Raw genomic sequence first — 144179 nt, forward strand, 5'->3', positions numbered from 1 at the left:
TAGCTCAGTTGGTACAGTGCTTGCCTCACACGCACAAGGCCATGGGTTCAATCCCCAGCACCACGACCAAAAAAAAGATGGTTGCTGGGTGTGATAAGAAAGAAATCTAGATCAAAGATGTCAGTCTTTGTAATTGATATTTAGACAAAATGGGTATTAGAATCAAAAGACACAGACACAATGAGAGTAGACAGATAGCTTAGAAATGTCTCTGATTCTTCCAAAAGAATGGTTCCCCCTTTACTCTGTTTCCATCACCTCAGTTTGCTAGGGTCACAGGTAACATTTGGATGAGTTTTTGAATGAATGCCAATCTTCCCATTTCTTTAGGACTCAAGAGAATCTGAGGAGGCATAGATACCAAATAAACAAGCAGACAATAGGTTCCACAAAATCTGTACAGAGCAGTGGACAAAAGCAACTCCCAGGATTCAAGTGGCTCTTTCTTTCCCAGTACAGGACACTCTGGCAGCAATGTGCAGTTTCTCTCCTCTATCCATTGCAATGGAAATCTGCTCTCCCCTCATCTATCAAGTGGGGGCAGCAAAGAAGAGAAAATTCAGGTTCGTGACCCTATGAGCTAAGCCACCCCACCACCACAAATATCTTAAAGCAGATTTTCCAAGCTTTGTTGCAAACGTCAATGGCATTTTGATGGGAGAAATTAAGAAGCCAAAATCCTAAAATGTGCCTACACATCTATTCTGCAAAATGTCTTAGATATTGTGTCTTTCTGATGTTATGAGAACAGCATACAATATGAAGAATTTTGCAATCTTTTTGGATGACACAGCCCCCTCATTTTTTAGTTGCTTCAAATACCTATTACAGCTTGAGGAACCATGCAGCTCTGCAGAAGACAAGCTCGGGAGTGCCATCCTAGCAACTGCATTCCTATTTTTATGCTGAACTTGATTCTCTCAACTTTGGATATCTGTTCTATTTACCAACAAGGAGAGGACCAGAACTTGAACCAGTGCTATTTCGTGGAGTAGAAGGTCTAAAGATGAAGTGTGAAAAATATAGGTCCTTTACACTTACTGCATTTCTTCCCTGGCTGCTCTTTTATTACCTATTCTGGGAGACAAGACAGCTCCCAAATTTTCACCTGAGAATTAAAGATTCTGAGATTTGGGTATGTGGCTCTCTGAAATGTTGAGTCAGGTCATGCTATTGTAAAAGTCACGGTTGCATGGACCTTTCTGGTTTATCACCACTGTAGGGGTTGCCAGTCTACTGTCATATGTTGTTTCCATACTTGTTTAGAAAGAGAGAGCATAGTTTGAATGGATACATAGATAGATAAAGCATTAACTCAGTTCTCTTCCACAGTTGCAATTGCTCTAATCTTGGGGAACAGATTATATTTATATAGTACCTTGGCAATTTTTTGGCATTTCAAATATTTTATCTAATTCTATCATAACTAAAATCCTTTGAGAGAGTTTATGTTAGAGAAATTTTAGACTCTGGGTAACACTAGTCAACAGTGAATTTATTGCTTGGCTTTAGATTGGTTCATCAGGAGGGAGGTGGGCAGGCATTGAGAGATACTGGGGGACAAAGGCTACAAAATTATGCTATATCCATGTACAAGTATACTACAATGGATCCTGCTTATAAACAGATGATAATGGACTAATTAAAATATTAATAATACTAATATTACTACTAATAAAGGTGAGATCAGTGGAATAGAAAAAGTAGTTTAGAGGAAGTAGGAATAGAGGAAAAGAGAAGGTACTGGGAAAGAAAATTGAACAAATTAGGTTATGTGCATGTATGAATATAGCATAGTGAATCCCACTATTATGTATAATTATAATGTACCAATTAAAAAAAGAAAAGAGTGGTTCATAGAAGTCATGAGAAAAATAAGGAGAACAAGTCTTGGGAAAAACCAACTTAGTTCAAGAAAACCAGGTAAAAGGAACTAGAATACAGTCTATTCTGAGTTCTGCCACTGGAAACCTTTGTTTCACCCATTCTTGTGCCACCTCTCAAGATGTCCCAGGACACAATATCTAATTGTCACAACAGGCCACCACAAGCCCACACGTTAACTAGGGAGTGGTATAGGTTAACTGGCAGGAATCGCAAGCCTACCACTTGGCTAGGAGGTGGTCCATAATCATTGACAGGTTCATAAAAAATGACATGCAATTGCCCAAAAGAACATTTGAGGAATATTGCCCAAAGGAGGGAACTTGGCTTCTAAGCAAGCAATCAGCAGCTTTATTCAAGGCAAGTGTATGTATCCCTCCCATCAGGGATATGAAGAAACTAGGTCCAGGAGGGATTATTTGACTTACTCAAAGTCATGTGAATAATAGAGATCCAACATTAGACTTTCTATTATCTTACTCCTGAATATGTGATCTTCAGTTATTACTTTATACTTCTATAAAGTCCCTGGGAGGCAACAACAGTTACCATTTATTGAAGGTCACCATCATCAGATACTTATCTAGATACTCTGTACATTAATTCATTTAGACCTCACAAGATCCCTGGGGATGGGTGGTATTATTATAATAATAGATATTATTATCCCATTTTTGAGATGAGAACTCTCAGGTATAAAGAGGTTCCATGGGCAAGCAAGTGGTGCAGACAGAATGAAAACCAAGACTAGTCCTGGAACTCACTTTCAAAATGATGCAGCAATGAAACAATGTTGGGTTGAATTAAAATTTTGTTGTTTACATCCTCTTATCCATCATTCTCTCCTGTATTTCAACGTATATTTAGTGAGCAAGTCATGGTTTCAGACACCCTGCCAGGCTCTGGAGGAGTGTGAACAAGGTGGCTGTGACCTTGGTTTCAAGTAGTAAATTATTACAATGCAGCCCTCTCTGCTTGAAGCTCTGAGTTCTGGTAACTTGTGCCCTGGGAGCAGAAAGGAGAGGCACGTGGCCCAGTCTGGGGAAAAGGAACTCAGAAAAGACGGGAGCACCTGACAAATGGGGATGGGTAGGGAGTGACAAGGAAGGGAAAAGAGTTTACGGGCCAGTCCCTTGGGTATTAAAAAACAAGTATGAAACACAGCTGGACCTCAAAGAAACCCCAAACTAACATCATACTCATGTGACCATAGAGTTCCACCTTTCTGCTTCACTCTGGGAGTTTCTGTTCTTCTGCTCTCTCTGAATTCACCTTTCTCATATGTTGCATCTACTTTGCTCTAGCTGTGATACCTCTGGTTTGTGCAAGCTTTGGTCTGACTCTGACCAGCCAAACATTCCCCCTCTTGGTGTACACAATGGAGTGGCCCTCTTTACCTAACATTCTATCTCCCTCCAACTGGAGAGAACAGAAAACAACATTTCCCAGACATCCTTGCTATAGTGCTCTGGATACCAATTAGATGCATCTTCATGAAGATGGATATGATGGAGAAGCTGCTGTCTTTGCCTGTTTGTGTTCCTTCCCAGGGCCAGGCAGACATGAGGTTTCCCTGAGGCAGCATCCAGCATCTAAACCTCCCTGGAGAATGCAGTTCTGGGGGCAGAAATAATTCAGTGCCTGGATTAAAGCAAAACATTGCTCCATTAGGCGGCTTAGTTGTAGAAGCTCAGCTGGTGATTCAGCTTGGTATTATTCTGATGAGTCATTTCTGCATGGTTGGAACCTGATCTTTCAAGACTTCCAATGATATTAGAAGCACCAAATGACCTGTGTTAAATTCCTTCCTGCTTAAAGTTCCTGCACTGAGCTCTGACTGATAGAATCTTTTTTTCTAACTTAATTCAGAGAGAAAGGATCTGAAAGAGGAGACCCTAGCCAGGTACGATGGCGCATGTCTATAATTCCAAAAACTTGGGAGGCTGAGGCAGAAAGATTTCAGGTTCAAGGTCAGCCTCGGAAACTTAGTAAGACCATGTTTCAAAATAAAAATAAAAGAGAGGGAAAGTGTGCTGAACTACCCTGTAGGTACCCTGAACATGAACCATCTACTCGTGGTTTATTTAGTTGCATTGTGAGAGGTGGAAGGGAACCACAGTAAGAAGTGAGACAAAGGCATCCAGAAGGGAACCAGGTCAAGGAGGCAATGATTGGCTGATCCACCGTATAGTCCAGAATGAGACCAGATCTCAGAGCTCAAATCAGAAGTGGCAAGAAGTGAGTCTGCAGGAGCCAGCTCATACCAGATTGTGAAGGCCATTTTAAACCTGATTCAGGTATTTTGGCCAATTCTAAGAACAACTGGAAGCTTAAGAAAGGTTCAAAACAACTGGAAACCACTTAACAATCTAGAATTCAGGGGAGAAAAAACATCTTGGTTGCAATATGGAAGATGAGCTTCTGGGAGCAAGACTGTAGGCAAGGAGCCCCCAGAGGCTTTTGGAGCTGTCTGTGGGGAAGGTCTGGAGGTGGCCTGAGTTTAGGCAGTGGAAGTATGCATGGGAACAAGTGAGGTTTTTTAGTTAGCATGGTCATCTGGAAAGAACTATATTTTCAATAATGTATTCTTCTATAATGTATTTTCAATGTAAAATTGGGGCAGATCCAAGTATTGTCGTGCCTAAAGTTTATAAAATTAAGGGCTCCTATCTTATGAATAATAATGAAAGTGAAAAATTATGTAGAGTAATTAAAAATGTAAAAAAACCTGCCAATTATGAAAAATATTACATAATCTGGAATTGTCCAATATACCTCTGTAATACTTCTTTACCTCTATTTTGGGGCTATATACCCTTTTCATTTTTTTCCTGGTACTGGGTATTGAATCCAGGGACACAACCACTGAGCCACATCCCAAGCCCTTTTTATTTTTTATTTTGAGACAAGATCTCCCTAAATTGGTTAGGGCCTTGCTTAAGTTGCTGAGGCTGCCTCAGCCTCCTGAGTTGCTGGGATTACACATGTGCACCACCATATGCAGTGATTGTATGTATACATTTTTATTTTCTTTTCATAAAACAATGTTTTTGTGTGTGTGTGACATTACTTTCTATTGAAAGAGTAAAAAAAAACCCAACCTGCCTCCTTACAAGTCCTTCCTCTGTGGCCCTAGGAGACAGCCATAGGACTGATTAACATGAAGGGACATCCTCTAGCCCTGTGACTTTTCATCTTTGGGCCACAGGAACAATAGTGTGAAATATGTGCGATACAACTGGCACTGTGGAAGAATTCCTGGATGTCCTTCTTATACCAGAAGAGCTACAAGAGCTTACCTATATACCAAAGTGTCTGTAACCTCAGTAATAAACCAAAAGGAAATATTTTTCCAACTTCACTGATTCTAAGTCAGTGGCTGAATACTCCATTGCCATGTCTATGTCACATGACACAGAGGAAATTTGACAAGAGTGACTCCAGTCCTGTCCTGAGCTAGTCCAGCCACCTCTGGGCATATAATCTAGTAACTCTGAATACAACTTTTTGGCTTAATGCACTGACACCATCCTTACCAGATGGGGCCTGTAGGTACTGCTACTTTGTGCCAGCAGCTTTGGATATAAAATTCAAGGTATATGACCTACTTGGCAAGCCTCGTCTTAAATATAAAGTGTATAGGCTCAGAAAACAGCTTTGGTATGTTGATTACTTTAAAATGAAGGCCTAAGAAGTAAGGTCTGTGGACTTCTATCTCCTCCTGTTCTTTCTTCCCTGAAGTAAATCTCAGAAACCAGAATTATTCTTCTTCAAGGGACATCATAGGAACTAGAACTGCTCATCTCCAAAGCAAGCCATAAATCTAGAAAGGTCATACTCTCTCTTTTCCCATCTCCCTTGAAGATTCTCATTCCAGAGGTGGCCTGGCCCATATTAGGGAAGAAGGAATGTTACACAGAGAGACCAAGAGGAATCTGAACAGACAGGCCTTGCTGGGTTCACTCATTTCATTACCATTAGATCACACTCTTGTCCAATCACATTTCTACACTGTTGTCCATGTTTCATCCAAACTAAGCATGAGTATGCACAGGGTCTTCATTTCTGAAGGGTCCCCATCATGCAGAATTTTGATTAAATTTGCTTTTTCTCTTGTTAATCTGCATTTTATTATCGTTCTGCCCACTGTGATCCTCATGATGGGTATGGAAAGGTAACTTACCTTTTGCCCCTACTGAAGGTGTGAGAAAAGTCCTTTCCATCATCTACTTAGGAGACAGATTCTTCCATACAGAGGGCGATCACAGAACAGGAAGGTCTTCAGCTGGGCGTCCTAGAGGGAAGATGAAAATCCACTAAAATCTCTCATATGTATGCAAGTGATGAAATTTCTTAAGAAGCTAAACATGATATTTCTCCTTAGGAACTTTCTACTCCTTAAATTTCCTCAAGTTTTTCAAGTCATTTATTTTTGGAAAATAGTCATTTTCCATGTAGTGCCTTCCTCATTGACTAGCCAATAAGAAGACACCTGTAATGAAAGAGGACCAGACCCCTCAAGCCAACCAGGGCTGCCTATGATCATAGGTAATTAACAACCTTTCCATCATGGTATAAAAAGGAAGGTTGACCTCAAGGGAAGAGTCAATCAGTGAGTGACTTTTTTGTGGATGCCCTCCACCCAAGCACATGGAAAGAGCACTGAGGAGAGTTTTTAAACTAGAAATTTTTTATTTGAAAAAAATAGCTAGTCAAAGGGAGAAGGATATTCATTTTATATAGCTCAGTACTATAAAAGCAGACATAGGCCAAATTAATATATAAGATTCTGATGTGATTTCAAGAGAGATTATATTTGAACAGCGCTGGTAGTCACCCAAATGCATCTTTGTGCAAATAAGGAAAAGCTGCCCCTTCTTTAAGGTATTTTAGAAAAAATGTTTTATAAATAATAGTGCCATCTGAAGATGCAAATGACCCACTTACTTGACAGCCCTAAATATGGAAAGCTTTTATTTAGGTTTATGTTATTATACATACACTATTATAACGATATTAAGAAACTTTTTTGGTATGTATGTGGTGTTGGAAATCTGAACCCAGGGCCTTGCACATACTAGGCAGTGCTCTATCATTGAGCTATACCCTCAGCAAGCAAAGCAAACATTTTATAACTGGGTATTTTTACATATGATTTGCCACCCCAATGTATCAATTATTTTCAATTTTTCCAAATTCCCTTCCAGACTCAAACAATATACATATATATTTTAAAATGTTGTGATAGCATTGAGTATGTAATTTTCCAATGGTTTTTCTACTTAAAATAATAGAAATAACACTTTATCACATTTCTACAAATCTCTCACTTAATTACATATAATATTACATCCAATGGGCATAAAAAGAATTTAACTGTGATTTATTTATTTATTTGTTTGTTTTGGTACTGGGGATTGAATCTGGGTTCCTCTATCACTGAGTTACATCCCTGAATCTTTTTATTTTTATTTTTAAAATTTTAAAAATTTGTTTTAATTAGTTATACATGACAGTAGAATGCATTTATGCACTTTGATATATCATACATAGATGGGATATAATTTCTCATCTTTGAGACAGGGCCTTGCTAAATTGCCCGGGCTGGCCTCATGATTCCCTTGCCTCAGCCTCCTACATATCTGGGATTACAGGCATGTGCCAACAAGTTTCAGTTTATTTTAGAATTTTAGGAACTTTAATCATTATATTATGATTGGCACCATTTGAAATATAGGAAAAAATGTCACATTAAAAACCTTTAGAGAGTAATTTAAATAGCATAGATAGATGAAAAAATACATATTCTTCAATCATATTCTGGTATTTTATTGGAATACAGCTAACACAGAATTGAATTTGTATCTGATTATTTTGTTTATTTACCTAAGTATCAGATTTACCCATTTGTGTTTGCACTGTGAACCCGTCACTTCTGGAATAAAACCTCAGGAGATGCATTCCACACAAATATAGTGCACTGCAGAGAAGCAGCAGGGTGTAGTGGAAAGCACGTAGGGTTGGAACCAAACAGACTTGGACTGCTGTGCTTTGAAATATTATGTTCATCAAAAAGATTTGCACAAGAATGCTCATAAGCAGCTTTATTTATAATAGCTGAGGTAGAACAGTCCAGGCACCCATCAGTAGGAGAAAGGCTTAACTTTGGTATATTCACCTGTGGAATATCATTTAGCAATAGACAGAATGAGGTACCAGTATACACAAAAACATGATGTATCTGAAATCATGCTCCGTGAAAGAAGTCTTACCCAAGAGTAATTACTCAACAGTTCTATTGCATGAAGATTTAAAACAGGGAAAGGCAATTTATGTAGAAAACAATTAGAACATTTGGTCACTTCTAGAGGTTAGTAAAATTGACACAGGAGACATGAAGAACTTTCTGGGATAACAGTCAAGTTCTGTAATGTAAGAGGGATTTGGATGGTACATGTATGTGTGCTTTCTGAACACATCCAATGGTAAACTGAGGATTTGTGCTCTGCATTTTAGGTAAAACTTGCCCCCTCCAAAGTACATAAATCTAAACAAATATTGATCTCTAGTTAATGCTAAGTATTCCAGTTTGCTTTAAAATACATAAAAACTAATATAGATCAATAGATAAATAGAAGAGTCAGTAGGTAGGTAGATGGGCAAGCACAGTAAAATGTTATAGCAGCTAGGTTTTTCTCTGTGACTAAAAATTTTCATAATCAAACATTAGAAAATGTCTTTTGATCTTGGATCTGTTTCATAAGCTTCTTAGTTCTGATTTCTTCAAAAGGAGGTAATAGTATTTACTTAATAAAGCAAAGCACTTAGTTCACTGCTTTGTTAATTTTAAGTCACGATGAGTGTTTTGGGATTTGATAGCATTGCTTATGAGCAGTGGCTAAAATGGTATGTAGCTAAATTTGGGGGGTTATGAGCAATGAGCTGTCTGCTGATGGCTGATTATACGTTCCTTGAGTGGAGAAATAGCTTTTAATGATGGTAGTAGCTCCAACTGCAGTGACTTTTGGTGATGATACATGCTTTAAAGAGGTGGACAGAAAGGAGAGAGGAAAGACGAAGTATCATTAGCAATCATCACATGAGTTTTGATACTAAAAATCTAAAGAGTTATTTGTTCATTAAAAGTTCCTTTTGTGAGCAATCATTTCTTTAAAAAAAAAAAACCCTGATATTGTCCTAGAAACTGGGGATACAGAAACAGATGAACATACACACACACACACACACACACACACACACACACACACATACACATACAAACAGAGGTGTCTGTCCTCTTGGAGCTCACTTTCTAGTAATGATAAAGTTCACTGGATCAGTCTGTCAGCTGAAGGGGTAGAAATGTGAGATATTTCTCCTTCCCTATCATAAGGGTAATGGCTGGCATGACTATAACAAAAGTCAGATTAACAAGAGAAAAGCATAATAAATTTAATCAAACTTTTGCGCGACATATAAGACTTCAGAAATAAGACCCAAAGACCCAGGTAAAATTGTCCATTTTTATGTTTAGGTTTGATGAAGAATGGACATGCCTATAAAATATGAATGGACAAAAGAATATGATCTCATCATAATAAAATGAGTGGGGAATCACAGCATAGCCTGTCCAGATTCTTCTTGGCCTCTCCATATAGTATTCCTTCCTACTGATTGTGGGGCAGGACTTTCTTCAAGGAAGAAAGGACAGATTTTACAGCTTGCTTTGGAAAAAAGCAATTCTAGTTTCTATCACCACCTTGAGGAACAGGAATTCTGATTTCTATCACTTGCTTTATGGGAGGATGAGGGGGGTGGGAGGTAGGAGGGCAGAAGAAAGTCAAAGAAACATTGCTTCTGATGCCTTTCCTTTTGAACTTTCTGTTCAAAGTACCCAGCATGCCACAGGACTAAGCTTTGGAGTATTCTTATATGAATCCTAACAGAGCCAGGAATATTTACCAAGAATTTTTTTTTCTGTACAAGGCACTTGGGATGCTACAGTAAACCACATGGGCCTGGTCCATCGTTCTTGGAGCTTTTGATCTAGCAAGGAATATAGATGCAATCAAATCACTGTATGTAACTATAATAAGTTAGAAGTATGAAAATTTCTGGGAAGGAGTATAGGGTCTTGAAGGGATTTAGAGAAAATGTCCCTCTTTTGTTTGGATGAAAGGAATGTCCCCCTTCTAAACTTTTCTCTGAGTTAAGAGAATGAAATATGCTTGATATAGCCAGTGGCCCTTGTCGGGCCAACAATAATAGAAAAGGAAGAGAATTAGGTGTACCTATGGACAATATGGTCAGTCACATTTCGTTATTTCTCTTAACTTCTGATTAATTGATACCCATGGAGAACCTGTATAGTTCAGCTACAGAAAGCAAAAGGAGAATTGTTGAATTCCTCCTAAGCATGATTTGGTAATCTGGAATCAGGTTTATCTCGTGCCTACTCAATTGTTATAGCAAACAGTCCAACACTTCCACCCTGCCAACAAATTGCTAAAGACACGGGTCCTGAGGGTCATGAAACAAAGCAATTATATGACTTACCCACAGCAAGAACATTGTCTCCCCATACCAACACTAAGGTCACTGGTTCCAAGCAGAGAGAAGATAGAACCCAAGAGAAGATGGAGAACTGATAAAAAATATGTGTGTCTCACAGACTAAAAACTCCTGCTCCTACCATCATCACACATCCTGGGAACAAATTAGAGCACATGTCTAAGCATTATTGTTGTTGATGTTGTTGTTCAGTGGGGACAAGCTGATGTGTGGGATTTGTAATTCTACCCTGTTAATCAGAACAGACCTGGGCCACACTAGAAGGACTTCAGTTTTTCTGCATTATCGGCAGATGTGTCTGATTCCCTAAAGGATAAGAAAAGTTCAGAAATATCTAGTGATGAGAAAGAATTTTTAAAAATGGTGTTAATGAAGAGCTTGGTGGTGATCTAGTAAAAATGTGGAAAGTAAGCAAAGATAGTCATCTTTTGCCTACACAAGCATGGATTGGTTCCCTGTGCAGAGGAGTGACTAGGACTATTGATCACACTTCAGGGTATCTTCTTAAGGTCAAGAAGAGGCAAGTTACTCAGCCTCCGTTTTCTCTTCAGTAATAGTAGCACATGCCTCACAAGTTTTTATTTTCTTCAGAAGAATCATTTGAATGAACTTAGCATTATTTCTGGCACATATGTATTAGGTATATTTTAGTTTTCATTCAGAATGATTTTCTAAAATAATCCTAGGTTCCTCTATAAAATTTTCAATAAATATGATTTGCTAAATGTATACCAAAGGTAAAAAAAAATCATAGCTCTGAAAGACTAATATATATTTGCATGAATAAGAAAAAAAACCTCCCTTCACACACTCTGTTTCAGATTATATGACCATCACACCCACACAATGGATTTTTTCCACCAGCCAGCCTTCCCCAACTAGGAGTATCCTCCTATCCAAGCAATCAAGCAACCTGACAGAAGATTCAGGATTAGTGCCTCTCTTAAAGACAGTTACACGTTAAAAAGCTACTTTGTTATAATCTCAGGATATAATAAGTCTAAAGAATCTATGTATTCTGAATTGGTAGCAAGCCTTGATTTGTTGGACAGGCCTTGGAGAGAGGTAAATAAGACATTTACCTAGACCCAATTTAGGCTGCTGAAATATTAAAGACGTTTTATGCTTTGTTTAAGTTGGTAAGTGTTATGATTCCTGTAACAACAGACTTGCTGAAAACTTGACACACTTTTCCTTCTGGTGTGTCTTTGCATAAACTGTTCTTCTGCAAGATTAACTGATAAAATCTGAGTTATTCTGTCCCCACTCTCAGCTTGCATTTAAATCTGTTTCTTTTCTCTGCCTCTTTTCAAAGGTGCAGGCATACAAGAGCTAGCCCTAGCTAATGGCCAAACACTGTGTCTGAGTCCAGTCCCAGAGTCTTTTAACCTCTTGCTTCCAAGTCCGCATCTAAAGGCAAAAACAACCCTGGAGACGGGGCCCTCCCCCTGGCTGTGATAGGCTGCTTGGAATAGCAACAGCCTGTGTCACCGAAAAGGGCAAAGCCTTCGGAAATAGAAACAAAGTTGGTCACAAATCACATTGGCTTTGCCCGAAGTTTTTTTTTTTTTTTTTTTTTCCCCCCTCACTCTTCTTTAGCATGCTACCATGGGACAAGTGACCACTCCTGTCCGCGGGGGAGGTCGGGGTAGTCTGCTGGCGAGGAAGAGGCTGTAACTCTACGTGGCCATGGTACCTGTTGAAAACACAGAGGGCCCCAATCTGCTGAACCAGAAGGGGAGAGAGGCGGAGACCGATGGCAGCTACGGAGCCAGCGGCGGCCGGCATCCTGCCTGTTCGGGAGGTAAAGTGAGAAGGCTGGGCTCGCGTGACAGACCAGAGGGGCGAGCTGTCCGTTTGTGTGCGTGTAGGTGCGCGCGCGTGTGTATGTGTGTGTGTGTGTGCGCGTGCGTGAGCGCGCTGGATGCGTGGACAACGGGGAGAGTATCTGGTGGGACAGGAATGACCTAGAGCTGTAAAGCGAGGATCGAAGTCTTGTTAGGACTTTTTTTTTTGGGGGGGTAAAAATTAAAAAAAAAAAAAATAATGAGTTACATACCCATTGCTGGTATGATGGGTTCCATCAACTGTGTTTACACAACACAATGTATAAATCTTTTTCATTTTGAAAAGTTTGGTCAACAACTTCGCTTGTAAACACACATACATTTTTCATTTATTGTTGCAAAAGGACAATACATAAACAAGCGAGCGTTATAAGCACCCTTTTTAAAAAATCAAATTTTTAAAGTGGGGTTCTTAAAAATTACTAGTTATGTAATCAATGAACACTACTTTCTTTTAAAATTCCTTGCATATTTGTTCTGAACTTGTTATCCCAAGCCTGAACCCCCTACTTAGCTTGTTCCTTCTTTCTTTAAAACTAGTCTTTCAAACTGAAGTTTGTGGAATACTTTTTCCTTAGGGAGGTGAAATTTCGAAAAGTTTTCATTCACTTCAGTGGTCTTTGCTAACCCAAATGCTTTTCTTTACTTCCACATTGACAATTTCCACAAATACACTGCACACTTCTGGCCACCTCTGCCTATTCATTTAGTTTGCAAAGGAATAGAGACTGATTGTACTATAAGATAAAATCATTGACAAGTAATTCTTTCCTTCCTACTGCTCTTCTCAGCCCTGCTCTTTCTATCCATGTATAATAGTCCCAGTTACCTATGGAAATGTCAACAGTAACCTAAAATGCTAAATGATACAAGGCATTTGCCTGTCACCCTGGAATAAGTCTGCATTCCCTTTTTATGTTATGGGTTTGCCTGGCTTTGTTGTAGAGTCCACATACCCTCCCACTAAGGTGAAGTGGCGCCTCCTCAGGAATGAAGAAACTGTCATTCTTCCTTGTCTTGTTCCATGCTCAGCTTCCTCTTGCTTTCCCACTTTTACTCAAGCTAGAAGGGAGAGCTGGGGCCATTTTTCAAAATGGCCTCACCCTCTCTAAAACAAAGCTGTCCCTTCCCTAAGACTTTGCGAGCTCATTCAAAGTTCCTAAGAGCAGGCAAGAAAAAAAATCTGTGCTAGGATGATGGGGGTAAAGAGAAAGAGTTAACAGTTCTTTTCTCTAAATCCCTGAGAAACTGAGCTTCAGTGTAGACAGCAGAGGAAGCCCAGGTGATGGTGACAGCCAAGTGGGGTCAGTGATAAGATCACAAAAATGAAAAGAAATTCTGTCCAGGAGGGGCTAGTTACCATGAAAAATTGATTACTTAATTTTGATATGATTTTGAAAGTATGGTAGACCTTAACAGCTGATGTTGTACAAGTTTGTAATTATCCCCCAAGAAGGCAATGGGTATTTATGCTTGTAAAAATTGACTCCATGCTCATAATTTAACCTCAAGTGCAATTGTAGACAAGTGATAAATGAATGCTGTAAATTGGTGTTCAAGTTTAATTTTAAATGAACCTCAGTTATCTAGAAGAGAAGCCTAAATGTTTCCCTAAAGTCTCAGATGAATACAGATTTGATCTATGTTATATGTAGTTTAGATTGAGATGAATACAGAATCTCTTATTATTACTTTTGTAAATTTTCCTAAGTTGTCTTAAACATCTCTTGGCACTCATAAGAAATTATACACATCTGTGTGTTAATGAATAAATGTGCATTCTTGCTGTACAGTTTTGACAAGTCATTTAGCATCTCCATTCCTTAATATTGGTCTTTAATGAAGATGTTGAGGTTGGATGAAATAATATTTGTCAAATACTCGTCTTAGCTTCTTTGCAGGTTAATTTTCCATAATTTCTTTCACCCAGGGAATTCAAAGGATTTTAAAAAATGCTCAGTTCATGAAAACCAAAGGGAGATGACTCAAATAGAGACTATTGCTCTGTCCTTTTGGGAACAGAGGAAAGGAGGAGAAGAGGGAAAGAGGTAACACTGGGGAATGATGATATTGGCCAAATTATATTGTTCTATTGTGTGCATGTGCAAATATGAAACAATGAATCCCACCACTATGTACAACTATAACACACCAATAAAAAATAAAATATGCTCAGTAATTATCATCATATTTCTATATTTCAAGATAGCAACTTTTCTATATTCCTAGATGGAAAAAATCAATCACAAAGAGGGATGAGTTATTTAACCCAGGACGAGGTGATTAAATCATGTGAGATACTGAAAAACAAAACAAAATGAAAATCCTAAGCTCCACAATCAAGTCCGCCTTAATACGATTACACATAATGAAACATTTTGGCAGGTCTTCCGTGGCCAACTCTCTTAATTGGAAAGAATGCTTTGTTCCAAGGACTAGAAGTTAATGAACTTAATTCATTTTCAAGAAGCTCTGACTCAAAGTGGTACATTGTTAGCACAATTTTCAGTGTTCATGGACCTATTCTAATTGATCTTCTAGGACAGTGCCAAGTTCAATTTGAAATCCTGGTACCCAGAGTGGACAACAGATGCAGAGAAAGTGAGAAACTGCACACCAGAGAATCTCACATCTAAGGAACGTGGGGCCAAATGATGGGCCATTGACCCAAGTTCACGCAGAGGCTGATGTGGAATTGACCTGGTGGCCCCGGCCCACGAGCTTTGATGTCTCCTAGGGAGAGAGAGTTCCCTTAAGTCTCCTTTTGCTCAATTAACACTGCCTTTTCCTCTTCTATTTGTCCCCAAAGTCAAAAACCAAGAGCAATATTTGTTGTTTGAATGCAAGTCCTCAGCACTTCAGAGAACACCCTGGAACCTAGAATACCCAGAACTGGGCTCCTGGACCCACCTGAAAGGGCTACTCTTTTTCTCTCAGAAGATGCCTCAGTCAGGAACTTAAGAAATAACAGAAGGAAACTCTTCAGCAGTTGTTCTCAAACACCCTGTGAATTCCCGTTGGAAGCTGAGGGATGATCAGTATGTTAGATCTCCTCGTAGATTGGCTCCTACTGAGGGCTGTTATCTTAGGTCTAGCTTAAACTGGGCCTCCTAAATTCAGTCCAGCCCAGAGGAAGTCTTCTTGTCAGAGAGATGGAGGAGACTTCTGGGAACAAACTCATCCCCAGGGAAGAGAAAGTCAGTCCAACCAGCTTGCCTGACAATAGAGCTTAGGTTGTGAGAAGCAGGATTCTAACAACAGGTCAGTTAACTTGGGCAGAGCCAGCCTGGAGCCAGGGCCTCTCAAGAGTTTGTGAGAAGTTAGGTCATCCCCATTTTCCCAGGCTTTCTATATATTAAAAACGCAAGTGCCAAAACCTGTGAAAAAATTGTTAATTCTTTAAAAATGTGCAATGAACAAATAGGTGACTGATAATAACAGCAACAAGTTGTTGTGTGTACCATGATATTCCCAAGAAAATGACAGGATTTATAGCCATGTCAAGTTACAAAGAACTAGAGCTTTTCGTGAGATCAGATTTAAAGGTAAACATCTCCCTCTTTAGCCCAGTCAGCACCTCTCTAAGACTGTATATTTAAACTTGGAAATCACATCAAAAGTCTAAATTTGAGACTTTGCCTTGAGCAAATGACCCCTCTGGGGCCGCCTAGAAAGGGAGAAGGCTCTAAACAAAAATGGTGGGATTTGTTTCACCGCAAACTCCGCAAACTCCCAGTGGTGGTTTTTGGCACACGCAGCAGGAGCAGTGCTCTTGTTGCTCTCTAAGGACACGTCACCCAGAGAGGCAGAGAGGTTGTCTCTTGCCACAGACCCCTCCCAATGACAGCAGCAGGAGGCAAACAGGCCTTGGCAGGGCCTGGCAAACATGGATATGGCCAGCCCAGGAACAGCCAGCCAAGCCCTGGGGCCCACCTGCACAGGCTGAGCTTTAGCCAGCACACACCAGCATGCCTGAACTGGTTCTTGCAGCCAGTGTCCATTCTGATGGCCAGAAACCTCTGTCCAGGTGGCTGAATATTTTCAACACCACCTGCTCTCTACCAGGTGGGCAGCAGGAGCAGAGGCGGCCGAGGTCCCAGGAACGGAGTAGCTGCTAGGACCCTGAGGTGGGCCCACTGGTAGAATCCCTACGCATTCTCAAAGAGAATGCACCTATGCATTCTCAAAGAGAATGCATAGGGATTTTTGGTGTTCTATCTGACACCAGCTGATAGAAACAAAGCTCATCATAGATTGAATACACTGTGGGACAGCCTGAGGAAACAAATGTAATGTGTATATATAAAAGATGAAATCGGCCAATTTTAAAATATAGCTTTTACTTGCTGTAGATATGTGGGATTTTTTTTTTCATTCAAGAATAGCTAGTCTTCAAACCATAATTTTATAGGTAGCATTTTCTCAATAGAAAGAACCCAAGTACTATTTAGCCTCAAAGTTAAAAGAAAGTTCTGAGAGTACCAAAGGGACCCTCCACTAGTATGCAGCTAGCTCTGGCTGCTAAGAGACCCAGCAGCTATTTACTCAGAGTGTATAAGCAAGAACTGGTTTTATGTGACATTTAAGTTAAGCCGAGTTGAAGCTTTCTAGTTCATTTCTTCCCCCCTCATAAACAATCTCTGCCAGAAGAGTGCATTATTGAATAATTTAAACGATGCCCTGGAATGATGGTGAGAAAGGAGAAGTTGGATGACTCCTTCCCAAGAGACTATTTGACCATACCACGCAGGACAATTTCTCATCCTCTCTTTCCTCAAAAAAGACCCAATTTCAGTTAAAATCATAGAAATGGAATCCTCTCAAAATACTTCCCAGTTGAAATGAAGTCAAATAACCTTCATAATAAATCATAGATTTATATGAGTGATTTCTGTTTTCTTTTTTCTTTCTTCTCATTGGCACTATTTTCTTTTTCCACTTGTAGCACAATCATTTATGTATTGCTAAATGGCTATGCATCAGCAATATACTAATTATTCCATACAATTTAAGTAAGTATAATAAGACTGAAATAATTGATCACCTTAATCTAAGTTTAGCAGTTTCCTATTGTTTTTGAACAATGACTCATTTTTCAATGACTCTGCCTAAGTATCGGGGAGGAAAATGCAGTCCTTTGTTTGACTTACAGGAATATTTTTTTTTCCTTAAGTAAATTTAGTTTAATTTAACTTTGAACTGTTCAGTTGTGATTCCCCTGGAAGTAATTATTTTTCAAACAACGCATGACTCAGGTCTGCCTGGCAGTTTGGAGCTGTTAGCAACGTCTATATCATTATATACAAAATGTTTCCACACTTTATGGAAGTTGGAGTTGAGAGCTATGCGCTAAGCTCTTTTAGAAACTTGCTTGAGATGATATCTCAGCTTCAGAGGTGCAAGACTTTTTAAGAATGGGAGAGAGCTGCAATTTAGATCAATTTGTCTGATGAGAAAGCAGCCCTACACTAATAAAATGTTGATTTTTTAAAAAATTTCCACTAAGAAACTGAAAATGTAGAAACCACAAGGCAAAAATCACATGAAGAAACTTTTACAATGCAAGTCCAATCATGTTGGTGCTGCCAATTTCGAAAACAAAGAAATTCAAGAATTTATGAAAAGGCACAATTGTTAGGTTGGAAACAAGGTATCATTTTATTTCCTTTGCAATCAGCAAGACAGACTGTTTCAAAGTTTTACTTTCATATTATGAAGATTTTAGCACATGGATCCAGATTAAACAAACTTTTGTTAAATGACTGAGGGCCAAGTGCTTTTGTTACTATTTTTTCCTTCTTATCTTTATTAAAATGAGTCCATGAGGTGTATCCCAGCTCACCATTGGGAACTGAGGCCAGCAGCAGCTGCCAATTACCAAGTACTGACTGCCTTCTTCCTTGCATTCTTCTATCTCATTCATTCTCACAACTCTACAGATTACACAATACTGTTATCTTTGTTTTACCAGTGAAGAGCAGAGGAACAGAAAGATTAAAGCCTTGCTGGGCCTGTCAAAGTCTAGCTGGAAGCTATAGGCACTTTGATTCAGACTCTTCACCATTCAGCCTAGAAACCTGCTGGAGAAAAGCAAAGTGACTTACCCCATGTAGAACTGATAGTAGGTGACAGCGTGGGGATCTGAACCTCAATATCATAAACCCAGTCCAGGGTTTTGCCCTCTTGACTAATAATATCAGTCAGCATTCTTTACTTCCAGTATGTCTAATCTGGGAATTTGGAAACCAGTTACACTCATTTCATAACTGATTGGATTCAATTTTAGCTAGTTCCCTATTTTTTCATGTGGCCTTTTGTTTTCTGTAAAAATTTAAGTTCCTGGATAAAATATATATTATCATACATATCAGATTTCTGAGCTGTCTCATTGTGCTTAGAAAGTACTATGTAATTCCATAGTAAATTGGAATTATGCTCCCTATATCTCCAACCTATTCATCAGTGATAACATAAATGTGACAATGAATCCAAATGTAACCTAGGAAACATCTCAACATGGTGCTTATAACCACCAAGGCTGGTTTTGCTGATCATCTGTGTAAGCCTTATACATACATGCACATAGTACATACATGTTGGTTATATGAGCACAGGAGTGAAGAAGGGCTGATTGAACTGAACTAAAAGGTATTTTAATCCATGAAACATATACTGTGTGAGAGGCGCAGTTGAATGCTTCAGAGTAAGGATATTGAGGACATTATCCCCATCTATAGATTTTACCAACTCATCAGAAAGATAAAAAACTACATAGCTACAGTCATGCACTGTATATTGATGATTTGATTAACAATGGGCTCGTACATGATGGTGGTCTCATAAGATTATACTATACCTTTAATGTACTTTTTCCATGTTTAGATACACAACTACCATTGAGTTATGATTGCTTACAGTATTCAGTACAGTGACATGCTGTACAATTGTGTAGCCTAGAAGCAATAGGATATGCCATATAGTCTATGTGTGGAGTAAGCTAGACCATCTAGGTTTGTATAATTAAACTCCATGATGTTTGTATGAATAATGAAATTATCTAACAACATATTTATCAGACTATATCTCTGTGGTGAAGCAAATATTGAGAATCTACTAGGAATCAGATATGATGCTATGTCCTGGGGCCCAATGGTAAATAAAAGATATCCAGAAACTGCAGATGCTGATTGAAAACTGGGGGAAAAAAAAGAGAGGGAAGAGTTCAGGAATTCTACAATGGAGAGGTGGCCAGGTACATAATACCATGATGATGCACAGAGGAATGAGTCTGGCCAGTTCCTGAAGCCTCTTGGAAGACAGTATGACTAAGTTGAGTCAAGAAGGCATAACACCATATAAATACAGTCACCTCATACTGTACAAAGTGCCCAAAACATATAGCCTCTTCAACAAATGGTGCTGGGAAAACTGGAAATCCATAAGTAATAGCAAGTTAACCCCTGTTTCTCACCCTGCACAAAAATCAACTCCAAGTGGATCTAAGACCCCAGGCATTAGATCAGAAACACTATATCTACTAGAAGAAAATGTAGATCCAATACTTCAACATATTGGCTCAGGAGCTGACTTCCTAAACAAGACTCCTAAAGCACAAGAAAAAAAAATCAATAAATGGGGTGACATCAAGTTTAAAGGCTTCTTCATTGCAAAAGAAACAATGAAAAGATGTGAAGAGAGAGCTTACAAAATGGGAGAAAAATCTTTGCTACCTGTGCCTCAGATAGGGCATTAATTTCCAGGAGATAGAAAGAACTCAAGAAACTTAAACCAAAATGATAATAGTAATAATAATAATAATAATAATAATAACCCAATCCATAAGTGGGCAAAGGAACTGAACAGACACTTCACAAAGAAATACAAATGGTCAATAAATATATGAAAAAATGTTCAACATCTCTAGCAATTAGAGGAATGCAAATTAAAACTACATTGAGGTTCCATCTCACTCCACTCCGAATGACAATCAAGAATACAAGTAACAATAAATCTTGGCAAGGATGTGGGGGAAAGCGTATGCTCATACATTGTTGGTGGGGCTACAAATTGGTGCAATCTCTATGAAGAGCAGTCCAGAAATTCCTCAGAAAAATTAGGAATGGAACCACATTTGAACCAGTTATCCCACTCCCTGGCATATATGCAAAGGACTTAAAAATTAGCATACTACAGTGACGCAGCCACAACAATGTTTATAGTAGGTCAACAGTAGCTAAGCTATGGAACCAACCTAGGTGCCCCTCAACAGATGACTGGATAAAGAAATCGTGTTACATATACACAATGAAATATTACTCAGTCATAAAGAATGGCTTTATGACATTTGCCAGCAAATGGATGGATCTGGAGACTCTCACGCTAAGTGAAATAAGCCAATACCAAAAAACCAAAGGTAGAATTTTTTTGCTGATATGTAGAAGCTAAATCACAATAAAGATCGGGAGAGGGGAAGAAGAGAAGTTCTGTAGGTTAGACAAAGGTGAATGAAGGGAAGGGAGAGGGGATAAGAATACAAAAGACAGTGGTATGAATCTGACATAATTTTCCTACATACATATGTGAAAATACGTAAGTGAATCCCACCATTGTGTACGCCCACTAGAATGTGGTCCTAATTAGAATAAGATATATTCCATGCTTGTGTAACTTTGTCAAAATGGATTCTCCTGTCCTGTTTAACTAAAAAGAACCAATATAAAAAAATTAAAAAATGATCAAAAAGAAACAAATTAAAAAATAGGAAGTATAACTGAAGCCAATAGGTTTACATACTCTCTAAGCTGAGAAAATAGCATATATACAAGTTTGGAGAAGGGAGAATGGCATGTTCAAGGAAGTGCAAATATTTTGGTAGGATGGGAGCACAGGATGTAAAATGAAGAAAGAGAACAGCAAGGAATCTGAAGCTGTACACAGGAACCATGCTGAGAGACCTGGGTGTTGACCATGAAAACAGGAACTCCTGGGAAGAAGACCATATTAGATAAATCAAGACAGCTGCTGCAAGTGATGGTATAGAGACAGAATTAGTTTTCATTGAAAACCCCACCACATGCCTCCTAATTCTGCAGCTCTAAGGGTCACCATTCTTTCAATATTCAAATAAATGGCTACAGCCTTCTTGTGGTTAAACCCACACATGCCTCCTAAGTCTTTTCTGCCCCTGCCAGCCTGGGGTGCCCAGCACACCCGAGGTGCTGATTCTTCTGATGCTTCCTGGACCCTCTTTCTGCTTTCTCTGGATTCTTGCCTTCACTTCCAGCCACTGGTATTTCCCCTTAACCCCACTCTAAGCCATAAGTAGACCATAGCCCTTTGCCCTTTGCAATCCTAAACCCAGTCTTATAAACCCTTTGCGGATCGTTACTAATGATTTGCAAAGGGCTATACTGTATTGGACTATTAGGTGGGCCCATTCTTTAAACTTCTGTTGTTTAATCCCTCGAGGAAATTTCTCATAAAATCACTTTTCTAAAATCAGCCTGCATTGCTCCCTAGGCTTCTCTCTCCATCCCTATCCACACAATTTGACAACTTAGCCTGACCTTTTCTTTCATTTCTCCTATTTCTGAGCCCTTTTAACTTTTCTTTACTGATATCATTCTCATTCTCTTTCTCTCCTCCCTCTTTCTCTCCCCCCTCTCTCAAAAATTCTCCCTCTGTATTATGTAAAGCCCCTCAGCCTTTTCTCCCTCTACCTTCTTTCTTCCCTAAGTCTACCCACTCACCATGAACATGCCCTGTGAGCCTCTGCCTTAGTATCCACCTGAACATCCAAACATTAATTGTAATAAATACAGCGTTCTTCCTAGAAGGAAGAACTGTCAATCTAGCAATCCTTCTGCCTCTGCCTCCTCAGTCCCTGGGATTATATGTGTGTGCCACCGCACCCAGTTTTAGAGGCTGAAAGTTCAAAATTGGGGAAGCATTAGTCTTGTCACTGGTGAGGACCAAAATGCAATGGCAGGTGGGAGGAAGAGATCACATCTCTAAATAGGAATCTAAAGAGTCAGGGGTCAGGTTCAAGTTTTTTTAACTACTCACTCCCACCAGAACTCCAGGAAGCCTCCTTCCTTTCCAAGGGCAGCACCCATGACCTCTAACCTCTACTGCTAGAGCCCACTTCTTCCATGTTCCCACCACCTTCGTATCACCATACTGGAACAAGAACTCCAACACATGAACCTTTGGGGGACAAACCACATCCACACCATAGCAACCTCTGATGATGAAGAATAAATTAAGGCAAAGGTAGAGCTAGCTGAGAACCGCGATGCAATTAGAGCTTTACAAGACAGGTGGAGGAGAATAAAATTACAAAGGCAGAATAACTGTCCCAAATCTGGGCTGTGGAGGATAAATATGTGGAGGATAAATATGAGAGTGTAGATGAAAAGGTCAAGAGGATAGATATGAAAAAGGAAAGGAACATATAAATAATTAATCCTAAACAACTGGACCAAAAATTAAAAAAAATTAGAAAACTTTTTATTTTTTGGTACTGTGGATTGAACCCAGAGGCACTCAGCCACTGAGCCATATTTCCAGCCCTATTTTGTATTTTACTTAGAGACAGGGTCTCGCTGAGTTGCTTAGCACCTGTGGTAGTTGCTGAGACTAGCTTTGAACTCACCGTTCTCCTGTCTCAGCCTTCCAGGGGGCTGGGATTACACATGTGTGCCACTGCACCAGCCAGAAAACCTATTTTTTTTTTTGAGTGGAAGAACTCAACAAGTACCAGAAAAATTTACAGGAAGGAAGGTAGAAAGGAAGGTGCCTATCTTTTTTCATTTTTTATTTTTCTGGAATGTCAAACAATAGTTGGTGTTGAGGGAAGCCAAATTACTGTGGGCCTGAGTTTTACTGTGTGTTAGAGGGAAGACTGGGGTTCAGAGAAGAGGTGGGGATAATTGTTAGGTAAAGGCTAAAGCCTAATATTACCATCACATGGGGCACCATATGTGGTCCAGGGCCCAAAGGCAGCATCTTGGACCACTGGTGGGCTGGAAACCCTGTAGCACATTCTCCATGGACATGTCCTCTGGGAGTTTGTGGCAGAGCAGTCTTTTAAGCCAGAACACCCCCTTCCTGGCCTATTCTAGAGCCTCTCCTGAGCATGGCCTGTGATATGCACTCTTGCTCTCAAGGTGTTCCCAATCTAAGGCAGGAGACAGAAATAATTTAATATAATCCGGGTTGCTGTCATAGGATACAAGAGAGAGGAGAGAGAGATCAGTGCTAACCCAAGAAGGGAAGTCTGGAAGGTTTTGTAGAGCTGGGGATATTAGAGCTAGATCTTCAAAGATGAATCAGGTTTCCCCAGGCTGTGGAGGAAGATGGAAGACACTGGGGTATGGGGTTGAACAGGCAAGGGGCAGCATGATGAGAAGCACAAGTGAAAGAATGCAGAAGTTTCTGGAAATAGCAAATGGTGCAGATGGGCCCAAGAACTGGTATGTGTACAATGATGTGGGGCTTGAAAATCTGGCTCCTGAAAGGGAACTGCTAAACACTGAGTATCATCAGACTAAGGTCTGCCATGACCTAATACTATGTATTGACCTTAGTCTGACAATACAGCTGTGGGAGGAGGGAACCAAGTACCCTGGAATAGTGTTCCTATTCATTCAGTTATTAACTCAACAAACAATGACCATTTTCCTTGTGCCAAATGATTACAGGTGAGAACACAGATATGCATAAAGCAGGGATTTGCCTTCAAGGAACTTTCTGTCAACCGTGAAGGCAGATAAGTCCATCAATGAGTGCCTTACCATGGGACAGGCCCTCTGAAAATAGCCTGTGCACAGAGGGAACACAAAAGGGCTGGGAGCCACACAGCAGACTATAGCAGGGCAGGACCCAGACATGACTAAGGGTGGTCTTCCAGGGGAAGGTGGTGCTTGAGATAGCTGCTGAAAGATGAGTTGATATCAAAGGTATTTGGGGAGAAAGAGCCAAAAAAGGGGGGAACACAAACAGCAAGGCTATTTGGACAATTGCAAGTTTTTTTTTTTTTTTTTTTACAAAACATGAAGGGGAGGGGGTTCTTTTAAATTTGTGAAGCATTCATAGTTGGTCAAGCTGTATGTATAATTACCTGGCTGCCTGCCAAAGCAACCTGTGTGTGCCTGCTTTTCAGCCTGCTGTGGGATTTAGTCAGGTGGCAAGTTTTTATTGTGTGCCCATTATGTCCATACACCATGGTAGGCATATGGGGGAAAAAGGGAAGGAGAAAGCAAGCAGAAGCTCAAATATTGTGAAAAATGGAGCGTTTTTGTGTTGAGTGCTGGTTCCAGTTGGAGTTTCATCTGAGTCACCGAGAGCAGGGACAATGCAGCCATTGTGGAAGCCAGGGCTGCCATCTCATGGCCGGTGCTGCCCCCTGTGCCTTGTGCTGTGGGTCTCACCACTGAATTGCCTAATGCCTCCGATTGTGAGCACATCTTCCTATTACCTTAGTGAAGCGAGGTCACTGCCTTCGGAGGCACCCTGGAGACTTTCCTATTGCAGTCTTTGAGCCAAGTGGCCAGAAGACACAGAATGAGCAGAACCAAACAGTCCATGGGCACCAGACAGTTCTACCTTGGTGATGTCCATGAATAGCTGAGAATTCCCTATGGCACTTTTAGGGAGAACAGGGATGTAAATGAGGGGGGGGACCCTGTGAAGCAAGGCCACAAATGAAATAGCGTTGAGGGCAGAGTGCTTGACTTCAGAGCTGGGGATTTTCTGAAAAGCAGTAATTTCCAATTCTCATTTTCCCTAGTCCTGGCTATTGCTTCTCAGTGCACTCAGCTGCCCCAAACTCTAGCAGCTATGTTTAGGCAACACAAACCCCACCTTCTTGCCATCCCTTCAGACCACATCCTATTTCTTCTGCTCACTGCCAGATCTCTTGGAATAGTTACTGTATTTCCTGGCATCCACAGAAAGACATCTTGCTACTATCATCATCATTAACCCAAAAGTAGACACTCTTCATGATTTTTAAATGGGAAAGTAGCAACAGCCTCTGACACCTCAAGACTCTATCTGTAGCCGCGATGGTGTCTTGAGGTGTCAGAGGTTGCAGTCTTGGAATTAGGTAGCCTTATACATTGAATTAGAAACGCTGAAAGGATAGCTTGAGGGTTGTGGTGAAATATCAGCAGTGGTAAGTCCCAGTAGTAAGGTGAGTGAGAATGCTAGTGTGAGGCGGCACCCTTTAAAGCATGGAATAGGGAAGATAAATAAAATTCAGACTGCTAAAGCTTTAGCTTCATTCTGTGGCATACAACAGCATGTTGGTAAGCTCTCCACCTGGGACTAAGATCATAGAATGTCCTAGTGCAACTTTTCAATCTTACAGGTCTAGAGATAGGTAAAATAGAAAGTCAGGTAATAAGAAATTAATCTGTTATATAACATTGAAGGTAAAATGTTTCATACCAATTTATGTGGAAATAGCTTTATTATGTCTCTGAAGTGGCTCAGTGTTAAGTTTCAGGGACTCTGACAAACTGGGATGGCTTCCAGACCCTTTGCACACATCCCCGTTTGTCAGTGTCCTACAAGCCCTGGCTGAAGAACTAGGCAAATGACCTAAGTCCAGAAAGCAGCGGCAGAAGCCAGATCCCTCTTCTCTCAGGAGGTAATTTCCCCAGACTATAGGAAGCAGGCTTTGTGACCCCCATTCTTTTAACTTACTTCCCCTACCCCTGTCCAAGATATGATAATAGAGCATCAAAGGAAGGAATCCTTGAAACTTAAGGAGGTTTTTTTTTTTTTTTTCCCCATTGAAAGAAATGCTCTTTCTCATCTAATAAAAGGGAAAGCAAGGAAGGGAAAGGAGAAGGAGATGGACAAGGTTTGGCAAGGACAATCTTGTACTACACAGTCATTCTGGGATTCATTTCCCTGTATCCTTAATTCAGAGGACCTGGCTGCCCTTGGTCACTCCAAATGGCCTTCCAATGCCTCACTTAATGTGTCTTCCAAGGGTTTCAAGCTCCAAAATTTCTTCAATCAGAATATCAGAGACCAATTACCAATTGCCAAAGACACACAGGAATCACATACCAATCACGGATAAAAGGAGTAGTAAGTAAAGGTAAGAATAATAAAATATTCTTTTCCAAATGTGACGATTCTGCCTACTCATTCTGTGGTCGAGGAACTGTTAATAAGGGTTTTAAGACTATATGGGAAAAAGAATATGTGGAAATTGAAGGCCTGAGTGATACCAAATGGCCTAAAAGTACTTTATATAAGAGACCACTTCAAAGTCATCTTGCATATAAAACCAGTACATGATAAATAATAGATAATGGAAATATCATCGGGTAGTTCAGTTTCTTGGGAGAAAGGGGTACATTTGTTTATTACCACTATTTATATACATGGTTCAGCCTGTTATAAAATGGTGATGAATATTTATTTTCTGATTAGCTAAAGAACTTACTGATTTAATTTTAATTTAATGGTCCAGTGCTCACAAATCAGTTTTATTTAATAAGAATTATTGCATTCTTATTTACCCCTCCATCTAAATACTTAGTGTTTTTTTTTGTTTCTATTTATGGAATTTTGGAATTTCCCAATTACCATATCCCACCAGGACCCTGTAGATGGAAAATACTTGGGAAAATCTGTGATGAGAAGAGATTTATATCACCTTCATTTGACCTGCTTTATTCCAGGAGAGCAGAATAACATTTCCAAAATACACTCTCCTCTCCTCCAAGGCAGGGTTAAATGGGCCTGCTGACTGTCTGCCCTAAGCAGTTGTTTCTGGCCCATGTTCTGCTTCTTCCCCTCCTCCTTTGCTGGATCCTCTTCCTTTAATGTCAGAATTCCCCAAGTCCCAGTCCTAATCCTGCTTATTCTTTTCCCCTATTCTAAGTGATCTCACCCATTTTTCTATTTCTGACTCCCAAATATATATATCTCTAGCATTGATCTGCCTTTTCAACTCCAAATCTGTACATTCAACATCCACTACTGGACATTTGTACCCAAATATCTTCCAGGTAAAACAAGCAAAGCATTTTAGTTAAGTCCTAAGTGTAACTTTTGATGTTTGTTCCTCTTTTTATCACACACACCCAGTTCTTCCCTGTGGTGTTGTATCGTCCCATGTGGCATACAGTACTGCATACAGCAAGTCAAATACTGTGCTCAAAGCACAGAGCCATCTTAGGTCCCAGGACATTCACGCACCTTCAATTCATGAGCAAGAATAGTCATTTTTAGCTCCCAAATAATTCTTATATCTGTCCCCTTGTCTCCAGTTCCACTCTGAACACCCAGGTCTAAGTATTCCTCTTTTGAAAACCAAGGCAACATACTTCTCTCTGCCCCTAGTCTTGCCCCTTGAAGAGCTAGTCTCCAAGCAGCAGCACATAGGAAAACAAGAAATCCGTAGTGTGAAATGTTTTGAAACCATTCAGTGGGTGTTGAGCCTATTATACTTGGAATACAATACAATGAAAGGTTGTCACTGTGACCTTCAAGGTCTACATGAAGTGTCCCCTCCCTGCCTATACAAGTTCACTCTCCATATCGCAGCTACCTCTCCAGCCCCACCTTGAGCCCCACACACGATGTGCAGGCCATTGACAGTTACTAAGACATGGCCAGAGCTTTCCTGTCCTGCACTTTGGAAACTGCCCTCTCCTGTGCTAATATGCTTTTCCCTTTGCCACTTTAAAAATTTTGGTTTCTATTTTGACATATAATAAGCACCTGTGCACCTACTAACAGAAATTAATAACTGTTTGCTGTTTGACCTTTTCCCTAGAATGTTAACATTAAAAAAGAAAGTTCTCCCTGATTCGTTCCCTTTCCTTCTTACTCAAAGTGAATAGTGAATATTGCTGGTTCCCTACCCTGCACCCATCCCCCCGCCATTCTTGCCTTCTAACACAGCCTTGACTTTGTGAAGGCTTTTACACACCTCCCATGCCACTCCCACTTCCTGCCCCAACATCCTCACGTTCCTCAGCGAAGCCAGTTACAGCCCCATGTGGCTGGGGAGACAGGAGGGCCAGTGTTTTGGAGGCTAGTTTCATTTGGTTCCCGTGTACTGCAGGGAGCTTGTGGTCCTTCTAAAGGCTCCTACCCACCGCATCTTGCTCTCAGAAGTTTGTCTTTAGAGAACTGGAGTGGGACCAGAAGCGCCAGGTTAGGTGAATTTCTAATCCAATGCCAAGGCACAAGCTAAGCAGTATCCTTGTTTGTTCAGTCTTTATCATCAGTCACCTGCTTATCTCACATGGCTGTCTGCTCTTAACTAAAAACAACATCAATATCACAGATAGAGGAAAACTGGACTTCCTGAATATCTCCATGTCTTTCCTCCTCAACAAGAAAGAAAAAAAAAATTCCTTCTATAATTAATCTTTTTTTTGGGGGGGGGGTTGTGCATGATTTTCTGTAGTTGTGTTTAAACTCATTGTTTACAAGGTTAAGCCTCCATTCTAAACACACAATGTTTAAAATTACAACTTGGAACAAATGTCCATTTTTTCCTCTCCTGTAGGTTGCAGCCTGTTCACTTTCCTGACATCGGTCACTGCGGCTCTCAGTGGCCTCCTGGTGGGTTATGAACTTGGACTCATCTCTGGGGCTCTTCTCCAGATCCAAACCCTACTAGCCCTGAGCTGCCATGAGCAGGAAATGGTTGTGAGCTCCCTCCTCATTGGGGCCTTCCTCGCCTCTCTCACAGGAGGGGTCCTGATAGACAGATATGGAAGAAGGACTGCAATCATCTTGTCGTCCTGTCTACTTGGACTTGGAAGCTTGGTCTTGATACTCAGTTTTTCCTACACAGTTCTTATATTGGGACGCATTGCTATAGGGGTTTCCATTTCCCTGTCTTCCATTGCCACTTGTGTGTACATTGCAGAGATTGCTCCCCAACACAGAAGAGGCCTTCTTGTGTCACTGAATGAGCTGATGATTGTCACCGGCATTCTTTTTGCCTATATTTCAAATTATGCATTCGCCAGTGTTTCCCATGGATGGAAGTATATGTTTGGTCTTGTTATTCCCTTGGGAGTTTTGCAGGCAATTGCGATGTACTGTCTTCCTCCAAGCCCTCGGTTTCTGGTGATGAAAGGACAAGAAGAAGTTGCTAGCAAAGTTCTTGGAAGGTTAAGAGCCATCTCAGACACCACTGAGGAACTCACTGTGATTAAATCTTCCTTGAAAGATGAATATCAGTATACTTTTTGGGATCTGTTTCGTTCCAAGGACAACATGAGGACCCGAATCATGATAGGTCTAACACTGGTATTTTTTGTACAAGTCACTGGCCAGCCAAACATATTATTCTATGCATCAACTGTTTTGAAGTCTGTTGGCTTTCAAAGTAATGAGGCAGCCAGCCTCGCTTCCACTGGGGTTGGGGTGGTCAAGGTCATCAGCACCATCCCCGCCACCCTTCTTGTAGATCACGTTGGCAGCAGAACCTTCCTCTGCATTGGCTCCTCTGTAATGGCAGCTTCATTGTTGACCATGGGCATTGTGAATCTTAACATTCACATGAACTTCACCAACATCTGCAGAAACCACAGTCCTATCAACCAGTCCTTGGACGAGTCTGTGTATTATGGAGCAAGAAATCTGTCAGCTAGCAACAGTACTCTCAGAGATCACTTTAAAGAGGTCACTTCCCTCAGCAGGGGCTCGCTTATGCCCATGCAAAGTGACATGGATAAGAGAGGGGAGGTCACCTCCACACCCTTACCAAATGCTGGACTAAGCCAAACTGAACACCAGATAGTCACCGACGCTGCTGATGTCCCAGCATTTTTGAAATGGCTGTCCTTAGCCAGCTTGCTTGCTTATATTGCTGCTTTTTCCATTGGTCTAGGACCAAGTAAGTATTTTATTCTTTATCCCGTTTCTCTCTTGCCTTATGAATGTCTGTGTACTGTTTTTAACTAGTCAGAACATCATACTGCTATAATATGTTGCTACATATAAGTACTAGAAGCAAGACAAGGGTAATAATGGCCGTCTGATGTTTCTGCTAATGTGGTCAGTTTGTACCTGCTTTTGAAAAGCCCAGGACTTTTGAAAAGCATAAGTAAATATGAGAATACTTTAATACAACTGTTTGGGTATGAATCAACCTATAAAGAGATTTATTGCCCAAGGACATTGTATTGTTTTATGAAAGCAATGTTTTCTGGGATTATATTTTCCTGCACACCATTCCTAAGTTTCCTTGTGGGTGGAAGCAAAATAAATCAAGTGCTTATATTTTCTTAAAGACATGATGATAAATATATTCAGGTAATAATGAAGAAGAGAGAAATTATGAGTATAGAAGAGGATGCATTCTTTCTCTGAGTAAATTGTATTTGCTACAATAATTTTTCAGGGCACTTCACTCTTATCTATTAAATAGAATAATGGAAATCTACTTAGGTCCATTCAACACAATATGAGCAGCCAACAGGCAACATTTTCTGTTTTTTAATTTTTGGATCCAGTCTGTTCCAATAAGAAAATCCAAACACTTCTTGAGTAAATTCTTTTAGAGATGGATCTGCTAGAATAGGTTGGTTGTTGCAGTTCTGCAGACTTTTAGCCTCAATCCAAAGTTGGAACCTTCTTGTAGTGTGGTTGAGAAAGGTCTTTTTAATGCCTCATTAAGAAAAAAAAAAGTGCTAAATATTGAAGGCAGTTTTTCTATACCACCTCTACTTTCATCCCTTCTTTCTCTCTTTCCCCCTCTCATTCCTCTCCCTCCTTTTTCCCCTTTTTCTTGTTCTCTCCCTGTTACCAAGTTAGTTTTGAAACTTATTGACAAGAACCAAGGAGGCAAACAAATTGGCTAAAATAAAAAGAAATGTTGGAAGTTTCAGACGAATAAGAAGAGATAGGGGCTGTGTTGAAAAAGGAATTTCACGGCAAATGTAGGTCTCTGGCATTAGGTGCTGGATGGGCTTTCTAGAGGAAGGACAAGTAAGGGCTTGCTCTCTCTATTGAATGCTAACTCATTAACTGCATTCCAAAGATATGTTGAGTGCCTTTTTTTTTTTTTTAAAGAATAAAGAACCATGCAAAATGCTAGGGAAATGGTGATGAACAAGCAAGGCCTCATTCCTGTCCTCACGGAGATTGCAGGTGTACTGTATCCAGTCAGGTTTTTCCAATCAGCAACCACTGGGGTTGGCCTGCTCCATCTTTGGGCACTAAACTTGCACATGCTGATATGGCCTCTCTTGCCCCAATTCTACCTCTTCATTGTTCAGCTTCTACTCCCACTTCTAAAACCTCAGCTTCTACATATTGATTTGTTCAAATTCCAAGAGATGAGGAGTAAATCTGATAAACCCTGCTTTTTGCTATGCAAAGTCAGTGGTGTCGGTTCAAGTATAATCAACAAGGGCAAAGTTTGATTGTAGGTTTCAAAACATGGGTGACCAAAAGCTGGCCTGTCCTCTGGCTCCATATTTCCCAGAGAAGGTTGTGTGGGGCAGACAGACTAATATTAGCATGCTACTATCCTTGGATTGCTCTGACTTGTTCCTGAAACTTGGTCCTTCTTCTTAAGACTTATCAATGATAAAATATTCTTAATGAACACCTTCTAAAAATACATTTATACCGTTATTAGGATTCAATATTTTGGGTACATATCTGTGTGATATTTATGTGGCTATTCTGATACTTTAAGCTAATGACATCTGATCAAGCATCTTCTTTACATTTTTATTTTAAGTGCTTCATAGTCTATCAGAGGATCAGGTCATACACAGAGGAACAACTTGATCTTATTTGTGAAAGTTTCCAATATGAGCAAGTAAGTTGGGCTTATTTGAGAAACTTCAGGTAGTAGGTTATCAATCCATTGATTTCTTTTGTCAGAATTATTTTTTTCCATATATGTTCATTATAAAACTAAAAATATTTCCTTGTACATCAATTTTCTTGACCCAATGTTTTGAACCTCTCAGGTTGAAAGAGTTTGTGTCATGGCACATATTTTATATATATATATATATATATATATATATATATATATATATATATATATAGTAATCTTAAATTTCCAGAATCAACTTGTTCATGGTTAGAGTCCTTTCAATCTCATGCCAGTCTTCTGCCTTTGACTTCTGAAAATTTTTGGAAAATGCAGCAAATTTTGCAGTTTTTAACACATCACTTGATAGCACATTGCATTAGATCATGAATTCCCTTTTTCAGGAAACCTAGCTTGGTTTTGGAAACAATTACTAGAGAATGTTTGTTATTTACCTTCTAGGATTCCTTAAACAACAATCTACTCTAATTTTTAAAAATATGATTAAAGTTTAAAGTCAACCAGTATGTACTGACACCTATTATGTTTTCACATATTTTGGAGTACTTCATTTTACCTTCGTCACTACCTTGTGAAGAAATAATATTCACTGAATTTTAAAAACAAAGACACCGAACCTCAAAAAAAAAATTGAGCAACTTGTTGGAATAGATGAAAACATTTATTGTATTTTGAAATTTAACATGAATTCCCTAGTCCAAGACAAGAATAGACAGCAAATTTTAATGTGCTAGTCACCTTTCCATTGCCGTGTGGAGCAGAAAAACCAATATAAAAGGAGGAAAGATTTATATTGGCTCGTGGTTTCTGAAGTTTTAATCCATGGTTGCTTGGTTCTGTTGCCTTTGGACCTGTGGCAAGGAAGTACCTCATGGCAGAAATGTGTGGTAGAGGAAACAGCCACATAGTGGTGGCCAGAAAGCAAAGAGAAAGACAGCAAAGGACCTGGATCCCAATATTGCCTTCAAAGACATACCCCGAATGAATTCATTTCCTTCCACTAGGCTCCACCTCCTAAAGGTTCACACCTCCCATAGCACCCAGGCTATTGTCTAAGCCTTTAACCCAGGGGCCTAGACATTCCAGATCCAAACATTATCTGTTAATTATTTTTAGTTCAGCCCTCTCCTGGAAGAGACATTGAAAGTAAGAATGAATAAAAGTAGTTTGTCACTGTATACTCACCAGGCTGTCACATGGGCCACTCTGTACTTTTTGCAAGGTAGAGACACAACTGCTCTTTTTTTGCAGCTTTGATAGGTTGAGTAAGCATTTTTTTTTTTAAAGGCCAAACTATAGGAAAAAAGAGAAGTATAATGATAAGAAGAGAATTTTTGATGTGCATTCATTTGGATAAGTGAACCTGATTTCAAATATGTTGAATGTAAGTATTGTTAAAAATTAGACCCAGCTGATATAAATTAAAAACCAAAATAACAATGGCTTAAGCAAGTTAGAAGTTTCTTTCTCTATCACTTACCAGCTGGAGCTTGGGTGCTGGTAAATGCCCCGTGTCAAGCACCTGAAGTCCTAGTTGCCCCAGACCTTATGTTAATATTTGTTCCTAGTCTATCAATGTTTATTTTAAATTATTAAGATGCATTTTAAAATGTTATTATCCTTTGGTTGTAGCTAATGTTCCCTTTAGAATAAGTACAATACGATAGGTGAAATCAATTCAAGGGAGGTTGGGTAGGGAAATGCCTGGGTAAATGTAACCACGTGAACAATTGCACCAGAAGAGCTACTGTGTGTAATGTGGTAAGGAATTTCTCATAGGGAATAGACATCACATAATTGTGGAAGAAATCAAGGAAGCAAGGTCTAGAACAGGACAGCTAGAGGAAAAGCAGAAACTTAATGATCAGGGCCACAAAGGAAGGCTAGTGAAGATGTCCTTGGAAGACTATTGCCTATGCATCTGATTGCAGCCTAGAGTCTCTGCAGACAGAGGGAAAACAGGATTCAAAGCAGAGGGAAGAAAAAGCACTGAACCTGCTGCAACAAACTAGAGTCCATGAGAAGAGACTGCAGTCTGTCGTTCCCCACATCAGATCCTGGGTTTCAGGCCAGCTGAAGAAAAATGGCCGCCTTTCTCCAAGAAATCTAACAAGGTACCTCCCTGGCCTGGGACTTAGAGAAGATGTAGGAAGAGATCTAGCCACAATCCCTGCTCCCCAAAATTGATAAGAGAGCCAGTGATGAGCAACATGGTATGCAGACTGTAATCATGGCTAGAGGCAACCAAAGCAAGTCCAGGGCTGATGTGTCACTTTGGTCCTAAACTGATACAGGATTCTCATCTCAACTCTCATCCAGAACTGCACAGGAAGGGAATTCTGGGAAATGTAGGTCCACCTTAGTTGAGGTAACACAGTATAAAACCACAACAATCATAAACTGGGAACTCAAATAGGATAGACATGAATATGGAAAAATACATTTCAAAAGGCCAAGGGACCTGAATTCGGTCTTCAGTTTCTGTAGTAAACATTTCTAAAAAATTAAAATGTTAATTATTAAAGTGTATAATTAGCTTCCATTCAAAACACTTCTAAAAAAAAAAGTGAGGTCATTTTATTAATCTTTTGGCTGTTGTTTGTTTAACTATAAAACTGAAAAACACTTTTTGGCTAATGCATCATAAAGGTTTTCATGTTTGTTTTCTCAGGAACATGAATCATCTCCCTTGAGCGGATGGTTCTCACTTATCTCCAGTTCTGTCATCTCACATGACTTCCTGTTCCTTTTTTCCCCAATGGGTATGAGTCTTTTCCACTTTGATGCTTCACTGTCAGCCGAACACAACAAGCCTGAAGTGGAATTTTTTTCTTCTTATACCAAGTCTCTTACCATTTCCCTTCCTTTTACATGGAGTAACCACTCCTCCAGCTACTTGGAAATGATGCTTTGGGGCCTTTACTCAACTTAGTCAGTAGCCAAATGTTCTTGGATTTTTCTTCACAAATAGCTCCCCCTGTTTATTGTTTCCTTTCTATTTCTAATATCCTTTTCTAGCCTTATGTTCTCATTCCTAGATTACTGGGAGGTCCTTCCAGTAGTCCTCTTCCATTCCAGAACCTTCAACGCCTACCCATCCTCTATTTCTGTATTACTTATACACATTTTCCTTATGTCGCCCATGTTCCCGAATTTTCTGTTCTTTCCTACTTTTTTTTTCCTTTTTTCACCATAAGTCAGGTGCCTTTCAAGGTAAAAAGATTAGAAATTATTTAGTCTGACATTTTTCTTTTATAGAAAAGAAATAAGATGGTACAGGAGATTAAGGTCACACAGATGTAGGACTAGAACTTTAGGCCCCTGTGGGCTAATTCCATACTCTCTAGGACTCTATCAACTATCTTTGAGAGAAGATATTTTTCAAGGTCCTTCATTATCTCACCCTATCTTTCAAGGCATCTGAGCCCTATTTACTTGGCAGTGTATGAAACTGTGCTCCAGGGCCACCATTCTCAGAGAATTACCTCCGGAAGTAGCGAATGATGCCCCAGGCACTGTGCAACCAGGCAATTCTTGGCCCACCTGGGCTTCTTCATTTCCCTCTGCTCCACCCCCAGGCCAATAAACACACAGCACTTGTAGTGGCCTCTTCCTTCCCTCTCTACTCTATCCATATCTTTCCTCTCTTTGGATCTTAATGGAAAATCTTACCTCCTCTATGAATCTACACTTTTTCTCACAGATCTCCTTTCATATGAGCTAGTGAATTTCTAGCACAGAGTCATTTGACTCTAGGTTATGAACAGACCAAATTAAAATTAAAAAAAAAAAAAACCTGGATTCTAGTCTCAGCTCTTGGTGAAGTCATTCCTCTTCTCTAAACTGTTTCCAGTCCATGAAATGGGTCTAATAATGCCTGACCTATCTGCCAGAGCCTAGGTGAGTCAAATGAGCTAATAATGTGTATGGAAGCACTTTGATGCCATAGAGTAGAATACCAGTGTTGTTGTAATAGAATAACTCAGCTTCGTCCTTAAGGACATCATGCACTGCTTTTATGTGTGTGTGTGTGTGTGTGTGTGTGTGTGTGTGTTGTTGTTTTGGAGGGTGTATTAATTAGAATAGAGTTACTGGATTGTTTTTTGAAGGAAGGAACCACATCTTGTGTTTTTCTTTCTGTCCTTTTAAATAACCATTATATAAGTCTGTTTAAAAATGATGCTGGGTTACATTTAGGCTGCTGAGGGAAAGTGGAGAAAGACTTTGAAAATAACCATGCAGATGCAGAAAAGATCTTAGTGTGCTCCTTTACTTGTGTCAAGTTCTCAAGTGGGCGGATGAAGGCCCCAGTGAGCTAGAAACGCTAGACTGCCAAGAATGTCCTGTAGCTGCCAGAGACCATCACAAGGATTTTGCGGAACAATCTATCACTTGGACATGATTTTAAAAAATCTCCTTCTACTTTTGTCTGTAAGAAAAGGTACAGAGGAGATAGTAGTGCTCAGAACCAATCAATGGGAGGCAATTGGGCATTTCTTTATTAAGTTATAAATAGCTATTTGGACACAGAGTATCTGAGAGTCATCCTAGAATTTATGTGTGTGTGTCTGTGTGCCTGCACATGCGCATCTGTTTTTTTTTTTTTTTTTTTTTTGCCAAAAAACAGAGAGAGGCTTTTGGTCGAACATTTTGAGAATGTTATAGACCAAAAGTAATGCTAGCAAGATGGAGACTATTGGAATCATAGGGAATCTGGATGTGAGAGAGGGAGTAAGTCTCCCATCTCCTGGTTTGTCTAACTTGTAACTGTAGTACCAAGGGCTGACCTGGGTGTTCACATGTCCTGCTGCATCATGCCATCAGAGATAGATATCTGAATCACCCTCTCTAAAGGAACAATCATTTCTCACCATGACTTGAACTACAGATTTTCCTAGTGGTTTTAGGAGAATCTGAATAATTGTCCTTCTGCCGCACCCTTTGCTAAGAGTTAGTCATTTATATCTACATTCATGTTGTGGTTTTTCTTTTCTAAAGAAAATGTGCCATAGGAATTCCATTTCAATCCTTAGAATTGCATTTTAGGTTATTGGTTTAAACTAGTTGGAATTTAAACAAGGTCTTTATTAGGAGCAGGATTTTTATACCAGGTTTTGAATGCATTTTAAAGCTCATTAACCTGATGTGATTATTGCTCAGGTATTTCATTTAGAGAGTTTATTGCTTGTAATCCAAACAAATCTCTTGTATAAACAGAGGTTTAAAGGGTAAAGTATGTGCTGTTCTCACATAACAGCAAAAGGAAGATTAAACCATCCATATTAAATCTTCTTAAATATGGGTTGGCTTAGAACAACATTCCTTCATTGTATTAGATCACAGCATGGTTTTCTTCTGCCAGGAAAGTGTTTCTATTTTGAGGATGAAATATATGCACTACAACATTCACTTTCTGGTCTTTTGTTTCTCTAACTGTAAAACAACAAGATTGTCCTGGAATCTAGAATTCGGGAGGGAAGCATAAATGGAGTATCAAGTAATTTTATTTCTTTATTTTTTACATGTAAAATATTTTAAGAAGGAGTTTATTAGCATCTGCTGAAGGGGTTTATGGCCCATAAGAGGTAACAGCCCCTATCCTCTGTTTCTCTGTAATTAATATTAAAAATTTTCCATCACATAAAATCAGTATATGTAATTCACTGCCTTTATTAGAGGCTTTTATTAAATATTCTGTGGTCCATACTTCATTGTTCATTTCAATATACATTCAATATCTTAACTTGACTTTCTACTGTGTTTCTGGGTGGTCCTAAAGGTCATTTTAGCCCTTTTTAACAACTGGAAATTTTTTAGCATAAAATCAGTGGTTCTTGACATTGTGAAGAAATGGAGCATGTAAGGATTTCTCTTCTCCTCACACTTCAGAAGTAAGAGAAGATGAGCCAAGATTCAAGGCCTGATGAGTTCATTTAAGGTTATACTTGTGTAGAGACCCAGACTTCCTTAAAATAGCCACTGTAACTCAGAAAAATGTGTGTGATTGTTTTTTTTTCCCTCCACAATGATTATTAGGACTTTTTCAATCCAACAATCATGTATTTATAAGTTGGTTAATGAACCTCTTCTTCCATGTCATGATTGGTATTTTTTCATTATGAGCAGATAGAAAAAAAATTTGCCCAAGATCTCAAATTCAGATAGATAATGAGATTATAGCCATCATCTTTCAACTACCTTTGAATCACATATTCAAGTGGAACTTTTCACTGAAGGCTGAATGTCAGTGATACCAAATAATCCCTCCCAATCTCTTATTAACTCTGAGGACTGAAATAGGCAGCAGTAAGTATATTGGAGTGACTAAGAAAACAGCAGAGAGAGAAATCGTGGGGATTCATTGATTAACTCTCTCTTCTGGCAGGTGTGTATCACTCAATGACATATATTGACATATATGGTGCCAGGGGATGGAGATTCAGAAATGGATGGGAGAGATCTACACCTTGTCCTCATGGAGTCAGTGGTGGGGACAGGTGATAAGCAAAGAATGAATACATGTAGAATACTACTTCAGGAAACAGGGGTATTGAAATTTTGGTGGAAATGAGTGATAAAGAAAATTAAAGAGAAGAATATGCTTGAAGGAGGATTCGTTCAGATATAATGGACACAGAAGACATTTCTGAGGTGCTGACATTTGGGCCACAGCAAAACAAAACAAAACAAAACATGACAATCTAGGAGGATGGAGATTTAAGCAGGGATCACAATAGATCACAAATGATCTTGAGTAGGATACAAATAAGACTCTTGCTTCTCAGATTCTCTCTCAGAGCTTTAATTTCCTTTCTGAGAAGATGGGGCAATAATCCCTACCTCACCACATAATCGTGGAATTAAATGAAGCAATCTGTATACGGTACCCTGAGCTTAGTGCCTCATGTATAACTTGGACTCTGTACACTCCATGACTGGTGGTATTAAACATCTGGTCATGGTCTAGACATGAGGAGAATGGTTCTGATGATGTCAGCACTGACCTCAGTGGATATTTTGCTACCTGTGTGTCCACTCCATGCCTAATATTGATTTATAATATGTTGGTCATCTTCACCTTCCTCTATAAACTATTCCAGTTGGGTTAAGACTACAGAAATGGATTTGTGGCTTTGAGAAGCCTGTTTTAATCCTGGATCACCTACAGTCAAGAGAACTTCCTAAGAAACCAGACAGATTTTACAGGAAATCATGAAGCTTTGGTGAAAGGCAAAAGGTGTGATTTCAAGAAACACCCAAATGCTCACTCTTCTAAATTGGTGTGACTAATTTAGACTGTATGACCTGTGCTCATGTAAACTCTGCCCTGTTCACTGTGGCTTTCCAAACCTGGCCAGGATAAATACTTGTTGGATAAATTAAAAAAAAAATTTAGAACTTTTTCAATTTCTGTGATTAAAGGAAAGCTGTCTAGTCTGGGGTAAATATATCCAGATCTCCTCTGGTATGAATCAGATCCCGTATCTAGAGAATGAGATAAATGTGAATCCCAGGCACATTTGGCCAAAAATTATATCTGAATAAAGCTATTTAATTACAGATGCAGGACCATCTCTAATATTTGATGACTAAAGAAGTTTCTTGTTTTAAATTTATTGAAATTGGGGCTGGGGATGTGGCTCAAGCGGTAGCGCATTCGCCTGGCATGCATGCGGCCTGGGTTCGATCCTCAGCACCACATAGAAAAACAAAGATGTTGTGTCCGCTGAAAACTAAAAAATAAATATTAAAAAATTCTTTTTTTTTTTTTTTAAAGAGAGAGTGAGTGGGGGGGGGAGAGAGAGAGAGAGAGAGAGAGAGAGAGAGAGAGAGAGAGAGAATTTTTAATATTTATTTTTTAGTTCTCGGCGGACACAACATCTTTGTTGGTATGTGGTGCTGAGGATCGAACCCGGGCCGCACGCATGCCAGGCGAGCGCGCTACCGCTGAGCCACATCTCCAGCCCCCCAAAATTCTTAAAAAATAAATAAATTTACTGAAATTAAGGCCATTTAAAAAATTGATGGTGTTAGACAAAATATTCATTTCCAAGTTTTTCCATTTTGTTATCCAAGTATGAAACAGACTTCCCGGAAAAAATAAAAAATAAAAAGATTGAGGTTTTCCATAATAAGGTATCCATAAGGTAGGGATAATTATTCCTACTTTGATTTAGCAATTGAATGCATTTAAATATGACTCTTTAGAAAAAAAGATTTGAAGTAATTCCTTTATGGTTTTCCTAAGAGAAATATGTAAAAATCTAAATCTGGAATTTGCAAGGGAGATGTTTTTTGCTTACCTAATTAGTAGTAGATTTTATACAAATATTTCATTGGATTAGCATGGGCTTAAAAATCAGATTCAATTCCTCAGATATGAATGAGCAATCTGAAGTTAATAATAGTAATAAAACACCTTTGAAGAAAAATCATACCACAGCTGAAAAATAATCAAACTGTCAATAACCATAAAGGGCCTGAGATTTTGCCCCACTCGCAAGCTAGGAAGTTAGCTGTTGTGCTTTCATGGATGTTGATAAAAGATACAAGACTCCTGGAGCTGGGGTTGTGGCTCAGTGGTAGAGTGCTCACCTGGCATGCATGAGGCATTGGGTTTGATCCTCAGCACTACATAAAGATAAAATAAAGATATTGTGTTCATGTAAAACTAAAAAACAGATTTTTTTTAAAAAAAGATACAAGACTCCTTAGTTAGAGTCAAAGGGCAGCTTATTATTTATAGCAATAGCAATTCTTTAAATATCAATATTTGTGCTAGACCCCCATCCCCACAGGTCACCGTGAAGAGGGCTAGATGATGCCTGCACATATAATGGGTTGTGTAAGAGAGGAACCCCACCCTTAGAGAACACAAATCCTTTATAAGACAGTAAGCCTGCTGACTTCTTGGAGGCAGATGTTATCTTTACTTTTCTGGACAGAAAACAAAGCTGTCCTTTCCTCCAGAGTGAGACACTATCAAGTAGTCTTAGAGAGTCTGGAACAAAAGTGGTCAGTGCCTTTGCTCCCAAGTCATGTGGAAATAGCAGAGACCCATTCAGCATTGTCTCCCGACCAAATATCCGAAAACCCAGACGTCCTCTTTTCTGTTTTAAACAAGAGACTAGAATTTTTAGATTCAGAGATTGCGGAGTTTAGCTTCTTGTTTGTTTTATTTTATGGAGTACAACTAGTCTTTCGGAAGATGGGTATCAGTAGGAAGTATAAGAGGAGTCATCTGCATAACATTTAAATTTAGATTTTATATTTAAATAAACTCTGGCTCTTCAAAAAATTGTTCATGTGATGTTTGCACAGTTCAAAATTATGACTATTACAGGGAGGTGAAATGGCAGGTTCTAACTTGGAAGTTTACTTAACTGCTTCAATCCAAGGCAGACTGAGTTTGAGACAAAGAGGCTTACATTTCAGAAGCACATCAAGTGTTTCAAAAGAGATTTTGATATTTTTCATATTTCCGCCTAGGCCGCAGGCCTCTAACACTCAGAATCATCACAGTCAAAGGCTTTTAATGTGCTTATCTTTCTTTTCTATCATTCTTATGAGATAATTATTTATATACCTTTAGAGAAAAAAGGCATTTTGCATAAATTGTTATTTTATTACCAAATATAGCCATTACACAATAGTATTCAGATATTAGATTTGGGTTAAGTGTTCTGACCTTTAAAATCTTTAAAATGCTTTTTTTTTCTTTGAGATCTTAAGTTTCAGTTATTACCAATATTCACATAATCACTGTCCTTTTTTTCCCCAACTACCTAGGTTAAAGGTCACTTTGATTGCAGTGGGGATTGTTTGGTTCTCTGGCATTTGTCATTAAAATAATGCAAAGTATGTTTAAAGAAGCATCCACATAGATCTACATTAATTTTATATCCAAGCCACAGAGGACAAACTTAAAGAAATATATACATTTAACTAATAAAATCCTTTTTTCTGTTTGGAATTAGAGGATGCAATAGTAGTACCTCACAGAACCAAAGATTTTAACACTGCAATTTTGCAGCATGCACAGGGCTAAGCACAGAGAAACGGCACCATTGATTCTATCACCATGAGCAACAGCTCACATAAGACTTCAGTGCTTAACTTTTCTCTCTGACTTACTTCTATTATAGTCTTATGTCCTTAAAAATTATAATTATTGGACAGTACAGATGCTGAAGACATGGACTAAGGTTTTAACAGTAACAATGAACACAAGCATTCATTTGTTACTAGTTTCATTACTTCAGTAACTCAAAGGAAGTCAATTTCCAGAGCTTCGAGTTCAAATAAACATGTTTCTTAAAAGTTCTTCATCCCCATCACCCAAGTTGTAACAATTCTTCCATTTAAAAGAAGGCTCATTTATTACCCATCAGAAATCTTATTATGACACATATCACAAGTTATAAAATCAAAGTGACATCTGGAAATATTGGTGTAGGTGTTAAGAAATGACTCAAATGACTAGATAATGGGTCTTTCATAAGCCAAGATATTTCCAATGATTTGCTTTCAACAAAAAAATAAAGGATGACCTAATCAAGTTACCAGCTATTATATCATCACGAATAACTTTTGTTGTTAATTCAAAGATCTGAGTGGCATTGTTATAATAAGATTCCTTCAACTCTTCATCTACTTTATTTATTCTTGAGAATAATAAATTTCATCTATTTAAAAAGTAGAACCAAATCATCTTATTCTAGAAATAGATGACATTCACCCCCCCATACATAATAAAAAAAAAACTCCCATTCATTTCATTGAGGTATTTGCAATAAATTTTCATTTTAATATTTAATAGTTATTGCTAAAATTTGTAAGATAGTTCTATGATTTTGATTTGTTTTGTATTAAGTATTGTTTTAATAGCTCAATTCAGAAAAAAATACTTAGAATCTTTTAGAACAAATAAAACTAAACCTAAAATTTTAATTTAAGGTCTTTTTTTTTTTTTTGAGGAGAAGCATGGTAGGGTGTTAAGTGAAAGATTTTGAGGCTTAAAAATTCATTACTAGGATAAAATATTAAGTTCAAGTGAAAAAGAAACTCTGTAAAATTTAAGCTAATTCTTTGTTCCTGTATTTTTTGGATGGATGATGGTAATGGGTATCAACACTTATCATATTTAAATTCTGCCAGAAACATATAAAAAAGTGATATAACTATTTTTCTTTAAATGCTATAATGTAAATACACAAGAATTTGCATCCTTTGTCACTATTTAAATTCATGGTAAAAAAAATGTTAGATATTAGCTTATATGTGGAAAAAAAAACTTAGCTTCCAAATTGCTTTAAAGGCAACACAAGCAAGAAAATTGAAAGCCCACTGACAAAGTTCTTTCCTATTCTCATCTGATACCTGATCACAAAAGGTTCCATTTTTAACATTGGCATTTTTTTATAAATTGAGGGTTACTTCACTTAGTCTAATTTTCCCTAAAATATTATTTGAAAATCTTTTCCGTTATTTTGATTTGAAATCATTAGGGCAAAAGATTGAGGAACACTTTATCACTTTTCTTAGCTTGTGACTTAAATAATCCCAGATAATATTTTTGAATAAAGTATTTCTTTTACTAATGTCCACAAGTGGCACAACTCAGGGAGCACAAGAATACTGAGACTAGCTGGGCATGGTGGCACATGCCTATAATCCCAGAGACTCAGGAGACTGAGGCAGGAGAATCTCAAGTTTAAAGCCAGCCTCAGAAAAAGCAAGGCACTAAGCAACTCAGTGAGACCCTTTCTCTAAATAAAATACAAAATAGGGCTGGGAATGAGGCTCAGTGAACTAGTGTTCAATCCCTGGAACACCCCCCTCCACACATACACACACACACAAAAAAAAAAAAAAAAGAAAGAAAGAAAGAATAGTGAGAGTATAAAAAAGAAAAAAAAAGGAATTTGATACATGATTGCTGATGTTGGAGTTGGTGGCCTATCATGGAGTCTATTTTTAAAGACCATTTTTTTCCACTTAGGAAACTTATGAGGCCATAATTTAAACATCTGGTTGGAAGGGATGGCATGCTCCTACTCAAAATCACATTTTAAGTACCCCTTTTCAGAGAGAGAGCTGGGTGTGTTGCATGCTACTTGCAAATACAATAAAAACCATAGGATTTGGCTTCATTTCTACAAAGCACAGGACATAGCTTCCCTAGCAAATCAAATTGCTAAACACTCTGCAGCTTGAGTGTAGAACTGACTCCAAAGTTGCTAGGAGTTCTCTGGCAAGAGTTTCAAGACCTCGACGAGTCTTTCAAACTCTGGGTGAGCATGCCAGGTGGTTCAGGAAGAACCCCAGCCAAGTGGAAATGTGCCTGGAGAACTGCAGGGTTTAAATCTGAAAGTGCAGGGGGTTAAATGACAATGTCTATAGGAAAAATTAGGGCAGTGACCAGAAATAAGGAGATGTACGAAAATACACAGGGTAACTTACATATGATAGGGCTGTTATCTCTATGGAGTGCCCCTGTTAACCCAAGTCTGTGTCCCCAACTGAAAACAGAGAGACTTCAACATATTGTTTGTTTTGTGATCTTTTTATGACACTCTGTGTAGCCATAAATGTTCTGTTTACTTCATCTAGACCGGGAAAGTTCTTATGGGTGGTCCTCATGACTTAATATCATGTGAAATATGAGTTCCATATCTGTGAACAATTACCCATCCCCAGTGGCCCATGCTAGTCCAAATTTTCCTCAATCACTGTAGTATACAGCAGACCTTAAGGACACGTAGACTCCGACATTTATGGGGAGTGCAAATTGCTGAGGTGGCCCCAGAATGATGAGGTTGAAGGAGAAATAACAGGGGTCCAAGAGAACTGTTTATGAGCCGCAGCTGCTGGGCTCACTAAATCTCTGTCACTGTCACGAGTACTCTGCAGATCCCCCTCTGAGCCAATAGGACAATGCATCCTCTGTTGGTTTATCATCGGCATAGGGAATAAAGAGGATGCTCAGGGGAGCCACATCTCCTCCCTGTGGCAATGAAAAGGAGCCCTCCCTTTTAGTGATAATTGGATTTTACTTGGGGACAAACTGGGTCACCTTCTTGGGAAAAGAAAATATAGTGACTTTTAAAAAGCTTCCACCCATTATTATAAAAATTGCCATATTAAATCCCAATGTGGTGGTTTATACCTCTATGTTCTTTATTTATGAAAAGAAGCAGAGTTTCTTCATTTCTTCAGTTTGGCCATTCACAACATCTTTTTGGAGAACCATGAAGACTATAATATTCTCGCACTGTCTTGCTCCCAAGACTGAAATGGAAAGACTTTCTTATCACAAATGCCACTTTCAGGTTTTTATTTCACTCTTCCATATCTGAAAACTTGGAATTTTATAGCTCTGAAATCATTATTAAAACAATATTCTCCATTTTGGGATGGCTGAAGCATTCCCTTGTCAATTGTTGCAACCTCCAGTTTGTGGATCGTAATCAATCAAGGCATCCACTGTTGAATTCTTCCCATTCCATGGAAAAAGGAAGCAGAAGATTTTAGCAATGATACATTTATTTTGGGAAATGTCAGGTGCAGGGTTTGTCAGACAAATTCCCACTAGACTGAAGGAAGTCTATTTTTCAACCTTTGATTCATTATTCAGACTTTTATATTGCCCAAGGACTTGGCTTAGCTGCTGAATTGAAGGTATGCCTAGGACAGACTTCCAGTATGATCTCAAGTTTTTCAATGCACGGAGACCCTGGCAATTCAGACTGGGAACATACAAATTGTGCTCTGCACAGGCACCTGTCTTCATGTTGGTGGAATCCATCACTTTCTATAACAGCAAGATCAGTTCATTTTCATCTGAGGCCAATGTGGTTTTGATGAGCTCAGCAATTTATCTACCGAATGCCACCAGATAATTCAAAAGTCCATAGTGATGAAAGGTGGAGTAAAGAAAGAAGTAGGTTAGACAGGTGTTCAGGGAGAGCTAGAATTTGGATCAAGAAAATCTGAGCTAACTCCTCTACTAGAAGAAAAGAAAAGGTTTCCCCCCTCTTCTCCCTCCTGTTACAGCATAAGGTCTTAAGGGACCCTCAGCTCCAACTAATCTGTGTCAAATGCCCATGTCAGAAAGGGACATGGGTAGGGTATATATGTCTGTGGCATAGATTATTTGCTTTATTTGCCCAAGGTTAGGTCCCCTTTGGAAAGCTTGCTTTGAATTACACAATCTACCCAGAGTTAGAGCCTCAATTTTGCAAAGCTCAAGATAGGATTACCTAGGCACTAAGCTCACTAAGAGAAAAGAGATTCTACCAAAGATACAAATTAGTAAAGGTCTTTGGGGGTGAAAAGGAGTGTGGGGGAAAGGTGAGGTGAAAGGGTGGGAGATAAGGATTTTTTAAAAAACTTCCTATCAATTAAAACAATAACTATGTTGTTTTTGTTATAGTCACCTTCTGTCTTCAAGGTGACCCTAGATAGATTCACTTGGAGAAGATAATCAAGAAAAAAGAAATTTTTGATTCAGTTTATTTTTTCTTACTGTAAAACAGCACATTTATGACGAGGAGAACGTGATCTTGATGTGAGCAGCTAATTGTTCAGTGAGACACACAGCTGACTGCTCGGTTCTGGTGCTGGAAGTGCTAGAGGTGCTGGTCAATGGGACCCCTCCCTGGCTTCTAGCTTCTTCTTCTGGGCTGGCATTATGCAGCTGGTCCTTGTACAAACACTGGCTTTCTGACACATGGCGCCTTAGCCAGCAGGGGGCCAAGGGTGGGCAGCTCCAAAGTCCTTCTTCCACAGAATCAAATGTGCTTGCATTCACAGTTATTTATTAATAAACAAATATTTACTGTGCCACTATGAAGACAGCACAGTGATTAAAACACAAGAGTTCCAGAGACTGACTGTCAGGGTTCTGTCACGTAGGAGCTCCGTGATCTTGGCAAGTCAATAACCCCTCAAAGCCTCAGTTTCTTCTTCTATGAAAGAGGAATAATAAATACTTACCAATTATTCAGGGTTAGTGAGGATCAAATGGCAGTGTTATTGGATGTTTGTAAAGTCAGCTCCCCGTAAGAACTTGCTCAGACTTTACTAGGCACACTCGGTGGCTGGGATATGAGAGGAAGATGAGTTAATTTTCTCTCTAATCTAATCCCATTAAGCGGATCCCATTATGCTCTCTGTCACTCACAGAAAATTAAAAAAAAAAAAAGTGCTCTGATCATTTTGGTGCCAAGAAGAGTCTTTCTTCCAGAAATTCAAATGTCTAGTCTGGTATAATAAACACATCTGGAAGTTCTATTGAATTTAGGGCTTCCCTCCACCCAGCTCACCCAGGGCCAGGAGGTTCAAGTGGAAGAAGGGAGAGTGGCAGGTATCCCTTGCCCTTCTAGCTCCATTTCCTACCCACTCCTTAGCTATGACTCTAGACTTCTCCCAGGTCCAGGGGAAAGGAGGGCATAGGAAAGGACACCACACGGTAGCAATTGCAGCTGGTATCCAGCCTTGAGGCTCTTGAGCTGGGTGGCTGTTCAGTCAGCCCTTGGTTGCCCCAGGCACTGCCCCTTCCTTTGTGTTTTGAAAGCCTCTGTCCTAGACCAGTATTTCATGTTCCGGAGGCCCATTGTCTGCTGTCTCCCTTGGCTGAAGGTGAAGAGAAGGCATGTCTCTTTTCTGGGCTGTCCTGTCCTGCTGTCACAGGTATTGGCCCTGGCACAGAGAGATGAATGAGCCAGCCCTCCATCACAATGGGTTTTCCCTAATTTTGCTGTCCCGTCACTTTTTCTTTCTCCAGTGCCCTGGCTGGTGCTCAGTGAGATCTTCCCTGGTGGGATCAGAGGACGAGCCATGGCTTTAACCTCTAGCATGAACTGGGGCATCAATCTCCTCATCTCTCTGACGTTTTTGACTGTAACTGGTAAGAACTCTTTGTTTTCCTCTGATGATTTGTATTCTCTTAAGACAAACATTAGGGATGACATCCTTGTAAAAAAATCATTGTGGAAAATTTCAAACACACTCAGAGGTAAAGAATGACAATGAACCTTCTGTACCTATTACCTATCTTAAAGCTGTTCTCAGTCTTCATTCATTTATGACTCTGCCTGATCTTCCTCCTACCAAATTTAGTTGTATCTCACATATAATGTCATTTTTGCCTGTAAAATTTCAGCAGGGACCTCTAAAAAAAAGATATTTAAAAAAATAGGACCACAGTATAATGGAAAATTTTAATAATCATCCTTAAGTATCAAATATCCTGTCTGTGTTCACATTTTAGTAATTGTCTTATAATTACTTTTTATACCTTGGCTGAATCACATTCCAATATATAATCTACAATGAAATGTATGAAACACAACTTTGTCAGTTTCATCTCCATTCCCCTCACCTTTCACCCCACCTTATATTTTTATGAAGAAATTGGACCATTTGTTTCATAAAATTTTAGGGAGTCTGAAATTTGTAGATTGTTCTTAGATCACATGTCCCTCTATTCATTGTGTTTCCTGTACATTAATATTTAGATCTAGATGGGGACTTGAGGAAGTCTAGGTATTCTGGTTGGTTTGCAAACTCCCTGGTAGGTGACAGGATTTGTCCTACCTTCAGGAGGAATGTCAGGAATGGTCTCCTACTTTGCCATGTTAAACTGCTGTGAGCCACTATTTTCTAAACCCACTATCTTTATTCTACCATTCCTTCTATGTTTTTATATGGAATACTTCTCTAGAGAGAAATTTCTTCTTAGTGAGTTAGCTAACCTGAAGTGTGGATTATAGAAGACAGGCAAGATAAGTGCTTGGAACTTTATTTTTAGTTCTCAAAATAATGAGGTGGTGCCCCAACATCCTCTAAAATTGACCAGTGAGGCAGGTATCATCCCTGGTCTCCAACAACAAGTCCAGGCAGGACTAGGGAAGAAAGAGATCAATGGGTTTTTCTTATTTCACATATATTTAGGGGTCATTCTGGCTACAATAAATAAAAAAAAAATCCAAATTAGAAAATTTTATTAAACAAATTACCCAGTTTCTTCAATTTGTACGTGTAGTCTGCATTCATATTTATGTGTATGTTTGTATAGTTTATTTTCAAAAGTGGATATTTACTTAAAGTGCACGTACATGTTTATATATGAACATACGTATACATAAATATATGCATACACACATATACATATGTGTATATATTTAGTATATTACTTTTGGAATTAGCTTTTGAAATTGCTAGGTAAGCATGATTTTGGTTTTCATATAAAACTGTCCAATCCTTATGTCCTACATTTTTAGAAATAGCCTAAGATTGAAGGAAACTACACTGCTGGTTATTAGCATTGGCCATACCTCTCCTGCTCAGATAACCCACATAAATATGTGCCCTTCACCTTCACTCACACACACACACACACACACACACACACACACACGTGCACACACACTGCATTTGCTGTTTGGTGTGAAGAAAGAAATATTTAAAAAAAGAGAGAGAATTGGAATGTCAAGGCATTAAAAAATGGCACAAACCCTTGGGAAGGCTAGCTAATATACTGGATGAGCTAATGAAGATTTGAAGTTCTCCAAATGGGCTTTTTAGAACAAATGTTAGGAAAAATGATCCAAATTTTTAAAAGCCTGGAATGATCTAAAACTTTTAGATGATATTTAATGGGGATGCTTGAAGATTTCTACTTATTTTTGAAAGTCAATTTTCCAAGTATGGGTTAGAAAGACCTTAAAGATGTGAGGCTTTAGCTGGCAACAAGCCCTCAGATACCAACATTTTGATGAAATTTCATCTGAATCAATAAAAGCAGACTGTTCCAGATAGGAAAACATATTGTACAGTGGGCATGACCCAACTGCAGTATTGTGTTCAGCTCTGAGTAAAGCATTCTGAAAAGGTTACTTAAAAATTGCAGTGTGTCCACCCAAGGAGGGTGACCTGGATAACCAGGGCAGGTCACCTATGTTCTGAGAAGAATGGAGGGGAGTTCAGGATGTTCAACTTGGACAAGAGGGTCTCAGGAAAGGGACAGAGTGCATTCAAATATTTGCATGGCTGTCATTAAAACTGGGTTGTGCACACATATTTATACATATGCAAATTGCAAACACATACATACACATATACATATATACATAAATATATATACACATATACGTTCATGAATATACATTTAGTATATCACCTTTGGAATTTACTTTTGAGGGTCTTACTAATTAAGCATGATTTTGGTTTTAATGTAAAATGGTCAAATCATTCTATCTTATAAAGCAGAATGACTAAAGGGTAGATTCAGGTGACAAAGAACTTTTGAGCAGAGAAAGCTGGCTCACTGTGCAGGGTGAAGCTTAGGAAAAGGTGAGCTCCTTGCTACTGAAAGTGCTCTAACAGAACTGGGGTCAAATTCAATGAGACAGCCTTTTGGGGTTTTCAATTCCATATTCAAGTTTTTCAATTCAGAGAAAGAGGGAGGACCAATTCTATAAGCAGTTTATTAAGCAATAAGTCAGGCCAAGCCCTGTACCAGCAATGGCCAAAGGGACTGCTCTTCCTGCTCATCCCACCTCAGCAAAACTCACTCACATGTGGTTACTATGCTTAGATCTTTCCACACTGCACTTACCAAAACAGCCTCAGTATACAACCTCTTCATTTTCCTGCCTGACCAACTGTGATTTGTGGCTGCAGCTGTTAAGAGCTATTTGCAAATCTTATCTACAGTTGGCCTGAGCCTATGTATGTGCAGAAAGAGCCAAGTACTTTCTCACTACTCCTTGTGACATGGAACTTCATGCTGCTGAGCCAGGAGCCAGCACAATGCAAGTGGCTAGCACAGTGCAAATGGGGAGGGGTGGCACACCTCATCACTTAATGTTCCTTGATATTGGCCAGTGACTACAAAGGGATTGTACCACTGGCTAGAAGTCGTCAAGGGAAAAACTAGACTGGCAAAGTGAAACCCATCAAAATCTTGAGGATCTTGCTTCTTGATGCATCTTAGCTTATTGGTGTCTTTCTTGGACCCAATATCACATGTTTTTCCCTCTGGACCTAGAAAGAAGTATTACAAAGTACACAACTGACTATTAAAAAGTGATAAAATATTGCATGAAGTAAGTTACTCATATCACAGTAAAATAGAATGCACTCAATCTAAGAAAAGTCCATCTGTATAAATGTGTCACTACAAATGTCCACCAAATAGAAACCAAACTGCTACAGTGTCAATTCCCAAGAGGGAAAACTATGGAGGGTGAGAAGAGAAATTTTATCTTCTGCATTATATTTTTCTGTATGGCTTTAGGCTCTGTTTTCACTATGATCATGCCCAGCAAGAAGATGGCAATTGAATTTAAATTGGGTTAGTCACAAGATTGTTATTTACCAGAGAAAGCTGACGTCATTAGTAAGAACTGGTTTCCAGAGCTGACTACATTTTAAATTCATGAATCCTATTTCGCTGGATACTACTAGCATTTGTGAAAATACATATGGCTTTATATATGCTTTAAAAAGCATTTATAAAATGGGATCCAAGCAACACAAAACACATTTCTAATCAATTTCTTTTGTTCCTTATAGATCTTATTGGCCTGCCATGGGTGTGCTTTATATATACAATCATGAGTTTAGCATCTCTGGTTTTTGTTATTGTTTTTATACCTGAAACAAAGGGATGCTCTTTGGAACAAATATCAATGGAACTAGCAAAAGCGTAAGTATTTGTATGCATTGATCTTTAAACAATAAATAAATAGCCTTTAGTCAAACATGCAGCTTTTGCCAGGTATAGTGGCTCATGCCTGTAAAATCCCATCTTGGGATGCTGAGACAGGAGGATTGTAAGTTTGGGGCCAGCCACAATAATTTAGTGAGGCCCTAAGCAACTTAGGGAGACATTGTCTCAAAATAAAAAATAAAAAAGGACTGGGGATGTGACTCAGTGGTAAAGCAACCCTGGGTTCAATCCCCAGTACCAAAACAGACAACAACAAATCCCCAAATCCCAAAATCCACAACTTTTATATACAGCTAAATAGTAATATCTGAAGTTCTTTCCAGATATTCCTTTGGTGTAAGACTGTCTCAGTGCATAATCTTGTTTCCCTGCCCTGTCATCAATGTGGGTGATTCAGTCAAGGAAGTGGAAAAAGCATTGCTTTCCAGCAAGTGAAGCTCTTTTTTGGGGGGAGGGTAACCAGGGATTGAATCCAGGGGTGCTTAACCACTGAGCCACATCCCCAGTCTTTTTTATTTTTTATTTTGAGACAGTGTCTTCCTAAGTTGCTTGGGGCTTTTCTTTTAAAGCTCTGATAAGTAAGGAGCAGAGACCCTCAACCATCTGTCTAGCTTCTGGCAAAAAAAAAAAAAGGCATTCTTTGAGACCTGGGGTAGATGTTGGGATAACATGTCCACCCTGGGCCAGGATCATGGTTTCATCCCTTCATCTGTTATCAGACTTAACCGATCTTTGATCCCTAAGCACTTATTAAGGCTGTAATTATCAGCCTTAATAAAACTTTTGGGCCTAAACATCCATAATTGTTCAAAATATGGTATATTCTAGGCAATTTTGAGACAGAACAAGAGTTTCTTACATGAATAAGCATTTAAAAACGGGATAAATGAATTTAAATAATTTAATTCAGCAGTGGGCCATGGAAAACTTTCTTTTAGTAACACAACTCAAAGCTCTTAACTGCCAAAATGGATGGCCTGGGGGAAGAGGTGACACATAGGAGTAGGAATGAAGGTCAACTTGTTCCTTTCCTTAGGATCAAATCACTACATATAGAAATGTAGGGATATTTATTATTGGGTATTAATATAACGGGAAAAATCACATTGTTGATTTGTGATTTTTTTATGAGTTGTGATTTTCATTTAAATTGTTTAATACACTTAGAGGGAAATATGCCTACAGAAACTGTGCGCATACTGATCCCCTAGTTTTTATCTGAAGGAAGAATAAGCCTGATAGGTGAATTGATGGTGGGTATATATGTTGAGATTTTAAAAATATTTTACTTTAGTAAGCAGAAAAACTTTTCTTAATTTAAGCCATAAGGTAATTATCAAATGGTAGGGCTAAGTTTTGATACAGATGAGTTTTTTTTTTTAAAGTAAAATAAAAACAAAAATGATTCATTTACAGTGAAAAATACAGAAAGGCTGATACATCCTCAGCCTGACCAGCACACTGCCTGGTTTTATGCAAGTTGAAGTCAAATAATTAGCATAGGCTCTGAACAAGATTATTAATTACAGATATTTGATTTGAATCATTACTGGCCTCAGACCTCAGTAACTCAATGCCTCCACCTGGAACTGGAAACCTTCCTGACAGGTTCAGGCTATTTCCAGTACTGAGATATCAGGACACCAGTGACTTGCATATCCATTGGTCTCTGCCTTTGCTTTTCCTCCTTCCCTGTTCTGGTTTCACTTCAGTTACCTATTGCTACATAACAAATCATCCCCCTATATTGCCTAACACAACAGCTGCTATTTCCCATGACTCTTTGGCATGGCTGGGTGGTGCTGCCTGTTTCACTTGGATTCACTCATGGGCTATGTGGGTGAGATGGTCAGTTGCACTGCAAGGCTCATGATCATATCTGGCTGCATCAAGTGGGTAGGTGGTGGTAGGTGCTGGTGGTCAGTGGGGAGCTTCGGTGCTCCTGCACATGGCTTCCCATCTTCTAGGAAGTGAATGTGGCTTTCTCTTATGCAACACTGCAAGGTGGTGGAGGCTGAAACTCCAAGGCCCTTTTACATTCTGAAATTCATATATCTCATCTGTTTTCTGTTGCCATTAGAAGTACCACAGCCAGATCAGATTGGGGGGTAGGCGGGTATAAAAGTAGACCTTACTTTTTTTTTTTTTTTTAAAGTACTGTGGACTGAATCCAGGGCCTTTGCATTTGCTAGGCAAATGCTCTACTACTGAGCCATAGGCTCAGGCCCAGACTTTATCTTTTGATGGAATGAAGGGCAAAGAATTTTTGACCACATCAAATCTACTACACCTACCTATTTATTTATGTGTTCTGTGGGTTGAACTCAAGAACACTCCAGCTCTAAGCTACTCTCCCAGCCCTTATTACTTTTTTGAGACAAGGTCTCACTAAGTTGCCCAAGCTTGCCTCATACTTGCAATCAAACTAAGTTTCCCAAATAGCTGGAATCACAGGATAGGCTACCACACAAAGTCTACTCCTCCTTTTTTTTTTTAACGCTCTCTTTTAGCTCCCATGAAACAATCTTCTTGCCTAAATCTCCTTCTACCTCTCTGTCTTTTATGTCCTTATTTCTCCTCCTATTTCCACGTTAGTACTATCTCTCAAGACTTACAGCTACATCCCTAAGCTTTAAGAGTCAATTCAAATCCTCAGCCTAAAACCCTAAGTAACCCAAAACCTGGGAAGAATTCCTTTTTCCCAGACTTTCAATATTTCCTAGTCACATTTTCTCCTATTTTGCCTTAGCTAGCACTCTTACAATTAAACCTCTTTAGGTTGATGAAGTTTTGGTTTCCATGAATGCTCTTTATCCATTATCTTTCTTACATAACCTCGATAGTATCTAGCGTCACACTGATTCCTAGCAGATGACTGAAAAATATTTGCTGTTTGAAAACTTGCAGACAAAGTCAAGGCTGATTTCAATTATTCGTTATGTGTGTCCATCCCACATGACGGACAGCAATATAAACCAAACCAATTTTGATCTGTGTGTCACAGAATAAGATTTAGCTTGTGGTCTAACACAGTCTCTGCAGTGGAAGAAGGAAGAGCTGTGGGTTAAGATAAGTGAGGCATACTGGCCATACCACATCACTCCTTTGTCCACTACTTCAGTTATTATTTATTCTACTCTTTGTTCATCATTTATTATGGGCAGGCATTGGACTAAGAAAGAACAGAAAATATAGGAGACAATCCATAGTTCCATACTTCGGGACGCAGACAAGAAGTCAGATCATTGCACTCTACTGTGTTGGTTAGCACAAAGATAAGTCACTTATATTGAAGGAACTGGGACACTGAAGGAACTTTGAATCCCAAGATTCAAAGACTAAACTAGTATACAGTGCCAGTCACTGATTCGAGACACAGAGGGGAAGAAAGAACAGGTTCGGGAGTCGGAATCTGGTGGGGGTTTAAGGGTAATGCTGAGCTCAGTTTGTACATATTACATTTGAGGTGACAATGGGACAGGAAGATGGAAGGGAAAGAATGCAAGTCCCATCAGGACCAGAGTTTTGGGGAAGTATCCACATAGGGGATAGAAAATGGGTGTTCAACACATAGGTGTGTAGGTATTAGGTATGCATTTTGTGGAGCCTAAGCTTTTGAGAGTCCTATTTAAGAAACTATTACAAGTTATGAAATGCAAAATTGGGTGTGACTGTGTGAGTCTTGGAAAAGGCTAGGAAGAGAGAGGCCTGGAGGCTCTCAATGGCCTCATCATCAGTCCATTTGATGTATATGCACTCTCGAATTACCCATTTACTATCTTCAGAAGCCAAATTCCTTTAAAAATAGAGGTTCGTTAAAATTCTTGTTAAGGACTGGGGCTGTAGCTCAGTGGCAGAGCACTTGCCTAGTATGTATGAGGCACTGGGTTTGATCTTCAGCACCACATAAAAATTTTAAAAAATTCTTATTAACAGCACTAACTAAAAAATTGAGGCAGGGAGAAAGCAGTAACAACTTGCTACTTGAAAGAATTATTATGTTTATTCTATGAATTGAATGAAACTAAGGGTCTGTTACTATCACTCCCTATTTTACTCTTTAAAAAGTCAAATTAGAGCTGGGTGTCGTGGAGCATGCCTTTAATCCAAATAGCTCGGGAGGTTAAGGCAGGAGTTCAAAGCCAGCCTCAGCAAAAGTGAGGTGCTAAGCAACTCAGTGAGACCCGGTCTCTAAATAAAGTACAAAATGGGGCATCCGTGGCTCAGTGGTTGAGTGCTCCTGAGTTAAAACCCTGGTACTCCTTCCCCCCCCCAAAAAATAGTCAAATTTGAAAGCAGGGGGCTGTGCACAACTGAAGATCAAGAGACTTTCAGATCTCTTTCATATAGGGTTGTCAAATGTATCATATTGCAAACCAAATGAAAATTTGAAGACAGAATTTAAGAAAATGCAATCTTTTCATCTAGTGGGCTTCCAGAATGAGACATTTCTTAAGAACATATGATTTGGATGTCTAAAACTCAGCAAAGCTTATGAATTCAGAATCTAGGGTGGGGAAAGAACCTGTCTAAAGAAGGACATTTATGACTTGTGAAATGTTTCTGAAAGAATCATGTTTCTGTTACTTTTGAGTTGTGCAGTTCCTCAAATGCAGACTCCCTCAAAGAAAGCTGTAAATCATAAATTAAAAATGTACCAAAGCTGAAGGTATGGTGAACCTAAATGACACTTTGAAGTTTGGGCTGAAGGACAAAAATAGATAAGGACATTGGTGCAGAGAAATATGAAAGATAAGACAGAAACAATTGTGCACTTTCAGTTCTAGCCACAATAGAATACTAGGTGTGTACCATATGGAAGCCCAGTACTGAGGGCACAAACAGAAAAGAATTTACTTCTAGAAATCTTTGTTAACGCCTATTTATGCAATACAAGAAAGCCCAGGGTTTTTCTTTGCTTGATGCAGTAGGTTAGCAAAAGAATTTAAAATAAAGATGAAAGCAGACTGAATTATGTAAACTGACCAAAGTATGTATGAAGCATATCTCAAACAAGCTTCCCTGGAGAGAAATGTCCAAGCAAATGAAGTAAAATAACAAAAGTCATGGTATTGATAAGTTTTCAAACAGCTAAGGAAATGAGGGGTGGTGGAAAGTCCATGGACCTTGCTAGTACAGAGAAGCTGCAGTGAACTTGAAGACTTAGGAAGCACACTCCTAAGCTAAGGGAGTCTTTAGGAATTTAGAAGTTAATAAAACAGTGAATCAACTTTTGAAATCTGCGATAAGTTGTCCTAAGGAGTAAGAAAGGAGACTATTTATAATATTAGATGAACTTCAACTTTGATACTACACATTGCTTAATATTTTCCTCTCACATTTGGAGTTGGGTTCTTTTACTTCTATTTCTAAAAAGCTGAGAAAACAAATATTCTTCCAAGGATGTTAAGTTTCTTATAAAATAAACAGTGACTCAGCTGAGAGGTCAGAAAAGATTTCCCCAACAATATAATTTGAAAGGATTTTATTTAGAATATCTGCCCTGCCAGCTACAAACTCAGAATGGGACATTTGCCATGTTTGCTTTTTCAACTGTGATTTTATTCTGCTCCCCCGGCCCCCCATTTCAATGGGAATAAATAGAAAAAAAAAAAACCCAAACAAGTTAATGTGTTATAAATATTTTAGTTCGAAAGCTTAAATTACATTTCACTTCTAACAGTCAATGTGATGTGGCCATTCTTTCATTCATTCATGAGACTATTTTCAATATTGATTTAGCATCTGTTATGTGCCAGGTACTGATTCTAGGTACTGAGACACTATCAGTCAGAAAAACTGCCACAAGAATGAAAATAGAGTAAGTCTAAGTGGTTAGGGGGTCATTTGAATGATAATCCAAGAAGGTACCCTGAGAGGTAACTTTTAAGATAAAATCTGGGTGATAATAAAAGACAGGAGGAAAGAGAATTCAGGCAGAGAATAGTAAGTGCAAAGGGTACTCAGAAACACGCTTGGCCTGTTCCAGGAATGGAAAGAAGTCCTGGAGGCTGTTGTCTTTAAATTAAGTGAGAATGCAGGTGGAGACCAGTTGAGTAGGGCTTGGCTGGCTGAGGGGTTTGGGCTTCATTCCAAATGCAAAGGGAAGCTACTAAAAGGTTCTAAGTGGGACAGTGACAGGACCCAGTGGGCATGCTAAGGTACGTCCAAATGAGCATCTGCAGTCACCTAGCTGAGTGGAGAAGCACAGAAGTACAGTGCTAGGCTTATTTTCGGTCATGGCCACTGACCTCAAGTGACCCTCAGTGCTGCCAACACATGCCCCTTGGTTATTCAGTCTGCCTCTGCCCTGGACAACTGCTCAATACCACCTTTCTCTGGAAACCTCTGGACCTCCTCAGTATCTAACCATGCTCTTGCTTTTCAGGTTGCCAAAAAAGTGGACATAATCAGGAAGGAACTTCCACCAGCTTCCACGTCAACGCATGCACCAGTATTTGCACCCACCCCTCAGGGTTCTAAGTATCAACTCCATCACTCTTGAGAGGCCAACCCCATCATGCCCTCCCGTCTCACCTTCTCTAGCACATTCTCCAATCTGTTCTTTACATTCTCTCTGCCCACCCCTGAGTCATCATATTTTTAATAAGGTCTTCTGACTGCACCTTTCTTTCCAGCTTTTGTATTTATAGCAAAGTCCTTCTAAAGTTCTGTCATCCTTCTTGTGTACCAACTCCAATGAGGATTTTATGGCCTCCACTACCCTGAAATGGCTCTTTTTAACACCCTAAAGTCCTCTCAGTCTTATTCTTCCTCTTACACCATCTTCACGACCATCCCATGGTTGGACTGAGGGAAGTCCGTCCTCCTTGCCAAAATATCAGCTTCACTGCCTTTAAGGACTCACTTTTTGGTTGGGTCCACACCAGTCCCTGACTCAGCTTCAGCTAGGGCCGTCGTCTCTCTCTCAGAGTTGGTGAACCCTGGGGCTTAGTCCTGTGACCACTTCTCTGTCACACTTACTGGCTCGATGATCTCGATGGTCTGTATTATCAATATGCCAGGGACTGTAAGTTTACAGTCTAGGTGTTAGTATCTACGTTTATCTCTAGCTCAGATCTACTCCTGAATTTGGACTCCAATCGCTTTCCGAATGTCTACCAGATAGGCTTAGCATGTCCTAAATTAAACCTGTGTTTTGCCAAACTTATTCTACTCAGTTGTCAAACTTTTACTTCTCCTTGTTCTGCCACAAACCTTGGGGTCTCCCTGAATCAGTCTCTCTCTCACCCCATGTTCAGTCTATCAGGACGCTGTCTTGACTCTTATTTAAAGAGTGTATCTTCTGCTACTACCCAGATCTGAGTAATCATGAACTCCTTTCTGTATTATTGCACTAGCACCCTACCTGATCCTTTCCCTTCCTCATCCCCCTTACATCTTTTCTTTACACAGCAGCCAGAGTGATCCCTTTACTTTCCATCTAGCATAAAAGCATTACCACAGCCTCAAAGCCCTACTCTGCTCCCCTCACCCCCTTTACTCTCACAGCCACTCTGGCTTTTTTGCTATATCCTAGGCTCACCAGGCATGCTCAAGACTCAGGGGCTTTGTATTTGTCTTCTGTCTAGTTTCCTTCCCTTAGATATCCACCTGTCTCACTGTTCCAGTTTCCACTTTTTCTGTCACCCTATTTTAAGATCACTATTGTGTCCCAGACTTTCCAACTTCAGTTTTAACCCACACTGAAACACTCATTGACTTGGCTTATCTCATTACGTTTAAATTTGTTGAGTCCAGATAATTTTGTATATTTTGTTCACTGATGTTTCCCAGCCCCTTGGCATACAGCTGAAGCTCTCTGTTGGAGGAATGAATGAACTGGATACAGGCGTAGGCAATGGAGTAGTTGGCATGACACATTAGCATGGCATGACACATCAAGTTTTAGTTTGAGAAACTGCACGGATGATGGGATAAGGAAGCCGAAAGAGGCCTAGGCTTCAGGGTGCAGGCGACAACAGAGTCTGTTTTGGATATATTCATTAGACGTTGAGTAAAGATATAGATCAGTAAGCAGTTGGATATGTAAGTCTGAAACTCTGGAGACCCTTTAGAGTAAATGTGGGTGGCCATCAGTTTGTAGGTGGTATTGAAGTTATAAAACCAGAGATCATCCAGTCGGAGAGCAAAGAGAAAGGAATGAGGCCCAAGACCAAGTCCTAGATTATGTCAACACACAGGGGTCAAGCAGAGGAGAGGGAATTTCAGAAAGGCCTGGAAAGTAGTGAGGAAAGCTAAAATACACGTCACTGAGGCCAAAAGACTTTTGTTTTAAGTGGCAAGACCAAGGAGGCCAAGTATAAACAGGGAGGTGATCACGGGCTTGTGAGGCTAAATGTCAGTGGAATAAGGACAGAAGGTGACCAAAGAGGATGGAGAAAGAAGTGAAGACACCAGCTAGAATCTGTTCCCTTAAGTCGTCACACCCTCCGCTGACCTTACCCACCACTCCTACCATTCACCAACATCCCACTCACTTTTGCACCCTTCCTTTCTGGCTTACTTTCTCAAAAACCTGCACTTGGACAAATCTTGACAACCTCCCAGAACTGGAAACCACTGGACAGCCACCGTCCATGTTCTCACTTTCTTTCGTTCTTCTGCTGTTCAGGTGCATAGATGGCCACCAGAGCCACTCCCTTTCCTGTCTCTTTCCCTTCCCTTGCCCTCCCCTGTCTATCATTCGGGCAAACCTCAGTTCTGATTAAACCAAATTTTAGCTTATTTTATCCTTTATCTGAGGAGCTAAATGTAGCTGTAGAAAACATACAATTATGCTGACCAGTCTTGTTTTAAATTTACAAGAACAATTTTCAAGCAGGTCTTTAGTAATGCCCTGCAATCTACTGTGGCTCCCTGGTATGCTGACTTTCCTATTTTACAAGGTGATTACCTCACAGCTACATTCTCTCATCAAGCCTCCAGAACTGCCTCCCACTTTCTGTTGATGACTCTTTTTAGTGTACTGAGAAAACAGAAATAAAAAAGACCATCTCATCCTCTCGCCATGAGATCTACTAACCTACCCACATCTGTGCCTACTCTGCTGTGATGCTAAGGCCCATGCTTTCATTTGTGCACTGACCCACTACCATCCATCTCCTCTTTGGTGGGATTTTTTTTCTCTCACACAAAAAACTGCACTATTCTGCACTAAAAAAAAAAAAAAAAAAGTACCTCCCTAGACTCAAATTCCCAAGCACCAACCAATATCCCTGCTTGTACCTTTCAGTTCACTGGAATTCTTATCCCAGTTTCTGACCTAATCCTCCCCTCCCCTACCCCGGGTTTAACCCAGGGCACTTAACCACTGAGCCACATCCTCATCCCTTTTTTATGTTTATTTGGAGACAGGGTCTTGCTAAATTGCTTAGGGCCTCTAACTTTGAACTTATGATTCTTCTGCCTCAACCTCCTAAGCCACTGGGATTGCAGGAGTGTGCCACTATGCCCGGCCCCATGTTACTGTATGATACAATCTTTCCCCCAAAGTCATTCTTTTCCCTTTTTACTGCTTACTTTTCCCACCAGCACTTTTACTTAAATTATATGCTTACATGCTTGTCTCCCCTGGGAAAACCTAAGCTTTGAAAGCAGGAGTCTTTATGCAGTTCCATCCTTTCCACCTACCAGGGCACAGCCGCTTGATTAAGTGGTTAAATTATAGAAAAAAGATCTTTGAAAGATATTTGTAAAATAAAGATAAAATACTAAAGCATATTTTATGCTGGTGGGAATAACCTTGTAGAAAAGAACTTATTCATGCAGAAATGAGTGGACAATAAAGAAGCCAAAATATATAGATGTAAATACAGGCGTAGTGGTGGAATCTGAGAAATGGAAGAAAATGAGATAGGACTTGGGATAAAATCTCCACTAGTTATTTTTTATTTTTTGCAGTACTAAGGATTGAACCCAGGGCCTTCCTTGTACATGTGAGGCAAGAGCTCTACCAAATGAGCTAAATCCCTAGCCCTCACTTTGGTTCTCTTTCTAACCCTTGGAAGCCTGGCCTGCAGAGTCATAGGGGTTGTGTTCTGAGAACACACCCTAACTTACACCTTACTTTTTGCATGAAATTGACCCAGGTTCTAGGGTTTATATATTTCATGATATAAGAGGCTTCACAATAAAACATTTTTGCATAGCCAAAACATTAAAACTCCAGGGTGATTTAAAAAATAACAGCATGCCTATTTTTTTTCAAGTATGGAAACTAAGAATGACATTTTCATGAGTGCTTCTTTCTCTTTCAGGAACTATGTGAAAAACAACATTTGTTTTATGAGTCATCACCAAGAAGAATTAATGCCAACACAGCTTCAAAAAAGAAAACCCCAAGAGCAGCTCCTGGAGTGTAAAAAGCTGTGTGGAAGGGGACAACCAAAGCAGCTTTCTCCAGAGACCTAATGGTCTCAAGGCCTTAGGAATGCTGATACAGGATGAAAGCACTACCAGTGGCATATTTACCCTCCTCTCCCCACCCCCAGGTTTTTATTCAGTGTCGTAAGCTATTTTTAAAGGGACACCTGAAATTATAGACTTCCTTTAATTCCCTCTTCCCCAAAGGAATCTCAAAAGGTAGATGAGATACATGGCCCTAATTTTTTTTTTTTTTGGAGCAAGATATCAGGTTAAAGAAAACACTGGCTGGTTCAATACTTTCTCCTTCACACCGAAGGCTTTTAAAGACTAAATCCTAGTAAGGAGATCAACCTTTGCCTTAAGCTATGTATGGAGGCCAGTTGCAGCTTTATTATTCAGAAACACAAGTGTTCTGGATCCAAGCTTACATTTTTGCCTACTAAGATACTATTTGCACCGGGTCTCGTGTAAAAAAGAACCAGGACACGCAATGTAGACAATTTAGTTACACACGTGTTCTAGATTAGGATAGGCTCCTGGCTAGGATTTTGTGGTAATTCCTAGTTACAGTTCTACAAGAATAAAGATTATGGGAGCTTATCTTATGAATTATGAAGTAAAATTTAATGCAAAATATATACTACTATTATGACTTTCATGTTAATATAAAATATTAAAAGAAAATTCTGTGTGATACTTGAGAAAAATAAGCATTTTCCATTTTTTTAAATGATTAAAGAGGACAATTTTAAAATCTTGGGACCATATTTATTTAGAAGTAGCTATTAGTAAAACACCAGAAAAGGAATCAGTCCATTAGGTTATTTATCTAAATCTCTAAGCAATTAGGTTTATGTTAGTAGGTCAAACCTATAAATTTTCTCCTTGGAAGACTCTCCTAATTTTTAGTAATCCATGGTTTCCTGCAATTCCTCCCATGTCTCAGGAATATCTCTACCTCAGGTTATGGCAGAGAGGCTATAAATGATGCTGACATTCAGAACAATACAGACATAATAAATGACATTCAGAAATTAGGACCATTCCCTATGTTCTTCTCTGTGATGAAACAAGAGATGGCCAACCAAACCAGCAAACATCCAGTGGGATTTTTACCCAACAGTAATGAATTGCTCTATTCTGCATTTCTCCAGTTGAATTTAAGACTAGATAAGTATTTCATCAAGAGAATTCAGAATGAAAGAAAATCTATAATAAAGAATCTAGAACCACTTAAGTAGAAACCCATTAGATTACTAATATAAACTATGGAAGACACATAAAAACTTTTAATGCATGAACAACCTAACTTGAAAAATAATTTTTAAAAATGATTGATCATAAGAGAATCCTTTGTATCAAAACCCCAGTATTTAGCTAACAAACTGTCCCAGTTTGATAAAAGGTACATGATCTACTAAATTCTCTTATTTAAAAAGTGGAAAAGACTATAAGTCTATATAAATAGTAAATCATTAATATCAAAGACTCAGGAAAATGACTAAAAGTATGGTTCTGAGATGTACCATCTAAAATTAAAAGTTGGCAGGAAGGAGCAAAATAGATATTGATTCCCTCCTATGCAAATTAGAGTGTGCTTTTGTTTTGGAACAAGAAGGCAAAATGTGTTCTGCAGAGGATCAGTTTAACTTAAGAGTTACATGCCAGGATTTTAAAAATACAAGTCAGGTTTTCATGTTATCTTGGTTTTGTTTGTTTTTTTCTAAGCATCACAGATTGTTTAAGGTATTTTTTTTTTAAATTGTAACATAATTCCTTTCAAGTTCAAACACCATTTATACTTAAGCTATTTCTTGGTTTGGCCATTCATTGCAAATGGGCAGAAAATAAACCAAGAAGGTTTACTACTAGTAACTTCAACTTCAGTGTCTTAAACATTCTCTTATATTTTCCTTTTATCATCCTGAGTTTGTGAGCAGGCCATTTTGTCTTCAGATTCATTTTTACCCAATACTTGTCCCCCCCACCCACCAAATGAAGCCTTTTGGTTTTCAAAAATAAAAAGGGGGTAATACTTATAATTTGTATGTATATATTCACAGCTTTTATTTATATAAAAAATGTACAGTACTTGTGGAAAGCCAGAAGACATCAGACACACTTGCTTCTTCCCAGCTTTGTCATGCTTAGTGGATCACCCACAAACACTGCCAGGTGGTGAGCATACATGTAGCAACCTAAATCCAGACCTGTTCAGGCTAGCTTTCCTCTCCATCAGAGAAAACATTTTCATTTCTACTGATCTGCAAGGTTCTCAAGTCATCTGAATACTGAAAATGTTAAATTACCTGGATCTGCACCTTAGTTGTATAATTCTTCTCCCCCGCCCCACTATTTTTTGTGAACACTGCAGGACAATTTACTTATGACTGTTTATTAAAACTAAGTGGAAAAATCTCAAATTTAAAAAAGTCTACCTATAATTCTTTCATCTAGTAATATTCTTTGTATTTATGAGTTTAGTATCCTACTGATCTTGAAATGAAGCAAATAAACACAAATGTAGGAAAAAAAAGAATAAAATTCGAAAACACACACACTTGAATCTTTCATAAGAAATAAAGTATAAAAGTTAGCTTTTGCCTCCTACATTTGAGGGAGTGACAGGGTAGGGGAAGGCTTTGAGAGAAAGAAGATAAAAATATACAGAAAATATTGTTCAGTGCAGTGCTTAAGCTAGGTTTTCAAGGTTTTATAATATGGTATGGAAAATGTACTGAACATGAAGGTTCAGATGTTGTAAGATTTTACAAATGTTTCAAGACATTTTGGTAATTCAGGTTTTCGGGACACAGTTGGAATACTGATTTTACTAAATTTCTACTGAGAAGCTGATTCAACTCTACACAGCTGTATTTCTTGGTAAAACCACTGTTAATTATGCTAAACTCCTACATGTAAGAAGAGTGCAACTGCAGACTGATCGATCCTGTGCTACCATTCCAAGGCTCAGGGTGAGCCAGAGGCCACTGCTTCATAAACACTTATTTATAATAATTTTAAGCTTTGCAATCCTATACACTGAATTGCCACTCTTTAGCTCCATTAAATAAAACACAGTAAAGGGAAAGACATAACTTGCAAAATGGCTTTCAAGTTCAAGTTCAACTATATTATAATTATACTGTGGCACAGAGGCAGCTTGTGGGCACTTCTTGTTAAAACTACACAATGTTATCAACTTCTGACAGGACTCTTAATATAGCCTTGAGCACCAAGAACCTTAATCACTTCCCTACAACTACAGAGTCTCTCCAGAATAACAAAGGTAACAGATGAGGTACCACCCATCACAGCTTCTTTCTCATATTCATCTAGTGGGAAAGAGGCTTCTTTTTTAAAAACTACAATTTCTTAACTTTTAAAAGTTATTTAACATTTTCTATCATATTAAATTAGCAACATAAAACATTATCCTTTATAAAGTCCTACCCAGTTCCCTAGAGTATATACAAGTGTTTACTTCTAATCCCCAAGAAAAAAATTTCCTATTTGTTATTTGGTAACAGAGCATGAAAAGATACTTTACACACACAGCATATACATATATATATATACAAAATACACTTCAAAAATAAGCTAACACACTTTAGCCAAAGTCTAAACTTGCATAGATTTAAAAAAAAAATTATGAATACAATTTTTGTTAAAATAGAAAATGGGGAATAAAAGTTACAGAATGGATATGAATAAAGATCTTTTCCAAACTTTTATTTGTGCACATTCAATTGAAAAAGATAACTTTTACAGGTTCTTTGGTGCCCATATTCAGCATACAAAAATGTAAAAGACTATTCACAAATAAAACACATTAGCTCAAACTGGAAAAAAATTACAATGACAACAATAAAACAATTTAAGGTAGTGCACATTGTGACAGCTCTGCTTATGGGGACATGAGAATTACTGCGAAAATAAATAGAATGTCCTTTTGTAAAAGCAGCAATGTCATGTCTTGTAAACTTCCTTTTTATATTACAGCAAAGTTTGAAATAAAATCCAAAGGGACTGGAGCTTACACTGTAGCCGTGAGTGAATAAAAGAGTCTATTTCCTCAATTACTGTTGGTCCAGTTTTCCTTTTGCTTTGAGTCCAATGTGCAGCAGGTTTTAAAAGGTGCTCAGTTAGAGATTCTAACCAATTAAGTGATGAGTTATAAAATTTCTTTCCTGCTTTCAAACACAAATGGGTATATTTGTTCCACAGCAGTAGCCACAGCCTTTACATTGGGCCCTGAAATGAACACAATTGAAAAGGTTGAGAAGAGCTGAGAAGCTAGGAAATACTGATTTTTCAGTTAAAAATATCATCTACTTTAGAATATCAAATTCACATACATCATCATACAAACAACCACAAAAAGAATCAAGAAAAAAAATTTAATAGGAATCAGAGAACACAATTTTTTGTGTGTGCATAATTAAAAGAAATCTGAAACACCAAATGTGTTATTCATTTTGTTTTAGGGTACCAGTATGAAAAGAAGTAAAAATAAACAAACAAAACTACCCCATCATGGAGGAGAATAAAAAGCACAAAAATATGCACAGGGAAGAATAACACACAGGACTAGACACCCACTATCTTTTTTGTTTACTGTTTTCTAGCTTTTGGTTAGACTACAACTGAGACTCAGAGGAATATGGAGGAACATAGCAAAGTAAAATAAAGCTGCTATTGAAATATTGGCTTTTTTATACTATGTAGTCTAAAATTCCTCATAAATTTACTATTACTTGGAATGCATTTTTATTACTAATTTGGTCCGTGTAACCTCAGAGTTTATCCAAATCAATGAGTGGGGAAGGCAGTGAGGTAATGCTACATATAAATTAATCTGTACAGCTCTGGAACAACTTTTAAAAATATAATCTTTTATTTATTTAAGTAGCTAAAAACAAACCAAAAAAAAGGTATAAAAATATTTTCACAAAATTTTGAATAAAATGGTTTCACCAATGTATAATTACCCATTTTGAAAAACTGTGAATATTTACAAGATCCACTCATTGTAGACTCTGAAGGTTTTGAACATGTCTTGTATTGGTCTGCTCTTTTCTGACTCACCTCACCTCACCCCCTCCACATAGTATAGAACTTTCCTTACAGAAACCATTCAGAAGGTGTTCACTGAATTGTTAACATTTCACAGGATATTCCAGGTGTCCATGTATATTGCATGGTAATTAACTAGGTCAACTGTATTCAATTTGTTGTTATATTGTCTAATTGTCCATCAACTCAATAAACAAATTTTTACACATGAGTTCTTAATTCTATATTTAGCAGGACTTAACAGTACATTGTAGATATTCTTAGAAGTTCAGGTTTCAAAGTATAGAAACAGATAGCTGAAAGGGAACGAACAGACTTGTTCTCTACCACCCAGTTTTTAAGATTCAGGCAGGATCCTGGCAATTGGCTTTAAAAGTTCCCAAGGAAGATGTGAAAATCCACAGATGGTCAAAATTAAAACTTACTTGTTAATGTTTCTCCTCTAAGAATTAAAGGAATAAAAAGCCATTTTGCAAGACTAAAGAATTGTTCCTCAACTCAATTTTGCCTAACATGCACCTACTGGCTCTCATGCAATGCCTCTGCTTGATTCACAATCACAGCACCTTTAAGAATCATCTTGTATGCTAATGCTGCCCTTTGACATGTTTGCTAGTCTCCCGAAACTACTCCTTCCCAAATACTTGTTTTAATTTCAAAAGATATAACAAAACACACGTAACAAATAGGTACCAACTATATTTGGATATTCTAATTATGTAAAATCTCTATGAAGTTCAGAGACTGGGTTTCTCTTGGGTTTTTTATAAGATATCATAAATTTAAAAAAATACTATGAAGATACATATTAGAATGTTCTTAAAAGCTCCAATCTGAAAACTAATGAAACGCCTATGGAGTACATTCGGACACTGGATTCTATACAACAATGAGAATGAATGATCTCACTAAGATAATGGAGAATGAAATTAGACACAAAACAGGATATAAAATGTACAAATAATACAAAAGGAGGGAAGACTTATCTATGATAAGGTAAAAAGAAGACTTAGGGCTGGGGATGTGGCTCAAGCGGTAACACACTCGCCTGGCATGTGCGGGGTGCTGGGTTTGATCCTCAACACCACATAAAAATAAAATAAAGATGTTATGTCCACTGAAAAAACTAAAAAATAAATATTAAAAAAAAATTCTCTCTCATAAAAAAAAAAAAAAAAAAAAAGGTCAGAAGACTTACTGCCCTTGAAGTGCAGAAGTAGTGACTGAAAGGGGACAAATTAGGCATTATTTCTATCTTAGTGTACACATCTCTTATATTATTTGGTCTATAATTGACAAGTTTGGTTTCAACATCACACATTACCTGTTACTGTGATACTTCCTGTTGAAAAAATCTGTAATGTAGCTCTTAGAGACTTTATCCGATAGCACACAGCAGGATGAAGTTCAGGTTCATAACTATATTTTAAAAATGCCAAAATTAATATGAATATTTACAGTCTGATGGGTAATCTCAAATTTTTAAGTTATCTTGATTCTTCAAAGACCTACCTGGCATGAGGTCTATTGTTCTTTGTGAATTCTGGCAAACGGATTTCAAAGGGCATGTTACAAACTGCCAAAACATTAACAACCTTAAAATCTGTAAATATTACCTTTGGGAGAGAAGTGAAACTCAGTGAATTATTTTGCAACAAAAGAATCTACACTCTTTATTAACTTTCTACTCTTATACAGAGAACCAAACATCCTGAGTATGAATTTAGTATTATAAGTTGTTTAGTATTAAAAGCTGTAATTCAATGAAAGAAAAAAAGCTCAAAAACTTCATTTAAAAAAATAGTAAAATCTGAGATATCTGCATGATTAAAATGGCACATTTGAGGATTTTTAAATCTTGTATATAATTTGTTAATTTAAATGAGACAGTTTGAACCATCAAAGAAACAAGAATAGTAAGGAAAAAGTTAAATTAATTCTTCCTTAAGGAGTCAAAATGGAAAAGCTGTCACTTTAAAAAGTCAGTAAATGGAGAGACTGTACATTGGATTCCAAAGGTCAGATGTTTTTTTAATAATCATTAAGGTAAAAAGACATTTCCTTGAATGTAACTAGAGGTTTATTTTCCTTGGGGTCTAGAATCATACACTGTTTTTAAAAAGCTGGGTTTGCCCTCAATGTTTCTAATCCTATTCTAAGAAAAGCAGTTCCCAGGCTGAAAATGTTCTCTTCACATTAATAACTTCAGCCACTCCTACCAACATCTTGAATTGTTTCATCTCCTTATCTTTACCAACATTCCTCCTAAAACCACAATTTTGGGTGCACTGTCTATCCTCCAAGTCAGTATTACTTACACAAAGCAGTAGAAAGCCAGAAAAGTGTCAAGTGGCCTCACTATCACGTAGCTTCACCTCTAGACTTCTACTGCCACTCTCCTCAAGTGCCAGCATCCCCCAGGCCCTGCCCCACTCTCCAACCCCACTCCCCATCAGCAGTTCAGCTCCTTCTAAGACTTAAGGTCATCAGAAAGAAACTAAACTTCCCAACACTATAAACATCCAAATCCCAAACAGCCTGGCCCACATCTTTAAGGACTATTTCGCCCTTCTCTTCCACTTAGTCATCATTTGCAAGTGATCTAGCAGGTTCATAATAAATAATAATTTATTTCAAAGTTTTGTCTGTACAAATATTTGAAAAGGCCGACAGCAATAAGCCTGCTAACCAGTGTGTCCACGTCACCAGGGCCTTGCAGGTCTGGCATTTTTGACAATTAACTTGAAAGGGAACAAGTTTCTTTAAAGGAAAGGAGATTAGGAAAAGCCAGGATCTTTTTAAAATATCCACATAGCCAAGTTTTGCTACCAAATTTTCATGCTGAAGGGCAGTATATAAAACTCAGAAAAAGTCAATCATACGAATTCTATTTTACAAAAATAAATCCTTGAATATTTGCAGTTTTGTGTAATTTTTGAAAATATTACCTGAAAACCTAATTTCTGCAGACTGCGGGCTAAACGTCTGGCACCAAATTTAGCTTCTTCTTCACTATGTTTTAAGGAAAGAAAAAGACCAAGTTACACAGGAAAAAATACTTCATACTGAGGAACATAACCAACTTTACATAGAACTTTGTTTTTAAGTCTACGAAAAGTACCCTTTCCATGGGGGGAAAGTAAAAAATAAAAAACTAAGAATCCAAGAAACATTTACCTTGTTGCTCCAGTGCAAATAATTTTTCCTGAGGACCAAATTGTAGCTGTAATTCTAGGTTTTCTAAGCTTCATTAATACTTTCTGGAAAAAAAATAATCTGATTACCTAATGATTGTTAATTTTCATGTATGGTTCTATTTTGTGTAGCCATGCCAATGTCTAAGTATTATTCCAAGCTTATTCAAAGTTAACTTCTCTCTAAATCACCCAAAATGAAATTTAGTTCAAGACTGAATAGAGAACACAATTAATCTCATTAAATATTTAATTAATTAAAAAACAAGATCCACATAAATTTCTCACTACATACTTGGTATCAACAAACTATAAAAACAAACAGTTCAACTCTTTCTACTCTAGTCACATCAATGGAACTTTCATGGATCCTTACACATGCCAAATCTGTTTGCACATCAGGAGCTTTGGAGAAGCTGTGTCTTACATTTGGAACATTCTTCCCTCAATATCTTCACTTCATTCTGATCTCTCACCACACATGACCTCCATACAGACCCTGATCAATCTAATGGCAACACCCATTCCTTCACTGTTCTCTAATTTGTAGCCCTGCTTTATTCTGCTTCATGGTACCCATCGCTACATTATATTGCATCCTAGAGTTGAGAAGCCTGTTACATGCTCAAGCTCCTCAATGAAATCTTCAGAGCAAGAGAAATGTCAGAGCGAGAAATGTAATTTTAGATTCCTTATATATAAAAGGCATTTAAAGGTCTGGGATAGAACAAAATTATCTACACAGTCTGAATTAATAGGTCAAGGATTAAGGTCTAAGATAATATGTAAATTTAAATTTTCATTTTAACTTTTGATTTATGGAAATACTTATTACATGTCCATTATTATGTGTAAGAAAGAAATAAATGCTTACTGGGATAATGTAACATAATAAATCAGGCATGTCTCCTTAAAACTCTAGTTACATTTTTAGTTTTTTTGTCATAGGCAATATTATCAAACTAGAACATTACTAAATTTGGAGAGACTTAAAACTGCCAAAAATGACAATGAATAAAATACCTCATAAAATTTCATACACAACTGACTGAGAAACATTGGACTGAGTTTATATTACATTTAAATGCTTCTCACCACCAGTTTCTCCATCACCTAAAACTTCTCAGTCAACCTTCCTAGAAAAAAAAAATCTCTCCATGTCATCATGCTAAAATACTAGAGCAATGTTTCACATTTTCCTTTCTAAACTTTTTAGAAGACAAATTTATTCCTGTTTTAAAGGGAAAATCATATCACTGGTGAACTAGAAAGGCTTTAATTGTGGTTCACGGAACATTTTAATTGAATTTAATTCATTCTAGTTTTGTTTCTAGTACTAAGAACTAATGATAATTTACTTAGTTACACTGGCATTTAATTTTTAGAGCTTCAAGAAAGCCTTCAGATACATTCTTAATTTTCATAATAGATATATAAGATTAATTTATTCATCAATTTCAGTTTATATAAACCAAATAAATAAATATCCATTGTTATTTATGTTGTTAATCTCAAAACCCTTACATTTTATTACTACTTATTAATAGTAAAGGCTTTTATTTTAAATGTTACAAGCTGAATAAAAACTAAAATTTTAATGTTCTGGGCCGTATTATTTTTAACAACTTGTCAAGAAAGAAAATTATCTATCTATCTTGGCTACTAAATAACACTATGACAGCTAACATACTACAAAAAGTATATATTAGAGCACTATTCAAATATAATTAAATTTAAGTACATTTGAAATATAAAGGTCCCTTTCTTCAGTTCAAAGACATTGAGAGATCTGCCTGTTGAACAAGCTGTAAGAACACTAAGGAAACACATTTTTCTCCCTCCCCATCCACACATGCCTACTCCCCCAGCCCTAGCCTAGATTCTGGAGTTGAAATTACAAGAGAATCAGTGATGATTTGTCACCTTAGCAGTAAAATCTTCCTAAAATGCATGGCCTTTTTGTAGATTCAACAGAGTTATATGAATACACAAAGCAATGTATATATCTATACAGGTATAGATGTATAAATTTACCAAAAATCCTGGTAGAAGTATATACAGGAATCATGATTTCTCATTTTACAAGTAAAAGGTGCTTTGCAGATAAATTACAAACCAGAAATATTATCAAACTAGTGATGGGTGACTGGTAAACAATCTTTAGAATTATTTCTGAGGATAATTTTAGCAGTTCTAATGATGCTTTCTTAAAGAATGCTATCTTTCTGAGTGAAACATATGTCAGCAGAGCCAGATAAAAGTCTAATAAACACATATCTAATTATTTTTAAAAAACTGAGAGAATAACATGTCTAACCAATGAATTCTTTGCTAAGACTCAAAGATAGGTAATTTCCAAAATTTGCTACCTCCATGAGAGGAGGGGCCACTGTCTTCAGGACTCAACAACCTATGGAGTACAACTAGCACATAGTAAGGTATTCATAAACTATCTGTAGTATCATTCATAGAAGTATAAAATTAGGTTATGATAGTACACATACAAAATTCAAATACTTACCCCAACATCACGCTTATAAATTACATTTGCTCCCTCCAAAGCAATCTTTCTTAAGTTCAAATGGCATCTTGTTCTAAAAACACAGACTACATTTGTAATTAGAATGTCCAATGCAACATCACTGTCTGCATCCATTGGGGTAGTTTAAAACTTAGCTTCTGGCCACGAAGATCACATCCTGAGAAATAAAACAAAATAAAAGTCATTAAACTCCTTTTCTAGACATTCATTAATTCTTTACTCACTGATACTTCCTGTTATGCCAAGGACACTAGAGGAAAAAAAATGAATAAGGCAAACTCTGTTGTCCTCAAGGAGCTAACATACTTGTGTGTATAAGCAAAGGTCTAACAAATAGCTATGCAATACCAATATTAATTTTACAAGACTCTTATAATAACAGCATTGATATAAATAAATAGGCAAGCCCTACATTTTACTAAGCACATGATCTATAGCCAGCTAAAAAATGCTATTTGGGTTTCAGCATTTTAAAAAATAAACAATGGATATTTGCCTTTTCTAACTCTCACCTTACATACATACAAATCAGCAAATATAATAATATACTATGATTATTTTATGATTCTTTGAAGACAGAATATGAAAAACTAGTATTCTATACAAGGATTTGAATTATTAAATGACTAAAACAATAAGCATGCCAAGAGATCAAAGAGAAAATTCCTTCTTTTTTTGCCTTTTAGTTTTTAATAAAGCAGATAAACAAGACAGAGCAAGTCTACTTACATCTCTATAAAACCACATTCAATTTTCTATCAATTGTTCCCACACTTCACTAGATTTGCTTTTATATTCCCATATTCCCTTTACTGTGCATATAATTTTGTTTTTGTTTCTTGTGTATGTCTGAGCTACCCCAAGTCATTTCTACGTACACGAGGTGGGGCAAGGTTGGCAGTGGAGACTGCTGTGCTTAGTACTGTCATTTGTAATATGAAATAGTGCCTACCAGAGTGGTGTGAATATTGCATAAAAACTGAATGAGAGGGCTGGGGGTGTCGCACAGTGGTAGAATGCTGCTTAAAACCATGAAGCCCTAGGTTCAATCCCCAGATTAGAATAAAAATTTTTGAAAATGATAATAATGTATGAAAAGTAGGAAACACATATATTTGGAAAATAACAACACAGTAAATGACAGTGGCTGTTGATGAAAGTACAAATCAACAGGCAGATCAGAGATTTCCTCATATTACTTGCCATGATTATATTATACTATAGCCAATTTATCAAGCCATCTGATCACTACCAAGCTTTTTTCTACAAAAACTGTGAAATAACTGTGAGGCAGAGGCTCTAGGGTGCTTATTCTAACATCAATTTTACTCTTCCTTTATAATGACCAGAATCCAGATGTCTAGCTGGGTACACTGTAATAGAAATAAAATACTAGAGAATTCAGGCTCCTTGGCAACGGACACAGTTAAGTGGCCACAAGACTATGTTCTGGTTCATGATATACAAATAAAATGGTTACTGTTTCCTGGGATGTCTGCTCAGAATGACAAGCTAAGCCACCAAGGATTCCTTTGCCTTTCTGTCCTTCATTCTTGCTGCTTGGAATTTGGTTATGAGCGCTAAAGCTGAAATAGCCATTTGGGACCATGGAACAATGAAATGAGACAGAAGAAGCCTGGTCCTGATGCTGTGCTCTTATTATTTCTGTACTTCCTAACTCTAGATCTCATATGTGTGAGAGAAAATCAATTCCCCTCATTTTGAGTTTTTGTTATATGTGGCCCAATATAAGCTCCTACACAGCTCTGAGGCTACAAAAACCAAATACTTAAGGAGAAACTTTAAATGAAGAATAAATAAAGTTTACTGTTTCATGACATACTTTAAATATATATATATATATATTTGAGATATATATATATATATGTATATATATATATATATATATATCTCAAACAGGTTAAAACAAACTGACTCAGATTTACTACTTGAAGTTTTAAAGCTACTAAATTGCCTGAGGGGAACCATACAAGGACAATATGTAGGATTAAAAACAGGAAATAAGAGGTAAAATAAATCTTTATGAATGCAAAGAAGCCTTGAAATTAATCCAAGATTGACAACGGTTTTTACATGCCAGCAACTTAAATTCTAAAAATGAAGTCATAGGAATAGTTCAGTCTAAATTATAAAGTGGTTATATTTTAGACAAGTAAACTGGCATGCAGGTTCAGACAATACTATGGCTTTAATAAGAAGTTTCTATAATCAAAAATACAATAGGAAAAGCAGTGCTTAAAAAACAAGTCTGCCATCTTAAGAGATGGCATTTAACAAATATTCACTTCTTAAACATATACCCTTTTAAAAAAGGGTAACTAAAAAGGCAGTCCAGTGAAACAGACAATTTTCAATTTCTACAAAGCATCTAGGGGCCTATTTTATCTCTTCCAGTTTTAAGTGTAAATAATACATCAGGGGGTTAAAAATGTCTACATGAATAGTAGTTCAAAATGCTTACATTACTCCTGAAAATATACACATATAACTTTGTTTAAATTAAAACAACAAAATAGTTATAAGAAAATGGTAAAAACTAATTCCTACTTGGGAAGAAATATTCCAAATGGCCTCTATTATGTTATCTATGATTTGGCACCTAGATCATCTATTTCCCACAAATTTTAAGCTTCTTGAGGTCAAATACCACATCTTAAATGTGGTATTACATATTACATATGGTATGTGTCCGTAAGTGTCCACAGCTCAACACTGCATCTGGCAAAGAGTAAATGTTCAGTTATTATTTGGAAAGGAATGGTATAAAATCCAACATTTCAACCCCATATCTATATCTAAACAATTTCTTTTTATTCTAGGAATGAAAAAAAAAAAAAAAGAACTTGTTAGCAAGGCTGAAAACATTACCAAAGCCACCTATTTTCATATGAATGTGAAAGAACCTTCTTCTTCCCAACAAGCCCTTTAACACAATATCCATGAAAATGTGTATGAAAAGTGTGCTATTATACTTATTTTTTTTACTAGTTTGTATAGCTCCAAAAGGAATATTTAAGCCATTCTACAGAAAATGAGGTATTTTTTCTATTTATACGACAGCAGAATGCATTACAATTCTTATTACACATATAGAGCACAATTTTTCATATCTCTGGTTGTATACATAGTATATTCACACCAATTCATGTCTTCACACATGTTCTTTGGATAATAATGATCATCAGGTATTTTAAAGTAACTCACAAGTTGTCAAGCCTGCTAACTGAAGTATTACTGCATGAAATATTTAATATATATGAAAGAGCAAAAAGAATATTACAATGGACATCTATGTACCCACCATTCACCTTCAAAATTAAACCTCACAATTTATGTTTCCCTGAAGGTACTTCTCCTGTTATCACATTCTCATCCCTCCTCCCCTCCACAGTAAACTTCTACTATCAATTTTTATCATTCTTATACATTTTTCTTAAATTATGTTTACATGTATACATATTATGTCCCAAAAGGAATTAAGTCATAATTTTTGAAAAATATACTGATGTATCTGATTTGCTAATACTTCATTTAGGACTGCTACACCTATATACAGAAGTAGAATTAGCCTATACTAGTCTTTTCTTATACTGTCCTATCTGGTTTGGGTGTAGAGATTATGCTAGACACATTGGACAAGTCAGGAATTTCTTTTCATTCTTAAATTCTCTGGAAGACAGTTCAGAAGACCTTATTTTAAAATTATGTGGACCTGTTTCTTGCTTGTTTGCTAGACAGATTTCTAGAACACTAAATCAGTTTTAATACAACTGATGTCCTAATTCTTTAATCAGTTTTGCTAAACTAAATATTCCTATGAAATTTTCTATTGTTAAGTATTTTAACTTAATTTGGCATGTAATTCTTCATGGTTTTCGTAATAATCTTTAAAAATTTGTTTTGGTACAGTTAAATCCTTTTTAATTCTAGTATCCTTTATTTGTGCTTTTTTGTTTCCCTCAATCTTGCTGAAAGGCTTTACGATTTTTTTCAAAGAACAAAACCATAAGCATTTGATCCTCTCTGTTTAATTATCTGCCTAACTTCTTATATTGGAAAATAAGGTGAATGCTTACTATGTAATTTTATTTTTTCCTCTTTTCTTGCATGAATACTCAAGGCTACTGCAACCCAGTGTTTTAGGTATTACTAAAGTTGGATATACAGTATTTTCATTGATCCCTTACTTTTGGTAATATTTAAATTCTATGATTATTTCTTAGATTAAGTTAGTATTTATAAGTTCTCTGTATAAACTCACTCATACACATATTAAACTTATGAGCAACTGAGAAAATGCTAACAAAAGAAGGAGATACCATTTATTCATACTGGTAAACACCAAGTAGTGCTGACAAAGGTGCGAGTAAACCAAAAATTCTCTTAAATTTGGAAAAAAAATTTTTCTTCATGATTATTCAAGTAATTTAAAATGTCAATATACATATGTGAAATTGTAGTCAAGCTTGGTAATAAACATGCATCTTGATAAACAACTGAACTGAGCAAATTATAAAAAAGACTATACACAGAAATTCTGCTAATAATATAGACAATCTGTAAGTCCATCTAAAAGGAACTGCTTAAATAAACTACAAGTTTCATATAATATACTGATAAATGTATTTTGTAAAGTATAAAACTACAAGGGCTCAGACAGATCCATAATGCTTGTTAGAGTAACAAAATATTACCTAAGTCTAATGATAGTTCATTTTTTTATCTATGTAGGTATGCATTTCTATACTTATATCTGCCAAAATGTTAACAATTATTCTACTTAGAATTGTCACATCAGTATCTTTATTATTTTTCTTCTACTTTGTTTAGTAGAGTTTGATTTTAAAAAAAAACAGCAAATATGTTACGTTTACTATAAAGAAAAATAAAAATTACTTCCATTTATATATAAACATCAACAATTTGCTCACGGCCATAGTCTAATACTAAGATTTGGTTTGATCAAGTGTTTTTGCCTGTTTCTTGAGTAAATGCCTGGTATGAGTTGGATTTGTTAAATGTTACCTTCTAACAAAAAGTCAAATTCAAAACTCCAGATAGGAAATAGAAATAGGTTTCATAGAAAGAGATTTCTATGAAAATGCACTACAGAAACTGCAACAGCTTATTCCTTGCTCAACAGTGTTATGGACAACAATATATTTTCTGTATTTTAGGTCCTATATTTTAGGACTTTTGAGTGGTATTACAAAGCATTACTCCAGCAACTACTACAAATGCAACCTCCAATTATCACCTGGAAAACACTGCCACCTCCTGGCTCTTAAGATGAATTTCATCAAAGGCTACCTCAATTGGCAAATACAGCATGAACACACAGGATCACTATTCTAAAAGTATGATATGCCATCCAAACTAACTTCAGATTCTTTATAAATTTCCCTAAATAGCACAGCACATCAGAAAATGGACAGTCCCTTGACTGTCAAGTAATGAAAAATAGCATTTTGTCTTTTAGAGTGTTCTTTCACATCTGCCTGACTGTACAGTATGAACCCTACAAAAGACGGCTCTTACCTAGAGTTAACATTTAACTGTGCAATAACATCATCAGTTACTTTAACTTCTAAGTCTTCATTCCCTCTTCTGTAAATTGGTGATACAATCATTTCCATCTCCAGGGTGCTTTAATGAATTAAGTGTGGTTATCCATGTCAAGTACAAAGCATAACACCAAGTGTGTATTAAACAGTAGCTATTAACTGCTTGGTAGATCCATAGTTGAGTATTTTAACTAAACAGTTTAATGAATTAATAAAAAACTTGAGAACTGTCAGAGCAACAGATGGAAAACAAAACGAAACAAACTAGATCACAAAAGGTTTGGCAGGGTTCAGCACACTACAGCCAATGGCCCCGTCTCTGTTTTGTAAAAGTTTATTGGAACACAGCCATGCTCATGTGTTTCTGTACAGACTATGTGGCACAGTTGAGTGGTTCTGACAAAGATCAAATCACCCACAAGCCTAACATATTTACTGTCGTTGTTTAAGACAGTTTGCTAGCTTACATCAGAAGGATTCTTAACTGACTTCTACCAGCTCTTTAAAGAACAACTAATACCAACACTCCTCAAATTGTTCTAGGAAATAGAGAGTGATGGAACACTTCCAAATTCATTATATGAAGCCAGTAACACCCTCACGCCAAAACCAGATAAGGACACATCAAAGAAAGAAAGCTACAGACCAATATTCCTGATAAATGTAGATGCAAAAATCCTTACTAAAATACTAGCAAATCATGTTCAACAACATATTAAGAAGATTGTACATCATAACTAACTTGGTTTTATCCCAGAGTTGCCAAGAAGGTTTAACATATGCAAATCAATAAATAAAATTCACCACATCAATAGGATAAAAATCACATAATTATTTCAAAAGATGCTGAGAAAGCATTTTATGTTTGATAAAATCCAACATACATTCATGATAAAAACACTGAAGAAACTAGAATAGGAGGAACTCAATATCAAATACGAAAAACCCAGAGCCAACATCATAGTGAATGGGGAAAAACTGAAAGCATTTCTTTTAAAATCTGGAACAAGACTAGGATATCCACTCTTACCACTTCTAGTTCTTGAAACCACAGCCAGAGCAATCAGGCAAGAGAAGAAAATTAAAATGATACAAAAAGAAAAAGAAAAAGCTAAATTATTTCTGTTGCTGATGATCTGATTCTGTATCTAGAAGACCCAAAAGACTCCACCAGAAGACTGCCAGAGTTCATAAAGAAGCAGGTTACAAACCCAACATACAAAATCAATAGCTTTCCTAAACACCAATAATGAATCTGCTGAGAAAGAAATCAGGAAAACAATTCTATTCAAATAGTCTCAAAACAAATCCAAACCAAAAACAAACCCTAGAAATAAATCTAACCAATAAGGCAAAAGCCCTCTACAATGAAAATTTACAACAGTGAAGAAAGAAACTGAAGAAGATACAAGAAGATGGAAGGACCTCCCAGGTTCATGGATAGGCAGAATTAATATTGTTAACATAGCCACATTAACAAAACCAATATCCAGATTTAATGCAATCCCCATCAAAATACCAATGACGTTCTTCACAGAACTAGAAAAAGCAGTGCTGAAATTCATTTGGAAGAATAAAAGACCCAAATAGTCAAAACAATTCTAAGTCAAAAAAGCAAAGCTGGAGACATCACAATACCTGATTTCAAATTACACTGTAAAGCTTTAGTGACAAACACTTCTTAAAAGAAATACAAACAGGTATACAAAAAACAAACAAAAAAAAAATGTTCAACATCTTTAGGGAAATGCAACCCAAAACTACACTTGAGATTTCATTTCACTTCAGTTAGAATGACAACCATCCAGACTACAAACAATAATAAATGCTAAAGAAGAGGGGGAGAACAACAATTCACACTGTTGGTTGGACTGTAAATCACTATGGAAATCAGTATGAAACTCGAAGACAGGATGAAAGCACCATATGACCTAATTATACCACTCCTTGGTGTTTATCCTATAGAATTAAAATCATCATAATATAGTGATATATGCACACCCATGTTTATAGCAGCACAATTCTCAGTAGTTAAACTATAGAACCAGCTCAGGTGTCTGTCATTGGATGAATGGCTAAAGAAAATGTGATATATATACACACACAATAGAGTTTTATTCAGCCATAAAGAATGAAGTTATGTCATCTTGCAGGAAATAAATGGAACTTGAGAACATTATGTTAAGCTAAATGAGCCAAACTCAAAAATTCAAAGGTTGTGTGTTCTCTCTCATATGTGAAAGCTAAAGAAAAAGAAAGATAGGGGAAATCTCATGGAAATCAAAGAGTAGAGGAAAGAAACATGGAAAAGGAAGGAGGAGATAGAAAAGGAAAATATTGGGGAATGATACTGGCTAAATTATATTGTTACACTGTGTGCAGTTGAAATATGTAACAATGAATCCCACCATTATTTAAAAGTATAATGCACCATTTCCTAAGTCTTGAGCAAACCACTGTTTTCTTTTTCTTTTGGTACCAGGGATTGAACTCAGAGGCACTCAACCACTGAGCCAGATCCCCTGCCCTATTTTGTATTTTTATTTAGAGACAGGGTCTCACTGAGTTGCTTACCACCTTGCTGTTGAGGCTAGCTCTGAACTCACCATCCTCCTGTCTCAGCCTCCTGAGCCACTGGGATTATAGGTGTGCACCACAGCACCGGTCTTCACCATATTTGATCAACCTTAATCCAGTCTATACTCAAAGAAAGGGAATTATATAAGGATATGAATACCAAAAGGTGAGGATCATTGGGGGTCATCTTGGAGGCTGCCTACCACAACTATTGTTTTAAGATTTAGTTCTCGTTGTTCCTGAAAAGCAAGGCCGGGGAGCCTTTGTGATTCATATATCAGAATATACACCTCAGTTGTTTTTTTTTTTTTATGCTATGGTGAATCACGTTGAAGTAAACTGAATAAATATATAAACCAACTTAAAAAAAATGCATCAATAAAAAAATGGAAAAAAAAAAGAACTAGTTTGCTGGTCACTGAGCCCAATGAGGAACTATCAAAAAATAACATTTAGCACTGATTAATGTAAAGTCCACATTTTTTTATTAAATGAACAAAATGTGCATATAACATGACCCTTGATAGGACTGTGATTGAATAAACCAGTATAAGAGACACCTGAGGGAAATCTGGCAGGGTGACATTATATTATGAGGACTTTTCTGTGTTAGGCCCAAGAGCTTATTCTTTAGAAGATAGTCCTCAGGGTTAGCATTTTGGTAGTCTAGTTACATGAAAAAAACAGTATGTCTGGACACACAAAAGACAAGTTAAAGGTTTTTAGTTCTATTCATCTTGCTGTGAGATTGCTCCTTAGTCCATCTAACTTTATCCCTCTATCATCCCTCTGAACATGAATGCAAGGTGAAGAAAAAGTAGGAAGTTCAGCTTTGGGATGATGATTTATCTAAACTAAGCGAAAGAATTACACAGTGTACCACCCATATTATACAAAATATCTAATAAATGCTTAAGTAAAAGCAAAAGTATTTGATGTACAAAATCCTCAATACACTAAGTTTAAAAGAAAATTAATCTTCACTACATGTCTCCATCTACTGTTTATGACAATTTAGATATTAAGTCTATAGATTGGTAAGCAGGTACCATTATGTGAATAACTGGCATCACAATAATTGTTATGATTTCTCAAAATCTATTTAGAGAGCCGTGATGCTATTTTCATGGAAATCAACAATTCTGAGGGTTGACAAAAACTATCTATTAAAAAAAAAAAAAACCCAAACACCAAAACACTAAATAGGAGCATATTTTATGTTTTAGTCAATGAAACATTGCAATGATGCCTAGAAGATGGTGAGAGAAGATTTAAATAATGCTAATTTTCTGAACCAGTCATTAAGGAAAGATACAATCAATGGCTTATGTTCTCATGAAACAGTTTTGTTGAAAAAAACTGAAATATTATGAAATATAAGAATTCATAATTTAATATTAATCCTATCTTAACAATGTTTAAACAGCAGCCTACTTAAGAATAAAACTGTTTCAACACAGAAACAAACTTATCTACAAAGAAAACCTGGATGTAAAGACAACAGACATGATCCAACAGAAGCTATGTAACTATGTACTTGCTCTGAACTGCTACTAATCTCACTTGTAAAACACAAACATCATTTACTGATGTTCTGAGGAATTACTGAGCACCTCACAAATTATAATATGTTCTATTTAAAATAATGTCATATCAGTCAATGCTACCATTAGTTATACTATGGGTAACACAGGGGAGGGAGACAGTGTATGATGTTCCTCGACTTACCATGGAGTTCACCCCTAAAAAATCCACCATTAATTGAAAATATGGAAGATGCATTTACTATACTGAATCTACTGAGCATCTTAGCAACACAGTCCACAGCAGACACTGGAGGTTTACCATCTTGATCAGATAGATGGCTGACTGGAAGTTGCCCAGAATCTCAAGAGAGTATCCTATTACATACTGCTTGCCAGGTAAAAGATCAGAATTTGAAGTACAGTTTCTGCTGAATTAATATGACTTTTGTATTTGTGCAAGTTGAACCACGATAAGCCAGGAACCTTCTGTATTTTACAGAATACAACTTTGAACTGGGAATACAAACTTAAAGGTGAAAAAGTTGGTATACTGATTCTTTATGTTGTATAAGCAACATTTATTTTGAACAGATATCTTAATATTTCTAAATAAGTTGTCTTAACGTATGACTTTCAAAAAGACAGCATGTCATTCTGATTACAGAAGAAAGAAAAAGTTGCTCAGAATCATACCACAGTGATAATTACTGCTAAGTATTATCATATAGACACTTTATTAGATTATTAAATCAATGTATTTATCTGTGCAAATTAACTAGGACCATATTTATATGCTCATCCAAAGGATTTTTACAAAAATCACTGATAACTTGAGGTATGAAAACAAGCAACACTGAATTAGCTGATTTTCCCTGGATATTAATGAGGGTGAACTTCTCCAATATTACCAACCACTTATATTTCTTTGAAGGTAACTACTTCAAAGTAGTCACATTCACTGTTCATTTTCCTTCTGAGATTTCTGATTTATAAAAGCACTTACATGTAAAAAAATATAATCTCTTCCTTTGGTTAAAAATGATTTATCTATACCTCCACATGTGGCTAACTCCTACTTGTTCTATAGTTAGGCATTACCTTTATTGAATCAATTCTATAACAATAGGCTAGAAATCAAAGTATTAGGCCCCATGCTACAATATAGGGATCCAGCAATGAACAAGACCTGAGGGAATAGCATGTATTCTCAGCACTGAGGGGAGTTAAGAATATAAACTGTTCAGTACTTGGTGGGGGGGGGGCAGTATAGCGAGTGTAGGGAGAATTAAAGGGGAAAATGCTATAAAATTAGGCTGGAGATAAAGGAGGGGCCTAACTGTGGGTTTTGTGCTATGTTAAGGATTTTCATTTATCTGAAGAGCAATGATAAGCTAAAAGCAGCAAAAAAAAAAATGCATTCACATTTAAAAAATATAGCAATACCCCTTTTGGAATAGCACTGGAAGATAAGAACAGATAAGAAAACCCACTCAGGATATAGTGTAGCAGTCCATAAGAGAAATGACAGCAGTAACATGAATAGAGTGGTGGTACTGGTTGAAGACGGGAAGAAACACACAGAAAAAGACAGGTATTTTCAGGAAACTGAATAAACAGGGCTTTGCATTTGATATGGGGATGAGGAAAAGGGAGGATGACTTCAGGTTTATGGTTTAAGCTACTATTTATTGACAGAAAACACTAAAAGGAGGGCATGTCTGCAGGGAAGACAGGGAAAGGAGGAGGGTATTCTGAATTGAAGGAACTAGTGAGACATCTAAGGAGAGATATGCAATAATCAGAGAAGAGTGGACTGTTCGGGACTGGTCTAGGTCTAGAGATTAGAAATGAAAACGTGGAAACCCTAGAATAGAAAATAATTAAAATTATCATGGGCAAATGTTTCTTAACAAATCAAAGGAACTGAGAAATCTGATTCCCAAGACTAGGCCAGTGTCACTATTCTGAGTCCCACTACCATGCCACCATGCATACCCCTACCATAGCAGTTTTCTACACCATGCTCAATATCCCCATCTGTAAAATAAGGCAGATAACAGAACCTACCAGAGTGCTACGAAAGTTATGTAATTGGACACAATACCTTTATTTTATTTATTTATTTCTATGTGGTGATGAGGACTGAACCAATGAAACCACCATTTGACCCAGCTATCCCTCTCCTTGGTCTATACCAAAAGGACTTAAAAACAGCATACAGCAGGGACACAGCCACATCAGTGTTTATCGCAGCACAAATTAAACTGTGGAATCAACTTAGATGCCCTTCAGTAGATGCATGGATAAAAAAAATGTGGCATAATATTCCACACAATGGAATATTATTCAGCATTAAAAGAGAATAAAATCATGGCATTTGCAGGTAATGGATGGAGTTAGTTAGTTAGGGAGAGGGAGGATGACTTCAGGTTTATGGTTTAAGCTACTATTTATTGACAGAAAACACTAAAAGGAGGGCATGTCTGCAGGGAAGACAGGGAAAGGAGGAGGGTATTCTGAATTGAAGGAACTAGTGAGACATCTAAGGAGAGATATACAATATCTCTGGAGTTAGAGAAGATAATGCTAAGTGAAGTTAGCCAATCCCCAAAAATCAAATGAAAGTTTTCTCTGATATAAGGAGGCTGATTAATAGTCAGGTAGGGAGGGGGAACATGGAAGGAACAGACAAACTCTAGATAGGACAGAGGGTGGGAGGGAAAGGGAGGGGACATGGGGTTAGAAATGATGGTGGAATGTGATGGACATCATTATCCAAAGTACATGTATGAAGACACCAATTGGTGTGAATATACTTTGTATACAACCAGAGATATGAAAAATTGTGCTCTATATGTGTAATATGAATTGTAATGCATTCCACTGTCTCATATAAATAAAAAATTATTTAAAAATTTAAAAAAGAACGGCAAACAGAAAAAAAAGAAAGTTAAGTAAAATTTCATATTAAGTGCACAGCACAAAACTTGCACATGGTAAGCATTTAAATTTAGCTATTCTCACTGTTACTATTATTATCCTTTCTTCATTTTCCATGGACAGAGAAATGTTCAAAAATGGCAACGATTTCTAGTTACTCATTGCAGTTCTCAAGTTTTGGAACACATTTCTTCAAATTTAAAAGCAATGGGTAAGATAAAAGAATACAATTTTGACGAATCTGGTAAGTGAAATTAGTATTGAAAAAAATGCCTAAATTTAACCATGAATTTAAAAATATTCAATAACAAAACCATTCCAAATCAAAACAAACAGTAGTTGATTGTGAGGTTTTTCTTTGGGGAGGTAATATACGAGGAAGATGATGATGGAAATAGAAAAAGAAAGACTGACCAACTATACATTATGAATATTTTGCTAAATTTTACTTAGGTACCTGCATAAGCAGGAAAATTAGAATACAATAGATGTGGGTATTAAATTTGAAAATTAGATTTTAAGATGTTCACCTCAATTAAATTGCAAGGTATCAGTTTTTAAGTAAGTTTCACACATGTCCCTAGTTTTACTTATTATAGATGGCCACTTAAAAACTGGGAAATTTTCTTTCTTTACAGAGAAGTTTGATATTTGTCCTAAGTTACCGATAATAGAAGACTACAATTTATGAGGTTAATTTAGTCATTAAACTAATATAATTTTAAAAATTATTTTTATTTACAAGTATAATTGTTAATTCACTGGGTAGCTAATAGCAGAACAAACACTCTTCTAGCTTCTGGTCAGTGTTAGGGCTGGTGTCCATTAAGATCAAACTTCTCTGTACTCTGATTTTTATTAAGGATTTGAATGCAGGTTCAAACTTGAGCCACTGACAGCTCATCAAGAATTTAAGAGAGGGGCTGGAGATGTGGCTCAAGCAGTAGCGCGCTCGCCTGGCATGTGTGCGGCCCAGGTTCGATCCTCAGCACCACATACAAACAAAGATGTTGTGTCCGCCAAAAACTAAAAAAAAAAAAAATATTAAAAAAAAATTCTCTCTCTCTCTCCTCACACTCTCTCTTTAAAAAAAAAAAGAATTTAAGAAAAAGTACAGCAAGATGAAAACACAAATGAAATATCCTATTTGAACAGTTTTCTTTCAACTGCTTTTATAGGGTTACCTTTTATATAAAAATTTGCTTTAGTGTAGACAACTCATTTCAAGGTCTCATACATGGATGTTAATTTTAGAAAGGGATTATGAAATTAATTAATTGGAAAAATAGTATAAAACTTTTATAGTATCAAACCTTCCTTGTTAAAAAGAGCAAAGAGTAAAAAAAAATACATAAAGCAAACAGATCACAGAATATTCTTTCCTCATGTAAGCACCATTAAGAATTTCTTGTTTGAGAGTTGAAAGTTACTTTAAAAAAGACAAATACAAAGAATGTGGCTAGAGATCAGAAGAAAGTCAATTTTTTAAAAATTTAAAGTTTGGACAAAGTCTTTAAATTAACTTCAAGTAGCACAACATTAAGGTAAGAAATTTGGTGATAATATTCAAGCAAAAGGAAGAGTTCTTACACAGAAGATAACTGCAAGAGTGATAAGGAAGTTTTTCAGTGTGAGCTATATTAACTAAATTGCCCTTACTGTAAACAAATTACCCATGGCAGACTAACTTTATAAAGAAAAGGTTTACTTAGCCCACACTTTTAGAGGCTCAAGGGCATGGCATGGCATTGAAATCAGTTCTGGTGAAGGCTTACTTACTTACTGGCAGAGTGCGGAGGCAACAGAGAATCATCACATCATGAGACAGGGGGCACACCTGTTTATGTGTGTCTGGTCTCTGTTCTGTTTCTTATAAGAACACCAGGATTCAGTCATGGGGACTCTATCCTACCTTATCTAAACCTAATCACTTTCCAAAGGTATCACACCCTAAATAACACAGAGAGAAAAGAAATTTTCCACCCTCAAACCATCATTAACATAAAACTTTTGGATCACACTCTTGATTGAGTGAAGAATGAGGACCATATTCAAACCATAACAGGAACACTGGGTAAGGGGGGGGGGTGGGGGAAGAAAAGAAAGAAATAAACAAAGACTATGAAGAAGCTCCCCTTCCCCTACCTCCAAGATATTAACTAAATTTGATAGGGCTCTAATTTTTAAACCCATTTTAAGATGCTTCTAAAGGGGAGCTAGTTGAGAATCTACTGGGTTCTCAAAAAAGGTAATCAAAATAATGGAATTTTCTTTTCAGTAAGCCCCTTAATTTTTTTTTCCTTTATGTGATAGGTTACAGTTTATTGACATGTTGTTTCAAAAAGACATTAACATTTTTCTTATGAAAAAATAGTTGTTATTCTTTAACATAAATTTTACTTCATTTTTAAAAATTTTTACCCATTTATCTTGCATGCTGAGAAGGTATTTGCTGGGGTAGAACACAGTGAGCTACTGATCAATCAATTGTATTTTCAACTAATGTTGTGAAATGCATCTCTGACACATTTGCTTGTTTTCATTTTATATAATAGCATCATGCACATTCAGCATGAAAAATGTTTGCTCATTAATTTTGGTATCAATAGTGGGTTAGGTACATTGAAAAGATGTTGAGGAAATTACATCTATAATGGTGGAATCTCCCAATTCTTTCTTTTCATCTTTCCTGTCTGTGGTGCTTCTGCTCTTGATATTAGCATATATTAAGTGCCTGATAAATATTTGTGAAAAAGAAATAATAAGAGCATTTATATAATCTGTACAATATAGTATGTGGTATTTCATGATTTCAGCTACAATTTATTGAATATTATAACAATCTTACTATGTGAGTAAGATGTGGGTATGATGAACCAATAATAAATAAAAATTTCATTCTGCATTGTTAGTAATTCACCAAACAATTTTTTTTTCAAAAACAGACACTCTAATGTGTGTTTTTTGTCAACTATTATATTATGAATGAATGAAGCTCAGTAAATGAAAAATTGGAACTACATACTTGCTTAGGGTGCCTATCATTCATTGTTAAAAAACCTTTAGCTATATAAAATTTTAATACTGTATGTACCATTGTGAATTAATGGAATTTTGATAAAATGTACATTAATAATGCTGAAGTCTTTCATTGAGTCTTATATCAGTTTATAAAATAAACTTACTATATGTGATTTCCTCAATTCTAAGTGTCTTATGCTTTAAGAAACTGCATGGACAATGCAAATTAAAGTTAACATACTAATATCAAGAGTAAGTCCCTTAAAATGGGGCTATATTCTTACATTATATTACAGACAACATCAAGATTTCCACCCTCTCTTTACTAGGTCTTGTTTCCTGAACTCTGATTTATACTGGAAACTAACAATCTCCTTCTGCCTCTACACAGTATGTAAAAATGAATGGCTTGTTGCAAAATGCCAGGCGCCATCCTGACTTGTTTACAGACTCTAACAGCTGAATCCAATGGCACACCTGAAACTCCCTCCTACCAGACCTCTCCAGAGCCTAAAGCACTGGGAACCTCTTATTCTCAAAATTCTTCCTCCCTCTCCCTCTCCCTCCCCATCCCTAGCTTCTGAGACATCTCCCTTAGGTTCTCTACCCATCTCAGATACTTTTCTGTGGGCTTCTTACACCAGAACTTCTTAATTGAAGTCTAGGACAGTTCCTGAAAAGCTTGAAACAACAGTTCCTGAGGTGAGGAACCCCTTTGAAATTGTATACAGATGAGTCTGCTTGTGTGCCTGTGGAGGCCACTGTTTTCCCCACATTCTCAGACATGTCTAAGATACCTGCATGTTACAAACCACTGCCTTACATCCCTGTCCTCTTGAAGCTTTCCAGGCTTCAATTGCTACCCATAAGCTTACAGCTGACTAGGTTAATCCTGATCTATCAGAGATTTGATTCCACATTCCCAAATATTAGGCCTATCTATTAAATTAAAACAATACATCCAAAACAAAGCTCATTGATCTCCTTAAAAAATACTTGCTCTCTCTTTAGTGAATGGAGCCACTATCCAATATTCACATGCCTGAATCAGAAATTTCAGAATCCTCCACCTGGTACTCAGAATCTTTCATCTTTCAATTTTTCCTTATGCCCAGTTCACTTTGATTCTAGCTTCTTTTCTGCATTCAAATCAAGGTTTATTTTAGGCTTTCTTACATATCATTATGGCTACAACCCTATAATGGAACTCTTCACTGCAGACAGTCTCCAAAATCATCTACCAAACAGCCACCAGAATTATCTTCCTATTTGTACCATACTCCTACTTAAAGAAATATCTCTTGGCTCTCTTAGAAGAATATAACAGAATCTAATCTGCTTGGCTTCAAGTGCAGTGTGCATCCCATTTCCAATTTTCTTTTTATAATCTAATCTTTCACTTCCAATACACCTTAACATTCTCAACTTTTTACTATTCCATCTTACAATGGCTGACTTTCAAGATTTTATACCTGCCTAGAATGCCCTTTCCCCACTCCTTCAAATAACAAACTCTTACTTTTAATTGCACTTAGTATGTAACTGATGTGAGCCACAGCCTGTGGGTATACACTGGGAACATAGCTCAGAACAAAATCATCAAGCAAGAAACCCTCGTAGCAGTTATATTCCAGTGGAAGAAAACAAGCAATAAATAGTCCGGCAATTTTTTAACCAGAGAATATGATTGAGGAAACAATATGATAAAAGAAACTCTAGGAGGAATGATCTGGCTTCGGAAGGCATTTCAAACATCTTAGAGATAAGAAATGATTTTTAAAATGAGATCTTGATGGATAAGAGGGAGCCAATGAACACTTAAAGAGGACTCAAAAATGAGAAGTCCTATCTGTATTACAACAGCCTACTAGATCACAGGGACCCAGCTTCCTGAAGAGAACTGCTTTGTTTATTTATTTATTATTTATTTATGGTACTGTGGATGGAGCCCAGGGTACTCTAACACTGTGCTACATCCTTTTTATTTCTTTCTTTTATTTTGAAACAGGGTCTTGCTAAATTGCCCAGACTGGTCTTAAATTTGCAATCCTCCTGTCTCAGCCTCCTGTGTTACCTTGATTACAGATCTGTGCCACAACATGCATCCGAGAACTGCTTAATTTAAATATGTGTCTTTAACTAGATCTTGACTCAGTAACTAGCACTTGGTTCTAAATGCAATAAAATATTGCTAAATTAAATAAATATTTTAAGGACAAATTAAGAATTGTGGGGCTGAGGGATAAGTAGAAAATGCAGACATTTATCATGACAACAATAAGAATTTTAAAGATTAGGATTTATACTTGTATACCTGATACACATTGCCTATAATCCCAGCTACTCCAGAGGCGGAGACAAGAGGATCTGAAGTTTGAGGTCAGACTGAGCAATTTAGTGAAACTCAAATCTTGAAAATATAAAGAGCTGGGGATGCAGCTCAGTGGTAAAGTAGTTGTGTAGAATGCTCAAGGGCCTAAGTTTAATCCTCAGTACTGCAGGGGACTGGGAAGATTTACCTTGTAAAAAAGAATAAATCAAGAGGCATGCATTTACATCATTAATATATACATGAATTAAATGACTATCCAAGTAGTTTCACACTATACATGAAAGTGGAATTTGCAGCCCCAAAGCATTCAAATTTTCAATTTGTCTTATGTAGCTGGAATTATCAAATTATTTCCCTGATTAGGTAACCTCAATATTTGGTTTGAGCTTTACTAGATATAAAGCTACCTGACCAAGCCAAGTTATTACTTGTTTGAGTTAGGACTTCCAAATTCTAAAGGGCAGCTGTATTCAGGAATATTTGCAAATACAGAAATACATTTATGATACAAGAAAATATTATTTTAATTAAAATATACACATGGACTTTCGGCACTATTTACATTCCATTTCCTTCCCCCTAAATGTTAAGCTCTCCTCTATTTCACCCCCCAGGGTCTAACTCATCCATATCTTACAGTTATTTCATGAAAGCTGAAGCCATCATACAATGACTGTCCTGTCAGTCACTTTCAGGATATTAGTTACAGGAGTTGATGATAAAGTCATTACTCTTCTATTTAAAAGTAAGAGTGAGGATACAACACAAGACAAAGATATAGATTCTGACATCTGAAACACTTCCAAGTTTAACAGGCCCAAACCAAAAATCTAAAAAGAATAAATCAAGAGGTACACATTCTTAATGCACACACAGATTAAATGCACTCATGTATTACTTGTCAGATAGGATATATCCTGAGAAATGTGTCAATAGGTGATTCTGTACCTGTGCAAACATCACAATATACTTTCACAAACATAGATAAAATAGCTTCTGCTACACACCCAGGCTATATTGTATATATAGCCTGTTGCTCCTAGACTATAAAATCCACATAGCACTTTACTGTCTGAATACTGTAGGTAACAATAACACAATGAATGGTAAATATTTGTGTATCTAAACATATATAAACATAGAAAGGATACAGTAAAAATGTGGTAACAGCAATTTTTCAATTCCATTATAATTTCAAAATACAAGAGTAATACATGCAGCCCTTCATTGACCAAAATGTCATTAAGCATAACTATAATTATCCAAGTAGTTTTCCACTGCATACTGAAGTGAAAGTTTCAAGATTACTGGTCAGCCAAAGGTTTTCTTTCCTACACTGACCTAAAGATTTATGTTAGCAATATGCTGCTGAGAAGATGATAAATTATTCATAAATATATTTAATCTACTGAGCCATGTCATATCCCTTACTTCATATCCCCCAAGAATACAGAACAGACTGCTTTTGAGATTAGCACACAAAATCTGAAGAAGGTCTCATGAATTGGTGACTGCCTTTAACATGGTTGTGCCTCCTGTGACCACCAAAGGTGCCCAACTGTGGTCAATTAAAGGGATCCCAGAATAACTTCAGTAGGCTGCACACACAAGTAATGGGATGCCCAAGAAATGCACTGGAGCCATAAGCAGGTGAGAGAAAAGGGCTCTATGGCAAAACATAAGTAACTGACAAAAATGATGGAGTTGTTTTTGTTCTATAAAAGCAGCAGGTTCACCAGGAGTCTCAGCTAAGGTTCAAATAATAATTTGCTCTATAAATGTTGACTATTGCTATAAATCAAATACTCATCTTATTTGCACTTTGGGGTTACATATTGGCTTTACTGTCTTGATATTTGAAGGACAGCAAGCAACATCTGTCCCTGAAAAAGAGTGTGGTGGAAAGGACAGTAGGGAAACATTAACAATGTGTTAGACCTTTGCTCAAAACAGGGAAGTTTTATTATAGACAATAGTATTGACATCCTGGAGACTTGCTGTATTAAAAATTTCCCAACACAGTCCTCAGGGTATCTAAAATTAAAGAAGTTCTATCTCTACATCTATAATTTTTTTGGCAAAGCAGTTGTGATAATTTCTTCTCTTTTCTTAGTATTTTTCAGATCTATAATAAATAATGATAACAATATTATATCAATACTAAGCTAATTCTTGCCAATCTAGTTGCTCAACTAAATCAATGGTCTCAATTAGAATTCACTTTCTTTGAACAGAAAAACAAAAGCCACACCTCTGAAGAGAAAACAAATTTGCTAATCTCCTTAGTGTGTAGAATTTTATAAAAAAAAAATAAACCTAAAATGAATAAAACTAGCACAACATGGAAAAAGGAATTACAAAACATTAACTCTTCACATTTAAAGAGCAATACATTTAATAGTATATTTCATATACACTTTATAATGTACATTGTATAAAAATGTATTTCAACTAATAAACAAGACCTGGAGATTAGACAAAACAGGAAAGAGTTTATCTCAATAGCAAACAAAGCTGGAATTATCAAATTATTTCTCTGCTTAGGTAGCCTCAATATTTGGTTTTAGCTTTACCATAAATAAATAAATCTACAATCCTACAAAGTCATTCTTAACCACTTGAACTACTGGGGCAAAGCAGCAATTTCAGCAACTTCTAAAATTACAAGAAGGCTACCATTTAGAACATTTACAGTCACACAGAAAACTCAAAGTTAAATGGCCTGGCACTAACAAGCTTCAAGATTACCATCAATTATGGTTGTACAAGTAAAAAATAGTGTCTTCTAAAGACTAATTCTGCTAAATGAAACCAGTGGAGTCTATTCCTTTTATTCAGAAGTACCATACTGCTAAATAGTCAAGTCCACAGGGAAATAGCATTTCAATAGCTGCAACTTGGTGCATCTGGCTTTTGTTGGCCTTCCTTATCCAAGAAACATAGATGTCTCTCTTTACTTAGCCCATCTGCCACAAGTGATAACCCGATGCCTGTGTGACTATTCAAAATTTTTAAAAAGTACTCTCCCTTTCCAAAATCTAACAGCAGAGATGAGTCCAATGGTTCAAGATCAAAAAGAACAGAACTTCAATGCTTCAGTAAAAAGCTTATGAACAAAAGAAACAAAGCTTTCAAGTGATCCAATGGTTCACCTTTAACACACTACCTAGTACCACTGCTGACAGCACCTGCTATGGTATCTGCTAATATATTTTTTTAATCAAACTGAAGTTCTAAATGCTTCATATTTAATTCTCACAGCAACCCTGTGAGGTAATATTAATATTAATTCCACAGTGCGGATGAGGAAACTGGGGCTCAGGACAATGAAAAACACTCCCTAAGATCTTACCATTATTGAAAAGCCATGATGCAGAACACTGGCAACTTGTAGCCATAGTCCATAGTCTCAAAAGTTATACCAACTCTAATCCCATTTATCAGGAGGAAGAGTAACATCCTATTTTTTGGAACTATTTAAGTAATGGAAACAAATGGTTTACTTTAAGATATTCTAAGTACCCAGAGCTAGGGAGTTACACCAAATCATACCAAGGGCCAATATCTACAGATAGATATCTAGCATAAAACCAGCCATGTAAACCAAACTGCCCTTTAGTAACAACAAATAAGACCAGATAAACAAAACTTTTGTTGTGACCCGATTCCTTTCCACTAATAACATAATACTGGAATCTTGTTTTTTCACAACTATACAAACACCCACAACTCCATTTCTCTCCTAAAGAAAAGCCTGTGTCATAATACAAAAACCAAACTTGTCTGTCTGGCCTCAAAAAGATCTTAGATATGTATATAGACTTTCATCCTTTTGAAATATCCCAAAGTGGTAGTCATATGATGACAGCAAATCCTGTATCTGCTCAAGTTATGGCAGCCAACCATTGTTTTTATTGTTTCAACTAGTTAAAACAAAGCCCTAGTCATGTTTTAGAAATTTTGGCTGCTTGTAACTTGCATCCCTAGAGCCACGAAAAAATTTAAATTTTAGGCATCAAGAACTAGATTTCAAAAAGGTTCTCTTCATCCACTGGATGAGTGCCTGAAGCAAAATAAAAATAAAACATATTTATCATCAAAATACACAAGGATAAAAACAATACACTGTGATGGTGACTCATAGACCTGACCCTCAAGAAACTTGTGTTTTAGCAGGCAAGATGACATCCATACACTAGTAATTACAGTACTAGGCAGTGTGTAACAAAGTATTAAAAAATTCAAGTTTGTGTCTATAGTGTATAATAATTGTATTATTAATAAAGGTGGAAGCTATTGTCATTTCTCTGGGATAAGTGCATAAAAAGTACCTGAAGGGAAACATATCTTTCATCCAGCTTTACACAACTGAAGAGGCAGCAAGCATATAAAAGGTGCAATAAAATGAGTATAAATTTCAGAAAATCTTTATATTAGTCCAAATGTCACAGTACAGCTAAATATTCAAGGCACTACAAAGTTTTGGTAGTAACCCTATGAAAACATTTTACTGTAAATTTCTTCTAAAATCAATTTAAATTTTATTTTTCATAGCAATAATTTCATCACATGGTCTATGATGCAACAGAAGGAAATCAATCACCAGGTTATTACTGGCCTCCTTTACTTAAAAACAGAATTCACCTACTCAGCTAGACTGTACAGTATTTTCGGATTAAAATAACATTTCACACCAAAGATAAGAAATGACATGCTCCCAAAATATTCAGATATGTTTTGCTATTTATTTTACTTTATAGCAAATTCTGTATATTCTATACATAGATACATTCTCAAAGATTTTGGTGTAACAATTTCCCATGTGAAGAAAAATGTGCAAAATTCACTTACGCAGTTCCCTCAAATTTGGAAAAATGTAACTTTATTTCATTTATGCAAAATGATCAAAAAGAGTTGTATTAATTTTTTAGGATAAGAATTAAAATATATAGCAGACTCTACATTACCCTTTTACTTTTAAAAGAGTGATTATATCTACAACTCCAGTCTTACCACTTGGATTTCTAAAGGCCTTTTATTTTGAAAACTTCAAACATTTTCCCATGCCTTATTTCAATATGATCTTTTGATTCTTGGATAATTTTCTTACCTGTTGTATTTACAGTCAATAGTTATTCAAAATGAACACAGGTCATCTGATATGACCACTCCAATTCTCCACTAAAGGAGAAAAATTCAGAAGGAAAATACAACAGATAGCATTAATGAAAGTATATACAGGCTAAGGGCATATACTGAAAATTCCATTAAAACAAAACAAACACCAGAAAAAATACAAATGGTATAAAAATCATTTTTGCTTGGAACACAATTAAGTAAGGTGACAAACTAGGACAATACCAAACGATAGGAATGTTTGGGCAGAATGCAAAAAAAGCAGAAATTGTATTATTAATAAAGGTGGAAGCTAGGTGTTGATCCCCTCTCACACTCAAAATGGACAGAAGACGCTGCAAACAAAGTCCAGGGGAAGTGAGTCAGATGGTAGCCCTGAGGTCAAAGGAGTTCATTAAGTCTCATATATACTATGAAATAAATCTTGGGAGTCAATATCCACAAACTCAAGTGAGGTCATCTCAGAATATCATTCATAGAACAGCCATATTAAAAGATTAAACAATAGCATTTGATTCATTAATCCAAAGATCACAATATTGACTTTTTCTTCTTAGAGTCTTAAAGTGCAATTCATTTCCCAATGTTCACATTTCCCATTCCTGTTAAAGGAAACCACCCACTTCTTCACACATACATTAAATTACTTCAACTGGAGACACTGAACCTCAATTCCAGATTAAATATAAATACTTAAAATAAAATACAGGACTCAAAACTCCTATTCTGGCTATCCATCATTTAGGAGAGCCCATAGTAGCAGGTCATTACAATTACAATACATTACATAACATGAAAAGTGAATACACAGCATGAAAAGAAGTGGGACTGGGGATCAAGATGACACTTTTTTGCTTAAGAGAAGTCAATCTTAAGCAAAAGAAATGGAGGACAAAACATAAGCTGTGTTGGACATAATTGCTTCTGTAACAATTTCATTTTCATCATTAATCTTCAGTTTTACATAAAGAGCTTTGTTCCCACTGACCACAAAAATGTTATTATTGCAGTATGTATATGCGACCTTTCCAGTATGCCACATAAAAGTCTCATTTACTGACCTAAAATGGTTTAGGAAAGTATAAAACCGTTAAGTAGTTTGTAAAGCTAGAAAGAGCATAAACTAATGAATAACTGGGTATTTCAAACTCTGAATAATTCTTTCAACCAGATAGTGTTAAAAGTCACTTTTCAATTTGAATGAACTGCCATTTTCTGAGACTTTGAAAGAGACAGAAAATGTTCTTAACCCTAAACACAGAAGCTCACACTAATTACTGCCAGTGTCGCTTTGGATCTGCAGGTGACAGATGCAGTCGGAGTTCACAGATGTGGACTGGCTGCAGTTTGCGTCTTATTGCAATAAGCACACTGAGAGATCCTGCAAATGCACATCTCCGCAGGAGAGCTTTTTAAAAAACCGTCATTCCCTATTCGATTTATTTTTAAGGCTCTTATTTATTACTAAGCTATTATCCCTACTCTTCATTCTTACCCTATCCTACCCACAATTCGGTACCAGATCCTTATTCATCAAGCCTAATTTTGGTTCAGTAATAACAATGATAATAAACTGGGGCTGTTAACACTGGCAGCACCAGGCGCCCATGAAGCCGCTATCTGGGAGCCTTCCCGCTGCTGCAGAGGCCACTTGAAGTTTTCTGGGAAGCAACGGACCCCAAGCATCTTTGCAGGGTTCCTCTATTCCCAGGTTGAGGGTTCCACAGAGACAGACGGGGAACTCCCTTCCCGGTCTTTCCCAGCGGTGGCTTACCCCACACCCGACTCGATAAAGATCCTAGGCAGGGACGCCCCACCCCCACCCCGTTATCCCTAATGAGATGCCCCCAAATCATTCCCGGTCCTCCTAAGACTGGTCCCTCCCTCGGCCACCGGGCCAGTTTCCCACATCTCACTCCTCTCCTCCAGTCCCCGCCCCCGCACACTCCACCCGCAGCGCGGCCCTGGCTCGGCACACGCCCGCCCGGCGACCAGACGCCCGGCGGCCGGCGCTGGGGCCGCCCAGTGGCCCGCCTCCCCCCGCCCAGGATCGCCGACGGGGTTACCGTGGGAAGACGGGGCGGCCGCAGAGGACGCGGCGGCAGCGCTGCTGCCGGTTGCGTCGGATGCGAAGGAGAAGCTGGAGCACAAGAATGAAGATGAGGCGGGCGCGCTCCCCAGTCTCCATGGAACTCCCGCCCCGGCCCGTTGCTAGGAGCCCCCGAGGCTCGGGCTCCGTCTTTCGTGCTTTGTTGTTCCGGGTACAGGGCGGCCCCTGCTTCCCCGCGACAATAAATAGACCAGACGCGGAGGAGCATAGAGACGGCGCGCATGGGCTAGAGCGCCACCGGACAGGGCGCTCTGGGGCTCCTCGCTAGCCACTCATTTCCGGCTCTCTCTGCTCCCGTCACTTTTCCCCGCCCCTGTCCCCTTTCCCTTTTCCTCCTTCCTGGTACCAGAGTCCGGCCCCTCCTGACCTCAGGTTTAGCGAGGCTGGCGTGACATGGGGCGATGAGTGGTCTTTGGCCGGACTTTTTTTTTTTTTTTTTTTAACTTGAGAATCGCTTGAAAAGATTGTAAATAATCCGCATCCCTCGTATATTTTTAGTTGATTTCTAAACGTGTCATTTCTGGGTACTTTATACATAAATGGACTTTAAATTTTTGTCAAACCTCAGAACTTTCTTGTCCGTTCCATTTATACAAAATGTCTTTCGTATCACGATTAAAGTAGTCTTTAACCACTAAACGATTCTGTCACTATTTTAGTCAAACGCGTTAATTTACGACGTCGCGGTAAAGCTCTTACTGAGAAATTCGAATCCTAGTCCTAAAAGAGAGCGGCAGGGGATGATGGAGAGAGAAAAATGGACGGATAACGAGGGAGCTTATGCCACTTCTGTCGCCTGTTCCTTCGATAGTCCTTACTCAACTTGGGTTTACGGTCCGAGCTCTCCCTCGGGCGGGGGCGCTTCGGAGGCTTTTGCGCCGGGTAGCCGGATGCCGGAGTGGGAGGAGGGAGAGCGCGGCTGCCGGCGGCGACCGGCGCTGCGCGGAAGCGGCGGATCTGGCCGGTCGGACTTTGGGAAGGTGCTCCCACTTAAGCGGGGCGCCTGGGGACTGAGACCCTCCTGCGGTTCTGCGCCCAGGAAGCCCTGCAGCGACCCGGGGAGCCCCGGGCGCACACTCGCCGGTTTGAATGGTCGCACCGGGACCCGAGTGCGATCTCGGGGCTCCTCGGGGGTGGCGGAGAGGAGCTGCCCGCGGGAACGAGACTCATAACGGCCCCGGGAGCGCCGCCGCGTGGAACCCCGCTCCCATGCGGGGCGCGGGTCTCTGTTCCCCCAGCTGGCCTGCAGCCTTTGATCCGGGCTGAGCCAATGGGTAGCCCCGATTTAATTATTAAAAGACCGTGCATAAGATGGATTCATAGGTGCCTGGCTTCCGATTGTTGTGAATCAAGAATGCAAATGGAAATGCCACTGAACATTTGAAGAAAACACAGGCAGAATTCTGAGGGGAGTTTGCAGCTACTGGGGTATTTAATTATTTATCGGATCTCCAAGGATACCTCTTGATCTTTTGCTTTCCACTGAGTGTGAAAAGCACTTTAAAGCTCTGTAGACCGATTGGATTTGTTTCGAAATCTAATTTTATTTTTGAGGAATATTAAATAATTGTGTCTTGTCTCAGATAGAATGAAGAAAATAAGAAACTGGGTTAGAAAATAATGTTTGTATTGTGCTTTTCAACCTATTTCTAAAAGAATGGGAGTTGGAGGGAAGCACATATAATGTTCCAGGCAGAGTGAACAGGATATGTGAGAGCTTGCTGTGCTGGGAAATTAGCATGGCTAAGGCATCTGGAACATGGGAGAGAGAAGAGTGACAACAGAATTTGAAGATACATTAGGACCTTGAAACCGGGCAGTACCCTGTAGGCCATAAGAAGAGTTTGGGTTTTCTTCCAAGTGGTAGGAAAAGTAAGGTTGTAAAGTAGAGGAAAAATATGACCTATTTACCAAGGCAAAGGCAGGAGCAGTGGAATGCTCCAGTAACTATTGCCACTGCTGAAAAGTCCATTTTATAATGGTGACCTATTCCAAAGCCCTTACAAGGCACTGTCCTTTAAGGAGACCAGCAACAAGATGGCTAGAAGCATGCCAATTTCTTTAGATTCCCTTTTGTCATGGATAAGTCAACCATTTTCCTCTCTACCATAGTTTCTCATTATGGAATTGAATGTAGTTTCACTGCAAACACCATTTTAATGTGTTTAATTAATAATAGACTTTGTGAATACTTGTATGCTATCACAGTATCCCAACACTATTTCTCTAACCAAGAAATTCACTTCAAATGAAAGAAGTAAGACAAAAGTTCATGGGACTCATTGCTTTTTTGAAGTGCCCCATTATTCATATGCTAGGTAAGAAACAATGCACTCTAAAGTAGAATACACTACGTTCTAAGGCTCTAGATTAATATAGAAGTTGACATCTGGAAATGGGTAGATGGAAGGTCCAGTTCTAACATGTAGAATTGGCTTAACCAAGGTGCATTTGTAATGGTGAGGAGCCATCCATCTAGGCTAGAAAAATAGCAAGTATTATTTGTTATTTCAGTGCTATTGAAAATGTAATATACAGACCAAAGTCAATCTGCAAGCCATAGTAAGCAGCAATGTTATGAATATAGAAGATTCCTAAAACTTTTAACAATTTGACATTACAGTGGCATCCAAGAAAGCAATTTTCTATTTATGAAAGCATTGGTGATGGGTTGGTAACTAAAAAACAACAACAACAACAAATGAATCCTTTACCATAGACAGTTTGAGACACTGGTACATTATTTGTTATACTCAGTAAAGATGTAGCTTTTGGGAACATGACAAAAAAACAAAACCAAAACAACAACAAAAACAACAGGCTGTTAGGCTGTTGGGAAATGTTGACTGCTTCTTGTCTCCCTTAGTGCTAAGAGGCCTGTGATTCAGCATGGCTTTTCCAAAAGAGACAGGCAATAAAAAAAATCATATTGCATTGTTCCGAAGAGTTCTTGCTGCCAGTGGGTTAGTTATCCTATCCTGACATTATGGTTTGGATGTGAAGCGTCCCCCAAAAGCTCACATGTGAGACAGTGCAAGAAGATTCAGAGGAGAAATGATTGAGTTGTGAGAGTCAACCCAATCAGTAAATTAATCCCCTGATAGGTATTAACTGAGTGGTAACTGAACTGGTAAAGTGTGGCTGGAAGAGGTGCAAATTAGGACATGGCTTTGGGATATATATATTTGTAACTAGAAAGTGGAGACCTCTCTCTGCTTCCTGATCTCATGTGAACTGCTTCCCTCTGCTACACACTGCCATGATGTTCAGCCTCACCTCAAGCCCCAACAAATGGAACTGACCTTCTATGACTAAGACCTCTGTGAGTCCTCAAATAAACTCTTTCTCCTCTGTAACTGTGCTGGTTAGGTCTTTTAGTCATAGAAGCAAAAAAGGATAAGGATCAGATATCTGTTCTGCCAGTTGGAATAACTAAACTTTCTGCCTCACATAAAGTTATTACATTAAGTATGAGAATAAAGAGTATAGAGTCAGGGATGTCTTGTTTCTCAGGATTCTCCCCAAATATTTTCTGTTATGTTTCTTCACCATAAAGATAATTCCTCCCATTTTGTCACTTGAGTGGTGAACAACTTAGGGATGGAGTCTGATGCTATGACCTGGCTTTATAACCCAAACATGTTTTCTCCTCCTCCCCTCAGAGAAACTGTGACAAAAGTCACTGAACTAAGATCTCTCAAAGATTATCAAAAGTTGCCCGGCTAGTTTCAAAGAGGTAGAAACAGGAAGGACAAGGTCCATATTCAAAGCTCATTTCTCAGTGAGATTTTTGATAAGAAGCTAATGGATTTCCCCAAATGACACTGACTGGCAGCCAAGTGAACTTTTAAGGTATGACAGAAAGTCTTCAATCTGGAAAAAGTTACTTACTGTTGAACTTTCTCAAAGGCGATGTCCCAGGCTTCAGATCTACTATGTCCATCCTTCTTACTTACTACATATCTAAGGCAGTGTCTTTGAGACAAGGGGAAATCTTGGAATTTTGATGGAATAACCAAAGATCTTAGTTGTCTGCTGGAGAAGTGCAGTCTTTCTTTTACTGTTCTTGCCTAGCAGGATATGGAATATCCTTACCATCATTGCACGCTGTTTTTCCTTTTCCATTTTCTTATTAGTTTTTGTCCTGTTTTCCCCTACTTCTCATATATTTGTGCACTAGTGATAATTTTACTAATTATCATTTAGCCTGATCTGGATCTGATCAGAATTGACAGCACTTGAAGCTCCCAAATTTGGGGCATAATTCAGTAGCTGGATGTGACTGAGTTTTCTACTATTACTGTAGTAGGACAGTTGCATATATTTGAAATGGCAAATGGAATAGTTCATTTATATTAAGGGGAACTATAGATATAAGGCAAAGGTGTATGTGTGCATGCACATATGTCTCCTTTTGTGTGTGTGTTCATACATGCTTTGAGCAGCCAAAGAGTGAAATGTAGGGGAAACTTTTCTTTATTAGCCTAGAACTCATCTCCTTTTTGGGAAGAGTGAGTGTTCTTCTCCCATATTTTGAGGAGCTACTTCTCTCTGCCTAGCCTAAACTGACTACAGTGTCCTTGGTGATTATAGAAAAGTATGTTTTTGATCTAGGTTGGGCCAACTATATAGTATCCTGCTATAATTGATTTATTGCCTGTCATTTCCAAATTCATTGTTCTGTGAAGATGGATCTGGACTCTTAAGTTCTCTTAGTAAAGAATGCTGGCTAAACATTGAAATAAGAAAGTTCTAGCATGTCCATCAGACAGGCTTCTGCAATAAAGAAGTCCTATCTAGAATCCACCTTCTGTAGCACAAGTGGTTTTCCCAACCCTATTCAGGGGTCTAAAGGATAGTGGTAAAGGAAACTTCTATTTGGCATAATTCAGAGTGTTTGTCCAGCATATCAAGAGTGAGAGATCCAGAATTGGCAGTTGCTAATGAGTTGTTTATAAGGTTAAGTCTTAGGAGGAATGGGATTGGAAAGTAGGTGGCAAGGAAGTCTGGAGAAAAGGCAGACTTCTTCAAATAGGTGCAAACTGTTAAGATATTTATGTCCTAACTGAAGACACACCAAAGGTATACGTTGTAGAGGAGACTGTGGATAGAATGGCACACCCTGAAGATGTCAGTCAGTATCTTTACTCAGTCACTCCACTGCCTGATCAATAGACCTATGCTCTGCCACAGTCTGGCTGGGCACAAATCACGAGCCACTGAAGCAGGAACAAACTTTATTTCTGAGCTCCACCAGCACACTCCACACACGCTCCCCAGGAACTCTCCAGAACACCATGCGGCTCCTCCAGGAACCACCAACAGGAAATCCCTCCTCCGGCACTTCCCCAACCAATGCGAACTCTCCAGGAATCCCAAAGTAGCTGGCCAAGGAGGACAGTAAAGGTCTAGTATACAATTGAATCAATTCAGCATCATCTTAATGGCTCGAAGAATACTATTGGCAAAATGCCAAGGGCCATTCCGACTTGGCTGTGGCTCTCAGCAATGATCAAAGTGGTCATGGTAGTGGGAATGGAAGTTATGCTCATGTTGAACAACCTGGATGTCTCCTTATTAAGGCTCACCTTGCCAACACTACTGCCAAATGCTTAATCCCTCAAGAGGAGAGAACCACTGTGAGTCCCTAATATGCCACCATTCCCAGGGACAATGAACTAGCCATCTGGTGGCAGGTTGATTACATTGGATTTCTTCCATCATCCAACAAAGATTTGTCCTTATTGAAATAATCACATATTCTGGAAATTGCTTTGCCTTTACTGCTCATAATGTTCCTGCCAGCGTGTCTCTCTGGGAACTCACTAAGTGCCTCATCTACCCTCAGTGAATTCTACTCAATATTGTCTCTTCTCGGGGAACTCATTTTACATCAAAAGTGCCTATAGAATTAATTGGGCTAACCAAATACACCATCATAGGGAAGCAGCTGGCTTCACCGAACAGTGAAATGACTTATGGACAATTTAGTTATGGTCCCAGCTGGGAAAGAGTGCCCTAGAAAAATAAGATTCTATCTTACATGACATGCTTTGAGTCATGAGGCACTCTCTCCCATAGCTAAGACACATTTGAATCAAGCTGCTGCAGAGAGAATGACTCATCTCATGATATCACCTAACAACCTTCTCTTGGAATTTTTCCTTCCTTACCTGGGAAATTAGCTGCTGGTTTAGAGATCTTAGACCCCACGGGGAAAGTGCTTCTGTTAGGAGATGCAACAATGATTTCACGAGACTGAATGGCAGACTACCACCTGACCATTGGGTTCTTTATATTTCTAAAGCAAAAGGAAAAGGCAAAAGGTAATCTGTCTGATGGAGTGATTGATCCTGATTACCAAAAAGAAATTGGCTTTCTTCTGTACAGTGGAGGCAAGGAGAGCAGTGTAGAATCCAGGGGATCTTCTTAGTGTTTCCCAATATTAAGATCAATGAAAACTGACAGTGACCAAAAATAAAAGGTAGAGTGTTTGAGGAGTTGGACCCTTCAAAACTGACCATTTTTTTGGATCACTTTACCAGGTAAAGAAACCCAAGCAGCTCACATTCTGACTGAGGTTAGGGGAAATACGGAATGAGTGAGAAAAAAATGAAGCCATAAATATCAATTTTAGACTTGTGGGACAAGGACTGTAGAAACAAAGACTAGTATCTTTGGATATTTTCTATTGACTTGTTCTGGGTATCAATTTGTATTTACTAACCATTTTCTTCTCATCACTCCTCGCCATTTTTATTTATATCCAAATTGTCGGCAGGCATATTAATTTTACAGAGTTCCTATAACAAAGTACCATAAATTCAGTGGATTAAAACAGTAGAAATGTATTCTCTCACAGCTCTGGGTAGTCCAGAATCCAGATATTTATAGTTTAGTTCCTTTCACAAGCAATAAAGGAAAATGTGTCCCATGCATTTCTCCTAGTTTCTAGTGGCTGCCTAGCAATCTTTGCATCCCTTGGGTTATGACTTTTCACTCCATTCTCTCCCTCCAACTCCATATCATTTTTGTCTCAACCTCCCCTTTTTTCTTGTAAACACCAGCCATTGATTTTAGATCCCACCCTTCAATGCAGGGGGACTTCATTTTGACACTGAATTACCTTTGCAAAGACTTATTTCCAAATAAGTTTCCAATCACAGACACTGCGAGGTAGCACTTAGGCTTTTTTTAATTTTTAAAATAGGTTTATTCATTTATTGAGATATAATTCACATATCATACAATGAATCAACTTAAAGTGTGCAATCTAATGGTTCTTAGTTTGTTCACAAAGTAATGAAACCATCACCACAATTAATTTTGGAACATCTTCATCATCCAAAAAAAGAAACTCCGTGCCCATTCATCATTTTTTTCCCCCTGTCTTCAACTATCCTTTCCCCCTTATACTCTGGCCACTAGCTTATACTTTTAGACATATTTTTCAAGGTCACAATGCAACTCTATACGGAAGTTAACTTCACTATTAGTCTTCAGGTAATAGACTATTTGGAGGAACTACGAGTGAATTTGAGAATTAATTAATATATCCAGTGATGGATACAGTAACTCCTAGGATTCTAAGTTTCCTCATTTTGTGGAAAGGGTAAATTTCACTTGTAAGAAAGATAGCTATATCTATCACTAAAAAATCTAGCACCGTTTTGGTGTAGAAAGGGGCATGTGGAAACTGAGAAGTCAGCCAGGTGCCTGAAATGTATGTAGCTGCTATGTTATGAGCAACTTCTCCAACATCTGACTCCTGTAGCAATGCCCCCCAACCCCAACCCTTCCAGAGAGAATGCCTCTAGAGAGAAACCTCCCTGTCATCTGCTTTTTCTACCACACAGAAGGTCGATTGCCAGTGAATTCTGTGAAGCGTTATAGGTTCTGTCATTCAGGGTGCCATGATCATGTCCTCTCCAATAAGACCTGAAGATCAGCCACAATGGTTCAGGTTAAGGTGAGGCAGATGGAGGGAGGCTGTGCCTTGGGTCTTCCATCTCAGCCCTAGGGGTCTTGCCTGCTCCTTCTATGTGCTATTTTTATGTTACTTAGAGTTTTTTTTTTAATTTCTTACTAGCCAACCCATTAACGTTTCCAACACCCTGTTAGAGATTTTTTTTATATTACTGTTCCCGCTTAAAATGACTGTATGATTTATCTTTCCTAATTTAATTCAATACCCCACCTTCCTGAACTACTATGAATGAATGTAAAGAAGGTATGAGATCAAGCCAGCACATGTTATGGTTTGGATCTGGAATGTTTCCCAGAAGCTCATGTGTTGAAAGTATGATTCCAGATGCAGCAAGATTCAGAGGTAGGGATTTTATGCACTCAATAATTGGCTTCTGAGGGTTCTGTCTTCATCAACGGATAAATTCACTCTCATGGATTAATTCATTGATAGTTGGATGGACTACTGGGAGGTAGAACCTAGTTGGAGAAAGAAGTTGTTTTAGTCAACTTTTTCACTGCTGTGACTAAAAGGACCAGAATAACTGTAGAGGAGGAAAGATTTATTTAGTGGTTCATGGTTTCAGAGATATTAGTCCATAAAAGGCTGGATAAATTCCTTGGGGTTCAAAGTGAGGGAGAACATTATGGCAGAAGAGTGTGGCAGAGGGAAGCAGCTCACATGATGATCAGGAAGTAAAGAGAGACAGGGAGAGAAAACTCCACTCCAGATACAATTATATACCCCAAATCCACATCTCAATTCCCACCTCCTCCAGCCACATTCTACCACTTCAGTTATAACTCGGGTTAATCTCTATCAGGGGATTAATTCACACATTGTGATAAGACTCTCACAACCCAATCATTTCTCCTCCAAACCTTCTTGCATTGTCTCACACGTGAGCTTTTTGGGACATCATATCTAAACCATAACAGTAGTTCACCAGGGGTATGGCCTGGAAAAGTTTATCTTCTTCGAGGCCCCCTTCCTCCTGCTCTCTTTCTCTGCTTCCCTGCTGCCATGAGTGAACAGAATTCCTCCACCATACCCTACCACCAGGTTGTTCTCATCTAAGACCCAGAGGAATGGAATCAGCCAGCCATGGACTGAAACCTCTGAAACTGTGAGCCCAAATAAACTTTTCCTCCTTTGAGTTGTTCTCCTCAGGTATTTTGGTCACAGCAATTAAAAGCTGACTAACACAGGTAGCCTACTGCTGTATTTATTAAGGTGCAGCTGGGCGAAAGAGCAATTTCCTTTTCTGTAGTGGAACTGGGAGGGTATGAATCCAAAGCAACAAGTTGACATTTCCTCCTCTGTGAAGATGAGGATGATATTAGCAGATAACAAAGCTGGCATAGACAGAAGGAGAAGTAGAATGAAAGATTTAAAGAAAAGTGAAACAAGTGTTAAACTGCTTATTTACATGGGAAGACTCAATAGTGTAAAGATGTCAGTTCTCTTCAAATGCAGCTATAAACATAATCCAAATTAATAGCCAATGACAATTAATTATGAAATTAATCAGATTCTAAATTTAATCTGGAAAATAAAATGCAAAAGCATAACAAAATTTTGCAAAAGAAGAACATCAATATTGCCAGACAGAAAAACACACTGAAAAGCAATAATAATTAATACAGTTTAGTGATGGAACAAAGATGGAGAAGAAAAGTTCCATTTATTTAAAGTTCCATTTATTTAAAAATGATAAAGGTGACATTTTAATTCTGTTCGGCAAGGATACATTATTAACAAGTGGTATTAAGTCAATTGGCCAGCCATTAGATAAAATACATATGTAGTAAGGTCTTATTTTATAACAAAAGTACATTCCACATGGACTTCAGATCCCCTCTGTCTTTGATTATAGCTCCTACTGTAGGAGTTCTTATAACATTTTTCAAATGTATAAATTTCAAAGATCCTCATCTGTGTTAGGTTTTATTGTCAAATCTATATCCTTGATTCATATAATTTATTTATAAATGATTATGCAACTTCTTTTTCTACACAAATAATACATGAACACATTTTCTTTGTAGAAATGCAGAACTTACACACACAAAATGAAATCTCCTTGAACCCCCTCTGCCATCTCATTCTCCTCCTCAGAGTTAATACATTATATGACATATACTTTATATCCAGAAATTCTCCACTGTTCTAGTTTTCAGGTGGCCCCCAGACTTGTATTTAGTGCTTTTATAAATTAATTTTCTTTTTATTTATTCTATTAATTTAATTGGATTTCAGAAATATAAATAGGTAAATATGTGTTGTTAGGCCAAAAGCTCAGTTAGGTATTTTAACAATTCAATTTATAACTAAAGTTAAGATAAATATTATCATTACTTAAAATTATACAACATTTTAAAAATTACTTCAATATGCATTTTAATCTTTAATGTTGAAAATATTACTTGCTATATTTCTATTCTGGAAATTGCATCACACATACTTAGCAATTCAAGTTGGGGAAAAGCATTGCATGTTGAAGCAAGAAGAGTCCTTAAGACTTGTACTGTTTGAAAGAGAAGTTAAGGTATGATGAATTTTAGATCTTATTGTTAGGTAAGGGAACTAAAACAATATTATCACATGAGAATCAAACAGTGTACAAATTCCTTTCTAGCAGACAAAAGAAAGTGAAATTAAAAAACAAGTAAACAAATATAAAGTAGAGAGGAAAAAATAAAGCATAGAAAATTAGAACAAATAGAAAGCACAAAGCTAGAAAGTGGGAACAAGTTTTAAATTTTTAGGAATTATAATATGTGTAAATGCATTGAATTGATTCAAAAAGCCAGACAGTGCAATAATGAATTAAATCAATTATATTATGTGTATAAATATATTGAGTTCACCAGTTAAATGACAGGGATTTCCTGGCATAATGGTTCATTCCTATAATCCCAATGGCTTGGGAAGCTGAAGCAGGAGGATCTTGAGTTCAAAGCTGTCCTCAGCAAAAGCAAGGTGCTAAGCAACTCAGTGAGACCCTGTCTCTAAATAAAGTACAAAGTAGAGTTAGGGATGTGGCTCAGTGTTCGAGTGCCCCTGAGTTCAATTCCTAGTACCAAAAAAAAAAAGAAAGAAATGACAGAGATTGTGTTCTGGTGGGTTAAAAAATAAATAAGTAATTGAAGAAAGAAATTGAAGAAGATACAAGAAGATGGAAAGACGTCTCACATTTATGCAGAGCCAGAATAAATATTGTTAAAATGGTCATTGTTAAAATACTACTAAAAGAAACATATGATTCAACACAATCCCCATCAAATAACCATTAACTTTCTTCACAGAACTAGAAAGAACAGTCCTAAAATTTATTTGAAAGAATAAATGACCTAGAATAGTCAAAATAATTCTAAGTAAAAAAACTTTTTTTGGAGATATCACAATACCTGACTTCAAATTATACTACAGAGCTATAGTAACAAAATTTGCATAGTATTGGCTTAAAAACAGACACACAGACCAATCACACAGAAAGAAAAAAGCAGAGACAAGCCCACTCATTTACAGCCATCTGATCCTTGACAAAGGTGTCAAAAACACTGAAGAAAAAAAAAAACATCTTTTTAAGCAAACAGGGGGGGAAACTGGTTATCCCATGTAGCAGGTTGAGACTAGATGTTTAGCTGTTACCCTGCACAAATATCAACTAAAAATGAATCAAAGACCTAGGAAATAGATGATAAATTGTGCAACTCCTTGAAGAAAATGTAGGGTTGATACTCCAGCTTATAGGCTCAGACAATGACTTTCTCAATAGGAACCTTGAAACTCAGAAAATAATGTCAGTAGTTAATAAATGGGATGACATGAAATTAAAAAGCTTCTGCACAGCAAAGGATTTAATTAAGAATGTGAAGATGCCGCAGTCTGGCTGGGCACAAAATCACGAGCCACTCACGGCCTTGTAGATTCAAACAGCAATTCTTTATTCCCGAACTCTCACAGGCACTCTACAAACACGTTCTGGGGAAATTCATGTTCTGGGCCAAATCCACGTTCTGCCGCAAGCAAAATTTACGTACTCCACCAGGCTTAATCAGCAGGATATGCCCTATTCCCGGCAGGGTACACCTTAAACCTGGAACTGCCCTAAACCCAAGGAGCGGGATACTCCCTAAAACCTGATCCACCCTAAACCCGATCTGCCCTGGTCATTGAGCAAGGTCACCTTACATGCAATGTCACTGCAAATGACCAAGGCAAGCCCATTTCCACAATGGAGAGTCCTTCTAAGCAACATGGGGTACGCTGACAAGGAAATTGCCATGCTGACAAGGAAATTGCCATGCGTCATATCTACTTGGCTAATGGCTCTCAGCATGAAGAGAGAACCTACAGAATAGGAGAAAGTCTTTGGTAGCTACTCTTGTGACAGAGGACTAATACCTAGAATATATAAAGAACTCAAACAACAACAACAACAACAACAACAACATACACCCACACACACAATACCCACAAATAACAGAATTAATAAATGGGCAAATGAACTAAACTGACACTTCTCAAAAGAAGAAATACAAATGGCCTACAAATATACAAAAGAATGTTCAACACTATTAGCAATTAGGGAAATGCAAATGAAAACTACCCTGAGATTTTTTTTCACTACAATCAAACTGGCAGCCTTCAAGAATACAAACAATAATACATGCTGGATGCGATGTGGAGAAAAAAGTTACATGTTAACACTGTTGATGGGACTGACAATTAGTACAACCACTATGGAGATCAGTATGGAGGGTCCTTGAAACACCAGAAATGGAACCACCATAGGACTATACCACTCTTCAGTATTTATCCTAAAGAATTAAAGTCACCTTGTCTTAGTGATACCTGCATACTCATGTTTATAGCAATACAATTCACTATAGCCAAACTAAGTTGATGTGTCCATTAACAGTTGAATAGATAAAGAAAATATGATATATACACACAATGGAGTTTTATTCAGTCATAAAGAAAAATGAAATCATGTCATTTTGCAGGAAAATGAATAGAACTTCAGAACATTATATCAATCAAAATGAGTCAAACTCACAAAGTCAAAGTTCGTATGATTTCTTTAATATGTGGGAGCTAGAGAGGAAAAAGGAAAAGAAAGGTGCATGGCAGGGGTCATGAAAATCAAAGGGAGAGCAGTAGAACAGAGACAAGGACCAGGGCGAGGGAAGAGGGCCAAAAAGTGGAAAATACTGGGGAATGATATTGGCCAAATTATACTGTTATGTTGTGTTCATGTACACACTATATATAACAACAAATTCTACTATTATGAACAACTATAATACACCAATTAAAAATATGGAAATCTAAGTAAATCTATTGCAAACCTTTGTATGAGTAAGCTGGCCTTTGTGGCAGACGCCTGTAACCCCAGATACTCAGGAGGCTGAGGTAGGAGGATACCAAGTTCAAGGCCAGCCTGGGCAACATAGTGAGACTTTACCTCAACAAACAAAAAAATAACAGCAAGAGTGACTCAGGAAGAAAGGAATGGACCTCTGGATTTTTGGAATTGCCCAATCCTACTGATGAAAACTATGAAAAATGCTGAGGGTGGAGGAGGAATATCCAGAAGACTTTCTTTTTTTAAAAAAAATTGCTTTTATTTTTTAAAATACATGACAGTGGAATGCATCACAATTCTTATTACACATATAGAACACAAATTTTCATATCTCTGTATATAAAGTATGTTCACACCAATTCATGTCTTTATACGTGTACTTTGGATAATGATGTCCATCACATTCCACCATCATTGCTAACCCTCTGCCCCTTCCTTTCCCTCCCACCCCCTGCCCTATCTAGAGTTAATCTTTTCCTCCCATGCTCCCTCTCTCTACCCCACGATAAGTCAGTCACCTTTTATCAGAGAAAACATTTCGCCATTTGTTTTTTGGGGGGATTGGCTAACTTCACTTAGCATTGTCTAGAAGACTTTCTTAAAAGCAAATACTAAAAAGAGAATAAGAAACTATGAGACCAACATTGAGAACAGAGAAGAAGGAAGAAAAGAAAATGGGTATTGGAAAGTGCTTATACCCTGTGGATGTTTGCCCATCCTTAGATTTTAAACCTTCCTTTTGATATCTAATTGCCCAGAGATTACACAAAGTGGCAAGTTGAATGGGAGGCCCGGGATGGACATAAAAGGGCTGTGTCCTGAGGGCAAGAATTCACTTGAAGTTGACAACTCCTCCTATGGTTGTTTCCATTACCTTGGTGATCCAAGGGATTTCAAACTTTGAATTTAGGTTAAGGTGATCTCAGACCGATAGTGTTCCTAGATGCATAGCAGAAACAGATCCCTCTGGGAGGCAGATTCCTGGTAGGCTTCAAATTATTCCCACAAGTGCCTTTCCAAGTACTAATAGCAGCACATAGATAGTCAGGTTTAAACAGGCACAGAAGACTGGAAGGTAACATGAGCAAGAACCAACAGGAAGAACAGACAACAGAAACAGAACCACAGAGACTTGATATTTGTACCTAACAGATTATAAAGCAAGCAATAAAATGACTATGACTATTTAATAAAAGAAAAGCTAACTTAAACGGATTAAACATGTAAGATAAAATGAATAAAGAGCAAAGAAAAGTGGGCAATAAAATAGTAAATCTAGCACATACTGAAATTGAATGTATAAAAGAACACACAATAGCATGGCATCAAAAAATAAAAAAACTAATGTGTAATAGCATTTATGTTGGGAAGGAGTAAATGGAACCAAACAGTCTAAGCTTGTGCTATTAGGAAGGAAGGTAAAGGTTAAGTATGCATGCTTAGTAGGATAACTGCTCAAAGAATAGAAACAGACTATGACTTCCCACTGGTAAAGGGCAAAAATCAAATGACAAGAAACAGTCCACTGAAAAGAAGCAAGAAAGGAAAGAGAAGTATATAATGAACAGGCAGAACAAAACACTCACACACACACACACACACACACACACACACACACACACGGTAAATTAAAACCCAGATATTTGGAAGGTTACATTAAATCTAAATAGACTAAATGCTATGGTTAAAAGTGAAATTTACCAGAAAAGCATCTTTATTCCCAGCAACTTGGGAGGCTAAGGCAGGAGGATCCCAAATTCAAGGCCAGCCTCAGCAACTTAGTGAGAACCTAAGCAACTTAGACCCTAAAAATAATAAATAAATTGCAGAATAATTTTAAATCCAGATATATAGAGAGTATAAGACACATGTAAACATAAAGCTATAGAAAGACTGAAAGCTAAAGTATGAAAAAGTCTGAAACAATGTAACTTGCAAATCCTAACCAAAACAAAGTTAATATAGCTAGACAAGATGGCTTTTAAAAGCAAAAGCATTACCAGAAATAATAAAGATTACTATGTAATGATAAAATATCGGGCTGGGCATGGTGGTGAAAGCCTGTAATCCTATTAACTCCTGGGTAGGGGGGCGTGGTAGTGGAGGCAAGAGGATCATAAGTTTGAGGTCAGCCCCAGTAACTTAAAGAGGCTCTAAGCAACTTACTGAGACCCTGTCTCAAAATTCAAAATAAAAAGAAATGGGGATGTGGCTCTGTGGTTAAGCCCCCTGGGTTCAAATCCTGGTACAATAAATAAATAAAATATCAGATCACCAGGAAGATTTGACAATTTTAAATTTGTATGTACCTATTAATATAGCCTCAAAATAAATAAAGCAAAGTGAGGGAATTAAAAGATGGAAAATACAAATCCATAACACTATTGGAAGATACATACCTTTCTTAGAACTTGATTAAACCAGTATTTAAAACAAAGCATTCAAGAAATAGAAGATTAGATCAATAAATATATGAAAAAAATGTTCAACTTTTCTAGCAATTAGATAAATGCAAAACAAAACTACTTTAAGATTCCATCTCAATCCAGTCAGAATGGCAATTATCAAGATTACAAGCAACAATAAGCGTTGGTGAGGATGTGGGAGGAAAGGTGCATTCATACATTGCTGATGGGACTGCAAATTAGAGCAGTCAATCTGGAAAGCAGTGTGGAGATTCCTCAGAACATTTGGAATGGAACTACCATCTAACCCAGCTATTTAATTCCTTGGTCTATATTTAAAGAACTTAAAAACAGCATATTACAGTGACGCAGCCACAGCAATGTTTATTTTATTTTATTTTTTTAAAGAGAGAGAGAGAGAGAATTTTTAATATTTATTTTTTTAGTTATCGACGGACACAACATCTTTGTTTGTATGTGGTGCTAAGGATGGAACCCGGGCTGCACGAATGCCAGGCGAGCACATTACCGCTTGAGCCACATCCCCAGCCCAACACAACAATGTTTATAGCAGCACAATTTGCAATAGCCAAATGTGGAACCAACCTAGATGCCCTTCAATAGATGAATGGATAAAGAAACTGTGGTATATATACACAATAGAATATTACTCAGCATTGAAAGGGAATAAAATCATGGCATTTGCAGATAAATGGATGGAGTTAGAAAATATCATGCTAAGCAATCCCTAAAAACCAAAGGCCAAATGCTTTCTCTGATAAGTGAATTCTAGTCTATAATGGAGGTGGGGGGGGCACATTGGATGAGTGTAGGACAAAGGGAAGGGAGAAAAGGAGAGTGAGCATGGGGATAGGAAAGATGGTGGAATGAGACAGACATCGTTACCTTAAGTACACTTATGATTGCATGAATGGTGTGACTCTACTTTATGTATAACTAGAGAAGTGAACATTTGTTCTCCATTTGTGTACAATGAATTGAAGAGCATTCTGCTGTCATGTGTAACTGATTAGAACAAAGAAAGAAAGAAGAAAGAAAGAAAGAAAAGATTAACATAACACAAAGAAAATGTCAGACCTAACTCAAACACTCGCGCGCGTGCACACACGCACACACACACACACCCACACACACACCATTTGGGAACAAATATTTTTAAGCACATATAGAACACATACAAAAATTGACTAAACATTGCCCCACACAGCAATTAAAAAAAAAAAGTCAATGGATTGACAACATCCAAACATGTTTCCTTGAACACAGTATTTAAATTAGAATCAATAACACTAATATAACACGAAATTCTTATATATTTGAAGATTAAGAAATTCCATTTGAAATAATTCATGGACCAATGAGAAATTTTAATAGAAATTAGAAAATATTTTAAACTGAATGACATTAAATATGCTATTGGTAAACTCTGTGATCTAGCTGACCTATAGGGAGTTTAAAATCTTTCATGCATACATATCAGCAAATAAAGAAGGCTGAAATTAATGAATTTTATCAGCAGTAAGAAATTAAAATAAACAAAGTAACCTTATAGAACATAAAGAGAAAAAATATTAACTATTAGAAAATAAATTAATAAAGTGAAAGTAACCATAACAGAAAAGTAATAGGGCCAAAAGTTGGTTCTCTAAAATAACTATTAAAATCATAAATATCTGCTTAATTAAGATTGAGAAAAAAGAAGGTAGAAATAATTTATGAGGAATAAAAAAGGAAACATTATTATAGATATTCTAATCATTAGAAAACAATAAGAGTATATGATAATATGATAAACTTTATACAAATGAATTTGAAGATATAGAAGATAAGAAAAAAATTCCTAGCAAACATTTTTTTCCATAATTAAGATCTCAAATCAATGGTCAAAAACAAATTTTATGAAGAAATTCCAGTTTCATATGACTTATGTGGGTAGCTTTACCAAAGAAGAAAAATAATTGTGTTCTTTTTTTAAAATTTACTTTTATGTGGTGCTGAGAATTGAACCCAGTGCTTCACACATGCTAGGCAAGCCCTCTACCACTGAGCCACATCCCCAGCCCCAAATAATTTCAATCTGACATAAAGAATAGAAAAATAAAAAATACTAAAAAAAGAAAAGAAATACTTCCAGATTCTTTTTATGAAACTAAAATGTCTTAGTATCAAAGCATAACAAAGGAAGTGTGAGATATGAAAATTACCAGTCTGAGGTAATATGTAAAATTCTTGTGCAAACAGTGGAGAGGTGATAATTTCTTCAACAACCTGTGCTAGAATAATTTGGTAGCCAAATGCAAAATAAAAAAAAAAAGAAGTTCAATCCAATCCATATCTCCATATTTTGTAACTATACATAAAATTAATTCAGAATGGATTCTAGACCTAAAACTATGGAACTTCTAGAAGAAAACATAGGGAAAACATTTCTGATATTGTATTGGGTAAGTATTTCTTATATATGACATTAAAAGAATACCCATTAAGTCTAAACTAATACACAGGACTTTATAAAAATGAAAATTCCTACTCTTTGAAAAACATTGTGAAGGGAATGAGAAGGTAAGCCACAAATTTGGAGAAAATATTGCAAATCACATATTTTATAAATACTCTAAGAACTCAATTATAAGCAAACAACTCAATAAAGTAATAAACAAAAGATTTTAACAGACATTTCACTAAAGATACACAGCTGGCAAATAAGCATGTGAAAAGATGCTCAAAAGAATTTGTGAGCAAAGAAGTGTGAATGCAACCACAATGAGATGCTACTGCACAGCTGAAATTTTAAGAAACAGATCGTACCGAGTGGTAAAAGGAGATGAAGGAAACAGATCTCATATACTATTGGAAGAATGTAAAATAGTAATGCCACTTTTGAAAACCATTTGTCAGTATATTAAAAAATTAAATCTGTACCTGTCATCTAATACAACCATTCTACTCCTGGAAATGAAAATGTAGGCTTATATCAAGACTGCATGGCAGCTTCATTTGTAACAGAAGTGGGAAACAATCCAGATATTCACAAGCAGGTGAATGGGCAAACCAACAGTGGCATCTCCACAAAGTAGAGTACTACTCAGAAATAAAGAGGACTGAACAATTGATACAGGAAAGAGCAACTCCGATGAATCTCAGAATAATTATAATTATGCCTAGTGAAAAAAGTCAGGTCAAACTAAGAACATGCTGCATGTTTCAGTTATATAAACTTCTAGGAAATTCAAACTAATACATAGTGACAGCAGATTAGTGATTCCCCGGGGATGAAAGAAGGGAGTAGGAAAAGAGATTCTAAAAGGGCATATGGGAACTTTGGGGAGTAGTGAAAATGTTCATTATTTTGATTGTGGTAGTGGTTTTATGAGTGTATACATATATTGAAATTTATTGAATTATACACTTTAAATATGTGTGGTTTATTATATGTCAGTAATATGTCAATAAAACTCTCAAATATTAGCCTATATAAAAAGGAAATGTACCATGACCAAGTGTGATTATCCTAGGAATGTAAAGTTGTTTTCACATGACAAAATAATTTTTGCATTAAATGAATAGGTTAAAGAGGAAAATCAGATGACTATTTTAGTAGATGCAGAAAAGCACTAGACAAACTTTAATATGCACTCATGATTTAAAACATAACTCTTACAGGGTCAGGAATAAAACCCAGTTTTCTTAAACTGATAAAGAGTATTTATAATAATAATAATAACATATCAAATATTGAAATGCCAAAGACTTTTCCTCTAAAAAACAGATTAACAATAAATGAGGCAATACATCTGCCACCACCATCACCATGTCGAGATGCAGAACCCTCCATGTTGGGACACCAGGCAGGGTCTGGAAGTCCATTATCAAGGTGCCTGCAGGTTTGGTTACACCTGAGGTCTTCCAACTAGGTGTGCTAGTAACCACCATCTTGCTGCAGAGGTGGGAGAGAGTGGATTTTCCCCAGTTCCATAAGTCTTAAAGCACTTGGCAATTGATGGGGCTGGCTACAGTGATTTGGAAGGTTGGAAGAGGATATGAAGGCATCGTGCTTTCAGCTTATCTGGTACCCACTGGGTTCCCAGGGCCCACTTGGGTTGGCACTCACTGGGTCCCAGTACCAGCCCAGTCCCTGACTCCCTCCCCAGTTTGGCATCCCCCCATTCCCTGGTCCCACCAGGTCTGGCATCAGTTTGGACCCCAACAGAGCCCTATGGCTCCCCAATTTCCAGTCTCCCAATCCTGTCCTAGCAACCAAGCCAGCCCAGTGCTCACAGCTTCATGGCTGGCCTGCAACTCTCACTGCCTAGTCCTGATCTGCTTGATATAGAATAGCTCTCCACAATAGACACATAGAACAGGTCCCAACGCTCAGCCCACAGGAATGCCTGGGAGAGAAGTGCCTAATCTCAAAAGGGTAAGAACTTTAGGCACCGAGTTTGGAGACTAAATCAGAGACCAGGAATTGTGGGGTCCACAGGTGACATAATGGGCTAAGATCAGGCTTCTACATCACATGAATAGAACTGAAAGGAGATTCCTAGGGTGCAGTCTTCCAATGTGGACCTTGCCTCCAGGAGTTCTACCTCCAGGACTAACTCTCCAACTATAGCAACCCTAATCATCCCGAGGGTGGAGTTACCAGTAAACTCCAGACAACCCCACATATTGGCCAAAAGGGGAAGCTGAGAAACTTTTTAACTCCGATGGAAACAATTGTTTAATTTTCCTTCAAGATTTTTTTCCTTTTCCCTCTCTCACATCCCCACCATTTTTGAGACCAAGTATTATTTATGGATCAGTTTATTGAGGACTGGGCTGTCTGAATAACTTTTTATAGTTTTTTTGCACATTCTTTTATTTTTAATTTTTTACTTCATATATAAATTTCCATTCACTTATCTGTTTTTCTGGATTCTTTTTCTCTCTTTTCTCCTGCTAACAGCCAACTTCTGTTGATTCCTCTTTCACTCTTCTTATAATTCTTTACTTCTAACTTCTTTCTTTCTCCCTCATAAAATCACATTACACCACTTCTCTCTTTGTCCACCGTTTAGACATGATAAACCTTTTTGCAAACATATTGTTTATATTGAAGATAATAATTGAACACATCATTTCTGTTTATCATGACAAAACTTCAGACATCTTAATAGGAGCTATTTGGCTTAAGGCTGTCTATTGTTTGCATTGGGTGGGGTTAAATATTGATCTCCCCCTTAAATGTGAGGTACTAGTGTCCCCTTCAGGGACACTATAAGTCTACAGGGTAGAAACTGCACTTCTTCAGATTCATACTGCTAGATAGGAAAACACACAAACAAAATGAAAAAATAAGGGAACAAAGCACCCCAAACAAACTAAAATACTCGAAAATAGAATCCATGACAACACAATAGAAGAAATGTCAGAGAAGAAGTTCAGAATGTATATAGTTAAAGTGATCTGTGACTTAAAGGATAATGTAACGAGTGAGATCAGAGATAAATTTCTAGAGGTGACAGATCACTTTAAAAAAGAGATAAGAGATTATAAAAAGAAATCAAATAGAAATCTTCAAAATGATAGAATCAATAAACCAAATTAAAAATTCAATGGAGAGCATTATTAACAAACTAGTGAAACCTCAGGCAATAAAGACAAAATATATAACCTTGAAAATAAAGTTAACCACACAGAGAAGATGGTGAAAAACCATGAACAAAATTTTTCAAGAATTATAGTATAACATGAAAATATCAATTTAGGATTTATTGGAATAGAGGAAGGTGTGGAGATACAAACCAAAGGAATGCACAATCTTTTCAATAAAATAATATCAGAAATTTTCCCAAACCTGAAAAATAAAATGGAAAATCAAATACAAGAGGCTTATATAAGGACCCTAAATATACAAAATTACAACAGACTCACACCAAGTCACAATATAATGAAAATGCCTAGCATACAGGACAAGGATAGAATTTTAAAGTTTGCAAGAGAAGAATGTCAGATTACAGAGAGGGGGAAACCGATTTGGATCTCAGCTGATTTATCAATCCAGACCCTCAAACCTAGGAGGTCCTGGAACAACACATACCAAGCTCTGAAATAAAATGGATGTCAATCAAGAATTTTATATCCAGCCAAAGTAAGCTTTAGATTTGAAGATGAAATAAAAACTTTCCACACTATACAAAAAGACAAAAGAATTCAAAACTAGAAAGCCTGCTCTATGAAACAGTCTCAGCAAAATATTATATGAAGAGGGAAAGAAAAAAAGTGAACAGCAAAGGGAGGAACTACTATTGAAGGAATAGTCAATCAAAGGAGAAACTAAGATTAAAAACCAGAAATAAACCAAAATGACTGGGAATACAAATCATATCTTAATAATAACCCTGAATGTTAATGGCCTAAACTCATTAATCAAAAGAGATAGGTTGACCAGGAATGGTGGTACACACCTGTACTCCCAGTGTCTTGGGAGGCTGAGACAGGAGGATAGTCAGTCCAGAGGCAGCCTCAGCAACAGTGAGGCACTCTGCAACTCAGTGAGATGCTGTATCTAAATAAAATACAAAGTATGGCTGGGGATGTGGCTCAGTGGTTGAGTGTCCTTGAGTTCAATTCCCAGTAACCCTCCCTGCAAAGAAAAATACATAAATTAGTAGATTAGGTTAAAAACCAAGACCAAACTGCCGCAGTCCGGCTGCAGCAAAATAACCGGGGTGGGGGGGTGAGGGGGGTGACGAGCAACTTGTGTACATTGATACAGCAGGAGTGGGAGCAGTTTATTGTAGGACCAGAGGGGTATATATACATTCCACACAGCTTATCTTAATTAACATAAACTAGATACAGCAGTCAACCAATAAGGAATCTCCACACTTAATGGCTCGCTGGTGTTGCTTCACAAACCACTCCCTCTGCAAAATGCCAGGCGCCATCCTGACTTGTTTACAGACTCTAACACCAAACAATATGCTGTCTCCAAGAGAATCATGACTCACCTCATAGGCAAAGACATCCACATACCGAAGGTGAAAAGATGGGAAATAACATATCACTCACATGGATTGCATAAAAAAGCAGGGGTTTCCATTTTCATATCAAATAAAGTAGAATTCAAGCCAAAGTTAGTCAGAAGGAACAAAGAAGGACATTTAGTACTGCTGAAAGGAATTATACATCAACAAGACATAACAATCATAAATATTTATTCCCCAAACAGGAGCATCTATGTACATCAAACAAACCCTTCTCAAGTTTGAAAATCAGATAGACCACAACACAACAATACTGGGTGACTTTAACATGTGTCTCTCATCACTGGATAGCTCTAAAAAAAAAAAAAAAAAAAAAAAAACTAAATAAAGAAGCTATAGAGGGCTGGGGATGTGGCTCAAGCGGTAGCATGCTTGTCTGGCAGGCACAGGGCGCTGGGTTTGATCCTCAGTACCACATAAAAATAAAATTAAAATGTTGTGTCCACCAAAAACTAAAAAAAAAAATAATAAAAATAAATTAAAAGAAGCTATAGAACAACATAATACAATCAATAATTTAGACTTAACAGGCATATGTAGAATATTTCATCCATCAATGAGCAAATATACTTTCTTCTCAGCAGCACATGGGTCCTTCTCTAAAATAGATCATATCTTATTCCACAAAGCAACTCTTTGCAAATACAAAAATATAGAGATACTACAGTACATTCTATCAGATCATAATGGAATAAAATTAGAAATCAATGATAAAATAAAAAATAGAAGGTACTCCAACAACTGGAGACTAAATAACACACTATTGAATGATGAATAAATAGCAGAAGAAATCAGGGATAAAATGGAAAATACTTTGAGGTAAAGGAGAACACTGATACAACATATCAAAATCTCTGGGACACTATGAAGTCTGTGATCAGAGGTAAGTTCATTGCATTGGACTCACTCCTTAAAAGGATCAAAAGGAATAAATAAATGATCTAACATTGCATCTGAAAGCCCTAGAAAAAGAAGAACAAGTCAACATCAAAAGCAGTAGAAGACAGGAAATAATTAAAATCAGAGCTTAAATCAATGAAATTGAAACAAAAGAAACAAGTAAAAAAGACAAAACAAAAAGTTGTTTTTTTGAAAAAATAAATAAAATTGATAAACCTTTAGCTATGCTAACAAAGAGAAAGAGAGAAAAAACTCAAATTATTAAAATCTGTGATGAAAAAGGAAATATCACAATGGACACTACTGAATACAGATGATAATTAGAAACTATTTTGAAAATTTATACTATATTCTAATAAAATAGACAAACTCAAAGACATCAACAAATTTCTAAATTCCATCAAAAGCCTTCCAACCAAGAAAAACCCAAGACCAGATGAATTCTCAGCTATGTTCTACAGGACTTTCAAAGAAGATTAACACCAATACTCCTCAAATTATTCCATGAAATAGAAAAGGAGGATACCCTCCCGAACTGATTCTATGAAGCCAGTATCACCCTGATATCAAAACCAGACAAAGACACATCAAGGAAAGAAAACTTCAAACCAATATTCTTGAGAAACATAGATGCAAAAATTCTCAATAAAGTTCTGGCAAATTCCATACAAAAACATATTGAAAAGATAGTGTACAACAATCAAGTAGGGTTTATCCTACGGGTCCTACGGGTACAAGATTGGTTCAACATATGGAAATACATAAATGTAATTCATCATATTTCTAGACTTAAAGAATCATATGATCATCTCAATAGATGAATAAAATATATTTGACAAAATTCAGTACCCCTTCATGTTCAAAATACTAGAAAAACCAGGAATAATAGGAATCTATCTCAACATTGTAAAAGCTATTTATGCTAGGCCCAAGGCCAACATCATTCTAAATGCAGAAAAATTGAAGGAATTCCCTCTAAAAACTAGAACAAGACAGAAATGCCCTCTTTCACCACTTTTATTTAACATAGTCTTTGATACTCTAGCCAGAGCAATTAGATAAAAGAAATTAAAGGCATATGAATAGGAAAAGAAGAACTCAAACTATCATTATTTGCTGACACCATGATTCTATACTTAGAGGATCCGAAAAATTCCACCAGAAAACTTCTAGAACTAATAAATAAATTCAGCAAAGTAGCAGGATATAAAATAAACACACATAAATCAAATGAATTTCTGTACATCAGTGACAAATCCTCTGAAAGAGAAATTAGGAAGACTACCCCATTTACAATAGCCTCAAAAAAACAAAAACAAAAACAAAAAAACCCTTGGGAATCAACCTAACAAAAGAGGTGAAAGACCTAAAAGAAAGAAATTAAAGAAGACCTTAAAGATGAATGATCTTCCTTGTTCTTAGATAGGCAGAACTATCTGAAAACCACCATTTTACCCAGTTATTCCACTCCTCAGTATATACCCAAAGGACTTAAAATCAACATACTACAATGATGCAGTCACATCAATGTTTACAGCAACTCAATTTAGAATAGCCAAACTATGGAACCAACCTAGGTACCCTTCAACAAATGAATGGATAAAGAAAATGTGGTACATATACACAATGGAATGTTACTCAGCCAGAAAGAAGAATGAAATTATGGCATTTGCCAGTAAATGGATGGAACTGGAGACTATCATGCTAAGTGAAATAAGACAATCCAAGCCAATTCCGAAAAACCAAAGACAGAATGTTAGAATCTCTCTAAAACATGGATGTTAACCCACAATAAGGGAGGCTGGGGAAGGGAAGAATAAAAGTTCATTGGATTAGACAAAGAAGAATGAAGAGAAGGGAGGGGAATGGGAATAGAGAAGACAATAGAATGAATCAGACATAACTTTCCTATGCTCATATGTGAATACACGACCAGGGTAACTCCACAGCATCTTCAACCACAAGAAAAATGAAAGGTATTGTAAACAGAAAATTCAGAATACCGTTTACCTTTGGCCAGTGCAAGGGAATAGGATAGGTATGAAGTCAGACTTGATCATTTGTGATGTCTTCCATGTTTGTATTATTTGTGAAGCCTGCATTCGAAGTATCTTCATTAAAGCTAAGACAAGGGTACTGATTGTCATCATTCTTTTTTTGTTTTGTTTTGTTTTAGAAATTATAGCCAATACAGTGAGATAAGGAATAAAGGTAATAAAGGCAGAGTAAAGTTATTTTTATTTCCACATAATGGTATTGTCTGGAAGACCCATTATAATCAATTTAAAAATATCCATGAAAACTAATAAAACTTCAACCAAGTTCTTGGTGGCAATATCTGCTATCTGTTGAGTACTCCCTCCCCCCTGAAAATTCTACACAACGCTTATTTTTATTGTCTCAATTACTCCTCAAAAATAGCCTAGTGTGTTATATTATCTCTACAAATATGAGGAAAAGGTTTAGGTCGAATAACTTGCTTAAGTGGCCAGACAGAGATTTAAAATTAACTGGTCTGATTCCAAAGTTTGGGCTCTGAAACACTTTGGTATATTGCCTCCAGTAAATATTGACACTAGGTATTTTTATCACAAAAATAATCAGTGACCAGGAAATTTGTTCAAAGAAAAAAACTCTTGACTATTTTTGGTGTCAAACAATATTGACCTAGGATAGGATCTGTCTTATTCAAAGTAGACCAAATATATGTGTAAGGTGAATAGGACTTTAACTGCTAAACAAATCTACAGAAGACAAATGAAATTCTTCTCTGCCTCTTCTTTTTTGACACCATGGAGATTGCTACCTTTCTGTTAATTTTTTTTTCCAAAGGAATTAAGGTATTATTGATCGGGTATTGGTATTCTGCCCAGAAACTTTGCTTTTATTGAGTAGGAATGGTTTTGTATTTCTCTTATAAGTCCATTAGGAGTTGATTTTTTTTTCTAGCTTTCATCTAAGGTGGTATTTTTATTTAGTAAGTATTGATTTTAGCACATTTAATAGGGCATAGTAACAGAACCTTTGACTACTGTTTTCCAACATTTTTTTTTAAAGACTCTAACTTTTATTTTGTCTATTTGTTTGTTGTTGTTTGTATGTGAAGCTGAGGATCGAACCCAGGGCCTCATTCATTCTAGGCAAGGACTCTACCACTGTGAACTATAACCCCAGCCCTGTTTTCCAACTCATTTTTAAACTTCTGTCACTGCCTTTCTTAATTCGTTTTGTCCTGGAGATCTTTGAACCTTCAAGAGGTTTGTTGAGCTTAATGTTTTCCTACCTTCTATTTGGAAAATGCTGGAACAGCCTCCCTCCTACCTCCCACGTCACTTATCTCTGAAGTACGCCTGTAGAGCTTGCTGGGGAAATCTTCCTACCTTTATCTTCTTCTCACTTCTCAGTCCAAGCTCAATAGATCCATGTTTTGGATTGAGTCAGGTTTAGAATCATAAGTTAGAGCTAGAAGGGACTTTAAAGGTCATCTAATTTATTTTTTATAAACAAGGAAACACAGGTTCCCACTATTTTTTTCTTCTATAAATTTCTTCTAGAATGTGGTTCTGCGTCAGTTGGGTTTTTAAAATTACATTTTTATTAGTGCATTGTAATTATGCATAATTGTGGGAGTTTACTGTGACATAACCACTTATGCATATAACATAATTTTGCTCCATTTCATTTCCCAGTACTTCCCTTCCCCTCCCACCCCCAATCACCTCTACTGGTCTCCATTCTATTTATTTTTTAAAATTGGTGCATTATAATTATAAATAAATGTGGAATTTGTTGTGATGCATGCACATATCATAATTTGGTTGGTCAATTACTTTTTCAGGGTTTTGCTTTTTTCCTTCCCAAACCCCAAACTCTGTAACCATAAGGATCCCTGATGGAGAGAGCAGAAGAGGAAACAAGAAACAAGGCTGCCCTCTTGTGGTTTGATATGTGAACAGAAAGGAAGGATTATACAGAAAAATTTGAGAAGTGGGGAAATAATGCAAAATGAATTTTCATAAACTATAACAGTAATCTGCAAGAATTATTTCTTTAATTGTTATCATAACCTATTGAGATTTATGAGAACATGAAATCCTTTTTACACTACATCAGAAACTCCTGGCACAGCCATTAGACCTGGGTATGAAGCTACCTTAAATCCCAGGAAGATTTTATAATCAAGGTTTCCATGGATTGAGAGATCTGTGTAAGGCCCTTCCAAACATATTTTTATTTAAAAATATGTATTTTATTTAAAATTTTAATTTAATATGAAATATTATATTAAATTCTTAAAATCTATGTTTTTGCTTATATCTTTTTTCCACAAAGAGTTAAATAGAATTTAACAAATGCTAAGTGAAAAAAAATTTAAACATTTATATGTTTAAGTAGGTTTTGTTTTCCATAGCTAAGTTTTGTTTTAGTTTGAATGTCCCAGAAATGTGTGCTGAAATCCATTTTTTTTTTTTTTTTGCTAAACATAAACCCGAAGTGCTATAGGACTCATTGCTTTTTAAAGCTGTTCATAAAGACCTTCCCTGTGGAAGTGATGCTTCTACAAAGCAGACCCAGGGTAAGAAGCAAGGGAATAAAAAAAATCAGTCGTTCTAGACAATTGCAATCTCTGCCCTACTCTGTTAGAAATGGGCTGCTCTCTGTAAGATAGCACAACATTCCTAAAGGATGCTAATCATCTCAAAGGGGCAATTTCCTTTATTAATTGAAAGCAGCTAGCTGAGCATGATCCTGGTGGCACATGCCTGCAATCCCAGTGGTTCAGGAAACTGAGGCAAGAGGATTATTCATTAAAAGTCAGCCTCAGCAGCTTAGCAAGGTCCTAAGCAACTTAGTGAAATCTTGTCTCTAAATAAAATGTTTGGAGATGTGACTTGGTGGTCAAGAGTCCCCGGGTTCAATCTCCAGTACCAAAAAGAAAAAGAAAAAAAGGAAAGAAAAAGAAAAAGCAAGCAGCTGAAAAATACATATGTCATTATGTATTTTAAAAATATTTTAAAGCATAAACATCTAGACTCTTTCAAACTAAGAAAACCCTTCAATAGAGCAGGGAGAACAAAGGGTTACTGGGTCATGCATGGACCCTGACCTCATGGCATGACCAAGAAGTTGAGCCAGAAGTCAGACCTATTTGAACTCAAATCTCAGTGTCACCACTTGGTGATAATTATCGTCAAGTTATTTAACCTTTCCCGTCTTCAGTTTTCTGAACTGTAAAATGAGATAATAATACCTGGTTGTGGCAAGGGTTATGCATCAAAGGCACAACTTAGCACACGCCTAGCTCTCAGAGTTCCATAAATCTAGACCTCGAGAACCACCTAGCAGTAACAATACGTATACAGCTAGACTAACTTGATAGCTTCACAATGAAGCTATCAAGTTTCATAAAGAAATCTTAACCTCTATTGCACTTTAAGGAAGTTACAGAAGACATTTGTCATCTGAAAAGTAAGAGTTGACTGACAACAGGATTTCTCAAAGTCAGGACCTTAGTGGAAGCACCATACTCTCCATTTATAACCTGGATTTTCTTTAGCAGATCACAAAAACTACTTTCTTGTTGAGAAATTCATCCTGAGTTAGAGAATAGAGCACTGATTTTCTAGTCACCTGGATACAGGTTCAATTTTTTTTTTTTTTAGATCCATCATTTACTATCTATATATCCTTGAATTTCAGTTTCCTCATTTGTGACATAAGAAAAGCAAGAGTTTATATACTGTTTACAAAAAGTATGGCACTCATTATATTAACCACCAACAGGAAGATAGTCTATGTAAACAACCAATCCTAGAACAAATCTCAATAAATTATTTTCATTCCCTTAGAATTCTTTAATTATGGCAGTGATGGTACCACGGTGGTGGTGTCTAGAGAAACCCTAGGATTCAGGAACCTGGAAAATTTATTTACAAAGCCATTTTTGTCTGATAAACAGAAAAATAAGAATGCGGAAATAAAATGGTTTGTCAGTATTCCAGTTATCAATTTGTTACTTCTCAACTCCCAAAACACCCTCCATTGCTCAACTCCAAGTCCACTGTCCTGGGACTGCACTTGAAAAGCATGTCTCCTCTACATTGGGCTCCATTATAATTTTGTCAGTAGAGGGCGCTAGAGGGACACTGCAGGGAAGATGCTTCTCTTTCCATTTCACCCACAGTATTCTTCTAAGCTGTTCCTTTGGTGAACCAGCTTCTTTTGCAAGCCAGGCTCCTATGATAGCTTTGGTAACCGGTTGCATCTGGTGGCCAGAGCATAGCACCTCCCCGATTAGAATCCCCACCAAGCATCTGCTCCAGTGGCTTTACAAGGACTTCTCAAGTGTGCAGTCATTTCTTATGAATGGCTTTCCCTTGAACACTAGAGGGCAAATTCCCAGTGATACCCAGCAGCCATGTTTCCCAGCTTGTCAGCTTCTGCCTGCCTGCACCCCAGGGGGATGTTTCCTGCTTGCTGTGGCCATTTGAAGCTTCTAGTTTACCAGTATCTGCTGAGACCTGCTGTGGGCCAGCTCTGGCTGGAATCAACCCAGGAAAATTCTCCAGTGAGGTCTGAACCCCAGTCTTGGGAAGGGGACCTCTTTTCCAAATTGTTTCCTTGGTAGATATACTCTTTCAGCCCTAAGATTCTCCCTTTACAGTTAATCCTTTGGTGTAGTTTATTTTTTAAATGAAAAATTTCCTTGTTCAAATTACTGTATGGTTTCCACCCTCTGACGTTGAATGTAAAGGTGGGTCCTCACATGAAAACCCAATGAACTTTATTCACTATTAAAGTGCTTTTCTTGTGACCATATTTCCTCTGTCCCTCATATTCCTGTGAATTTCTAAATATATAATAGAAAATTTGTTTCTTTATGTGAATCGCATCTTTGTTTGTGAATCAACCCATCCTGGGTTCGGAAGGGTTAATTTCACTGAGCAGTAAAGATGATATTGATAGGAACCTTCAAGTGTTGTCTCTTCCAGTCACTAGTTGATTAATTGGCTGATTCATGCGGTTCTAGTGTTAGGGAACAGACAGATGTGAATGGTGGGAATACGAGGTTAAGAGGAATGTTTTATAAATGAGCCCACTGTGCTGACCTCCACATGCTTCCTTTTCCAATAAGCGATTTACCTGCAATCTTGCCTGACCTAAATGGACAGGATATGTCACATTCCTCAGCAAAGTGCCTGTTAAATGCAGAAGAAATGCAGGCCCAAAATAATGTTGATAAGAGGAAACCAAGTTCTCCTAAAGAAGTAGTTTTTGTGACCAGATCCTGAAACTCTGGGAGATAAGGATAATTCCTTCTAACCATAAAATCTGTAAGAATGTATGGTTCAGAATCCATTTAGAACCAGTCAGCATGGGCCAAGGTGACCTAAAGTTGCCATGGTAATGGGTACTTGGAAGTCTAATGTCATCTTGCTGTCAGTCAAAAGTCAAGAGTTGGACCTGGCAGAACTCTCTGGAAACTTCTCTGGGCTCCCCAACAAAACTGGAGTGCAGGAGAGGCACATTGTCTTTCTCCCCTCTGAGAGGACCCACTCTCTCCCTTGATAGTGTCCCCTTTCTCTTTTTATTCTAATTTGTTATATATGTTAGCAGAATGCATTACAATTTATATTACATATATAGAGCACAATTTTTCATATGTCTGGTTGTATAAAAGTATATTCACATCATTTGTGTCTTCATACATGTACCTTGGGTAATGATGTCCATCTCATTCCACCATCATTTCTAACCCCAAGCCCCCTCCCTTCCCCTCCTCTCCCACACCTTTGCCCTATCTAGAGTTTGTCTGTTCCTCCCATGCTCCCTCTCCCTAACCCATTATGAATCAGCCTCCTTATATCAGAGAAAACATTCAGCATTTTTTTGGGGGGGTTGGTTAACTTCACTTAGCATTATCTTCTCCAAATCCATCCATTTACCTGCAAATGCCATGATTTCATTATCTTTTATTGCTGAATATTATTCCATTGTGTATATATGCCAATTTTTTTGAACCATTCATCTACTGAAGGACACCTAGGATGGTTCCACAATTTAGCTATTTTGAATTGTGCTGCTATAAACATTGATGTAGCTATGTGTACTGTTTTTAAGTCCTTTGAGTATAGACTGAGGAGAGGGATAGCTGGGTCAAATGGTGGTTCCATTCTAAGTTTTCCAAGGCATCTCTATACTGCTTTCCAGATTGGCTGTACGAATTTGCAGTCCCACCAGCAATGTATGAGGGTATTTTTCCCCCCACATCCTCAACAACACGTATTGTTGTTCGTATTCATAATAGCTGCCATTCTGATTGGAGTGAGATGAAACACTTAGAGTAGTTTTGATTTGCATTTCTCTAATTGCTAGAGATGATGAACATTTTTTCATATATTTGTTGATTGCTAGTACATTATCTTCTGAGAAGTGTCTTTTCAGGTCCTTGGCCCATTTACGGATAGGGTTATTTGTTTTTTGGTGTTTAGCTTTTTGAGTTCTTTATATATTCTAGAGATCAGTGCTCTATCTGATGTGTTGCTCCCATCTGGTAGGCTCTTTATTCACCTCATGGATTTTTTTTTTTTTTTTTTTTTTTTTTTTTTGCTTAGAAGAAACTTTTTAGTTTGAATCCATCCCATTTATTGATTCTTGATATTAATTCTTGGGCTATAGGAGTCTTATTAAGGAAACTGAGGCCTAATCCGTCATGATGGAGTTTAGGGCCTACTTTTTCTTCTATTAGATGCAGGGTTTCTGGTTTAATTCCGAGGTCCTTGATCCATGTTGAGTTGAGTTTTGTGCATGGTGAGAGTTAGGGGTTTAATTTCATTTTTTTTTTAAAGAGAGAGTGAGAGAGGGAGAGAGAGAAAGAGAGAGAGAGAATTTTACTATTTATTTTTTAGTTATCAGCGGACACAACATCTTTGTTTGTATGTGGTGCTGAGAATTGAACCCAGGCTGCATGCATGCCAAGTGAGCGTGCTACCGCTTGAGCCACATCACCAGCCCGTTTAATTTCATTTTGTTGTGTATGAATTTCCAGTCTTCCCAGCAACATTTGTTGAAGAAGCTATCTTTTCTCCTAGTACATTTTTGGCACCTTTGTCAAATATAAAATAACTAATTACATGGGTTAGTCTCTCTGTACTCTATTCTGTACCATTGGTCTACCAGTCTATTTTGGTGGCAATACCATGCTATTTTTGTTACTATTGCTCTGTAGTATAGTTTAAGTTCTGGTATAGTGATGCTACCTGCTTCACTCTTCTTGTTAAGGATTGCTTTAGCTATTCTGGGTCTCTTATTTTTCCAGATGAATTATGAGTGCTTTTTTTTTATTTTTATGAGAAATACCATTGGGATTTTGATTGGAATTGCATTAAATCTGTATAGTGCTTTTGGTAGTATGGTCATTTTGATAATATTAATTCTGCCTATCAAGAACAAGGTAGTTTTTTTATCTTCTAAGGTTTTCTTTGATTTATTTCTTTTGCATTCTGTAGTTTTCATTGTATAGCTCTTTCACCTTTTCGTTAAATTGATTCCTAAGTATTTTTTTTTTAGGTTATTGTAAATGGGGTAGTTTTTCTCATTTCTCTTTCAGAGGATTTGTCACTGATATACAGAAATGCCTTTGATTTATGGGTATTGATTTTATATTCTACTACTTTGCTGAATTTATTTACTAATTCTAGCAGCTTTCTATGGAACTTTTTGGATCTTCTAGGTATAGGATCATATTGTTGGCAAACAGTGCTAATTTGAGTTCTTCTTTTCCTATTTGTATCCCTTTAATTTCTTACATCTATCTAATTGCTCTAGCCAGCATTTCAAGAACTATGTTAAATAGATGTGGTAAAAGAGGGCATTCCTATCTTTTTCTACTTCTTAGAGGAATACCTTCAATTTTTCTCCATTTAGAATGATGTCGGCCTGGGGCTTACCATAGATAGCCTTTATGATGTTGAGATATGTTCCTGTTATCCCTAATTTTTCTAGTGTTTTGAACATGAAGGGGTGATATAATTTGTCAAATGCTTTTTCTCCATCTATTGAGATGATTATATGATTCTTATCGTTAAGTCTATTGATGTGATGAATTACATTTATTGATTTCTGTATGTTGAACCAACTTTGCATCCCTGGGATGAATCCTACTTGATCATGGTGCACTATCTTTTTGACATGTTTTTGTATTCAATTTGCTAGAATTTTATTGAGAATTTTTGCATCTATGTTCATTAGAGATATTGGTCTGAAGTTTTTTTTTTTTATGTATCTTTGCCTGATTTTGGAATCAGGGTGATACTGGCTTCATAGAATAAGTTTGGAAGTGCTGCCTCTTTTTTTCTATTTCCTGAAATAAATTGAAGAGTATTGGTATTAGTTCTTTTTTAAAGGTGTGGTAGAAGTCGGCCATGTATCTTTCTGGTCCTGGGCTTTTCTTGGTTGGTAGGCTTCTAATGGTGTCTTCCATTTCTTTGCTTGATATTGGTCTTTTTAAATTGTGTATGTCATTCTGATTCAATTTGGGCAAATCATATGACTTAAGAAAATTTTCAATGCCTTTGGTATTTTTATTTTATTGGAGTATAAGTTTTCAAAATAATTTTTAATTAACTTCTGCATTTCTGTAGTGTCTGTTGTGATATAATCTTTTTCACATATGTTAGTAATTTGAGTTTTCTCTCTCCTTCTCTTCAGTAGAGTAACTAAGGGTCTGTCAATTTTATTTATTTTTTCAAAGAACCAACTTTTTGTTTTGTCGATTTTTTCTATTGCTTCTTTTGTTTTGATTTCATATCTAATTTTAATTATTTCCTGTCTTTTACTGCTTTGGGTGATGATTTGTTCTTCTTTTTCTAGGGTTTTCAGATGGAATGTTAGGTCATCTATTTGTCGACTTTTTCTTCTTTTAAGGAATGAACTCCATGCAATGAACTTTCCTCTTAGTACTGCCTTCATAGTGTCCCAGAGATTTCAATGTGTTGTGTCAGTGTTCTCATTTACCTCTAAGATTTTTTAATCTCCTACTTGATGTCTTTTGCAACCCATTGTTCATTCAGCAGCACATTATTTAGTCTCCAGGTGTTGGTATAATTTTTTTTTAAGTTTTGTCATTGATTTCTAATTTCATTCCATTATGATGTGATAAAATGCAGGGTAGTATCTCTACTTTTTTGTATTTGCTAAGAGTTGCTTTGTGGCATACTCTATAGTCTGTTTTAGAGAAGGATCCATGTGTTGCTGAGAAGAAAGTGTATTTGCTTGTGGAAGGATGAAGTCTTTTATATATGTCAGTTAAGTCTAAGTTATTGATTGTGTTATTAGGTTCTATAGTTTCTTTGCTCAGCTTTTGTTTGGAAGATCTTTCCAGTGGTGAGAGAGGTGTGTTACGTCACCCAAAATTATTGTGCTGTGGTCAATTTGACTCTTGAATTTGAGAAAAATTTGGTTGATAAACATAGATGCTCCATTGTTTGGGGCATATATATTTATAATTGTTATGTCTTATTGGTATATGGTTCCCTTGAGCAGTGTGAAATGTCCTTCTTTATCCCTTTTGATTAGCTTTATCTTGAAGTCTACTTTATTTGATACGAGGATAGAAGCCCTTGCTTGCTTCCATAGTCCATGTGAGTGATATGATTTTTCCTAACTTTTCACCTTCCGTCTGTGTATGTCTTTTCCTAACAGATGAGTCTCCTGGAGGCAGTGTATTGTTGGCTCCTTTTTTGAAGGCTGGTCTCTCTGTTAGTCTCTAAACTATTACGCCCTCTCCCTCTCCTTTAATAGTTCCCAATTGAAGACCTCACTGGGGCTCCTGTGGGCAGTGCCCTGGTCACACTGCACACCCAACCCACTGAGATTTGTTTTGTGTTGGGCAGTTACTGTGCCACTGGGGATAAGGGGGAGTTGGAAACCAGGTACCTGGCCAGCTAGAGTTCCAATCTGGGAGCTGTCCCCACCAAAGATGGCAAGGAAGGTGACCCAAGATGGAGGCAGGCTGTTTCAAGCACTGGGGTGTCCTGTGTCGAGGGAGCTGGGCGATGGTGCTGTGCGATGGTTTCAGAGATGAGCTCTGTGGCATGCAGTGTTGCAGTTTTTGGCTGTCTTCAGAGCCTATAGGATGTCCTAAGTGTAGCCAGACTACCACGGAGTCACAAGAGGGAGGCGACCTGGAGAGCCCCAGGTTGGTAGATGGAATTCCACAGGAGAGTGGCAGCTGGAGTTTCTGTGGGTGGGTAGCAGCTGAGTGTCCTGCATGGGAGTAGAAAGGTGTCTGGGAGTTCTGCGCATGTGCTGATAGGTGATCCTGCTAAGGGGCTCCTGAAGCCTGTGGGGACTAGTATTCAGAAGTTGGGTGTCAGGAGCCGGGAGTCCTGCTCTAATGCTGAGGCCCGGAACCCTGCTGTGGAAACAGCACTGGTGATTTCCTTCGCAAGAGCAGCAGTGTAGATGTCCTCTATCACTTTCAGAGAGGCAGTATTCCCACTAGTTAAGACCCAGGTCACAGAGTGACACAGAATGCTGCCTCTCTCTGTCCCACCATCTTGGATCCCTCACCCCCTTCCTCTTTTCCTATCCCTTCAATAAACTTATTCCTGTTACTCTGAACAACATGCCTGAAATCTTCCTGACTTGGTCACAAGAACTGGGATTTGAAGGGACATCTTTGTGCTGCCTCAATTTCACAGAAGACCTCAGCTCTGTAACACTAGAATCTAGCTTCTTCACATTTCAGCTTACATTTTCGGGCTGAAATGATTAGGAAAGGCTTCCTGGAGGAGGTGCCATTTAAGTTGGACCTTGAAGGAAGTTTGTGATTTTACAAAACTGCAGTATAACTTCAATCATGGGAATCTTTAAGACAGAAGGAAATATACCCATTTATCTGGAACATTCTTATAGCTTGGATGTGAGGTGTCCTTCAAAAGCTTCTGCTAATAAAGAAATATTCAGAGGTAAAATGATTCAATTTTTGAGAGTTGTAACCAATCAGTCCATCCCAGTTAGAATAGACTGACTGGGCAGTAACTATAGGCAGATGGATGTGGTTGGAGGAGATGGGTCCCTGGGGGCATAGCCTAGAAGGGTCATCTTCATGGTGGCTTCTCCACCATGTGCTTCCTGACCCTGTAGTGAACTCAGCAACTTTCCTCTGCTGTGTCCTCTCCCCATGATGTCCTGCCTTACCTTGAGCCCAGAGCAATGGGGTCAGTTATGAACTGGAACCTCTGAAACCCATGAGCCTCAAATTAAATTCTTGCTCCTCTAAGTTGTTTTTTTTTTTTTTTTCCTGGTGGTTTGGTCATAACGGAGATAAAGCTAACCAAACACAAATACATTGGATACGAAAACATAGAAATAAGGTTGGAAAAAAATGTAAAGTTAGCTCATGAAAGGCTTTGAATGTGAGGCAGATAAATTCAGGGAAGTATCATGATTTCATAAGATTTGGCTTTAATGTAGCATAGATTAAATGGAAGCATGATCCTGAGATTTAAGCAAAGACAATAACGAGAAAACTATCATAGTAATTAAATACGATGCAATCTGGACCCACAATAACAATTAAAATAGAGGAATGGGAAAAGAACAGATGTGTAACAACAATGAAAAGGAGCAATACATTAGGTCTTGAATGGGTGGGTCTAAGAAATGGGACCTAGGCCAATTCTAGGCTCCAGTCCTTGTGTGGCAGCAGAAGCAGGGAGTCAGAGGGAGAAAGTGTGAGTGTTGCTGTTTGAATCTGGTAGTAATGTGCTATGGAATGGAAAGTCCCAGTAATAAACAGAGCTGGGGTGCCGATGTCATCCAAACACACCATCTACTTGTTTATCCGCTCTCCTATTACCTCTTTAAAATGGGTTCAGTGGGGGAAGGTATTTCCCTGAACTAAAATTTGGCAGACCCCATAATTTCTGTGCTAACTCTGAGATAGTATACAATTCTGAGTGTCACAGAGTATCTGTTCGGTAATTAAAAGGTCCAGCTGAAGATATTAATAAAATGTTTAAACTGTATCGTGTGTTAAACATCAACATCCCAGCACAGATCTGCCTGAGGCTGAAAGTGGAACAGGCCCAGGCCCATGTAGTTGGCTTCTTTGCAGTGCTCTCTCTCTCTCTCTCTCTCTCTCTCTCTTTCTCTCTCTCTCTGCCCTCCTCCCTCCCTCCACCAGCCCCTCTCCTCTTCCTTCTAGCCCTACTAGTTTCTGCACTCCTACTTGAAACAGTAAGTGGTGGGTCTGGAGGTCCATAATGGGACAGGAAAGATCTTAGAAGAACTGGGCATCATTATATTTTGGCTTCATGTTCTCTGGACCTGCAGATATTTGGTGGCTTAAACATCTTTTTCTTTTGGGCACTAAGACAGATGCAAACTTCACTTCAGAAGGCCACTGGAGACTCTGTGTGATGACTTTAACTCACTCCTTGGGTGCCTCTGTCTTCAGGTGGAGCATGGATTGAGCCCTAGGTGACCTAGAGCCTTCTCCCCCTCTCTTATCCCCCTCCTCCTCCCCCACTTCTCTCTCTGGTGAATGTCAAGCTCTGGGGATGTAGATCCCAGCACAGTATTTCTATCCTGGTTCTGCCCTTGAGGAAGATGCCTTTGTGGCCTCCAGTGGGAAGCCCTTTCTTCCTCTGCAGCAATAACATCTGATGGCTTCTGAGTAGCCCTTGGGATCCTCCCCTTTCTATGTCCCTTGGTGTGGGGGTAGGATGGAGGGGTAAACTGCTCATCCCCACACCACCACACACAAGGTCTTATTCCAAACATCCTACAAAAATTTCCTTTCTCTTTACACTTTCCTGTCTCTTGATTTGATTGAGGAGTGCAAGGGTCATGAAGCCAATTTTTGGACTATTGTAATAGGTACTTCATAAGAGGCTCTGCCCTGAATCGTACTTCTGTTATAGTGCACTTTTTTTGGCAGAAATTTCCCTGGGATTATTCTCTTTCTCAAATGCTAATTCCAATGTTTTTTTTTTCTGAATTTCTTTTGCAAAGCACAAATTAAACCAATGCTCTAACATTTGAATTAAAGTTTACATATGTAAATTTATGTATTTTATAAACTAAATGTGTATGTAAATATATAAGTTACATGTGCTTATAAGTTAGATTTACATATTTTTTATTCATTATTCTAAAGAAGTATTTGAATGGCTTACATATTAATTTCTCACTGCTGCTAAAACAAACTTGACAAACTTAGTGGCTTATAACAGCAAAGATATTATCTTCCAGTTCTGGAGGACATAGTTTTAAGTTTTTTTTTTTTTTTTTTTTTTTTTTTAAGAGAGAGTGAGAGAGGAGAGAGAGAGAATTTTTTTTTTAATATTTTTTTTTTTTAGTTTTCGGCGGACACAACATCTTTTGTGTGTATGTGGTGCTAAGGATCGAACCCGGGCCGCACGCATGCCAGGCGAGCACCTCATGAGCCACATCCCCAGCCCTTTAAGCTGGTTTTACTGGGCAAAAAACAAGGTGTTAGCAGGGCTGCATTCTTCCTGGCAGCTCTTGTGAAGAATTTTTTTTCTTGGGGCTGAGGCTGGGGCTGGGGCTTAGCAGCAGAGCGTGAGCATGTGTGAGCCCCTGAGTTCGATCCTCAGCACCACATAAAAATAAGTAAATAAAATAAAGGTATTGTGTCCAACTACAACTAAAAAATAAATATTAAAAAAAGAATTTGTTTACTTTTCTTTTCTAGCTCTTAAAGGCTGCAAGCATTTTAGACTATGGCTCTTTCTGTTTCTATCCCTCCATTGAATTGCATTTGTACTTTTCAAATCTGCCAATGGCTGGTCAGTCAAGTCTTTCTGTAACAGATTCTTTTTGCATCCCTCTTCCACATTTAAGGACTCTTGTGAATTATTGGTCCCACCTGGGTAATTCAGGATATTTGCCCTATCTTAAGGTTAGCTATGGATGATTAGTTAATTTAATACCTCCTGCAACCTTAAGTCTCTTTTTGCCTGTGTATCAAAGGTCAATCAGAGAAGTCAAATCAATATGAGATGTACATGGAGAAATTTATTTTGAGGTGATTCAGGATAACAGATTAGAGAAAGGCTGAGCTTGGGATTCAAGCAGAGGGAGTACTGCTTCTCAGTGAGGTGGATCAAAGAGGATTTTACTAAAATTCAATATGTACTGATCAAATCAGGGAAATCAGCATTTCCACAGTTAGAGGGTCTAAGAGCTTTATTGTGAGGAATTAGCTTATGTGATTGTGGGAGCTGCCTAGGCAAGTGTGAAATGCAGGCTTTTGTGGTCCTGGAGGACATGCATGGAGCAAAGATGTGAGTCACTTGCTGAGCATGCTTTTGTACCTGAGGTTACCAATAAGGCAATACTCTGTTTCTTCAGCTCTCAGAGGTGACCAGAGGATGGATCAGCAGAGGGCAGTGCAATCAAGTGCAAGAAGCTCCAGCTCTGGCCAGTGGACTGGGTTGAGAACCCCAGTTCTGGCACTTAGTGGTATGGCCTCAGGCAAATAATTTTTTTATTGTTTTATTTTTTTTAATTGGTGCATTATAGGTGTATGTAAAAGTGAAATTCATTGTGATATTCTCATACATGCACATGACATAGTTTCATTAGTTTCATTCTGCTTTTCCGCCACTTTCCCATCCCCCTATTCCCTTTCCTCTACTTCACTCTTCTCCCTTTTATTTAAAAATCCCTTATTTCTCTTTACTTTGGAATATAAGAGAACATGTTCTACTCTTGACTTGCTGCATCTGATTCATTTCACTCAGCATAATGTTCTCTGGTTCCATCTTTTTGCCAGCAAAAAACATAATTTCATTCTCTTTATGGCTGAGTAAAACTCCATTTTGTGTGTGTGTGTGTATAAAATTGTCTTCATAATTTGGTCATTGTGAATTGTGCTACTATAAACATTGATCTGCATGTATCACTATAGCAAGCTTATTTTAGTTTTTTTTTTTTAAGATAAATACCAAGGAGTAGGGTAACTGGGTCATATGGTAGGTCTCAGGGAAGTCATTTAACATTTTCAAATATCCTTTTCACTTAAAAAAAAATCAAATCTTTTGTTTTGCAACAGTTGTAGCATTTTCACTTTTGTAAAACAATGAAAACAAATTACAAAATGCTGAAAGAAATCAAATATCTAACTAAATGGAGAGACATACCATGTTGTAATTTTTAGCATGTAAGTTCTGTGCATATTTTATTAAATTTACTCATAATTATATTTGAGCAATTGTAAATGGCATTGTATTTTTCATTTTATGTTTCATATGTTCATTATTAGTAAATGGAAATATAAGTGGTTTTGGAATATTTATCTTGTATTCTGTGAACTTGCTGAACTCTCTTATGAATTATAGGAACTTTTATTTATTTATTTTCTATTTTGGGACCTTCTATACAATCAAGTAATCTGTAAACAAGAACAGTTTTATTTCTTTCTTTAAAGTGTATATGGCTTTTATCTTCTTTTTCTTGCCTTATTACATTGGTTAAAACATCTAACACTATTTTAAATTAAAGTAGTAATAGGAAATATCTTTGCCTTGTTTCTGCTATTGAGGGAAATATTCAGTCTTTCTTTTTCAAAATAATTTATTTTTATATTTTCAATTATTTTAATTGTACGAATCTATGGGGTACACTGTGATAATTCAATACATGTATATAGTATGTAATGATCAAATAAGGGTAATTAACATTTTCAACTCCTTAAACATTTTGTTTTTAAATTTTTTGGCTGATGTAATAATTGTGCATTTTTATGGTATACAGTGTGATATTAGAATACATGTATACAATGTGTACTGATCAAATTAGGGTAATTAGCATTTCCACAGATTTTTTTCATTACTGTGTTTGGAGTCTTTGAGCTCCTCTCTTCTAGTTATTCATAACACATATTAAAGGTAACTGTGAGCTATAGTCCCATGCCCATTGTATTGTGGAATGCTAGAATTTATTACTTCTATCTAGCTTAGTTTTAGTACCCATGATCCAGTCTTTGATTATCATCTCTTCTATCTGCACTTTCCAGCCTCTAGTAATCACTAAATTGTACATTCCCAATCAACTTTTTGAAAACACCCACATTTCTTAAACATCTACAGAGAGCATACAGTGTCTTTATGTATCTGACTTATTTCAGACTTTCTTCATTTCATCGAAGTTTTGGAATTAATGTGTGTCAAATGGTTTATAGTATTTCCTTTTTGTTCTTTTGATTTTACAGGTTTAGTTTGTGAATTACAAGTAATTTGTGAATTACCCCTATATAATTTACAATATTGAGAATTTGTGTCTTCTTTGTTTTGCTAGAAGGTTGTCAATTGTATTAAACTTTCCAAAGAAAGTTTGGTTCATTGACTTTTTTTGTTGTTGTTGTTATTTTCTGCTTTAAATTTCATCAGTTTCTACTCTGCTATGGTTTGAATGTCTCTCCAAAACTCATTTGAAATGTAATTGCCATTATAATAGTGTTAAGAGGTTGGACTGTGAAAAGATGACCAGGTCATTCAACTCATGAAGGAATTAAGGTCATCATTACAAGAATGCATTCATCATTGAGGAAGTGGTTTCCCTGTAAAAGAACTAGTTCAGTCCTCCCCTTTTCTTATGGACCCTCTTGCTCCTCAGACTTCTGACAAGGGATGCCACAGGAATAAGGCCTTAAAGCAGAGGCCTTGCCAGCCCAGGAATCTTGATCTTCTCTGCTTCCAGAACCATTAGCCGATAAAATTCCCAGTCTGTGGTATTCTGTTATGGCAGTGCAAATCAGACTAAGACATGTTCATATCTTTATATTTTTTTCTTCTGCTTGCTATAGGTTTATTTTTCAAGATGACTGAGGGGTGTTAAGAGTATTGATTTAAAATTATTCCTCTTTTATAATATATGCATTTAGAATTATATTTTTTACTGCTTTAGCCATATTCCACAAAATTTAAAATTTTTAATTTATTCTTTTTAGTTATACATGACAGTAGAATGCTGCAAACATGGAATGTATCTTATTCTAATTGGGTTCCCAGTCTTATGGATATACATGATGGTGCGATTCACAGTGGTGTATTCACATATGTACATAAGAAATTTATGTCCGATTCATTCCACTGTCTTTCCTATTCTTATTCCTTTCCCTTCTCTCTATTCTCCTTTGTCTAATCCACTGAACTTTGATTTTTTGCCCTCCACCCTGTTGTATGTTAGCATCCACATATCAGAAAGAACACTTACCTTTGGTTTTGGGGATTGGCTTATCCCACTTAGCATGAATAGTTTCCAGATCCATCCATTTACTAGCAAATGTCATAAAGTCATTCTTTTTTGTGGCTGAGTAATACTCCATTGTATTTCACAATTTTTCATATATTATATTTTAACTTTTATTCATTTCAATGTATTTTTCATTTATTTTCCTCTTGGTGTTAGTTGTTCACTGCTGCAACCAAAATCTCTCTGTCTCTCTCTTCTTGCTTCCTGGCTTCTGAGAGAAGCTTATTAATTTTCCTTCACCATTCCCTTTTATCATAATGTCCTGCCTCATCTCAGACCCTAAACGATGGAGTGGGTTGAACAGAAACTGAGACCCAGAGAGACAGAGAGACACAGAGATGTTTCTTATGTGTGTAAGGGCCTGGGGGCAGATAGAATCCCCAAGGCCATGCTTACTTCCTCTAGCTGTGCCCCACCTGCCTACAGTTACCACTTAGTAGTCCATTCAAATAATTAATTCACAAAGTGGATTAATTCACTGAGGAGAGCATAGCTCTCATGATCTAATCATTTCCTAAAAGCCCCACTTCTGAACCTAATCTCATTGGGGGGACCATGCTCCTAATACATGATCTTTGGGGGACTTTCCAGATTGAAACCATAACACTCTTTGACTTATAGATTATTTATAATGACACGTTTTATTTCCAAGTGCTTGACGATGTTTCTGTGGTCAAAGAACACACTTAGGCTAGAGATGTAGCTCGGGGACAAAAGTGTGTGCTTAGCATATACAAGGCCCTGGGTTTGATCCACAGCCCTACAAAATGAAAAGAAAGAATGGAGGGGAGAGAGAGAGAGAGAGAGAGAGAGAGAGAGAGAGAGAGAGAGAGAGAGAGAGAGAGAGAGAGAAGAGAGAAGAGAGAATGATAAGGGAAGACATACACTCTATTTCTTTTATTATTATAAATGTTTTCTTTAACTTGTTGAGATTTCTTATATGGGCCAGGATATGGTCATGAACACTTGTGAAATGTAGATTCTTCTGTTGTTGAATGGAATGTTTTGTTCCATTGTTCATTTATCCAGTTCTTTAGGTTCTTCTATGTCTTTGCTTATTTCCTGTTTAGTTATTCTATCAATTGTTAAATTTGGAATGCTGAATTTTATAACTATTATTGTGGATCTACCTACTTATCTTTTCAGTTCTAGCTTTACATATTGTCAGTTCTTTTTGTTTTATTCATATGCAAATGTGCTTTTTATATTTTCTGGATGAATTTGATCTTCTATCATTTTATAGTATCTCTATTGTTGATCATTTTATTTGCTCTAAAATTTACCTTTTATATATTAATTATAGTCATTTTAAAAGATTAATGTTTATATGACACATTTTCTATCATTTAAAAATTTACCTATATTTAAGTAGGTTTCCTTTAGATAGCAGGTAGTTGAGTCCTTTGGTAGTTAGCTAACCACGAGTATGACAAACTACCTGAGATAATCAAGGTATAAAGAAGTAATGTTTTGGTTAACAATTTTAGAGGTTTTACTTCATGGTCACTCTGGACCTATGGTAAGGCAAAACACCATGCAGGGAGCATGTGGTGGAACAGAGTTGCTCATCTCTGTCAGGAAGCAAATAAAGCTGGGTAGCGAATCTCAACATCTTCTTCAAGATCATGCCTTTAGTGACCTTACATTCTTCAAGAAGTCTCCACCTCCTAAAGGTTGCTCCACTTCTTAATAGCACCATAGTCTGGCACCAAGTCTTCAGTGCATGCCTTTGGAGACATTTTGTATTCATATCATAACAGGTTGCATTTTGAAATCCATTCTGGAGCATGCATGAGACTTTTTGTTTGATCCCCACACTACAAATAAAATAAAACAAATCCACTCTGGCATCCGATAATCTGACTTTCAGCTGTTATATCTAGATTATTTACATTTAATGTAAATTAATGACACATTTCAGGTTGTTTGCCATTTTTGTTTGTTTTCTCTGTTTTTATTCTTTTTTTCTGTTTTATTTTTCTTGCCTTGTTTTAGGTTTCTTGAATATTTTCAGAATTCTGTTTACCTATACTGTGTTTTTGCTTTATATCTTTATTAATGGTTTCACTAGATATTACCTTATATACACACTTTGTTATAATCCACTCATATTATTTTGCCAACTCAAGTGATGCACAGAAATCTTTCTGCTCTTTGTGTTCACTTATCCTCCTTTATTTACTATATAGTTGTCTGTCTTAAATATTTTCCCTACATGTATTAGAACCACATATGACATTATTATAATATTTTTTGCTTCAACTGTTAAACATAATTTAGAAAACAAGAGGGAGAAGGGAAGTCTATTGTACTTATCCATATTTTCTCTTTTTTTGTTCTTTTTTTCTCTCTGATGTTTAAAGGTTCTTTCTTTTGTCATAGTCTTTCTATTAAAAAACAAACAAACAAAACAAAAACAAAAACTTCTTTAGCCAGTTTTTAGAAAAATGTTAGAAATTAATCATAAGCTTAATTGTCTTAGATTTTTCTCATCTGAAACTGTCTTAATTTTTATTTCATTTCTGAATGAAAAATATTTTCCCTGGGCTTGGAATTCTGTCTTAACAATTTTATGTTATATCATGTCTTTCTGATCACCATTATTTCAGAAAAATGAAAACATTGGTATTAAAATCGTTTTACCCATACAGGTAAGGTATTAATTTTCCTTGATTGCTTTTGAGATTTTTTTGTCTTAAAGTTCTCAGAATTATAATTACGAGTTACTCAATCCTAGATTTATTTGGGTTTATTCTTTTGGGAGTTCATTCCTTTTCTTTAATTTGTAGACATTAATCTCTTAGCAACTTAAAATTTCTGCCATTATTTGTTCAAGTACTTTATTTAAGTACGTAATTACTTTATTTAAGTAAATTGTTATTTTAAG

At 37.3% G+C, this 144179-nt stretch overlaps 2 protein-coding genes across 3 annotated transcripts; one reads left to right on the forward strand and one right to left on the reverse strand.

Annotated features, from left to right (window-relative positions):
* The first annotated feature begins 11953 nt into the window (after positions 1–11953).
* Slc2a12 (solute carrier family 2 member 12) lies at positions 11954–66399 on the forward strand. Its single transcript, XM_026391906.2, has 5 exons — positions 11954–12259; positions 28846–30186; positions 47930–48052; positions 51724–51856; positions 62161–66399. Exons 1-5 carry the CDS (start codon positions 12145–12147, stop codon positions 62312–62314), a joined length of 1866 nt encoding a protein of 621 aa, XP_026247691.2. The 5' UTR covers positions 11954–12144; the 3' UTR covers positions 62315–66399.
* On the reverse strand, positions 65981–98697 carry LOC113184980 (TATA box-binding protein-like 1). Of its 2 annotated transcripts, none has more exons than XM_026391907.2 (7): positions 98265–98697; positions 73061–73133; positions 70523–70605; positions 70294–70357; positions 68858–68961; positions 68670–68764; positions 65981–66523 (listed from the first exon to the last, which is right to left on the reverse strand). In XM_026391907.2, exons 1-7 carry the CDS (start codon positions 98384–98386, stop codon positions 66444–66446), a joined length of 621 nt encoding a protein of 206 aa, XP_026247692.1. In that variant the 5' UTR covers positions 98387–98697; the 3' UTR covers positions 65981–66443. The 2 variants fall into 2 exon arrangements, with proteins under 2 accessions (XP_026247692.1, XP_026247693.1); XM_026391908.2 differs by having other exon boundaries at positions 73061–73238; positions 98265–98344.
* Between the last annotated feature and the right edge of the window lie 45482 nt (positions 98698–144179).

Source organism: Urocitellus parryii, chromosome 8, assembly GCF_045843805.1.
Source record: "Urocitellus parryii isolate mUroPar1 chromosome 8, mUroPar1.hap1, whole genome shotgun sequence".
Lineage (NCBI taxonomy): Eukaryota > Metazoa > Chordata > Mammalia > Rodentia > Sciuridae > Urocitellus > Urocitellus parryii.

Bases quoted from the DNA above. Each gene is read 5' to 3' on its own strand.
- LOC113184980 (XM_026391907.2), bottom strand. From the start codon at position 98,386: ATGGAGACTGGGGAGCGCGCCCGCCTCATCTTCATTCTTGTGCTCCAG. The intron at 70,606-73,060 runs GTAAGTATTTGA...TTTTTTTTCCAG, and splicing joins TTTATAAGCGTGATGTTGGG to AAAGTATTAATGAAGCTTAG. The intron at 68,765-68,857 runs GTAGGTCTTTGA...TTTAAAATATAG, and splicing joins AACAATAGACCTCATGCCAG to TTATGAACCTGAACTTCATC.
- Slc2a12 (XM_026391906.2), top strand. From the start codon at position 12,145: ATGGTACCTGTTGAAAACACAGAGGGCCCCAATCTGCTGAACCAGAAG. The intron at 48,053-51,723 runs GTAAGAACTCTT...TGTTCCTTATAG, and splicing joins GACGTTTTTGACTGTAACTG to ATCTTATTGGCCTGCCATGG. The intron at 51,857-62,160 runs GTAAGTATTTGT...TTTCTCTTTCAG, and splicing joins TCAATGGAACTAGCAAAAGC to GAACTATGTGAAAAACAACA.